Source organism: Dama dama, chromosome 2, assembly GCF_033118175.1.
Source record: "Dama dama isolate Ldn47 chromosome 2, ASM3311817v1, whole genome shotgun sequence".
Taxonomy (NCBI): domain Eukaryota; kingdom Metazoa; phylum Chordata; class Mammalia; order Artiodactyla; family Cervidae; genus Dama; species Dama dama.
In genome coordinates, this window is record NC_083682.1 from 12,188,798 (window position 1) to 12,332,976 (window position 144,179).

General features: G+C 42.2%; 2 protein-coding genes across 2 annotated transcripts; both read left to right on the forward strand.

Annotated features, from left to right (window-relative positions):
* Nucleotides 1-11,571: 11,571 nt before the first annotated feature.
* Nucleotides 11,572-99,024, forward strand: LOC133067899 (pregnancy-associated glycoprotein 1-like). Its single transcript, XM_061158920.1, has 10 exons — nucleotides 11,572-11,624; nucleotides 12,701-12,851; nucleotides 14,117-14,234; nucleotides 14,333-14,451; nucleotides 54,734-54,927; nucleotides 55,865-55,985; nucleotides 83,051-83,055; nucleotides 96,708-96,849; nucleotides 96,939-97,037; nucleotides 98,743-99,024. The coding sequence occupies exons 1-10, from the start codon at nucleotides 11,572-11,574 to the stop codon at nucleotides 99,022-99,024; spliced, it is 1,284 nt and encodes a 427-aa protein (XP_061014903.1).
* Nucleotides 99,025-128,442: 29,418 nt separating this feature from the next.
* On the forward strand, nucleotides 128,443-136,984 carry LOC133066285 (pregnancy-associated glycoprotein 1-like). The gene is made up of 8 exons (XM_061157204.1): nucleotides 128,443-128,495; nucleotides 129,570-129,720; nucleotides 130,698-130,815; nucleotides 130,915-131,030; nucleotides 132,212-132,408; nucleotides 134,817-134,946; nucleotides 135,034-135,132; nucleotides 136,835-136,984. The coding sequence occupies exons 1-8, from the start codon at nucleotides 128,443-128,445 to the stop codon at nucleotides 136,982-136,984; spliced, it is 1,014 nt and encodes a 337-aa protein (XP_061013187.1).
* Nucleotides 136,985-144,179: the final 7,195 nt, after the last annotated feature.

The following is a 144,179-nucleotide window of genomic DNA, read 5'->3' on the forward strand; positions in this document are numbered from 1 at the left end:
CACTTGGGTTCTGCGGGATGAGATCAGGTCGTTATAATTCAGAAGTTACCAATGGGGAAGCTTGTAGATTCCTCAGCAGAAACCTAAATTAAGCTGATGAATCATCTCTCCTAAAAAAACCCTGGGAACAAGATATGCCAGGACTCTTAGACAAATTTTGTGGTATTTTAAATACTATTTCAAATAGGTCATCTTTTGGATGACCTGCCATTTGCTCTCTGGCTTGGGATGATGCCCATAGTTATAGTGGACTCAAAGGGCCCCTGGGGGAGGCTGCCCCTTTTCCCATGACTCATTAGCAGTGAGTACAGCTCTATCCCCTCCACACCTGGAGTAGGAATTCCAGCAGGAAGGACATGACCTCCAAGTTTAACCAGAAGACTCATGTAGACTCACTATTCTTTTCCCAGTGCTTCTTCCTTCCTTCCTGGGTCCTGTGCAAGCTGCCCACCTCCTGGTTATTGGGTTCTGAATTCCTCCTCCCTTCAGTTGCAGACATCTATGCAGTCCCACTTGTGGCTCACTCCCTACCCAGGCCCAATCCCTCACCTGAAGATGGCACTAAAGAAGGGAAAACCAAGGAGGGGTCTGCCCAGTCCATTCTTTCTAAAAATGTCCACATTCCTTCTGCTTCCAGACCCTGTCCTGCATCATCAAGACCTACATCTAGATGACTCAGTAGCTTAGCAAGGGAGTGGAGATGCAGATAAGTTTGGAGGTAAGGTTGTCAGGTGTGGGGCCATGTTTTTCAGATGACAAGACAAGAGTTGGATTAAACAGCAGTGGTTCTCCAAGCACTCACTCATCTGAGACCTGCCTGATTCTGCTATCTTGGGCCCCTCAGGGAAAAACTTCATTCTATAAACTTCTTACTATAAAATGATTTCAAACATAACAAATATAAGAAAGAAGAGTGTCATGAACCCTATATTTCATCGTCCAGCAGCAATAACTACAAAATTAATTTCTCTTTCCCACAGGCTTTCATAGGGTAGAGACTATGCAACATCCAGGTGGTGGAAAATTGAGTTCCTGGTGAAGACATTCTTGAGTTGTATCAGGTCTTTCTCTTCTTGCTATGTTCTCACTTGTGGTGGGAGAATGGAAGGAAGAAGAGGGAGAATAATAAACAAAAAGAGGGAGAGGCTAATCTCATCATGAGGGACCACCTTCAAAACACCATGTCAACTTGTGTACCTCCCAAAGGCCCTGCTTCCTAATACCATCACATTGGCAATCAAGTGTGGACACAGTTCAATCCATAGCAGCTATGCAGATCTGTTTTTAAATCAAAACAAACCCTCATTTCATTCTTGTTTTAACTCTTTATTCATTTTTCCTGAAGTATTTTAAGGACGAGATGAATATTTCACAAAATGTACATAATGAGTATTTGGGATAAAATGATAGGATGTGAAAAAAAATGGTCTTTTGTCCCCAATAAAATTAACATCTAATATCCAGTCAATGTACAAATTTCCTTGATTCACAAAAAGCAGTTTTCACAGTTTATTGAAAGAATGCAATCATATGTTGCACTTGGTTGTTCTCCTTTAAGACAAAATAACTGTTCATCTCCCAATTTTAATGCCATTTATTTGTTTAGAAACTGGGAGGAAGCAGGGTGGTTTGTCTTACAGAATGTCCCACTATTGGGTTTAGAGCAGGAGTCCACAATACCAGCACAGTGGGCCAGGACCAGTACCAGTCCTTGGTCTATAAGGAACCAGACGTCCACAGCAGGAGGAGAGCTGCAGGCCAGTGAATGAGGCTTCATCTGTATTATAGCTGCTCCCTGTCACTCTCTCATCACCCCCAAAAGGGACAGTCTACCTTGTTTTCCTGGAATTGTTTGTAGTTACATAACATATGCTTAATAGAAACAAAAATAGCATAAATATTGATGATTATTTCCCTTTCTCAGTGCTCAGAATGGTGAGTTGGTGCCCTAGCAGTTTATCACAGTGACAAATTAGATGTTGCCTATTAACATTTGGATACTTTCGACCAACTTAAAATTAAATATTAAAAAAAAAAAAAAAACAACTCTGATCATGGGATCGAGCCCCATCCTTCATGGCAAATAGAATGAGAGAATGTCAAAGCAGGACAGGATTCTTCATCTTAGCCTCTAAAACCACTGTGGATGACGACTATAGCCATGGAATCAGAAGGTGTTTGCTTCTTGGCAGGAAAGCTATGACAAACATAAACAGTTGTTTGATAAGCAGAAACACCATTATGCCCAACAAACTAGTAGATGTTTGGCCTTTTTTGGGATTCCTAAACTTTCTCTCCAGTCCCCACTGGTCTTTGAAGTCCCTCAGCTTCCTGGTCCTTCACAATTCCCAAGAATATTTTGTGCATTTCTTGACCCAGTCCTGAAATCAGCCATCTCTTTATGAATCCATGGATTGTCGAATGGAAAATATATTTAGAAGCTACATGTTAGACCTCAGAATAGTCACTGTTATCAAGTTGTCATTGCTTAAAGCCTTTACATTTGTTAGAGTAGGAAGTACACATTTTCCTTAAAAAATAAAATAAAAAGGAATATAATTAGTTGGTACAAATGTATGCTTTCAGTTCAAGATTTAAGACAGCAGGGTTTTAATTAAACTTCTTTATGTTATGTGTGAACCTCTTTTTCTAGCCACTGAAAGGCTTACTTCAGAACATTAGTTTTATTTATTGTTTTGCTTTTACCTGTTAACTTATATATTATTCTATCATAATAAAAGAAGCAATATGAGGAACATTAAGTTGTTGAATATAGTTTCAGATTTCTTTCCTGTTTTTCTTTTGGTTTTCTTTGGCTTTGTTTTGGATGGACAGTATTTTTGTTTTTCCTTAGAAGATATTCCACTCTGAATGTAGTCATAATTCTGAATTTTATTTTTTATTTTTTTCCATTTATTTTTATTAGTTTGAGGCTAATTACTTTACAATATTGCAGTGATTTTTGTCATACATTGACATGAATCAGCCATGAATTTGCATGTATTCCCCATCCCGATCCCCCCTCCCACATCCCTCTCTACCCGATCCCTCTGGGTCTTAGGCCCGAGTACTTGTCTCATGGATCCAATCTGGGGTGGTGATCTGTTTCACCCTAGATAATATACATGTTTTGATGCTGTTCTCTCAAAACATCCCACCCTCATCTTCTCCCACAGGGTCCAAAAGTCTGTTCTGTACATCTGTGTCTCTTTTTCTGTTTTGCATATAGGTTTATCGTTACCATCTTTCTAAATTCCATATATATATGTGTTAATATACAGTATTGGTCTTTATCTTTCTGGCTTACTTCACTCTGTATAATGGGCTCCAGTTTCATCCATCTCATTAGAACTGCTTCAAATGAATTCTTTTTAATGGCTGAGTAATATTCCATGGTGTATATGTACCACACCTTCCTTATCCATTTGTGTCCTCTTTGATTTCTTTCATCAGTGTTTTATAGTTTTCTATATATAGGTCTTTTGTTTTTTTTATGTAGATATACTCCTAAGTATTTTATTCTTTTCATTGCAATGGTGAATGATATTGTTTCCTTAATTTTTCTTTCTGTTTTCTCAATGTTAGTGTATAGGAATGCAAGGGATTTCTCTGTGTTAATTTTATATTGTGCAACTTTACTATATTCATTGATTAGCTCTAGTAATTTTCTGGCAGAGTCTTTAGGGTTTTCTATGTAGAGTATCATGCCATCTGCAAACAGTGAGAGTTTCACTTCTTCTTTTCCTATCTGAATTCCTTTTACTTCTTTTTCTGCTCTGATTGTTGTGGCCAACACTTCCAAAACTATGTTGAATAGTAGTGGTGAGAGTTGGGCACCCTTGTCTTGTTCCTGATTTTAGAGGAAATGCTTTCAATTTTTCACCATTGAGGGTAATGCTTGCTGTGGGTTTGTAATATATAGATTTTATTATGTTGAGGTATGTTCCTTATATTCCTGCTTTCTGGAGAGTTTTAATCATAAATGGATGTTGAATTTTGTCAAAGGCTTTTTCTGCATCTACTGAAATAATCTTACGGTTTTTATCTTTCAATTTGTTAATGTGGTGTTTTACTTTCATTGATTTGTGGATATTAAAGAATCCTTGCCTTCCTGGGATAAAGCCCACTTGGTCATGATGTATGATTTTTTTTAATATGTCATTGGATTCTGTTTGCTAGAATTTTGTTAAGAATTTTTGCATCTATGTTCATTAGTGATATTGGCCTGTAGTTTTCTTTTTTTGTGGCATCTTTGACTGGTTTTGGAATTAGGGTGCTTGTGGCCTCATAGAATGAGTTTGGAAGTTTACCTTCTTCTGCAATTATTTGGAAGAGTTTGAGTAAGATAGGTGTTAGCTCTTCTCTAAATTTTTGGTAGAATTCAGCTGTGAAGCCATTTGGTCCTGGGCTTTAGTTTGCTGGAAGATTTCTGATTACAGTTTCACTTTCTGTGCTTGTGATGGGTCTGTTAAGATCTTCTATTTTTTTCTGGTTCAGTTTTGGAAAGTTATACTTTTCTAAGAATTTGTCCATTTCTTCCAAGTTGTCCATTTTATTGGCATAGAGCTGCTGGTAGTAGTCTCTTATGATCCTTTGTATTTCAGTGTTGTCTGTTGTGATCTCTCCATTTTCATTTCTAATTTTGTTAATTTGGTTCTTCTCCCTTTGTTTCTTAATGAGTCTTGCTAACAGTTTGTCAATTTTGTTTATTTTTTCAAAAAACAGCTTTTAGATTTCTTGATTTTTGCTATGGTCTCTTTAGTTTCTTTTGCATTTATTTCTGCCTTAATTTTTAAGATTTCTTCCCTTCTACTAACCCTGGGGTTCTTCATTTCTTCCTTCTCTAATTGCTTTAGATGTAGAGTTAGGTTATTTATTTGGCTTTTTTCTTGTTTCTTGAGGTAAGCCTGTAATGCTATGAACCTTCCCCTTAACACTGCTTTTACAGTGTCGCATAGATTTTGGGTTGTTGTGTTTTCATTTTCATTCATTTCTATACATATTTTGGTTTCTTTTTTTATTTCTTCTATGATTTGTTGGTTATTAAGATTCATGTTATTTAGCCTCCATATGTTTGAATTTTTAATAATGTTTTTTCCTGTAGTTGAAATCTAATCTTACTGTACTGTTGTCAGAAAAGATGACTGGAATGATTTTAATTTTTTTGAATTTACCAAGGCTAGATTTTTGGCCCAGGATGTGATCTATTCTAGACATGGTTCGTGTGCACTTGAGAAAATGGTGAAGTTGATTGTTTTGGGGTGAAATATCCTATAGATATCAATTAGGTCTAGCTGGTCCATTGTGTCATTTAAAGTTTGTATTTACTTGTTAATTTTCTGTTTAGTTCATCTACCCATAGTTCTGAGTGGGGTATTAAAGTCTCCCACTATTGTATTACTATTAATTTCCTCTTTCATACTCATTAGCAGTTGCCTTACATATTGCAGTGCTCCTATGTTGGGTGCATATATATATTTATAATTTTATATCTTCTTCTTGGATTGATCCCTTGATCAGTATGTACTGTCCTTCTTTGTCTCTTTTCACAGCCTTTATTTTAAAGTCTATTTTATCTAATATAAGTATTGCCACTCCTGCTTTCTTTTGGTCTCCATATGCATGAAATATTTTTTTTCCAGCCCTTCACTTGTTGTCTGTATGTGTCCCTTGTTTTGAGGTGGGTCTCTTGTAGACAGCACATATAGGGGTCTTGTTTTTGTATCCATTCAGCCAGTCTTTGTCTTTTGGTTGGGGCATTCAATCCATTTACATTTAAGGTAATTATTGATAGGTGTGGCCCTGTTGCCATTTACTTTGTTGTTTTGGGTTCACGTTTATACAACCGTTCTGTGTTTCCTATCTAGAGAAGATCCTTTAGCATTTGTTGAAGAGATAGTTTGGTGGTGCTGAATTCTCTCAGCTTTTGCTTGTCTGTAAAGCTTTTAAATTCTCCTTCATATTTGAATGAGATCCTTGCTGGGTACAGTAATCTAGGTTGTAGGTTATTCTCTTTCATTACTTTAAGTATGTCCTGCCATTCCATTCTGGCCTGATGTGTTTCTATTGATAGATCAGCTGTTTTCCTTGTGGGAATCCCTTTGTGCGTTATTTGTTGTTTCTCCCTTGCTGCTTTTCATATTTGTTCTTTGTGTTTGATCTTTGTTAATTTGATTAATATGTGTCTTGGGGTGTTTCGCCTTGGGTTTATCCTGCTTGGGACTCTCTGGGTTTCTTGGACTGTGTCCCTATTTCCTTCCCCATTTTAGGGAAGTTTTCAGCTATTATGTCCTCGAGTATTTTCTCATGGCCTTTCTTTTTGTCTTCTTCTTCTGGGACTCATATGATTCTAATGTTGGGGTGTTTCACATTGTCCCCGAGGTCCCTGACATTGTCCTCATTTCTTTTGATTCTTTTTTCTTTTTTCCTCTATGCTTTATTTAGTTCCACCATTTTATCTTCTACCTCACTTATCCTATCTTCTGTCTCTGTTATTCTACTGTTGGTTCCCTCCAGAGTGTTTTTGATCTCATTTATTGCATTATTCATTTTTAATTGACTCTTTTTATTTATTTTACGTCCTTATTAAACATTTATTGCATCTTCTCAATCTTTGTCTTCAGGCTATTTATCTGTCACTCTATTTTGTTTTCAAGATTTTGGATCATTTTTATTATCACTATTCTAAATGATTTTTCAGGTAGATTCCCCTTCTCCTCCTCTTTTGTTTGACTTGGTGGGCTTTTTTCATGTTCCTTTACCTGTTGGGCATTTCTCTGCCTTTTCATCTTGTTTTGATTTCAGTGTCTGGAGTGGGCTTTCTGTATTCTGGTGGTCTGTGCTTCCTTTTTATTGTGGAGGTTTCACCCAGTGGGTGGGGTTGGACGATTGGCTTGTCAAGGTTTCCTGGTTAGGGAAGCTTGTGTTGGTGTTCTGGTGTGTGGAACTAGATTTCTTCTCTCTGGAGTGCAATGGAGTGCCCAGTACTGAGTTTTGAGATGTGTTTATGTGTTTGGTGTGACTTTGGGCAGCCTGTGTGTTGACACTCAGGGCTATGTTCCTGCATTGCTGGAGAATTTGCATGGTATGTCTTGCTCTGGAACTTATTGGCTCTTGGGTGGTGGTTGGTTTCAGTGTAGGTATGGAGGCTTTTGGATGGTCTCTTATTACTTAATGTTCCATGTAATCAGGAGTTTTCTGGTGTTGTCAGGTTTTGGGCTTAAGTCTCCTGCCTCTGGATTTCAGTTTTATTCTTCCAGTAGTCTCAAGACTTCTCCAACTATACAGCACTGATAATAAAACTTCTAGGTTAATGGTGAAAGGATTCTCCACTGTGAGGGACACCCAGAGAGGTTCACAGAGTTACATGAAAAAGAGGAGAGGGAGGAGGGAGATAGAGATGAGCAGGAGGAGAGAAAGGGGGACTCAAGAGGAGAGAGGCAGTTCTATGCAGTTCTCTGTTCTGTAAGTGTTCTCTGTAGCCCAGACACCTACAGAGATTCACAGAATTGGATTGGGAAGAAAAGGGGAAGGGAGGAAATAGAGGTCTTCTGAGGTAGAAAACGGAGAGTCAAAAGTGGGAGAGTGTAATCAACACATTCCTGAGTAAAAATGGATACTGAATATTGGATTCTTAAATGTCCAAAATTGATATCAAAAACTGCAAAACAAAGATTGGAAATCTAGAGTAGAGGTTAGACACTTAAAAATATAATATTAAAAACAAAAACTCAAACAATTTTAGAAATATATATGAATTTCAATTTAAAAATAGGGCTTCTCCTTTTTTTTGCAGAGTTATAGTGAAATGAAAATGAAAATTAAGGAGTTATAGAGGAGTAATAGAGGACTTTAAAGGAAAATAAGAGAAAAAAATAAAACAAGAAAAAAATTTTGTTTCTAATTAAAAAGAAATAGTAAAAATATATGAAAATGAAAATGAAAGTTAAAGAGTAATGAGGGAGTAATAGGGAACTTTAAAAGAAAATAAAAGTTTAAAAACAAAAAAAAGAAAAGAAAAAAAATTTTAAATTAAAACATTTTTTTTTTATTTAAAAAAATGTAAAAATATATCTAGGAATTTATCTAGAGCTGTTGTGGTCAGTGTGCATTCGGTTGAGTTTCAGATAGCTCCTCATTCCAGCTTACACTTTTCTGTATCTATAGGCCCCTTCTGGTGTAGTCAGTGTTACCTACAGGGATTAATCTGTTGCACTGGTCACTTCTGAAGCGGTTCCCTTTGTTTATTTGGCTTCTGTTTGCCGGTCTCTTCAGTGTCTAATTTCCACCCTGACACAGGAGGGCGGAGGTGGTCTCTTGTTTAGGTACGCTGGTTCAGTCGTGCTGCGGGGAGGGAGGGGTGCTGCAGACGAATATCACTGTAGTGTGTGGGTATCACTCACAGTGTTCCAGCCACACTGGGTTTGCCCCCACTCACGGGTGTGTGCTTTCCCCATCTACACTGTTCAGGTCCTGGCTGCTCTATATGGAGCGGGCCCTGTGTTGCATGAGGTTCCAGTTTTCGGGTATTCCACAGAAGCGCAGATTCATTTGGGCCTGGGTTTTGTACCTTCCCCGGCCCGAGCAGCTCAGGCAGACAGGAGCTTGAGGGGTGTACTCTCCCCGGGTGCGGTGCGCCTTCTCCCCTCCACGGTCCCAGCCTCAGTTTCTGGGCGCACCAGTCCCATGCGTGCACCTTGTGTCTATTCTCAGGAGCTGGCCTCTAGCTGTGACCCTCCCGGCAGATGTCGACCATCCAGAATCTCAGGAAGTCTTTGGTTAGAAACTGGAGGCCTGTTTGCAGTTTTGTAGGGGTGCTGTCTCTGGGGCCAAGTTTGCCCCTTTCCCCTCCCCCCTGCCTCCTGCCTCCTGCCTCCAGCAGAGGATGGGCCAGTCCACCACTGGCTAGCTCTTCTCTGGAATTGCTCAGTCCCTTTGTTCTGCAAACGGCCGGCAGTATGTTCGGGCTGGTTAATTTTCTCTCTCTCTCTTGCTATCCCACAATTTAAGTTGCTATCTCACATTAGCTCCCTCCGATTGCCCTCAAGGCATTTAGGCCTGGTCCTTACCCTACCCAATGCCGCCCACACCTTTCCATTCTGCCCCCACTTGCTGCTGGCAGATGCAGACATCTGGGGTATGTTTCTGCTGGGAGTTGCTTTTAGGCATGTAATCTGTGGGTTTTATTTATTTTTCCTCCCAGTTAGGTTGCCCTCCAAGATTTGAAAAGTTCCCCCAGACCTGCCAGTGAGAGGGTTTCCTGGTGTTTGAAAACTTCCTCTATTATGACTCCCTTCCTGTGATGGGTCTCCGTCCCTAGCTCTTTTGTCTCTCTTTTTAGCTTTTATATTTTGTCCTACCTCCTTTCGAAGAGGATGTACTACTTTTCTGGGCACCTGAAATCTTCTGCTAGCAGTCAGAAGTTGTTTTGTGAAGTTTGCTCAGTGTTCAAATGCTCTTTTGATGAATTTGTAGGGGAGAAAGTGGTCTCCCCGTCCTATTCCTCCACCATCTTGGCTCCTCCCAATTCTGAATTTTAAAGCCACTTAAGTAATGTGTTGTTCTGGGCAGCTCATCACCAACTTGATGCAATTATATTTATCAGTCTTTGTTCTATATTTAAACAGTTCAACTCAGTCGCTCAGTCGTGTCCTTCTGTTTGCAACGACTTGGACTGCAGCATGCCAGGCTTCCCTATCCATCACCAACTCCCAGACCTTGCTCAAGTTCATGTCCATCAAGCTGGTGAGGCCATCCAACGATCTCATCTTCTGTCTTCCCCTTCTCCTGACTTCAAACTTTCCTAACATCAGGTACTATTCCATTGAGCTTGTTCTTCCCACCAAGTGGGCAAATAATTGGAGCTTCAGCTTCAGCATCAGTCCTTCCAGTGAATATTAAGGACTGATTTCCTTTAGGATGGACGGGTTTGATCTCTTTCCAGACCAAGTGACTCTCAAGAGTCTTCTCCAACACCATAGTTCAAAGGGCATATATGTGTGTCATTTCTCACTGGTTTCATATTCCCCTTTTGGGATTTAACCACCAATACTGAGTTTAAAAAATATGCAAAAATGAGGATTAAGTCACAGTGCTCCACCTAAACACATCTGGCAACAGAAGAGGCTTCTGTTGTATTCAAGGGATTGGCCTGGATAGATCTCATGCAGGAATAGGCCCTGGGAGTCCTGGATGAGTCATTATACACGATTGTCTTTACTTTGGCTGCCACAGCTGTTTTGTCTTCTTTGATCGTGAAGCATTTCAAAATTATTTTTTTCTATGTTTGCTCTGGCAGACAAAATTATTCATGGCATACACCCTATGGGGAAATTATATCAGAAATATACCCATTTATCTTCAGCAGTGAAATTCATTGGTTTGTATGTCCTTGATGATCTTTCTTTATAAATAGAAAGGAAACAAACATGTTTAGTATGCATTCAGTCTCTTTGTAAATCAACCAACTTGAATTAAATTCCTCTCTGTTCCCACTGCACTCACATGTCTAGGCCAGAAATAAAAACCTGCAGAGACTGAAGGCTGATCCCAGCACATCATTGTGGAGATTGCGTTCCCACTGTTTTTTTCTGGGAAAAAAATTAGTTGCTAACATTAAAATCAGTAGATTGTACATACATATTCAACCTTCTGATTCTCTTGAAAACATGGACAACTGGCCCGCCTTCCAGCATGGTTGAAGTGGAGGAAAGGCTGCTCCCAGTGGTCAGGTCTGTGCTGCCCAGGGTCCAGCATGGCCACCTAGTCCTACTGTCATTTCTCTTGCCTCCTCAGGCCATGAGTTTATGAGAACTAGACTGCTGGCTCTCTTAATATAAAGACTACTTTTGTCTTGATCAACTTTGACTTTGAAGCCTTTAAACCAGAAACCAACACACAGTACTTCCTTGTACATTTGTTGGATGATATGAAATATCTTGTGGATGCATATGACATTTCTTCCAATACTGAAACCATGTAATTGAAGTACTGCTCTGCCCTAAATCTTTGATGCAGACTGGCATCATAGGTGCCCCTGATCTCTGCCATTAGACCCACTACCTAAGGCCAGTTGTATGTCCCTGGGCTGTCCCTGAAATCTTCACTTTGCCATTTGACAACATATCCTCCTAGCAATCTCCTCTCCAATGAAGACAGGAATGCATATCTCATGAAGTGGCTAGGAAGATGACATGAAAACATGAATGTTGACTATGGCCCCTAGATACCATTTTCATGATGTTCTTTGCAGTTTTTTTTTTTTTTTTCTCCAAGTAGGCAAGATTCTCCATCTTCTTAGATGTCCATGCAAATTAGTTTGGTTTTCCAGCCAAGCTTCAAGGAAGAGATGACAGTTCATTTCTCTGTATTCTGAGAAGCTTCAAAGTCCACCTGCCAAGGACACTGATGAAGGTACAGGTTTTATCGAGACCTTTGTGTTTTTTTCAGATCTACTATTGGCCTAAAGGGCTAAACTAGGGCATGTCAGAGCATATATACCTAGGGGCTCCTGGTCACCACTACATGCTAAGAACCTGAACTTCCCTGAGTACTTGGAGCCAGGAAATAAGTATGAATTGGATTGTGCTCTTCGATCTCATGGCCTTCTCAGATTTCAGAGTCATGTAAGTATGGTGACCGTAAGCCACGTCATATTTCTTTCTGTGATTTTTCTTTTCATCTGATTATTCTTCCACCCATCAGGTATAGAAGGGAATGGAATATTTCCCTGACAGTGTTAAAGTTCAACACTTGCTTATTAATAAGTACCTTGCTATAGGAACTGTGGGTCCCAAGGTTTGGTGTAGATTTGCAGAGTTGCACAACTCTTGGGGTCCAGTCATGTCATGACCTATGGAAATTGGAACTCCTTGCAATTGTTCAGTGCAGAGTCAAGGCAGATGTAAGTGTGGTCCTGTGGAATAGCACTTTTCTACCTTTTATTTAACATTTCCTCTTTGTTCCCTCTCTACTTCAGTGTGTATATGTCTATGTCTGATTTTCTGTATCACTATCATTTATCTCCCCATCTCTGTGGAAGTCTCTGTGAGTGCATTTGTTTCTGTATTGTTTCCTTTTAATTTTTCATTTGACTCATCCTTCCTTCTCAAGCCTCTACATTTCCCTAAATTGTTCCCTATCTCCTGGATTCTTCTTTCAACTCTCTCCTCTCTTTCTTGGAGAAAGATTGGAAGAGCTACTTATACACTGTTTTATATCTGACAAGCAGTGTGACCAGAGCCAATTCACAAACCTCTTGCAATTCAAATACCTCCCTTGTAAAAGAGGATAGGAATCCCCTTTCTACCTCCTTCCCTGAGCTTCTATGAGAAGGATACAGTGGGATGGCAACAGCAATGCCAATGGCTGTCATTGTTGAGACTTCATATTTATCAAATACCATAAATACATCACTTCACTTATTCCCAAAATAATCTATTTGGAGGGTTTTAATCATTACATTCCACCATTTTACTGAGGGGAGACTGAGACCCCACTCATATGGCTTACCTAACATTACATAACAGAACCTGTAATCAAACCTATTCTTTGCCATGGTATATGCATAACATTCTGATAATAAGATGACTCATAAAAATTATTGGAAAATACACAGTGCCATTACAATGACAGTTATACCTTAACACTGACAGCTAATTGTAGCTTCTTCTTTGCTTTCTTTGTCAAATGATTGGTAAAGAATACCTTTAATGAAAATGAGGACCATGAGAAATACCCTCAGTGAAAAAAACATGCTGAACAACTTCGTGAAGGAACATGCTTATAGACGGTGTCAGATTTCTTCTCGTGGCTCAAATATAACTATTCACCCCCTGAGGAACATCATGGAAGTGAGTGTTTTGGGAGAATGGTGCTACCCAGCACCCCTCATGCTCCAGCCTAGCACTGGGGCTCATTTGGAGATGACACGTGGGATGTTGGGGCCAGGGCTCCTGCAGGACATGGAAACCCTGGGCATAGGGGCCCCACCCAGAGGAAAAGGCACTTTCATCCTCAACTCCTGATCTTGGTTACTGGGCCCAGAAATTAGCAGGTGGCAGGTAAACATCCATTTCTGTGTCAAAGACGTGTCATTAGTTTGAGGGAGGTTGTTCCTTCTGAGGAGAAAGCAATGGCGACCCACTGCAGTACTCTTGCCTGGGAAACTCCAAGGATGGAGGAGCATGGAAGGCTGCAGTCCATGGGTTCGCTAAGAGTCAGACACAACAGAGTGACTTGACTTTCACTTTTCACTTTCCTGAATTGGTGAAGGAAATGGCAACCAAGTCCAGTGTTCTTGCCTGGAGAATCCCAGGAAAGGGCGAGCCTGGTGGGCTGCAGTCTATTCGGTTGCAAAGACTCGGACATGACTGAAGTGACTTAGCGGCAGCGGCAGCAGCAACATTAGCAGCAGCAACGGTTCCTTCTGAACTAAGTGAGTCACTCAGTTACAGATGAAGAGTGAACCATCTCTGATCAGAAGGTAGAACAAACAGGCAGAGGAATTCAGTTTCCACAGATGCAAGAGCCACAGCCATAAAAAGTTACTGAATCTATATTCTGTGTAAGGCCATAAGAATCTAACACATTGGTTACTGTTTTTAGATTAGAAAAACAAAGGCTTATTTTGTCTTGAAGAATGCCCATGCCGGTCTGAGAGATAGGCAAAGAGTAAACACATGTCAAATGAAAGGGTCACCTGTGTGGTGTTGATTGGATGTGGTCTGAGTTTAGAGGGAGTGGCTGGAGTTGATCAAGAAGGACCTCCTGGAGAAGGGGGTGCTGAGGCTGGGTTTGAAGAGACTACAGAGTATCTCAAATGAAGGCACCAGAACTTCCCTGGGTATCCAGTGGTCCTGGAGGTCCAGTGGTCATGCCTCTGCACTTCCAATGCAGGAGGTACCACTTCAATGCCCTGTTATAGAGTCAGTATCCTGCATACCATGTAGCACACACAAAAAATATCAAATGCAAGCAGCTCTGTGATCAAAGGCTGTGAGCTGCACAGTGGTTGGAAAGTGATCTCAAGAGATATGTGACATCCAGAGGCAGGCATGAATGTGGGAATACAGGGTAGCCAGTTCTGCACTAAACCACTCCCTCCTTTGCCCTGTAGATGCTCTACGTGGGTAACATCACCATTGGAACACCCCCTCAGGAATTCCAGGTTATCTTTGACACAGGCTTATCTGACTTGTGGGTACCCTCCCTCTTTTGCACCAGCCCAACCTGTTGTGAGTACAGACACCCTGTACCTGGAGAATCTTTCACTTGCCTTGCCACCCTGTTTTGCACCCTTGGCCCTGATGACACTCATTTCTTTTGTCTGCAGCTACACATATTAGGTTCAGACATCTTGAGTGTTCCACCTTCCGGCCTAAGCAAAAGACCTTCAGCATCGCCTATGGATCTAGGAGCATGAAGGCATTTCTTGTTTATGACACCATTCAGGTAACAGCGTAAACAGAAGCTGAGTCAGGACTGCCTATGGAGTGACCACTGCTTGCAAAACAGATGCAGGACCTTCTGGCTGGACCCTTCCTAGCCTAACTCCCATAGATATTGGCCATCTTACCTACAGGATCCTGTTCCTGGGGAGGCAGTGCCCATGGTGACACACGAGTAAACAGATTAGCTAACCCAGAGAGTGACTTGAGATGGGGACTTGCAGCTTCTCTGCCCATGAGCAGTTCAAACTTCATTTTGCTGGGAGCAAGAAGAGGGGAAAAAAGAACACCCATTTTTTATTCTCAGACTGCTCCAGGCACTTTCATGTAATAATTGTTTTAATCCTGCAACAACCTCACATAGCAGGTGGTCTGATTAGCTCATGAGACATATGAGGAAACTGAGGTGCAGACAGCAAGGGCCTTGCTGAGGTCACACATATGGTAAATGATGAAGCTAGTCTGGCTTTTCAGGACTGCAGTTGCTGTGGGGTGTTTGGGGACAGGATAAAACTGGTCTAGGGATCCTTGGGACAGTCAAGGGCTTCAGGTATCCAGACTGGTAAACTGGAGGCCAGATAAGTCAGGGGCCCTGATAGATGAGTTCTCACTCTAGAGGACCCTTGAGAGTCTAATAAAGCCTATGGCCTGCCTCCCCAAAGCACTTGAGTAGTTCCTCTCTCGCTTTCTCTCTCACACCCACACAAAGACACACATATCCCCAAAAGTGAATTTCCCAGGAGTAATTTCATAGATCCCTGCAAGCAAGATTGTATTTTTGGCTTCTGTCTTCCTGGACAGATGCAGAATCCACAGTCCCTCACAGAGAAAGCAGTCCATTCCTGTCATTAGGCCACAGTGATGCCAAAGAGAAGGCTACCTTGTTCTCGGCTCATTTTGTCCAGAGGGAGCACCAATGGGACCTGGCCTGACTCTTGGTTGCCCCACCTGTACAGAAGCCACGAGGCCAATTTGACTCACTCAGGTGGTGTTTTTCAGAGGGCCAGATGTTTTAAAATTCAGAGCCTCTCACAAATGGAACTCAAATTCCCCTCCCAGGTTGGTCTAACAATCTGAGTTCCACCAAAGACACAGCCCAGCCTCAATTCTTCTCTGAGGATCTAATGGCAATACACCCCATTCCAGTCCTAGCCCCACTTCTCATATCTGTAAGTGGGAACACTCTTCTCTCCCACAGATTGGGGACCCTGTAAGTACTGACCATCCGTTCGGTCTAAGCGTGGTAAAATTCGAGTGTGAGGGTGTACCTTTGATGGCATCTTGTGCTTGAACTACCCTGACCTATCCATCTTTGGAGCTATCCCCATCTTTGACAACCTGAAGAATCAAGGTGCCATTTCTTAGCCTGATTTTGCCTTCTACTTCAGCAAGTAAGTCTGAGATGGACAATCCTTCTTCTAAATTATCTGTAAGATGCTTTCAGTTGCATGAAAATTATAGAACAAATGATAAAGAAATATTCTGAGAGATAATTTAACCCAGGATAACTATAGCCCTAGGGCCATACCTAGCTTCACCACTGGTTTTATAAATAATGTTTTATTGGAACATAACCATGCTCCTGGGCTCAAGACCAGTAACTTGGTCTAGGGGACTGAGTGAGGAGGAAGACTAATGGAAGGCAACAGGGAACAAGTTGAAGGAAAAGGCAATAGGATTTGCTTATGAATTTGATAAGGAAGGAAGGAGAAGGATGGTGGGTAGCTTTCCTTCCTCATTAGCATTTCATGGTGAGCTCAGGACTAGCTACCCAATTTGCAGGAGCCAGTGAAAAACAAAAGTGTGGGACACAAAACAAAAGTGTGGGACCCTTTGTTCAAGAAATATTAGGCATTTCAAAACAGGGAGAGCAGAGGTGGGTTCTCTTCTGAGTGTGGGGTCCTTTGGACTGTAGAGGTCACAGGCCAGTGGAACCAATTCTGGGTGACCTGAATCCACACCCTTAGCACTCCCAGGCCTTGATTTTCCTGAATAAATGACATCTGGACAAAGAGAGAGCCAAAATACTTCAGCAGCCTGTCCTCTGAGGGTGTCTGAGGACTCAGGTCACAGGAGGCCCAGGGCCTCTTCAGAAGACATAGTGGGCGGAGCCCAACCATGTGACTCAGCCTCTAACCTCATCTGTGCCACTCATTAGCCAGTAACCAACCTCAGTCTGGTTCTCAATCACTCCTACACTCAATTTCTGAATCTGTAGATGGGGACCTTATTAGGGCCTTGATGGGTGGGGAAGCAAAGCTCTCAGTGCTGTTGCTATTGTCCTCCAAAGATCCCCTCCTCTCTTTTCTCTATAGATGCAGGGTGAAAGGCAGTCTGGTGATGTTTCTAGGGGTGGACCACCGCTAGTACAAGGGAGAGCTCAACTGGGTACCATTGACCCAAGCGGGTGACTGGCGTGTAAATATGGACTGGTAAGCCTCTCCCTCTGAGGGTCAGCCCAAGTGATGCTCCCACTACTATACATGGACACAGGCAGACACACACAAATGGATTCTCAGACACATAGTAACACGGACATATACACCACCCACAACGACACAGAGAGACACACAGCCACATGGAAACATATAAGCAGACACATATAAACATACACAGAGACACATATAAAAATGCATACTAGTCAGAGACACACAGAAAAACACATAGACACATACAAACACACATACAAACAAACACACAAGCACATAGATACACAAACAACCCATGGGTTCATAACCACCGCAGTCCTCCTGACCAGTGCTCTGCCCAGGGTCCTCAAAGGGTCCAGAGAGGTCTGTGCAGCTGGGAAAGCACTGCACCCGCTGCCCTGTGAGGCGGGGGGCATGGTCAGAGGACTCTATAGCATGGTGAACAGGATCAGGGAGGATTTCACCAGCCTGGACAGCGTTATAAGATGACAAACTGTCCAGGGTTACCTGGGACCAAAGAAGTTCTCAGTACACATAAATATCAGTTTAAAAAAAGGGAAAGTCCTGAGGAAATGGGGAAAACTGTTCTCCTTATGGAGAAGCTACCCAGCAGTGGAGAGAGTCTTGGCTGAAGTCTTAAGACGTGAAAGCAACTAATAAAAAAGACACCCCACATACCTGGGCATACACTGGGGAAGGGCTATAACAGAAAATCAGAAAGGTGATAACCAGGAGTGACCTGAGGAAAAGAGGCAATAACTGATAGGATGCTGTGTTGTACCCTCAGACAAAAGCTGACCTGTCCTTTGGAGTTTCCATGGGCTAGTCATGTATTTCCTGGTCAGAGTCTCAGGATCCAAGCTGGTTGTAGCAGCAATGCTGGGAGACACCCTCTCCCAGAGGACCCCCTCTTTCCTACCACTATGAGAATCTGCTACCCTGTGAATCTCCATCTTCACCCTGTGGTTGACTGGTTATTTGCTCCCCACAAGATACTGATCTCTGGATGTTTCTCATTCATTATTTTCAAAGTCTTCATTCACTTGCTAAACAGACAAGCGTTGTGCATCCACTGTGTGCCAGGCACTTTAGGGAGGCAATAAGAACAAAACTCGCCCTCACATCTAAGAAGGCAGATGCACAGAAGTGACACACACACATAGTGAATTGTGACTTTGGTACATGCTAGACATGAGGAAGGCTCTACAGAGAGTGTCAAGAAGGGAAACTGATAAACACCGGGTGAAAGACTTCCTTGAAACCATATCGATTAAGCTGGAATCTGGAAGATGAGAAGAAATTTGCTAGTCAAAGAGGAGGGGAATCTTCTAGGAAGTAAAACCAGCTTGTGTCTAGGTACAAAAGAACATGGTGTATTCAAGTACTGCATTCAGGGATGTCAAGGAAGTGCCATGTCGAGAGCAAGTGAAAAGATTCAGGGCAAGAGACGAAGAAGGGCTGTTTAGGAGACAGTCGGGAAGCGGAAAGATCTGGGGAGACTCAGAGTGACCTTGATGCATGCTTTGTTCCACTGTCTCTCAGCCTCTCCATGAAAAGACAGGTTGCTGCTTGTTCTGGAAACTGTGAAGCTCTTGTGGGCACCGGGACATCACTGATCCTTGGCCCAAGAAGATTGATCAATAACATCCAGAAGCTCATTGGTGCCACGCCACGGTGTTCCGAGGTGAAGGGTCATGCCCCAGGGTCACTCCCAGTCTACACACACAACAAGGATCTCTAGGGCCAAACTCTCTCCCTCTCTCTCTAATAGCACTATGTTTCATGTTTTGTGGTCAATACCTTGCCCTCTATTATCTTCACCATCAATGGTATCAACTACCCAGTGCCAGCTCGAGCCTACATCCTCAAGGTGAGGGGAGGACCCTGAGTGGTGGTTCTCGAATAGAAACTCGAAATAACCCTAAGGCTGCTGCTGGGAGGAGGCCACCCTCTGCAGGCCATCTCTCACTATTGCAGATGCTGCTGAGCCCTTGGGCTGGGCCAGAGCCTCACACACCACCAAAGACTTGAGAGTAAAGGCCTGTCTGGGACAATGATCATCCTGAAATAAATGTGGAGATGCCACACCATGCTGGCATGGTGGGAGTCTCAACGAGAGAGGAACACTAAGGTCCTCAGTGTTCAAGGAACTTCAGTTCAAAAGGAAACCTCAGATGCATGAACCCGGGAAGTCAGCACTAGCAGTCCCTGAAATAAGCCATGTGACAAGGAGAATGGCTGGGAAAAGTCCCAGTGTGCTGTCCATACACAGGGATTAAAACTCTCCCTCCCCTTCTCGCAGTTTTCCTGGTTTAGATGATAAATAACATGGTCAGCCTAGTTCTATGCTGCCATCTTCGCTTTGTTCTGGCCAGGTGCCCCCTTTGTGAGTTGGGGTACCTGACCCCCTCTGTGGGGAGGTTGGATGCTAAGGTGAACAAACGGTGCACAGTGACTGCTCAGACCGGGCACAGGGTGGATGCTTCACGTCAGCTCCCTATGGGAGTTCAGAGCTGGCTGATGAGCTCAAAGAAGGCTTTAAGGAACAGAGGGAATTTCAGGAATTCTAAAACCACAAACTCATGGAGCCATATGGAGGGTTGCTTGGTTCTAGGCAACACTGCACTGGATTCCAGGCAAATGGCATCCCAAAGTACTCTGCATTGGGGCCCTGGGGACTTACTAAGGGTGATGAGGGCTACAGACTGACTGGTGGGAATGCGGAGCCAGAGTATGTTACCCCAAGCCTGGAGTGGCCAAAAAGGGTGACTGTGGGCCAAAGTAGGCTTCCCAGAGTTACTGAATTAAGTCTTCAAGAACGTGTTGTGGGCACTGCCATATTTAAGATGGATAACCAAGAAAGAGTTACTGTGTAGCACAGGGAACTCTGCTCAGTTATATGACAGCCTGGATGGGAGGGGTATCTCTGGGACCAGAATACACGGATTCATATGGTTGAGTCCCTTTACTGTCCACCTGAAACCCAGATTATTGTTAATCAGCTATACTGCAATACAAAATGTAGTTTTTAAATAAAGTATGGATTGCAGGGATGCATGAGGAGAACCAGCATTCTCTGCAGAGAAAACGGTCAGGAGGAAAGAAACAGGGAGTGAGGAGAACCAAGGGCCACGCTTGTTCTTTTATAAAAATTGTATTGAAGTGTGGCTGAACTTCAGTGTCACCTTAAGTTCTGCTGCACAGCAATGTGACTCAGTTATACACATAAAAAATATATATTCTTTTTCTTATTCTCTTTCATGTGGTTTATCACTGGAAATTGAATAGAGTTCCTTATGCTGTACAGTAGGACTTTGTTTTTTATCATTCCTCTGTTTCCCCACACCCTTCCTCATGGCAACTGCATGTACAGGCCCTTTTTCGTTTGGATGAACTCTCATATATCCCCTACTAAAGGGAAAATCCCTGGATACTTACCAAAAGAGGGAAATAAAACCAAGTGTGCTGGGTCTAGATATTTGTGGGAGTCGCTCATAAGGGCTCAGGCTGACTGGTGTGTGTCTTTGACTCCTCCAGGATTCTAGAGGCCACTGCCATACCACCTTTAAACAGCACACAGTGAGTACATCTACAGAGACCTGGATCCTGGGTGACGTCTTCCTGAGACTGCATTTCTCAGTCTTTGATCGAGGAAATGACAGGATTGGCCCGGCACAGGCAGTGTACATGCTTGGAGTGGCACAGGAATCAGTACGGCCGCCCCTAAGAAACACTCACTCACACTTAGGGCACTCCTGCCCAAGATGCTGGTGAACTGTATTTGGTGGTCTGCACACCCTATTCTCAGTAAAGAATAAAGTGTTTCACTCATAATGGTGTTTAAACAAATGGGTGCCTATGTTCGCGCCTTGGAGGTGTACAATGATCGGGACGGATTTAGAACAAAGTCTGAATCACAGTTGAGGGGAGACAATGGCAACCAGCTTGCAAGAATGTGGAGATTCACTGAAATGATTCTGGGAATCCAGGACACAAGACTCAGAGCAAATATAAAGACCTTAGTGACTGGACCCAAGAAATCAGAAGTCATCTCTTCTCTCTTTCTCACCCTCGCTTTTTCCCTTCACTCTTCTTTGGGGGTCTTAACCTGACAACTTTCTTTCTTAATGCTTCTACACCTAGTGAGGGAGTCCAAGCTACCTGCCATAGGGTTTTATATCCTGAAGCAATCTCCAATAAGGAAAAAGATTGCAGACATCAGAGTTCAAGTGTGTTCTCTGAATGACCCACCTCAGATCACATGTACAGCACCAGATCAGCCAACCTGGCAAGGACATGGGGTCATATGATTGGCATTACATGGTCATTGGCCCTGACCCAGAGGACACACATGATTCTCAGTTTCCTCCAGAACTTCATGACTGAAGCTGGGGAGAGGCAGCCCCAAGGATAGCAACTGGGGGATGGTCTAGGCCATGGAAGAGTTCGTAATAACCCACCAACTCCACCACCTCCTCATTCAGAGGAATTCTAAGGGGTAATGATATAGACTGATTTCATCCCATCTCAGATGAACTTATCACTGGGCTTCTCCTCCAGGGGAGTTTGGGTGAGGTACTTCATGGAGAGCTGGTTCCCTTTTGTGACCACACTCCAGTCACCAGCTCTCTGCCACATATGCCTGCTCTGTCCTTTCCAGTCCTACTTGTTAAGTGGTGGCCCCAGTGGATCCCTGAGCCATCCCCCTCCTTCAGGGCCCAAAATGCCCCTTCCTTGTCCTCCAATGCTGCTGGGGATAATGCAAAGCTTATATCAGGGGTCCCAGGGTACACAGAGCCTTCAGCCTTTCTGAGCTTCCTCCAGGGGTGGAGCTACAAACTCTGCTTGGAGCTGCCATGGTTAGGCACTTTTGCAGTGGAAGTATCCATTCTTTCCACCTGGAGGCCCTCAGTAGATGCCTCAGCTGAGATAGCATGGGTCAGAGGTTGATTTCCTTTCAGATTGACTGGTTTGATACCCTTGTTGTATAAGGGCCTCTCAAGAATCTTCTCAAGCACCACAGTTCAGAAGCTCAATTCTTTGGCATTCACACTGTCTTATGGTCCAGATCTCACATCTGTATATGATTACTGGAAATGCCATTCTTTGACACTACAGACCTCTGTAGCAAAGTGAGTCTCTGCTTTTTAATACACTGTCCAGGTTTTTCATAGCCTTTCTTCCAAGGAGCAAGTGTGTTTTAATTTTGTGGCTGCAAACAAGGTCCATAGTGGTTTTGGAGCCCAAGAAAATAAAATCTGCCATCATTTCCACTTTTCCTTCATCTATATGCCATGAAGTGGTGGGACTGGGTGCGATGAATGGTGAGTATCTTTTTGTGAATAGTTTTTTGAATGTTGAGTTTTAAGCCAGTATTTTCATCCCCTCTCCTCATCAAGAGGGTCTTTAATTCTTTGCCCTCTGCTATTAGGGTGGTGTCTTCTTTATATCTGTGGATGTTGATACTTCTCCCAGCAATCTTGATTCCAGATTGGGAATTATCCAGACTAGCATATTGAATGATGCATCCTACATAAAAATTAAATAACCAGAGTGGCAATGTATACCTTGTCATGCTCCTTTCCCAATTTTAAATCTTTCAGTTGTTCCATGTCTGATGCTAACTGCTGCTTTTTGATCCACATACAGACTTTTTAGGAGAAAGGTAAGATGATTTTGTACTCCCATTTTTTGAAGAATTTTCCACAGTGTGTTGTGGTCCACACAGTGAAAGGCTTTAGCATAGTCAGTGAAGCAGATGAAAATGTTTTTCTGGGATTCCCTTGCTTTATCTATGATCCAATGGATGTTGGCAATTTGACCTCTGAATCCTCAAACCAGTTTGTACATCTGGAATTTCTCAGTTCATCTACTGTTGAAGCATAGCTTGAAGGATTTTGAGCATTACCTTGCTAGCAAGTGAGATGAGCACAATTGCATGATAGGTTGAACATTCTTTGAAATTTCCTTTCTTTTGGATTGGAATGAAAACTGACCTTTTCCAGCACTGTGGCCATAGCTGAGTTTTCCAAATTTGCTGACATATTGAATGCAGCACTTTTACAGCCTCATTCTATAGGATTTTTAAACACCTCAGCTGGAATTCCATCACCTTCCCTAGCTTTGCTTGTAGTGATGCTTCCTAAGGCCCACTTGACTTCATGCTCTAGTATATCTGGCTTTATATGAGTGACCCCAGAATATTCCCTATCCCAGTCATTATGACCATTTTTGTATAGTTCTTCTGTGCATTCTTGCCACCTCTTCTTAATCTATCTGCTTCTGTTACGTCATTGAGTTTTCTGTCCTTTATTGTGCCCAAGTTTGCATGACATGTTCCTCTGGTTTCTCCAATTTTCTTGAAGAGATCTATACTCTTTACAATTCTTTTGTTTTCCAGTAAACTTGCACTGTTTACTTGTGAAGACTTTTCTTATCTTTCCTTGCTATTCACTGGAAGTCTGCATTTCATTGGGTATATCTTTCCCTTTCTCCTTTGCTGTTCACTTCTCTTATTTTCTCAGCTATTTTTAAGGCCTCCTCAGGCAACGACTTTGCCTTCTTGCATTTGTTTTTCTTGGGGATGGTTTCGGTGACCACCTCCCATACAGTGTTACAAACCTCCATCCATAGTTCTTCAGGCTACCAGACCTAATCCCTTGAATCTATTTTTCATCTTCACTATATAATCATAAGGGATATGATACAGGTCATACCTGAATGTTCTAGTAGTTTTCCTTACTTTCTTCAATTTAATCCAGAATAGTGCTTGCTTCTGCCTAAGCATTGGTGCCAGATCACCACCCACCACTCCCAGTGGGTGTGGAGCAAAAACACACAATTTGAGGACTATTACCCTGGGTTTGTGCTTGGCTTTTCACATGCTTAGCTGTGTGGCCTTGATCAAGTCTCTTAACCTCAGTTGTCCCATCTGGAGAATGGGCACCATGATGATAATTCCACTATTTAGATTGCATGTGTGCTGCTGAGAACAAGTGGCCCTATGAGAGCTCTCTGGGTTTCTGAGTCTGGAAGAAATATGAATTATTCTGCCTCCTGGGGAGAAAGAAATCTTCTGTTCAGAGGTTATGGCTGCCATCCCCAAGCTAAATATATATTCAAGTCAAATGACCTCTATTTCTGAACCATGACACAGAACTCTGACTGAGCCGATGCTTCTGTTTTCTGGGTTCCCAGAAGAGCTAATCATTACTGGCTCAGATTAATCCATTCCTCAGCCTTACCAGTCAGCCTTTCCTTGTCAACTACTTCTTCCCTGAAATCACACTGAAAGGAAAGCCAAAAAGGCTCTTGGTCTCTTGTCAGTTTCCCACATCTCCAGCATGGCAACAATTATCTGTTATGGATACTTGTCATAGCATCAACTATGGCAACCTGTACAGTCCAATCTCAGCCTGTTAAATGAAACTGCCCCCATTTGGCCCCTCATGTTTAAATTACCTACAGTTGTCTTAGAAGCCTTCCTGTGCTTGCTGTTTAATGACAAATCATGTGTGGACATCATCTAGCTTTCTTTCCCAAGCATGATTCCAACCATGTAGTGAAGTAACCAGACACTGAGTCAACTAACTACCCACAGGAATTGACAAAAGCAAACCACCCATTGTGCATTTCTTGCTTGCCCCAAAACACCACTGAACTGATCTGTTGAAACAATCTGATACATTGGTATGTACACTCCAGAAGGGACACTTTTTCTGGATTCGTTTTCCACCTAGTGCAGAAGGTTTACTACATGCCTCACCCTCCAGCAGCTGGTCACCTGGTTTTTGCAGACTCAGCCCAATCCATATCCCTTCACATCCCTCAGTAAAATCTATAGAACAAACTCAGTCAAAGTTCTCACTCCTGCAGAAAATATTTTTTTTAATTTTTTTCAGAAAACAATGTTTGGCAACACATTCAAAATCTTGTGCTCCTTGTCTTGGATTCAAGGACCTGCAGGAGAGGATGGGAAGCCTCCCCTTCCACCTAAATCTTTCACCACTCCCACCAGGGCCACAGGCTTGACTGGACCCTCTGTTCTCATTGGTATTGTTCAGTTGCTAAATCATGTCAGGTTCCTTGTGATTACATGTACGGAAACAAAACAGGCTTCCCTGGCTTTTGCTGTTTTGTAGAGTTTCCTCAAACTCACATCCATTGAGTCAGTGATGCCGAATCACCATTTCATCCTTTTGACCCCTCTCCTTCTGCCCAGAATCTTCCCCAGCATCAGGGTCTCTTCCAATGAGCTGGCTCTTCAAATCAGGTGGTCTAAGTGTTGGAGCTTCATCTTCAACATCAGTCTTTCCATTGATTATTGCTCTACCACTTCCAAAACAAAACTAATGATTCCAATCACTGAACAATATTGAGCATTGATAAAGTTTAATTGAACAGGGATCTTGTCCTCTGGGAAATCCCAGAACTGCCGCCCTGCCTTTCTCTTACCATTCTCTTCACCTGGCATAGAATTCCTTCCCTACAGCTTCTCCAGCTTTAAAAGACCTGTTGACCCATCATTGTCAGCTATCCAAGAATTGATCCTTCCACCTTCCCCAAAGACTTCTGCCTGATCCCTGATGTCCTCTGTACATCAGTTCAGTTCATTCTCTCAGTCATGTCCAACTCATTGCTATTTCATGCAGTGCAGCATACCAGGTTTCCCTGTCCATCACCAACTCCCATAGCTTGCTCAAACACATGTTATCAAGTCAGTGATGCCACCCAACAATTTCGTCTTCTGTCTTCCCCTTTGCCTCCTTCCTTTAATCTTTCCCTGCATCAGGGCCTTTTCTCATGAGTCAGTTCTTCTCATCAACTGGCCAAAGTATTGGAAGTTCAGCTTTAGCAATAGTCCTTCCAAAGAATATTCAGGACAGATTTCATTTAGGATTGACTGGTTGGATCTCCTTGCAGTTCAAGGGACTCTTAAGAGTCTGGTCCAACACCACAGTTTAAAAGCATCAATTCTTTGGTGCTCAGCTTTCTTTATGGTCCAACTCTCACATCTAGTCACAACTTCTGTCAATACCATAGCTTTGACTATACAGACCTTTGCTGGTAAAGTAATGTCTCTGCTTTTTAGTATGGTGTCAGGTTTTTCATATCTTTTCTCCAAGGAGCAAGCGTCTCTTTTTTCACAGCTGCAGTCACTATCTACAGTGATTTTGGAGCCCAGGAAAATAAAGGCTGTCACTGTTTTCATTGTTTATCCAGGGATTTGTCATGAAGTGATGGAACTGGATGCCATGATCTTTGTTTTTTGATCTGTACATGCTACATCAAGACCATCCCCAGGAAAAAGAAATGCAAAAAGGTAAAATGGGTGTCTGAGGTGGCCTTATAAATAACTTAAAAAGAAGAGAAGGAAAAGACAAAGGAGAAAAGAAAAATATACCCATCTGAATGCAGAGTTCCAAAGAATAGCAAGAAGAGATTTAAAAAAAGCCTTCCTAAGTAAGCAATGCAAAGAAATAGATGAAAACATTAGAATGGTAAATACCAGAGATCTCTTCAAGAAAATTAGAGATAGGGAGGGAACATTTCAGGCAAAGATGGGCACAGTAAAAGAGAGAAATGATATGGACCTAACAGAAGCAGAATATATTAAGAAGAGGTTGAAAGAATACATAAAAGAACTGTACAAAAAAGATATTAATGACCCAGATAAGCACGATCGTGTAATCACTCAGCTAGAGCTAGACATCCTGAAATGCGAAGTCAGATGGGCCTTCAGAAGCATCATTACGAGCAAAGCTAGTGGAGGTGATGGAATTGCAGTAGAGCTATATCAGATCCTAAAAGATGATGCTGTGAAAGTGCTGCACTCAATATGCCAGCAACTTTGGAAAACTCAGCAGTGGCCACAGGACTGGAAAGGTCGTTTTCATTGCAATCCCAAAGAAAGGTGATTTCAAAGAATGTTCAGCTACCACACAGTTGCACTTATCTCACATGCTACCAAAGTAATTTCTCCAAGCAAGTCTTTAACAGTATATAAACTGTGAAATTCCATATGATCTAGCTGGATTTAGAAAAGGCAGAGGGACCAGAGATCAAAAGGCCAACATCCATTGGATCATGGAAAAAGCAAGAGAATTCTAGAAAAACACCTACTTCTGCTTTATTGACCATGCAAAAGCCTTTGACTGTGTGGATCACAACATACTGTGGAGAATTCACAGAGATGGGAATACCAGGCCATCTTACTTGCCTTCTGAGAAATCTGTATGCAGGTCAAAAAACAACAATTAGAACTGAACATGGAACAATGGAGTGGTTCCAAAAGGGAAACGAGTAGGTAAAGGCACTATATTGTCACCTTGCTTATTTAACTTATATGCAGAGTACATCATGCCAACTGGATGAAGTAGAAGCTGAAATCAAGATTGCTGGGAGAAATATCAATAACCTCAGATATGCAGAAAACACCACCCTCACGGCAGAAATTGAAGTGGAACTAAAGAACCTCTTGATGAAAGTGAAAGAGGAGGGTGAAACATCTGGTTTAAACTCTACATTCAGAAAATGAAGATCTTGACATTTGACCCCATCACTTCATGGCAAATAGATGGCAAAACAATGGAAACAGTGAGAGATTTATTTTTTGGGGCTCCAAAACACTGCAGATGATGACTTCAGCCATGAAATTAAAAGAGGCTTGCTCATTTGAAGAAAATATACAACAAACCTATAGAAATTTTTTAAAAGCAGAGACATTTCTTTGCTGAAAAAGTTCAGTTTAATCAAAGCTATGATTTTTCCAGTTGTAATGTATGGATGTGACAGGTGGACCATAAAAAATGGTGAGTGATGGAGAATTGATGGTTTTGAACTGTGGTGTTGGACAAGACTCTTGAGAGTCCCTTGAACTGCAAGGAGATTCAACCAGTCAATCCTCAAGGAAATCAATTCTGAATATTCATTCGAAGGACTGATGCTGAAATTGAACCTCCAATCCTTTGGCCAAAGGATGTGAAGAACTGACTCATTAGAAAAGACCCTGTTACTGGGAAAGATTGAAGGCAGGAGGAGAAGAGGAGACAGAGGATGAGATGGTTGGGTGGCATCATTGACTTGATGGACATGAGTTTGCCCAAGCTCCAGCAGTTGGTGAAGAACAGCAAGCCTTCAATAAATGCAATTGTTTCCAAGAAATTAACAGTGTTTGCAAACAGTGAAAGGAATAATTTATAAAAAGTAAAGAATATCCAGGATCCAAAGGGTAAAAGTGATCACATCTGCAATCCAATTGACAATTTCCATATAAATTGTAAAAATATTGGTCCTAGTTTCATCTCAATACTGTAAAGTAATTACAATTAATTGAAGCTCAATTAATTCAAGGACAAGAAATATGACAACTAAAAAAAGGCATATCATAATTCATCGTTTAAAACAATCTACCAAAGTAATGTAACCAGAAGGAAAACAGAAATAGTAAAACAAAAAAATGGGAATGACAGCAGATTAGGCATATGAAACATTGTTAGCCAGAGGACACTGGTACCACATCTTAAAATATTGAGAGAAATATAATTGACTCAGAATTCTATACCCAAGAAAAATACATATCAAAAACAAGATAAAATACTTTCTTACACATACAACGACTACAAGACTGCATCACCACCAACAGACCAATGTAATAAATGTTTTATAAAAGGTCTCCAGTCAGAATGAATTTAAAAGGAAGTGGAAATATGGATCTCTAGGGGAATGAACAGTACCCAAAATGATAAACATGCAGTATGTATTAAAATGTAAATATAGGGACTTCCTTGGTGGTCCAATGGTTAAGGAACTGCTTTGCATTGAATGGGATGCTGGTTTGTTCCTTTGCCAAAGAACTAAGATCCCACATGCCACTGAGTACAAAGCCTGCATATCTCAAATAGAGTTTACATGCTGCAAGTACTGAGCTTGCCCTCCTCAAATAGAGAGTCCCTACCACAAGGAAGACCTGCATTCCACACTAAGAATGAACACATTCAAAGAAATGACAAATAAGTAAATAATTTAATAATTATTAATAATTATCATGATTAATAATGATAGATGGGCAAGTTAAAGATGCATACCATGGATCTTAAAACTACTTCAAACATGGTTACAATTAATAAAGTGACAAACGATATAAAAGGGAATAATAAAAACTATTCAGTCAGGGGTAGAAAGAGACGTTGAAAGAAAGAGCATGGGACAAATTGAAAATGACGAGCAAGATGATAGAATTAAACCCAACTATAGTTAAAACCTCAGATATGAACCCATACTGAAGATATAACCCAGGCCCCAGATGACAGCAGATCCCCATACACTGCACTCTGCTGCCTAAACAGAGCCTGCCAGTCTCCAGGGCTCCAATGTGCCTGTGCACAGAACAGCCCCAAAAGTTTATATGGGACAGTAAATTAGAAGTCTTCCATCATACAAAGTATATGCTGTGTTTATAAAGAAATTGCGTTGGAAATCAATGTTCATTGGACAGAAGAAGAACTAGGTGATACCATAGTGTGGACCTTCCCTCTTTTACTACTCTAATTCTTCTCAGGAGGGAGCATATAAATTGACAGGACTTACATCTCTTCAATACTACACATACTTGACCTGGGATACATGTTTGATTTTCAAGGTTCAGTCTCCACTCTCTTCTCCCCTCTTGCACACCATGGGCAACAGGGACTGCTCGTCTATACCACCGTTCAATCACTACAAACAAGTCCAGATGATATTTGCCGAGTCTTTCACATAAACCAGTGAAAACTTGTTTCCTCCTATTTCAGCCTCTTTTCAAGGCTCTTTTCAACCTACCATGGCTCTTGTCCTACCTCCTGGGATCCTGGTCCTCTGGCACTTGCAGCCATGTTCCCATACACTGGGCCTCAATTAGACCCAGTGAAATTTCTATTCAGAATGGCCATAATACATGCAAAAAGGGAAAGAATTGGCAGGTCCTTACACTCCTCTCGTGTTCCTTAACTACATGTATTCACTGAAAGCCTGTGTAGCAAGTCTGTTACATACAAACCTTCAATTTGAAAACTTTCAAACATGTAAAGTGCATTTGCATGTGCAATCCCATCAGTTAGTTCACAGATCTGACACACATTTTCGTGGGCACATCCCAGACAGGTGGGTGTGCTTTGTGTACTTTATTGTACAGAAGTGTATGGAGGACAATAGTGCAGTGTTTTTATTTCAAGCCTACACCGTCTGGACGGAAGCATAAATGCAGTGGTGATGTAGATGGTACTACTACTCTACTTTTAAAGGTGTGCTTAGTTGCTCAGCTGTGTCCAACTTTGGCAACATACGAACTCTAGTCCTCCAGGCATCTCTTGCCATGGGGATTCTCCAGACAAGAATACTGGAGTGGGTTGTCATGCTCTATCCAGGTACTGCAAGATTAAAAATGTTTGTTTTATTGTTTGTGTTTCTTATTTTATGCATTACTTGTGTGAAAAGTATCATAAAGCTATTAAACTACTATTTTAAACTAAAATATAAGCAATTGTCTAAGTTGGCGACCTAAGTAAATTTGCTGGACTTATGAAGAAATTGGGATTTTGGAATACCCTTTTGAAATGTAACTTGTTCATACACAGGGGACTTACTGTTCTGCTAAGACCGGTGGATGCAAAAGTGAACGCATCCCCTCCAGGTCCAAGGAAGTCACATTCTTGGTTGAGATTTTAGAGAAAACATGAGATCTCCATAATTCTAGCCATCTCAGTCCTTCAAAAGACCTTGATCAGGATAAACAAATACTATAGTAGAAATAATCATTGTGTTTCTACCCACTTCTAGAAAGTGTTGCTAATGCCTCAGTACTGGATCTTATAATGCTGGTGGACTAGATGGAGAAGTGATGTGAACAGAAATAAGGAAGGTGAGACAGGTAAGTCAGAATGTGAGGTAACAAACACAAGGTATTTAGAAGCTGAAGAATTGAGAGAGATTTGGGCCCTGAGTTGGAAATGCAGTTTTCAAAACAAATTGGGTCACGTGGTATGTATAATCCTCACTTCAGTCCTTAGAACATCTCTACGGGCCAGTCTGTCTCCTTTTTCTGGAGGACAGTTCAGATTCATCCAGCTGTTTCTCATTGCTGCTCCTTCCTCCTGGCTCCCACACTGTGCCCAGCCGTTCAGCCTCATCCATTAAAAATGGTTTGTTCTTTAAGGCAGGCGCTTGTGGCTACCTACAAGATGACCTATCCTCTGCTTCTCTTTCAAAACTGAAAATCGTTTGTTATATAGCTATGATCCCAGTAGCTACAGGACTGCGTTTCCTGCCCACCCGTGCTCTTAGTCATGACAGGTGACTTTGAGACGCAATCAGACGTAGAAGAGGGATTTCTTGGAAGACTGCTGTCAAGGAGCTGATTTAGCTGAGAGATGAGACTCTTCCCTTCCCCACCTATTTCCTAACTGTTGTCTGGATTTTAGTTGTGATGGCTGGAACTCCTGTAGTTGTACTGGACGATCATGTAACCTTGTAGATGGATACCACCCAAGCTCTGGCTGGCCCACCTCCAGCTTTGTTTCACTGGGAGAGAAAAATCAAGTTTATCTTGCTGAAGTTATGGTTATTTTAGTTTCTCACAATGTGCATCCAAACTTAATCCTGATACTACTATGTGTTTAATATGGTATAGCCTTATTATTTTGTTGGGTTTCGTGAAAATATTTATATTTTACATTCCTCTTACTTTTTATTTTATAAATTGATTCATAAAGCCCCAGTATACCTAAATTGTATAAATGCAAAATTATGATTACAAGCATGCTTTCCTATAGATTTTGCATTTTATACATTCTTATATTCTTTCCTTTCTTGTTTTCTCCATATTTGAACAGTCTGGGCCATTTCCTCTCTTATAACCTCATCCATATCCATGTCTGCAGGCCAAAACTGACTGAGAGGTGTGTGGGGAGAACCAAAGAAGAATGAACTATAGGGGCATGAGTGAAGGATGGTGGCCCTTGTTACTCATCATAAATGCTCTGTAGTAGGATCACATTCCCTTGCCCTTCTGTGGACCCACCTCCTCCAGGTTTGCCATGACCATGGAAGATACTTCGGCCAGTGGAATTTGAGTAGAGTTGATAAGTCACTTCCAAATGGAATTATGGTTTTCTGTCCCATGTGCTGGGATGCAGATGTAATGACAGGAGCTGGAGTAGCCATTTTAGACCAGAGGTAAGTAGCACAGGTGAAGGTGTGACAAGAAAGTGGGTCCCCATCTCTCTGGAGAGACCTGCACTACCATTATATGAAAGAGAATTGAAATTGTATTCTATGTAAGACAATGTTATTTAAGGTTTGATTAGAGTAGTTGAAACTGTAACCTAACACTCATAATAGAATAACTGAACTTTGTGTTAGCCTTGTCTTGACATTAGAGTCTGGGTGAGACAAGATCTACTGACGTATACTTACAAGTGAGTCAAGTGATGGCCCTGCCCTCTGGAAGCTGTGGTCTAGTGTGGGTTTCAGAAACTCAAGCAAGAACAAAGCCACATGGCAGGACAGTCAAGATGCTGTAGGGACACTTGGGAGGGGAACCTAAATCAGTCCTGGTCTCAGGATGTTGCCTGAAACAGGGCACAGTCCTCTATCAGTCTCCTCATAAATAGGCCATGGTGCCAAGTTTCATGTAAAAGTGATGCATTTTAAATTCTTTCCAGAGTGTTTTCCCTTTTGATCCAGTGCTTAAAATATACATTTGAGACCTGGTTTGGGAAGATTGCAAATGCCCCAGGGCAACTAAGTTGGTGGGCCACAACTACTGAGCCTGAGTGCCCTAGAGCCTGTGATCTGCTCAAGAGAAGCACAGGATTGAAAACCAGTGTGCTGCAATTACAGAGTAGCCCCTGATTGCTGCAAATAGAGAAGTCATGAGCAGTAGACCTAATGAAGAAAAAAAAAATTGAGCCAGAAAACCAGTGTGGTCTCAGGGGAAACAGGACATGACAAAGGATGACACCAGTCTGGTTCTGATTTCATGCAAATCATGGAGACGGAAGCTACAGCCTGTTTTCACAGGGAACTTGGGACACAAGTTGTGCCTCAAATGTGCCCCAAACCAAGGCTAGGGAGCTGGGATTTCACTCTCCTACTAGCAACTCCCTCTCCTCCTGCAACTACACCCAGCTGGTGTCTCTCAGCCCTTGATTTAGATCCTCCAAAGACAAATCAGAGGTGACACTAGAAGCAGAAGACACCAAGCCTCAGGAAAATGAAACCTCAGATCATTTCTAGATGTCTGCAACTACTCTGCCATCTCCAGCATCATATCTGGAATACTGCATGTCTAAAGAACCCCATGGGTCTCTCTTTTATTTTCTAAATTGAGGTTTTAATTTAGATATGAGTATAGTGTATTTACAATATTGTATTAATATTAGTTGTATGGAAAATTAATTCCCTTATACATACACATGTATCCATTCTTTCCTTTTTCTAAATTGAGGTTTTAATTTATATATGAGTATAGTGTGTTATACAGTATTGTATTAATATTATTTGCATGGGAAATTAATTCCCTTATACATACACATGTATCCATTCTTTCTTAGATTATTTTCCCATACAGGACATTACAGACTACTGAGCAGAATTCCTGTGCTATAAAGTAGGTCTTTGTTGATTATCTGTTAAATGTAGTAGTATACATATATTAATCTAAAACTCTCAATTTATCCCTCTTCCACATTGCCACTGTGGTAACTATAATTATTGTTTTGACCGAGGGAAGTGTCTAGGTACTTTTTGGAACAGAGTCTGTGCTTGTGAGAGTGCAGTGGCCAGGGAAAACAAACCTGAGAGACACTGATTTGAGATGATGCTAAATGTTGAGAAGATCCGGCCATGCAAAAAGCTGGGAGAAAGGCATTCTAGATGTGGGAAATAGCCACTGCTAAGAACCAAGGTAAACAACCTTAATAAATGGCTACCCTTCCACTGCCAACCAACCTTCCATGCTTGGAACTTGGCCTACGGGCCAACATTCATGGCCTTATCCCATAAATCAATTGTGAGTTAGCAGCAATGAGCCATATCAACCTTCCCAAGAAGGAAGAACCTGGGGCTATCACAAGGGTGAGTCGGCTCTGGACTCAGGAATGTGTACACAAACTGGTTATCACCAGGAACATCAGGTGCCAGGGGCACCACCAATGCTTCCGACTACCTCCATGTACTTGTTTTTAGGAGTAGAAACTCCAAGGAACTGATAGAGCAAAGAAACAAGTAATCACTCTTGTTTCATCTTGCCCTGTGTGATTCCCATGGCCCTTTGACCACACTGCTCTCTGCCCAAAAACTCTTTCCTCTATTCCTTCTTCAAAGGTGGCTTGTGAATAACATCAGCCCCTGACTCTGAAGCCTGGTGGCTGAAACTCAACTCAAAATATGCTGGGGCCCAGAGATGTCCAGCCTTGTCCTGTGTTTCTGTCCTTTGTCTCCAATGAGATTCATAAAGCAATGTCTCTGAAAATCATAAATGTGATTGTAACCTACTCAAGGCCTTTGATGCTCCAAGGTCTCTTGGAACATCAGAGAGGGAACACATCCCCTTCATCCAGGCTAGTCTGAAACCCCAACTTCGCTCAGCCAGGGTTTCCCTGAGGAAACATAAGACACTTAACGTATTTGCTAGAAGGCTGAGAAGAGAATGCTTCTCGCTGTGAATGCAGGTTCATGTCACCCAGGCAGCCAAAGGTCTGTCATGGGTGAATGAGGAGCGGGAGCTCTTTGGATTCTGAGTTTGGAGTGAGTCAGTCACCACATGCATGACTGCCTCCTGGGGTCACTACAGCTGGGGTTTCCACACTGTGCCTTGAACAGAGAAGAAACAGCCCTGACTATTGCTTTCCTGCTGCTACATGGAGGCAGGTCTGCTGTTAAAATCGGAGCCAGACTTGGGGGGCGATGTGAAATGAACTTCTACTCTGGTGCTTGCAGACATCTGAGAGCTCCCCAGCAGTGGATACAATTGAGCTTCCCTAAAGTTGCCCTTCCTGGAAGTCTCCTAGCCTGGGAACCAGAGTTCCTGGGTCCCAAGTCTTCACTAACTTGCCTGCAGCTTACGCTGAGTCATACACCCCAGGGTTCAGTTTCCCGTCTCTTGGATGAGGGAGACTGGACTTGCTCCAGAAGACTTGTTCCAGACTGAAGCTCAGTGCCAATCAGTGGACAAATGGCTCAGAGGTGCGTGTTGCTGAGGATGCTGAGGCTGCCTCTGGTGGGCCGGGGCTGTAACTGTCTGGTGATGTTCCTGGGTCCTGGGCTCAGGACTGAGAGTGGTAGACCACTTGGCACACAGGTGCTGTGACACCGAGGACCTTAGAGGCCTTACCTACTGGAAATTACCATCATTTGGTTTCTGTGGGATGAGATCAGGTCATTATAAGTCAGAAGATACTAATGCTGAAGTGTGTAGATTCTTCAGTGTAAACACAAATTAGGGTGAAGAATCCTCTCTCCTAAAAAACTCTGGGAACAAAATATGCCAGGACTCTTAAACAAATTTTGTATTATTTTGAATACTATGTCAAGTAGGTCATCTTTTGGATGACCTGCCATTTGCTCTCTGGCTTGGGAGGACACCCACTGTTAGAGTGGAATCAAAGGGCCCCTGGGGGAGGCTGTCCGTCTCCCCATGACTGCTTGGCAGTGAGTACAGTTCTTTCCCCTCCACATTTGGAGTAAGATTTCCAGCAGGAAGGACGTGACCTTCAAGTTTATCCAGAAGGTCTGGCTCTCTGTTAGGCACTATTCTTTTCCCAGTGCTTCTTCCTTCAATCCTGGGTCCTGTGCAAGCTGCCCACCTCCTGGTTACTGGGTTCCTTCTCCTTCACTTGCAGATATTTACACAGTCCCACTTGTGGCTCACTCCCTACCCGGACTGAATCCCTCACCTGAAGATGGCACTAAAGAAGGGAAAACCAAGGAGGTATCTGCCCAGTTCATTGTTTCTAAAAATGTCTGCAGTCCTTCTGCTTCCAGACCCTGTCCTGAATTGACATCTCCAGCTAGATGACTCAGCTTAGCAAGGAAATGAATACACAGATGGTGGGGGTGGGTGGGTGCTGTAAGGTTTTCAGGTGTGGGGGACAGTTTTCAGATGACAAGAGATGAGATGGAGTAACGAACATGTGGTCCTCCAACCACTCATTCATTGGGTACCTGACTGAATCTGCTATCATGGGCTCTTCATTGTATCACTAAGATAGAAACTTCAAAATGGACCTTCTATAAACTTCTTACTACTAAACAATTTCAAACATAACAAATATAAGAACGAAGTGTGTCATGAACCCTATATTTCATCATTTGGCATCAATAACTACAAAATTAGCCTCTTTGTCCCACAGGTTGTCATAGACTGGAGATTATGCAACATCAAGGTGGTAGACTGTTGAGTTCCCAGTAAAGGCATTCTTGAGTTGCATCAGGTCTTTCTATTCTTGCTATGTTCTCAATTGTGGTGGGGGAAGGGAAGGAGGAAGAGGGAGAATAAGAAAGAAAAAGAGGAGAGGCTAATCCCATCATGAGGGACCACCATCAAAACCCCATGTCAACCTGTGTACCCCACAAAGACACTATTTCCTGATTCCATCACACTAGGAGTCAAGGGTGGACACAATTCAATCCATAGCAGCTATGCAGATCTGTTTTTAAATCAAGAGAGACCCTCAACTGACTCTTTCTTTTACTCTGTATTCATTTTTTTTTTTTTTTTTTGTGAAGTATTTTAGGGACGAGATGTACATTTCACAAAATGTACATAATGAGTATTTGGGGTAAAATCATAATGTGAAAAAATTGCTCTTTTGTTCCCAATAAAATGAACATCTTATATCCAGTCCATGTGCAAATTTCCCTGATTCTCAAAAAGCAGTTGTCTTTTCACAGTTCATTGAAATAATGTACTCATTTGTTTCACTTGGTTGTTCTCCTTTAAGACAAAATAACTCTTCCTCTCCCAATTTTAATGCCATTTATTTGTTCAGAAACTGGGAGGAAGCAGGGTAGTTTGTCTTACAGAATGTCCCACTGTTGGGTTTAGAGCAGGAGTCCACAATACCAGCACAGTGGGCCAGGACCAGTGCCAGTCCTCAGTCTACTAGGAACCAGACCTCCCCAGCAGGAAGAGAGCTGCAGGCCAGTGAGTGAGGCTTCACCTGTATTGTAGCTGCTTCCTGTCACTCTCTCATCACCTCCAGAAGAGAGAGTCTAGCTTGTTTACCTGGAACCATTTGTAGTTGCATAACATATGCTTAATAGAAACAAAAATAGCAAAAATATTGATGATTATCTGCTTTCTCAGTGAACAGAATAATGTATTGGTGCCTTAGCAATCTATCACAGTGAGAAATTAAATGTTTCCTATTAACATTTGGACACGTTTGGTCAGCTTAAAATTAAATATTAAAAAATTCTTATCATGGGATCCAGCCCCATCCTTCATGGCAAATAGAAGGAGAAAAGATGGAAGCAGTGACTGATTTCTTCATCTTAGTCTCTAAAACCACTGTGGATAATGACTGCAGCCATGAAATCAGAAGAAGTTTGCTTCTTGGCAGGAAAGCTATGGCAAAAATAAACAGTGCGTCGAGAAGAAGAAACATCATTCTCCCAATAAACAGGTAGATGTTTGGCCTTTCCATTTGGATTCCTAAAATTTCTGTCCAGTCCCCACAGGTCTTTGTAGTCCCTCACGTTCCTGTCATTCAAGATTCAAAAGATTGTTTTGTGCATTTCTTGAGCCAGTCCTGAAATCAACCATCTCTTTAAGATCGTCTGATGGGAAATGTCTTTAGAAGCTTGAAGTTAGACCTCAGGACAGTCACTGTTATCAAGTTGTCTTGCTTCTAGGCTTTACAGTGGTCACAGGAAGAAGTATACATTTTCCTTAGAAAGTAAAATAAAACAGAATATAATTCATTCATACAAACTTAAGCTTTCAGTTCAAGATTTAAGACAGCAAGGTTTTAATTAAACTTCTTTATGTTATGTATGAACCTCTTTTCTAGCCACTGAAAGGCTTACATCAGAATATGAGTTTTAATTATTGTCTTGATTTTACCTATTAACATACATACGATTCTGTCACAATAACAGAAACAATATCAGGAAGAATAAGTTGTTGAATTATTGCTAGCCACAGCTGCGTTGGCGGTGCAAAAGTGTGGCGGCTGCAAGGGCAGTGCAGAATCGCATTGGAGAGGAGCTTCCCCATGTCTAAGATCGGGGGTGGCAGCCTAGAGGAGCTACTCTACTTCCAAGGTAAGGAGCAGCAGCTGCGCTTTGCTGGAGCAGCCGTGAAGAGTGGCCCCACATCCAAGGTAAGATAAACCCAAGTAAGACAGTAGGCACTGAGAGAGGGCAGACAGACTGAAACCACAATCACAGACAACTAGCCGATCTGTCATACGGACCACAGCATTGTCAAACTCAATGAAACTAAGCCATGCCATGTGAGGACACCCAAGACAGAGGGGTCATGGTGGAGAGGTCTGACAGAATGTGGTCCACTGGAGAAGGGAATGGCAATCATCTTCAGTATTCTTCCTTTGAGAACTCCAGTGAAAGAAAAAGTCCCCAGGTTGGTAGGTGCCCAATATGCTACTGGGAGATCAGTGGAGACATAACTCCAGAAAGAATGAAGGGATGGAGCCAAACCAAAGACAACACCCAGTTGTGGATGGTACTGGTGATGGAAACAAGATTCAGTGCTGTAGAGAGCAATATTGCATAGGGACCTGGATTGTTAGGTCCATGAATCAAGGCAAATTGGAAGTGGTCAAAGAGGAGATGCCAAGAGTGAACATTGACATTCTAGGAAACAGTGAACTAAGATGGACTGGAATGGGTGACTTTCACTCAGATGACCACTATATCTACTACTGCAGGCAGGAGTCCCTTAGAAGAAATGGAGTAGCCATCACAGTCAACAAAAGAGTCCAAAATGCAGTACTTGGATGCAACCTGAAAAATGACAGAATGATCTCTGTTTGTTTCCAAGGCAAACCATTCAATATCATAGTAATTCAAGTCTATGCCCCGACCAGTAACGCTGAAGAAACTGAAGTTGAACAGTTCTATGAAGACCTACAAGATGTTCTAGTCAAAAAAAAAAAAAAAAAAATGACATCCAAAAAAGATGTCCTTTTCATTACAGGGGGCTGGAATGCAAAAGTAGGACGCCAAGAAATTCCTGGAGTAACACGCAAATTTGGCCTTGGAGTACAGAATGAAACAGGGTAAAGGCTAATAGAGTTCTACCAAGAGAATGCACTAGTCATAACAAACATCCTCATAACAAACATGTGTAGAAGTCTCTACACATGGACATCACCAGATGGTCGACACCGAAATCAGATGGATTATATTATTTCCAGCCAAAGATGGAGAAACTCTATACAGTCAGCAAAAACAAGACCAGGAGATGACTGTGGCTCAGATTATGAACTTCTTATTGCCAAATTCAGACTGAAATTGAAGAAAGTGGAAAAAACCACTAGACCATTTAGGTATGACCTAAATCAAATTCCTTATCACTATACAGTAGAAGTGAGAAATAGACTTAAGGGACTATATCTAATAGACAGAGTCCCTGATGAACTATGGACAGAGGTTCATGCCATTGTACAGGAGGCAGGAAAGAAAATCATCACCAAGAAAAAGTAATGCAAAAAAGCAAAATGGCTGTCTGAGGAGGCCTTACAGTTAGCTGTGAAAAGAAGGGAGGCAATAAGCAAAGGAGAAAAAGAAAGATATACCCATTTGAATGCAGAGTTCCAAAGAATAGCAAGGAGAGACAAGAAAGCCTTCCTTAGCAGTCAATGTAAAGCAATAGAGGAAAACAATAGAATGGAAAAGACTAGAGATCTCTTCAAGAAAATTAGACATGCCAAGGGAATATTTCACGCAAAGATGAGCTCAATAAAGGACAGAAATGATATGGCCCTAACAGAAACAGAAGATATTAAGAAGAGGTGGCAAGAATACACAGAAGAACTGTACAAAAATATCTTCACAACCCAGATAATCACGATGGTGTGATCACTCACCTAGAGTCAGACATCCTGGAATGTGAAGTCAAATGGGCCTTAGGAAACATCACTACGAAAAAAGCTAGTGGAGGTGATGGAATTCCAGTTGAGCTATTTCAAATCCTGAAAGATGATGCTGTCATAGTGCTACACTCAATATGCCAGAAAACTTGGAAAACTCAGCAGTGGCCACAGGACTGGAAAATGTCAGTTTTCACTCCAATCCCAAATAAAGGCAATCCCAAAGAATGTTCAAACTACTGCACAATTGCACTCACCTCACACACTAGTAAAGTGTTGCTTAAGATTCTCCAAGTCAGGCTTCAGCAATATGTGAATGTGAACGTCCAGATGTTTAAGCTGGTTTTATAAACTGGCAGAGGAACCAGAGATCATATTGACAATATCCAATGGATAATCAAAAAAGCAAGAGAATTCCAGAAAAAAAACATGCTTCTGCTTTACTGACTATGCCAAAGCCTTTGACCGTGTGGATCACCATAAAATGTGGGAAATTCTTCAAGAAATGGGAATACCAGACCACCTGACCTGCCTTTTGAGAAACCTGTATGCAGGTCAGGAAGCAACAGTTAGAACTGGACATGGTTCCACAGACTGGTTCCAAATAAGAAAGGAGTATGTCAAGGCTGTATGTTGTCACCCTGCTTATTTTACTTGGATACAGAGTACATTATGAAAACGCTTCACTGGAGGAAGCACAGGCTGGAATAATGATTGCCAAGATAAATATCAATAACCTCAGATATGCAGATGACACAACACTTATGGCAGAAAGTGAGCAAGAGCTAACGAACCTCTTGATGAAGGTGAAAGCGGAGAGTGAAAAAGTTGGTTTAAAGCTCAATATTTATAGAACTAAGATCATGGTATCTGGTCCCAATACTTCATGGCAAATAGATAGGGAAACAATGGAGGCAGTTGTTGACTTTATTTTTATGGGCTCCAATATGACTGCAGATGGTGATTGCAGCCATGAAATTAAAAGATGCTTACACCTTGGAAGGAAAGTTGTGACCAACCTAGACAGCATATTGAAAAGCAGGGAAATTACTATGTCAAGAAAGGTCCGTCTAGTCAAGGCTATAGTTTTTCCAGTGGTCATGTATCGATGTGGGATTTGGACCATAAAGAAAGCTGAGAGCCAAAGAATTGATGCTTTTGAACCGTGGTGTTGGAGAAGACTCTTGAGTGTCCCTTGGACTGCAAGGAAATCCAACCAGTTTATCCTAAAGGAAATCAGTTGTGAATGTTCACTGGAAGAACTGATGCTGAGACTGAAACCCCAATACTTTGGCCCCCTGATGCGAAGAGCTGACTCATTTGAAAAGACCCTGATGCTGGGAAAGATTGAGGGCAGGAGGAGAAGGGGATGACAGAGGATGAGATGGTTGGATGGCATCACTGACTCAATGAATATGAGCTCGTGAGGACTCCACGAATTGGTGATGGACAGGGAGTCCTGGCAAGCTGCAGTTCGTGGGCTAACAAAGAGCTGGACATGACTGAGTGACTGAACAGAATTGAAGCTGTTGAATATAGTTTCATATTTCTTTCCTTTTTTTCTTTTAGTTTTCTTTGGTTTAGTTTTTGATGGGCAGTGTTTTTGTTTTTCCTTAGAAGATATTCCACTCTGAATGTAGTCATAAGCCTGAATTTTAAAGCCACTTAAATAATGTGTTGTTATATGCAGCTAGTCACCAACTTGATTTAATTAGATTTATTAGTGTTTGTTCTCAATTTGTTCAGCTCAGTTCAGTCCTTCAGTCTTGTCAGTCTGTTTGCACCGCCATGGATGGCAGCATGCCAGGCTTCCTTATCCATCACTAACTTCCTTATCCATAACTAACATGAGCTTGCTCAAGCTCATGTCCATCGAGTTGGTGATGTCATCCAACCATCTCATCCTCTGCCTTCCCCTCTCCTCCTGCCTTCATTATTTCCTTACATCAGGGTCTTTTCCAATTAGTCAGTTCTTCCCAACAGGTGGGCAAATAATTGGAGCTTCAACTTCAGCATCAGTTCTTCCAGTGAATATTCTGGACTGATTTCCTTTAGGGTGGACTGGTTTGATCTCGTTGCAGTCCAAGGGACTCTCAAGCGTCTTCTCCAGAGGGAGAAGATAAGATGGCACAGGAATAGGATGGGGAGACCACTTTCTCCCCCACAAATTCATCAAAAGATCATTTGAATGCTGAGCAAACTCCCCAAAACAACTTCTGATCTCTAGCAGAGGACATCAGACACCCAGAAAAGCAGCCCATTAACTTTGAAAGGAGGTAGGGCAAAATATAAAAGATAAAAAGAGAGACAATAGAGTAGGGACAGAGATACATCCCTGGAAGGAAGTCTTAATAGAGGAAGTTTCCAAACACTAGGAAACCCTCTCACCGGCGGGTCTGGGGGAAGCTTTTGAATCTCGGAGGGCAACCTAACTGGGAGGAAAAATAAATAAAGCCCACAGATTACATGTGTACAAACAACTCCCAGCAGAAAAGTACCCCAGATGCTCGCATCCACCACCAGCAAGTGGGGGCTGAATGGAGCAGAGCGGGTGGTGGCATTGCTTAGGGGAAGCACCGGGCCTGAAAGCCCTGAGGGCAACCTGAAGGAGCTAACAAGAGATGGCAACTTAAACTGTGGAATAGCAAGAGAGAGAGAAATAACCTGGAAAAAGTCCTAGCTTAGGCACTACTCACCCGTTCCAAGAGAAAAGGACTGAGCCAATACCAGAGATGACCTAGCCGGCTTCAGACGGGCCAATCCCCCACCAGAGGCAGGAGGCAGGAGAGAGGGTAAAGGGGAAAACTCGGCCCCAGTGACGGCATCCCCTACCAGACTGCAAACAGGCTTCCAAAGCTTCCTGAGATTCTGGATGGTTGACATCCACTGGGAGGGTCGCAGCCAGAAATCAGCTCCCCAGAAGAGACACAAGGCGCACCTGACCGGCGTGCCTGGGAAGTGAGGCTGAGACCACAGAGGGAATAAGATGCGCTACACCCGGGCAGAGTGGGGTCATCAAGCTCTTGGTTGTCTGAGCTGCCGGAATGGGGAAGGCACAAAACGCAGGTCCAACCGAGTCTGGGCCTTTGTGGAGTAGCTAAGAACCTGAACCTGAGTGGCTTAGGCCAAGGAAGTGCACGCAACTCAGGGCCCACTCCCTGTAGAGCAGACTGGAGCCAGAGCAGTGTAGATGGGGAAAGCACACACACGGTGAGCGGGGGCAAACCCAGTGTGGCTGGAACATTGCAAGTACTCCCCACACACGCCAGTGATATTTGTCTGCAGTGCCCCTCCCTCCCCACAGCATGACTGAACAGCGAACCTAAACAAGATACCACCTCCAGCCACTTGTGTCAGGGTGGAAATTAGATACTGAAGCCAAATAAACAAAGGGAACCGCCTCAGAAGTGACAGGTGAAATGGATTAAAATCCCTGTAGGTAACACTGACTTTACTGGAAGGGGCCTATAGATATTGAGAAGTGTAAGCTGGAACAAGGAGCTATCTGAAACTGAACTGAACCCACACTGTCTGCAAAACTCCAGAGAAATTTCAAGATACATTTTTACTACATTTATTTTTTTAATTAAAAAAAAAATCTTTCTTTTTTTTTTACAGTCCTCTATTACTCATCTATTGCTCCTTAATTTTCATTTTTATAAGGCACTATAACCTGGCCAAAAAAAAGGACCCTATGTTTATTTTTATTTATTTTTTTTCACAATAATTTTTATTAGTTGGAGGCTAAATACTTTACAATATTGTAGTGGTTTTTCCCACACATTGACATGAATCAGCCATGGATTTACATGTGCTCCTCATCTTGGACCCCCCTCCCACCTTCCTCCCAATCCCATCCCACTGGGTCATCCCAGTGTACCAGCCCCAAGCACTTGTCTCATGTATCCAACTTGGACTGGCAATCTGTTTCACAGGACCCTATTTTTAAAGGGAACTTCATATATGTTTATTAAAATTTTGTGTTTTGTTTTTTAATATTGTATTTTTTAGAGTCTAAACTCTACTCTAGATTTTTAATCTTTGCTTTTCAGTATTTGATATCAATTTTGGACATTTAAGAATCCAACCTTTAATACCCATTTTTACTCAGGAGTGTGATTACTGGTTTGATCACTCTCTCCCCCTTTTAACCCTCCTTTTTCTCCCCCAGATCACCTCTATTTCCTCCCTCCCCCTTTTCTTCTCAATCCAAATAAGTGACTCTCTGTGGGTGTCCTGGGCTGCAGAGAACACTTAGGGAACAGAGTACAACCTAGATATGTCTCTCCTCTCGTCAATCCTCCCTTTTCTCCTCCTGCTCACCTTTATCTCCTTCCTCCCTCTCCTCTTCTTCATGTAACTCTGTGAATCTCTCTGGGTGTCCCTCACTGTGGAGAACCCTTTCACCATTAACCTAGATGTTTTATTATCAGTGCTGTATGGATGGAGATGTCTTGAGGTTACAGGAAGAATAAGACTGAAATCCAGAGGCAGGAGACTTAAGCCCAAAACATAGAACACCAGAGAACTCCTGACTACAGGGAACATTAAATAATAAGAGATCATCCAAAAGCCTCCATACCTACACTGAAACCAACCACCACCCAAGAGCCAATAAGTTCCAGAGCAAGACATACCACAGAAATTCTCCAGCAACACAGGAACATAGCCCTGAGTATCAATATACAGCTTGCCCAAAGTCACACCAAACACATAGACGCATCTCAAAATTCATTACTGGGCACTCCAATGCACTCCAAAGAGAAGAAATCCAGCTCCACCCACCAGAACACCAAAGCAAGCTTCCCTAACCAGCAAACCTCGACAAGCCAAACGTCCAGGCCCACCCACTGGGTGAAACCTTCACAATAAAAAGGAACCACAGACTACCAGAATACAGAAAGGCCACACCAAACACAGCAGTCTATATAAGATGAAAAGGTAGAGAAATACCCAACAGGTAAAGGAACATGAAAAATGGCCACAAAGCAAATCAAAAGAGGGGGAGAAGGGGAATCTAACTGAAAAAGAATTTAGAATAATGAAAATAAAAATGATCCAAAATCTTGAAAACAAAATAGAGTGACAGATAAATAGCCTGGAGACAAGGATTGAGAAGACGCAAGAAATGTTTAATAAGGACCTAGAAGAAATAAAAAAGAGTCAATTAAAAATGAATAATGCAATAAATGAGATCAAAAACACTCTGGAGGGGACCAAGAGTAGAATAATGGAGGCAGAAGATAGGATAAGTGAGGTAGAAGATAAAATGGTGGAAATAAATGAAGCAGAGAGGGAAAAAAAAAAAAAAAGAATAAAACAACAACAGCAAAAAATGAGGACAAACTCAGGGACTGCTGGGCAATGTGAAATGCCCCAACATTCAATCATAGGAGTCCCAGAAGAAGAGGACAAAAAGAAAGGCTGTGAGAAGATACTTGAGGAGATAATAGCTGAAAACGTCCCCCAAATGAGGAAGGAAATAGTGACACAAGTCCAAGAAACTCAGAGAGTCCCAAACAGGATAAATCCAAGGTGAAACACCCCAAGACACATATTAATCAAATTAACAAATATCAAACACAAAGAACAAATATGAAAAGCAGCAAGGGAGAAAAAACAAATAACACACAAAGGGGATTCCCATAAGGATAACAGCTGATCTTTCAATAGAAACTCTTCAGGCCAGAAAGGAAAGGCAGGACATACTTAAAGTAATGAAAGAGAATAACCTACAACCCATATTACTGTACCCAGCAAGGATCTCATTCAGATATGAAGGATAATTCAAAAGCTTTACAGGCAAGCAAAAGTTGAGAGAATTCAGCACCACCAAACCATCTCTTCAACAAATGCTAAAGGATCTTCTCTAGACAGGAAACACAGAAAGGTTGTATGAACGCAAACCCAAAACAACAAAGCAAATGGCAACGGGACCATTCTTATCAGTAATTAACCTTAAATGTAAACGGGTTGAATGCCCCAACCAAAAGACAAAAACTGACTGAATGGATCCAAAAGCAAGACCCCTATATATGCTGTCTACAAGAGACCCACCTCAAAACAAGGGACACATACAGATTGAAAGTGAAGGGCTGGAAAAAAAATATTTCACACAAATGGAGACTAAAAGAAAGCAGGAGTCACAATACTCATATCAGATAAGATTGACTTTAAAATAAAGGCTGTGAAAAGAGACAAAAAAGGACACTACATAATGATCAAAGGATAAATCCAAGAAGTTATAACAATTATAAAAATATACGCACCCAACATAGGAACACCATAATATGTAAGGTAAATGCTAACAAGAATGAAAGGGGAAACTAAAAATAATACAATAATAGTGGGAGACTTTAATACCACACTCACACCTGTGAATAGATCAACTAAACAGAAAATTAACAAGGAAACACAAACTTTAAATGACACAATGGTCCAGCTAGATCTCATTGATATCTATAGGACATGTCACCCCAAAACAATCAATTTAACCTTTTTCTCAAGACACACGGAACTTTCTCCAGGATAGATCACATCCTGGGCCATAAATCTAGCCTTGGTAAATTCAAAAAAAACTGAAATCATTCCAGTCATCTTTTCTGACCACAATGCAGTAACATTAGATCTCAATTACAGGGAAAAAAAAAAAAAAAAAACAACTATTAAAAATTCCAACATATCAAGGCTAAATAACACGCTTCTGAATAGCCAACAAGTCATAGAAGAAATCAAAAAAGAAATTAAATATGCATAGAAACGAATGAAAATGGAAACACAACCACCCAAAACCTATAGGACACTGTAAAAGCAGTGCTAAGGGGAAGGTTCATAGCAATACAGGCTAACCTCAAGAAACAAGAAAAAATTAAATAAAAACCTAATTCTACTCCTAAAGCAACTAGAGAAGGAGGAAATGAAGAACCCCAGGGTTAGTAGAAGGAAATAAATCTTAAAATTAGGGCAGAAATAAATGCAAAATAAACAAAAGAGACCATAGCAAAAAAAAAAAAAAAAAAAGTTAAAAGTTGGTTTTTTGAAAAGATAAATAAAATTGACAAACCGTTAGCCAGACTCTTCAAGAGACAAAAGGAAAAGAACCAAATCAACAAAATTAGAAATGAAAATGGAGAGATCACAAAGGTCAACACTGAAATACTAAGGATCATAAGAGACTACTACCAGCAGCTATATGCCAATAAAATAAACAACTTGGAAGAAATGAACAAATTCTTAGAGAAGTATAACTTTCCAAAACGGAACCAGGAAGACATAGACAATCTTAACAGACCCATCACAAGCACAGAAATCCTAACTGTAATTAGAAATCTTCCAGTAAACAAAAGCCCAGAACCAGATGACTTCACAGTTAAATTCCACCAAAAATTTAGAGAAGAGCTAACACCTATCTTACTCAAAATCTTCCAGAAACGTGCAGAAGAAGGCAAACTTCCAAACTCATTCTATGAGGCCACCATCACCCTAATACCAAAACCAGACAAAGATGTCATAAAAAAAAAAAAAAAAAGAAAAGTACAGGCCAATATCACTGATGAACATAGACACAACAATCCTTAGCAAAATTTTAGCAAAGAGAATCCAAAAACATGTTGAAAAGATCATACATCATGACCAAGTGGGCTTTATCCCAGGAATGCAAGGATACTTTAATATCTGCAAATCAAACAATACACCACATTAACAAGTGGGCTTTATCCCAGGAATGCAAGGATACTTTAATATCTGCAAATCAAACAATACACCACATTAACAAACTGAACGATAAAAAACCATGTGATTATCTCAATAGATACAGAAAAAGCCTTTGACAAAATTCAACATTCATTTATGATTAAAACTCTCCAGAAAGCAGGAAGAGAAGGAACATACCTCAACATAATAAAAGCTATATATGACAAACACACAGCAAACATTTTCCTCAATGGGGGAAAATTGAAAGCATTTCCCTTAAAGTCAGGAAAAAGAGAAGGGGGCCCACTCTCACCACTACTATTCAACATAGTTTTGGAAGTGTTGACCACAGCAGTCAGAGCAGAAAAAGAAATAAAAGGAATCCAGATAGGAAAAGAAGAAGTGAAACTCTCACTGTTTGCAGATGACATGATCCTCTACATAGAAAACCCTAAAGACTCTACCAGAAAATTAGAGCTAATCAATGAATATAGTAAGTTGCAAGATATAAAATTAACACACAGAAATCCCTTACATTGCTATATACTAGCAATGAGAAAACAGAAAGAGAAATTAAGGAAACAATACCATTTATCATTGCAACAAAAAGAATAAAATACTTAGGAGTATATCTACCTAAAGAAACTAAACCTATACATAGAAAACTATAAAACATTGATGAAAAAAAACAAAGAGGACACAAACAGATGGAGAAATATACCGTGTTCATGGATTGGAAGGATCAATTTTGTCAAAATGACTATACTACCCAAAGCAATCTATAGATTAAATGCAATCCCTATCAAGTCTTCACAGAACTAGAACAAATAATTATACAATTTGTATGAAAATACAAAAAACCTCGAATAGTCAAAGTAATTTGAAAGAAGAATGGAACTGAAGGAATCAAACTCCCTGACTTCAGACTCTACTACAAAGCCACGGTCATCAAGACAGTATGGTACTGGCACAAAGACAGAAATATAGAACAATGGAACAAAATAGAAAGCCCAGAGATAAATCCACGTACCTATGGACAACTTATCTTTGACAAATGAGGCAAGGATATACAATGGAAAAAAGACAAACTCTTTAACAAATGGTGCTTGGAAAACTGGTCAACCACATGTAAAAGAATGAAACTAGAACACTTTCTAACACCATACACAAAAATAAACCCAAAATGGATTAAAGATCTAAATGTAAGGTCAGAAACTATAAAACTCCTAGAGGAGAACATAGGCAAAACACTCTCCGACATAAATCACAGCAGGATCCTCTATGAGCCACCTCCGAGAATATTGGAAATAAAAGCAAAAATAAACAAACGGGACCTAATTAAACTTAAAAGCTTTTGCACAACAAAGGAAACTATAAGCAAGGTGAAAAGACAGCCTTCAGAATGGGAGAAAATAATAGCAAACGAAGCAATAGACAAAGGATTAATCTCAAAAATATACAAGCAACTCCTGCAGCTCAATTCCAGAAAAATAAATGACCCATTCAAAAAATGGGCCAAAGAACTAAACAGACATTTCTCCAAAGAAGACATACAGATGGCTAACAAACACATGAAAAGATGTTCAACATCACTTATTATCAGAGAAAGGTAAATCAAAACCACAATGAGGTACCATTACATGCCAGTCAGGATGGCTGCTATCCAAAAGTCTACAAGCAATAAATGCTGGAGAATGTGTAGATAAAAGGGAACCCTCTTACACTGTTGGTGGGAATGCAAACTAGTACAGCCTCTATGGAGAACATTGTGGAGATTCCTTAAAAAACTGGAAATAGAACTGCCATATGACCCAGCAATCCCACTCCTGGTCATACACACCAAGGAAACCAGATATGAAAGAGACACATGCACCCCAATGTTCATCGCAGCACTGTAGATAATTGCCAGGACATGGAAGTAACCTAGATGCCCATCAGCAGATGAATGGATAAGGAACCTATGGTACATATGCATTATGGAATATTACTCAGCCATTAAAAATAATTCATTTGAATCAGTTCAAATGAGATGGATGAAACTGGAGCCCATTATACAGAGTGAAGTAAGCCAGAAATGTAAACACCAATACAGTATACTAACACATATATATGGAATATAAAAAGATGGTAACGATAATCCTATATGCAAACAGCAAAAGAGACACAGATGTATACTACAGACATTTGGACTCTGTGAGAGAAGGCAAGGGTGGGATATTCTGAGAGAATAGCATTGAAACAGGGTGAAACAGATCACCAGCCCAGGTTGGATGCATGAGACAAGTGCTCAGGGCTGGTGCACTGGGAAGACCAAGAGGGATGGGATGGAAAGGGAGGAGGGAGGGGGGATCGGGATGGGGAACACATGTAAATCCATGGCTGACTCATGTCAATGTATGGCAAACACCACCACAATTTGTAAAGTAATTAGCCTCCAACTAATAAAAATAAATGAAAAAAAAAGTCTTCTCCAAGGCCATAGTTCAAAGGGCATATATGTGTGTCATTTTTCAGTGACATCGTATTCCCCCTGTTGGGATTTTAACCACCAAAACTGAATTAAACAATATGCAAAAATGAGGATTAAGACACAGTGCCCCACCTACATACACCTGGCAACAGGGGAGGCTTCTGTTGTATTCAAGTGAGAGGCCTGGATAGATCTCATGTAGGAACAGGCCCTGGCAGTCCGGGATGAATCATTAAACACGACTGTCTTTACTTTGGCTGCCATAGCTCTTTTGCCTTCTTTGATTGGGAAGACCTTTCAAAATTATTATTATTATCATTATTTTGTATGTTTGCTTTCACAGACAAAAATTTTCATGGTATAGACCCTATGGGAGAAATTATATTAGAAATATATCCATTTATCTTTAGCAGTTAAATTTGTTGGTTTGTATGATCTTTCTTTATAAATAGAAAGGAAACAAACATGTTCAGTATGCATTCAATCTCTTTTTAAATCGACCAACTTAAATACTGTCCCCACTGCACTCCCAAGACTAGGCTGGAAATAAAAACCTGCAGAGACTGAAGGCTGATTCCAGCACATCATTGTGGATATTTCGTTCCCACTGTTTTTTCAAAAACAAACAAACAAACAAACAAAAAAACAAATTAGTTGCTAACATTATAAGCAGTAGATTGTACATAAATATCCAACCTTCTGATTCTCATGAAAACATGGCCAACTGGCCTGCTTATCAGCATCATTGAAGTGGAGGAAAGGCTGCTCCCAGGGGTCAGGATCCAGCATCACCACCTAGTCCTATTATCATTTCTCTTGGCTCCTGGGGCCATGAGTTTGTGAGGACTAGACTGCTGGCTCTCTTAAGATAAAGACTACTTTTATTTTGATCAACTTTGATTTTGAATCCTTTAACCTAGAAGCCAGCACACAGTTCTTCCTTGTACGTTTGATGGATGATATAAAATATCTTGTGGATGAATATGACAATTTTTCCAATACTGAAACCCATGCAATAGAACTAATGCTCTACCTTAAATCTTTGATTCAGACTGACATCACAGGTGCCCCTGATCTCTGCCATTAGACCCACTACCTAAGGCTAGTTGCATGTCCCTGGGCTGTCCCTGAAGTCTTCACTTTGCCATTTGACAACTTATCCTCCTAGCAATCTCCTCTCCAATGAAGACAGCAATGCACATCTCATGAAGTGTCTAGGAAGATGACATGAAACCACGAATGTCGAGTATGGCCCCTCGTTACCATTTTCATGAAGTTCTTAGCAGATTTTTCTCTAAGTAGGCAAGGTTCTCTGTCTCCTTAGATGTCCATGCAGATCAGTTTGATTTTCCAGCCAAGCTTCAAGGAAGATATTACAGTTCAATTGTTTGTGTTCTGAGAAGCTTCAAAGTCCACTTACCGAGGACACTGAAGAAGGTCTGGATTTTATCAAAAGCTTTGTGTTTTTATCAGATCTATTAGTAGTGTAAAGGGGAAAATTGGGTAAGTCAGAGCATATATAACTAGGGGCTCCTGGTCACCACTACATGCTAAGAACCCGAACTTCCCCGAGTACGTGGAGCCAGGAAAGAAGCATGAAGTGGCTTGTACTCCTCAGGCTGGTGGTTTTCTCAGAGTGCATAGTCAAGTAAGTATGGGGACTGTAAGCTGCATCATCTTCCTGTGTCGGATTTTTCTTTTCATCTGATTATTCTTCCACCCATCAGGTTTAGATGGGAATGGAATATTTCCCTGACAGTCTTAAAGTTCAACCCTTATTGATAAGTACCTTGCTTTAGGAAGTGTGGATCCCAAGGGTTTTGGTGTAGATTTGCATGGTTGCACATCTCTTGGTGTCCAGTCATGACCTATTGAAAATTCAACTCCTTACAACTGTTCAGTGTACAGTCTATGCAGATGTAGGAGTGGTCCTGTGGAATAGCACTTTTCTACATTTTATTCAACAAGTCCTCTTTGTTCCCTGTCTACTTCAGTGTGTATATGTCTATGTCTGCATCTCTGTATCACTATCATTTACCTCTCCATCTCTTTGGAATTCTCTGTGAGTGTATTTCTCTCTGTGTTGTTGTTGTTTTTTTTTTTCTTTTTTAATTTTTCATTTAACTCATCCTTCCTTCTTGAGCCCCTGAATTTCCCTTACTTGTTCCCTGTCTCCTGGATTCTTCTTTCAGCTCCCTCTTCTCTTTCAGCTTGGAGAAAGATACACTGATTTATATTCAGTTTTATACCTGAAAAGCAGTGTGACCACAGCCAACTCAGTAACCCCTTGCATTTCAAATAGTTCCATTGTAAAATAGCACGAGTTGCCCTTCTACCTCCTTCCTTGAGGTTCTATGAGAAGGATACAGTGCGATGGCACCAGCGATGCTAATGGCTATCATTGTTGAGACTTCCTATTTATCAGGTACCTTATATCCATCACTTCACTTATCCCCAAGATATTCTATTTGGAGGGTTTGTATTGTTACATTCCACCATTTTACCGAGGGGGAGACTGAGAAACCACATGGTCATATGGCTTATCCCAGATTGCAGAACAGAACCTGTAATCAAACCTATGTCTTTGCCATGGTATATGAATAAAATTCTGATAATAGTGTGCCTCATAAAAATGATTAGAAAATACACAGGGCCATTACAACCACAGTTTTACCTGAACACTGACAGGTAATTGTAGCTTCTTCTTTGTTTTCTTTGTCAAATGCTCGGTAAAGAATACCTATAACGAGAATGAAGATCATGAGAAAAACCCACAGTGAAAAAAAACATGCTGAACATTTTCCTGAAGGAACATGCTTACAGACTGTACCTGACTTCTTCTCTTGGCTCAAATATAGCTACTCACCCCCTGAGAAACATCGAGGATGTGAGTATTTTCAGAGGATGGTGCTCCACAGTACTCCCTCGTGCTCTAGCCTAGCACCGGGGCTCATCTGGAGATGCCAGGTGGGATGTGGGGCTGGGGTTCCTGCCGGAGGCAGAAACACTGGAAAACAGGGACCACACCCAGAGGAGAACACACTCTCATCCTCAACTGTTGGTCTTTGTGACTGGGCCCGACAATTCCCAGGTGGTAGGTAAATATCCATTTCTGTGTCAAAGATGTGTCATTAGTTTGAGGGAGATTGTTCCTTCTGAAATAAGTGAGTCAATCAGTTACAGATGAAGAGTGAACCCCCACTGATCAAATGGTACAACCAATGGCAAATCAATTGTGAATCCCCAGGCCGAGGAATTCAGTTTCCAGAGATGCAAGAACCACAGCTGTAAAAAGTTACTGAACCCGTATTCCATGTAAGGCCATAAGTATCTAACACTGTTTTTACTGTTTTTAGCTTAGAAAAGGGGCTTATTTTGTCTTCAAGAATGCTCATGCCATCCTGAGAGATAAGCATATTAGAAAATACTGGTCAAATGAAATGGTCACCTCTAGCAAAACAGATGCAGGACCCTCTGACAGGACCCTCCTAGCCTAACTCCCATAGATATTGGCCATTTTACACACAAGATCCTGTCCCTGGGGAGGCAGTGCCCATGGTGACACATGAGCACTCAGATTAGCTAACCAAGAGAGTGGCTTGAGATGGGGACTTGCAGCATCTCTACCCATGAGCAGTTCAAGGTTCATTTTGCTGGGAGTGAGAAGAGGGGGACAAGCACACACTTTTATATTCTCCGGCTGTTCCAGGCACTTTCAGGTGATAAGTGGTTTAGTCCTGAAACAACCCCACACAGCAGTTACTCTGATTAGCTCATGAGACATATGAGGAACCTTAGGTGCAGACAGCAAGGGCCTTGGTGAGGACACACATGTGGTAAACAGTGGAGCTCGGCTGGCTTTTCAGGACTGAATTTGCTGTGGGGTGTTTGGGGACAGGATAAAACTGATCTGGGGACCCTCTGTGCAGTCAAGGGCTTCAGGTATCCAAACTGGGAAACTGGAGGCCTGATAATTTAGGGGACCTGATAATTTACTTCTCACTCTGGTGGGCCTTTGAGTGTCCAACAAAACTTATGGCCTTCCCCCCCACCCCCAACTACTTCAGTAGTTCCCCCCTCTCTCTTTCTCTCTCATACACACTCACACAAAGACACACATATCCCCAAAAGTGAATCCCCAGGCAGTAATTTCATAGATCCCTGCAAGCAAGAACGTGTTTTCGGCTTCTGTCTTCCTGGACAGATGCAGAATCCACAGTACCTTACAGAGAATGCAGTCCATGCCTTTCACTAGGTCACAGTGATGCCAAAGAGAAGGCTAACTTGCTCTCGGCGCATTTTGTCCACAAGGGGGCACCGATGGGTCCTGGCTTGACTCTTGGTTGCCCCACCTGTACAGAAGCCATGAGGCCAATTTGATTCACTCAGGTGGTTTTTTTCAGAGGGGCAGATGTTTTAAAATTCACAGCCTCTCTCCAATGGAACCCAAATTCCCCTCCCAGTTTGGTCTAAACGCATGAGGTCCACTGAAGACACATACCAGCCTCAATTATTCTCTGAGGATTTAATGCCAATGCACCCCAGCCCAGTCCTAGCCCCACTTCACATATCTGTAAGTGGGATCACTCTTCTCTCCCACAGATTGGGGAACTTGTAAGTACTGACCAGCCTTTTATTCTAAACGTGAATCATTCTGGGTTTAAGGGAAAGCCTTTTGATGGCGTCTTGGGCTTGAGCTACCCCAACATATCTCTCACTGGATGCATCCCCATCTTTGACAACCTGAAGAATCAAGGTGCTGTTTCTGAGTCTGTTTTTGCCTTCTACCTGAACAAGTAAGTATGAGATGGACAATTCGTTTATCCAAATTAGCTGTAATTTCCTTTCAGTTGTAGGAAATTTATAGAAAACTTGATAAAGAAGTATCCTGAGAGATAATCTAATCCAGGATAACCGTGGTCCCAGGGCTCTACCTGGCTTCACCACTGGCTTTTATAAATAATGTTTGATTGGAACATAACCCTGCTCCTGGGCTGAAGATCAGTACCTTGGTCTAGGGGGATGAGTGAGGAGGAAAACTAATGGAAGTCAACAGGAAACAAGTTGATGGGAAATGCATTAGGATTTGCTTATGGATTTGATATGGAAGGAGAAGGATGGTGGATATCTTTCCTTTCTCATAAGCATTTCACTGTGAGCCCAGGACCAGCTACCCAATTTGCAGGAGCCAGTGAGAAACGAAAGTGTGGGACACAAAACAAAATATGAGACCCGTTGTTCAAGAAATGTTAGGCATTTCAAGACACAAGAGCAGAGGTGGGGTCCCTTCTGAGTTTGGGGCCCTTTAGACAGTGGAGGTCACAGGCCATTGGAGCCAACTCTGGGTGACCTGATCCCACACCCTTAGCACTCCCAGGCCTTGATTTTCATGAAAAATGACAAAATGGACAAGGGGAAAGCCAAAATGCTTCAGCACCCTGTCCTCTGAGAGTGTCTGAGCACTCATGTTAGAGGAGGTCCAGGGCATCTTCAGAAGATATAGTGGGTGGAGCCCAGCCAGGTGACTCAGCTTCTAACCTCATCTGTGCCACTCATTAGCCAGTAACCGATCTCAGTCTGGTTCTCAATTGCTCCTAGCCTCGGTTTCTGCATCTGTCAAGGAGAACCTTATTAGGGCCTAATGGGTGGAGAAGCAAAGCTCTCAGACAGTGCTGTTGTTACAGTCTTCCAAGGATACCACCCCTCCCCCCCCCCCCAGTCTTCTCTCTACAGAAGCAAGCCAGAGGGGAGTGTGGTGATGTTTGGTGGAGTGGATGAATCCTACTACCAGGGAGCGCTCAACTGGGTACCATTGATCAAAGCAGGTGACTGGCATGTACACATGGACTGGAAAGTCTCTCCCTCTGAGGGTCAGCCCAAGGGATGCTCCACATTAGTACATGGACACAGGCAGACATACTCAAATGGATTCTCAGACATATAGTCACACAAATATATATACCATCCACAATGATGCAGACAGACACACAGACATATGGAAACACACAAGCAGACACATACACACATACGCAGAGACACACATAAACATGCATAGCTAGTCAGAGACACAGAGACACATACAAACACACATACAAACAAACATGCAAGCATACAGATACACAAGCAGTGCATAGATTCATAATCCCCAGGCCTCCTGACCAGGGCTCTGACCACGGTCCTCACAGGGTCCAGAGAGGTCTGTGCAGCTGGGAGAGCGTTGCACCCGCTGCCCTTTGAGGCAGGGAACATGGTCAGAGGACTCTGCATTGTGGTGAACAGGATAAGGGAGGATTTCACCAGCCTGGACAGCGCTATAAGATGACCAACTGTCCAGGGCTGCCTGGGGCCAAGCATGTTCTCAGTACAGATAAATATCAGTTTAAAAACAGGGAAAGTCCTGAGAAAATGGGGAAAACTGTTCTCCTTATGGAGAAGCTACCCAGCAGTGGAGAGAAGTTGGCTGCAGTCTTAAGATGTGAAAGCAACTAATAAAAAAGGCACCCCACGTCCCTGGGCACAGAGTGGGGCAGGGGCTATAACTGAGAGAATCAGGAAAATGGAATCCAGGAGTGACCTGAGGACAAGATTCAGTAACTGATAGGATTCTGTATGATACCTTCAGACAAATGCTGACCTGTCATTTGGCATTTCCATGGGCTAGTCATGTATTTCCTGGCCAGGGTCTCAGGGTCTGAGCTGGTTGTAGGAGCAGTGCTGGGAGACACCCTCTCCCAGAGGAACCCCTCTCTCCTCTTACTATGAGAATCTGCTGCCCCTGAAAATCTCCATCTTCACTCTGTGTTTGATCCATTATTTGTTCCCCACCAGATACAGCTCTCTAGATGTTTCTCATTATTTTCACAGTCTTCATTCACTTATTGAACAGACAAACATTGGGCATCCACTGTGTGCCAGGCACTTTAGGGAGGCAATGAAAATAAAACTCGCCCTCACATCTAAGAAGGCAGATGCACAGAAATGACACACACACTTAGTGAATTGACTTTGGTACATGCTAGATGTGAGGAAGGGTCTAGAGAGAGTGACCAAGAGAGGAGACTGATAAACTCCGGGGGAAAGTCTTCCTTGAAAACAATACAATTAAGCTGGAATCTGCAAGATGAGAAGAACTTTGCTAGTCAAAGGGGAGGGGAGACTTCTAGGAAGGAAGACCAGCTTGTATCAATGTACAAAACATCCTGGTGTATTCAAGAACTGCCTTCAAGCATGTCAAGGGAGGTGCCGTGTCGAGAGCAGATGAAGAGAGTCAGGGCAAGAGACAAAGGGCTGTTTAGGAGACAGTCAGGAAGAGGGCAGCTCTGGGGAGACTCAGAGTGACCGTGGTGCCCGCTTTGTTCCACTGTCTCTCAGGATCTCCATGGGAAGATATATTTTTGCTGTAATGGTGGCTTTGAGGCCCTTGTGGACACTGGGACATCACTGATCACTGGCCCAAGAAGACTGGTCAATAACATCCTGAGGATCCTCAGTGCCAAGCCACAGGGCTCCGAGATGAAAGGTCATGCACCAGGGTCAGTCCCAGTCTCCACACACAACAAACATCTCCAAGGGCAACATCTCTCCCTCTTTCTCTAACAGCACTACGTTTCATGTTTTGTGATCAATACCCTGCCCTCTATTATCTTCTCCATCAACGGCATCAACTACACACTGCCAGCTCAAGGTTACACCATCAAGGTGAGGGGACAATACTGAGGGTTGGTTCTCAAACTGGAGCTTGCAGGAACCCCTGGGCTGCTGCCGGGGGAGGTTGCCCTCTGCAGGCCATGTCACACCATTGCAGATGCTCTGAGCCTTGTGGCTCGGCCAGTGTCTCCCACAGAACCAATCACTTGAGAGTAAAGGGCCGTCTGGGACAGTGATCATCCTGAAATAAATGTGGAGATACCACGCCATGCTGGCAATTCTATTATTTTCCTCTAATTCTTGCACTGTTCACTTACGAAGTCTTTCTTATCTCTCCTTGCTTTTCTCTGGAAGTCTGCATTCCATTGGGTATATCTTGCCCTTTCTCCTTTGCCTTTCACCTCTCTTATTTTCTCAGCTGTTTTTAAGACCTCCTCAGGCAACCACTTTTCCTGCTCATATTTGTTTTTTGTGGGAATAGTTTTGGTGACCACCTCCCTACAATGTTACAAACCTCCAACCATAGTTCTTCAGGCAACCAGACCTAATCCCATGAATCTATTTTTCATCTCCACTATATAATCATTAAGGATTTGATTCAGGTCATAGCTGAATGTTCTAATGGTTTTCCTTACTTTCTTCAATTTAAGCCTGAATATTGCTTGCTTCTGCCTAAGCATTGGTGCCAGATCACCACCCACCACTCCCAGTGGTTGTGGAACAAAAACACTCAAATTGAGGACTGTTGCACTGGGGTTTTGCTTGGCGATTCACATGTATAGGTGTGTGAACTTGAACAAGTCCCTTAACCTCAGTTGTCTCATCTGGAAAATGGGCACCATTATGATAATTCCACCATTTAGATTGCATGTGTGCCTGCTAAGGACAAGTGGTGCTGATAGGGTTTTCTGGGTTCCTGAGTCTGGAACAAATATGAATTATCCTCTCACCTGGGGAGAAGGAAATCTTTTGTTTAGAGGCTATGGCTCCCATCCCCAAGGCTAAATATTGATTCAAGCCAAATGACCTCTATTTCTGAACCATGGCACAGAATTCTGACTGAGTCGATGCTTCTGTTTTCTGGGCTCCAACAAGAGCTAATGACTACTGGCTCAGACTACTCCCTTCCCAGCCTTACCTGTCAGCCTTTCCTTGCCAACTACTTCTAGTCTGAAAACACAGTGCACGGAGAGTTGTAAGGCTTTTGATCTCTTGTCAGTTTCCCACATCTCCAGCATAGCAACAAGTAGCTCTTTTGGCTACTTGTCATAGCAACAACTATGGCAACCTGTAGAGTCCAACCTCAGCCTGTTAAATGAAACTACCCCCATTTGGCCCCTTATGTAAAGTACCTACAGTTGCCTTAGAAACCTTCCTATGCTTGCTGTTTAATGACAAAATATGTGTGGACCTCATCTAGCTTTCTTTCCAAAGCATGAGTGCAACCATGTAGTGAAGTAACCAGACACTTAGTCAACTAACTACCCACAGGAATTGGCAAAAGCAAACCACCCATCGTGCATTTCTCACTTGCCCCAAAATACCATTGAAGTGATCTGCTGCAACAAAGGGATACGTTGGCATGTACACTGCAGAAGCGACGTTTTTCTGGATTCGTTTTCAACCTAGTGAAGAATGTTTACCAAATGCCTCACCCTTCAGTAGCTGGTCACCTGATTTTTGCAGACTCAGCCCACTCCAGTTTCCTTCCACATTCCCTCAGTAAAATCTAGAGCACAATCCCATTCAAAGCTCTCACTCCTGCAGGAGACGTTTGTTTGTTTGTTTGTTTGTTTTAGAAAACAATGTTTGGTAACACATTCAATATCTTGTGCTCCTTGCCTTGGATTCAAGGACCTGCACCAGAGAATGGGGATCTTCCCCTTCCACCTAAATCTTTCTCCACTTCCACCAGGGCCAGAGGCTTCACTGGATCCTCTCTTTTCATTGGTATTATTCAGTTGCTAAGTCATGTCTGACTCTTTGTGATTACATGTATGGCAAAAGAACAGGCTTCCCTGTCTTCACTATTTTGTGTAGTTTTTCCTCAAACTCATGTCCATTGAGTCGGTGATGCCATCTCACCATATCATCCCTTTGATCCCTCTCCTTCTGCCTACAATCTTTCATAGTATCAGGGTCTCTTCCAATGAACTGGCTATTCACAGCAGATGGTGTGAGTGTTGGAGCTTCATCTTCAGCATCAGTCCTTTCACTGAATATTGCTCACCACTTCCTAAACAAAACTCATGTTTTGAATCATCTAACAAAATTGAGCATTGATAAAATTTAAGAGAACAAGGATCTTGTCCTCTGGGTAATCCCAGCACTGCCGCCCTGCCTTTCTCTTACCATTCTCTCCACCTGGCATAGAGTTGCTTTCCTTCTGCTTCTCCAGCTTGAAACGACCTGCCGACCCATCATTGTCAGCTATCCAGGAATCGTTCCCTCCTCCTTCCCCAAAGACTTTTACCTGCTCCCAGATTGTCCTCTGTACATCAGTTCAGTTCAGTCTCTCAGTCATGTCCAACTCTTTTCTATATCATGGGGTGCAGCACAGTAGAGTTTCCTGTCCATTGTCAGCTCCCACAGCTTTCTCAAACTCATGTTGATCAAGTTGGTGATGCCACCCAACAATTTCATCTTCTGTCTTCCCCTTTGCCTCTTGCCTTTAATCTTTACCAGCATCAGGGTATTTTCTAATGATTCAGTTCTTCCCATCAGGTGGTCAAAGTATTGGAGGTTCAGCTTCAGCATTGGTCCTTCCAAAGAATATTCAGGACTGATTTCCTTTAGGATGGACTGGTTGAATCTCCTTGCAGTTCAAGTGACTCTCAAGAGTCTTGTCCAACACGACAGTTCAAAAGCATCAGTTCTTTGGTACTCAGCTTTCTTTATGGTCCAACTCTCACATCCACCCACGACTTATGGAAAAAAACATAGCTTTGACTATACAGAGGGTTACTGGTAAAGGAATGTCTCTACATTTTAGTATGCTGTCAAGGTTTTTCATAGATCCTCCCCCCCCCCCCCCCCCGCCCCAAGGAGCAAGTGTCTTTTTTTTTTTTTTTTCCCACAGCAGCAGTCACTATCTGCAATGAATTTGGATACCAGGAAATTAACGTCTTTCACTGTTTCAATTTTTTGTCCCTGTATGTGCCATGAAGTAATGGAACTGGATGCAATTATCCTTGTTGTTTGAACTGTACATACCACAACAAAGACATGCTCAAGAAAATGAGATGCAAAAAGGCAAAATGATTGTGTGAGGGCCTTACAAATAACTTAAGAAAGAATATAAGCAAAAGTCAAAAGAGAAAAGAAAGACATACCCTGTGAATGCAGAGCCCAAAGAATAGCAAGAAGAGATTTAAAAAAAAAAAAAAAAAAAGCCTTCCTAGGTGATCAGTGCAAAGAAATAGAGGAACAATAGAATGGGAAAGATCACAGATCTGCTCAAGAAAATTAGAGCTAGGGAAGGAACATTACATGCAAGATGGGCACAATGAAAGCCAGAAATGGCATGGATCTAGCAAAGGAGAATATGTTAAGAGGTTGAAAGAATATATAGAAGAACTATACAAAAAAGATATTAATAACCCAGATAACCACGATGGTGTGATAACTCACCTAGGGCTAGACATCCTGTAATGCGAAGTCAAGGGGACCTTCAGAAGCGTAACTACGAGCAAAGCTAGTGGGGGTGATTGCAGTTGAGCTATTTGAAGTCCTAAGAAATGATGCAGTTAAAGTGCTGCAGTCAATATGCCAGCAAATTTGGAAAACTCAGCAGTGGCCACAGGACTGGAAAGGTCATTTTGATTGCAATCCCAAAGAAAGGCGATTTCAGAGAATGTTAAACTACCACACATTTGCACTCATCTGACATGCTAACAAAGTAATTTCTCCAAGCAAGTCTTCAACAGTACATGAACTGTGAAATTCTATATGTTCAAGCTGGATTTAGAAAAGGCAGAGGAACCAGTGATCAAATTGCCAACATCCACTGGATCAGAAAAAAAGTAAGAGAATTCCAGAAATACACCTACTTCTGCTTTATTGACCATGCAAAAGCCTTTGACTGTGGATCACAACAAACTTTGGAAAACTTACAGAGATTGGAATACCAGACCATCTTACCTTCCATCTGAGAAATCTGAATGCAGGTCAAGAAGCAACAGATAGAACTGAACATGGAAAAACAGACTGGTTCCAAATCAGGAAAGGAGTATGTAAAGGCTGTATATTGTTGAGAGAGTCAATTCCTAAGCAGATTGATAGGAAGTCCAGAGGTCCCCAAGGAGAGAGGGGTATGGAATTCTCAAGGAGGAAGAAAGGACAAACTTCTTTTGTCTCTCTACATTCCTTAGGATTATATAACAATAATGTATCCTACTTGAGGACAGTTTCTGGGGGGGAAAAAAAAAACCTTCTGGCTAATCCTGTTATCTTAAGGTGTACATTATGGGAGTAGGTCAACTGAAGTCTTTACAACCTCCAGACATTCTTTTGATTCACTGTAATAACTAATTAGAGAGTATATAACTCCATGGCTAACACTAGCAAGGGGGTACTCTTTCTGCCCCCTTCTGATGCTTATGTCAGTAGTTTTCTCTATCTCCTTTATACTTTTTTTTATACTTTATACTTTTATACTTTATACTTTATTACACAAAAGTTTTGAGTGTTCAAGCCTCATTTTGGGCCCCGGATTGAATTCTTCTCCTCTGGAGTCCAAGAATCCTGATGTCTTTGCGTGATTCAGCAACAAATTTTCATCCTGGGGGGATTCTTCAGGATAAGGTAAGGATGCTTGGAGCTCTAGTTCCTTGTTCTCCTAGCGAACATGTTTCCTGCTGTACTTTACTCATTCTATGGTGTGCTTGTGTGAATGAATGACACGCCCTGCACAAAGCACATATGAAGCCCTGCTCTGCGGGTCCATCGTGACCTCACACAGCTTATGGCAGATACCTGTTGGGGGTTTATGCCGACCTGTCAATGCCAAGAGGCACCCATAGCTCCTTTGGGGGACCCACTAGAAACGGGCAAAGCGTGTGGACTGAACTCTCCTTTCTGGTCAAACTCTTTGGTCTCTTTGACCATTTCAGAACTCCTTGGAATTAGAAGTACTAACCTAATCTTTCGGATCATAGACTGTCAAGGGACTTGTGATCTATGCTGTTACTGTGTATGATGACTTTGGACCCAAACTTGGATTGGTAGTCAGGAAGCGCCTAGCCTTGCTAGGCATGCAAAGTTTGGAAGCTAGATGGAACTCTAGCTTCAAGAACATCTCTGAGGTTAAAGGTTACTCAGATTGGAACTGCAATGTTTTTTTTTTTTTTTTTTTCCCTGCTTTGGTAATACTGGCTTTTAGTGGGCCAGAGGAGACTCTTATACTGGTTTGGTGACACTTAGGAGGCTCTTATATTGGTGTGGTGAGGCTTGGAAGGAACCTCTCAGTTTTATGTTCATATCGGTTGTATTGTGGTCAGGAATATACTCAGGGTCGTACACAGGCACTCAGGTGATGGGAATTTCCCCCCCAGCAGTTAAGCCTGGGAGGCATTCTGGATGGTTACTCTGATTGCACCCCGGGTGGCATCAGAGGCAATCAAGGTTTTAATGCTTAGGAGCTGGACGTCAGTAAGGGATGCCATCAGGTCTGCCCCTGGTGCATCTCTACCCCATCTCAGTGGTAGAACCGGGAGGGATGAGTAGGTCGCCTGAGTCAGTAAGGGACAGACTAAGTTCGACCAGGAAAGAAACGCTTTGGTGTGAAATCTTTCTATACCCCCATCTAGAGCAGGGAGGAATGCCTCTGGTAGAAAGAGGGTGCTGGTCGCTTTTTTTCTCTCTTACAGATGGGATCTAACAATTCCAGCCTCACTACTTTGAACTGTATCCTGAAAAACTGGGATAGATTTGATCCCCAGGGCTTAAAGAAGACACACCTTGTCTTCCTATGTGATACTTCATGGCCACAGTATCCATTGGAGGACAGCAAATGGTGGCCAATTGGAGGGTCTCTTAAGTATAATACCGTTTTACAATTAGACCAATTCTGTAGAAAACAAGGAAAATGGGTAGACGTAGCATATGTGTTGCCCTTTTTCTCTCTGAGAAATATGCAAGACTTAGGTCCTAAGGGTACAAATTTGGGTGTGACCCCTTCAGCTCCTTCCTGTCCTCCTACTTTGCTAGATGAGATGGAGGACAGGAGACAAAGAGATAAAGAAAGGCAGGTTTCTCCAATCTATCCCTAGGATCATATGCACAGAGCATCCAGAGAGACTGAGGAACAGCCACACAAACTGTTTCCTCTTCATGAAGCACCCAGCAGGAGAAATAATCAGTCTATGAGAGTTAATAAGCCTTTTTCTTATCAAGAAATACAAAAAATCAAGGAGAATCTGGGAGACTATCTAGAGGACACAGAAAAATATATTAGAGCTTTTACAGGTGTTACTCTGCTTTATGACCTTACTTGGAAGGATGTGATGTATGTCTCGGGGCAAACACTGACTCCCGAATCAAAGACTTAAGTTTTGGGGAAAGCGGATGCTTATGGGGATGAATGGTTTGTTAATGAATCAGTAGGGAAGAGAGAGGGCGAGATAACTGCCCCCCACCACCACCACTGGAAATCAGGCAGTCTCAACTACAGAACCAGACTGGGACTACAACACAACTAAAGGAAGATGGGATCAGAGTCATTTTGTCAGATGTGTTCTTGAAGGACTCAGGCAGGCACGTGATAAGCCTTTCAGTTCAGTTCAGTCGCTCAGTTGTGTCCGACTCTGCAACCCCATGAATTGCAGCATGCCAGGCTTTCCTGTCCATCACCAACACCTGGAGTTTACTCAAACCCATGTCCATCGAGTCAGTGATGCCATCCAGCCATCTCATCCTCTGCCGTCCCCTTCTCCTCCTGCCCCCAATCCTTCCCAGCATCAGGGTTTCTTCCAATGAGTCAACTCGTCGCATGAGGTGACCAAAGTACTTGAGTTTCAGCCTCAGCATCAGTCCTTCCAATGAACACCCAGGAGTGATCTTTAGGATGGACTGGTTGGATCTCCTTGCAGTCCAACGGACTTTCAAGAGTATTCTCCAACACCATAGTTCAAAAGCAGCAATTTTGGGGCACTCAGCTTTCTTCACAGTCCAACTCTGACATACATACTGGAGTCTTGGAAAAATAGACTTGACCATACGGACCTTTATTGGCAAAATAATTTCTCTGCTTTTTAATATGATATCTAGGTTGGTCATAACTTTCCTTCCAAGGAGTAAGCGTCTTTTAATTTCATGACTGCAATCACCATCTGCAGTGATTTTGGAGCCCCAGAAAATAAAGTCTGACAGTGTTTCCACTGCCTCCCCATCTATTTCCCATGAGGCAATGGGACCAGATGCCATGATCTTAGTTTTCTGAATGTTAAGCTTTAAGCCAACTTTTTCACTCTCCTCTTTCACTTTCATCAAGAGGCTTTTTAGTTCCTCTTCAATTTGTGCCATAAGGGTGTTGTCATCTGCATATCTGAGGTTATTGATGTTTCTCCAGGCAATCTTGGTTTCAGCTTGTGCTTCTTCCAGCCCAGCATTTCTCATGATGTACTCTGCATATATGTTAAATAAGCAAGGTGTCAATATACAGCCTTGATGTACTCCTTTTCCTGTTGGGAACCAGTCTGTTGTTCCATGTCCAGTTATAACTGTTGCTTCCTGACCTGCATACAGATTTCTCAAGGGGCAGGTCAGGTGGCCTGGTATTCCCATCTCTTGAATAATTTTCCACAGTTTATTGTGATCCACACAGTTGAAGGCTTTGGTGTCGTCAATAAAGCAGAAATAAATGTTTTTCTGGAACTTTCTTGCTTTTTCTATGATCTAGCAGATGTTGGCAATTTGATCTCTGGTTCCTCTGCCTTTTCTAAAACCAGCTTGAACATCTGGAAGTTCACAGTTCACGAATTGCTGAAGCCTGGCTTGGCCTTTAAATTGTGGCAAATTAGCAGACATAGAACCGGAGGAGAAGGAAGCTCCAGGTAAATTCCTATATAGACTGAGAGAACCCCTTTGCAGATTCACCGAGATTGATCCCAAAAGTGAAGAGGGACAAGTCATCTTAAAGGATAGATTTGTCACTCAGTCGCCTCTAGATATCCGCTGTAAGCTACTAAAACGTACATATGGACCAAATCAGTCTTTTCATGCTCTGTTACAACTGGCTTAGACACTCTATTATGATAGGGAAAATGAGGAAACGAAATAAAGGCAGAAAAGTACAAAGGGACCGGCAGAAGCCCTCACAATGGCTATGAAAACCGTTCTTAAACAGCCTGAGAAAAATGCACAGAGGGATCTATGAAAAGGGATGGGCTTGCTATTACTGGGGAAAGGAGGGACACCTCAAGCAGGATTGCCCTCAAGCATCCAAGCTGCCCCCGGCTCCATGATGGGTCCGCAAGGGACCACACTGGAAGAGATGGCCCCCAGAGGCATAGTTTTCAGGGGTCAGACTCTCAAGACAATCAGGACTGAACGTGCCCGCAGGTCCCCACACAAGCTCACTTCGTAATTACACCTGAGGAACCCCGGGCATTAATAACTGTGTGGGGCCAAACCATTGATTTCCTTTTAAATACTGGGGCAACTTACTCCTTGCTTATTGAAGCCCCTGGCCCACTTTCTTCCCTATCTGCTTCCGTAATGGGACTGTCTGGATGAGCCAAAAGGTATTCCTTCAGTTTTTTGTAAGTTGTTAGTTACTCTGTGCTATTTTCACATGTGTTTCTGATTGTGCCAGAGTTTCCCTCACCCCTTTGGGGGGGCGGGGGGGGGCAGTGTATACCGAGCAAGGTCCATGCCTGTTTTCATGAATATGGAGCCTTCCCTTTCTCTCCCTTTGATTGAATAAAATGAGAATCCTAGAGTATGGGTTGATGGAAAATCTGTGGGTCGAGCAAAAAATGCTATTCCTGTAGTTGTCAAGCTCAAAGACTCACACTTATTTCCACATAAGAAGCAGTATCCACTGAAACCTGAGGTTAAGGAAGGGTTAAAATCCATCGTTGAGAATTTAAAGTAGCAGGGACGATTAATTCAGTGTAAGAGTTGATGCAATACTCCTATTTTGGGTATAAAGAAATCAAACGGCAAATGGAGACTCGTTTAAGATTTAAAATAATAAATGAGGCTGTAGTTCCTTTACACCCCATGGTGGCTAATCCTTATATGCTATTGTCTGAAATTCCTGAATATGTCAAATATTTCTTGGTAATTGATTTGAAAGATGCCTTCTATTCAGTGCCTTTGGTGAGGTAAGTCGATTTCTATTTGCCTTTGAGGACCCTACACAGCCAGCTTCTCAGTTAACCTGGACAGTTTTTTCCCAGGGATTTCGTGACAGCCCTCACTTATTTGGACAAAGTTTCTCACGGGCTCTACACAAATTTAAAAGCTGCGAAGCGGTGGTGTTACAATTTGTAGATGATATTTTGCTCTGTACTGAGATACAGGAAGCTTGTTCACCAGCCTCAGAAGGCTTCTTAAACTTTCTGGCAGGTTGCAGTTACAAAGCATCAAGAAAGAAGGCTCAGCTTTGTCAACAATCTGTTAGATATCTGGGCCTAATCATATCAGAAGGGACTAGGGCCATAGGCCCCGAGAGAACTAAACCTATAATAAATCATCCCCTACCTATGACTTTAAGAGAATTGAGAGGATTTTGGGGAATCACTGGCTACTGGCACATGTGGATTCCGGCTTATGGGTAACCTGCCCATTCTTTATATAGACTTATAGCTGAAAGTCAGCAGGCCCAAACTGACAAACTGGTTTGGTCTCCAGATAACTCAGAAGGCTTTTAAGGTTCTTCATATTGCCCTCCTGCAAGCTCCTGCTCTGAGCTTGCCCACAGGGTCAGAATTTAATTTGTTTGTCACTAAAAGAAAAGGTATGGCTTTGGGAGTTTTGACACAACCCTGAGGGCCTCACCAGCAACCTATTGCTTATCTATGCAGAGAATTAGATATAATTTCATGTGGGTGGCCTCACAGTCTAAGAGTAATTGGGGCAAAGTCTTTATTAGCACCTGAAGCTTTAAAAATAATTAATGGACAAAACATTGCTGTATTGACTTCTCATGATGTGAGTGGAATCTTAAATTCTAAGGTTAATATTTGGATGACAGACAGTAGGCTTCTTAAATATTAGTCATTGTTCTTAGAAGGACCAGTAACTAAGCTTAAAGTTTGTAGAAATTTAAATCCTGCCACTTTCCTTCCTGAGAAGGAAAATGAAACACCTGATCACGATTGTTTCCAATTCCTAACTTTAAACTATGCAGCTTGGGAGGATCTAATGGATACCCCATTAGACCATCCTGACATGGAAAGATTTACTGATGGCAGCTCTCTTGTTCCAGATGGAGAGCATAAAGCAGGTTACACCGTGGTGACTGATGAACAGGTTTTAGAAGCAAAATCTTTCCCCCAGGGAACCAGTGCTCAGTTAGCAGAGCTTGTGGCTCTGACCCGAGCTCTAGAGTTTTTGATTCTAGAGTTTTTTTTTTTTTTTTTCACATGCTCATGGTCCAATATGGAAAAAAGACAGTTTAAAACAGCAACAAGAGAAGTTATTAAACATTTCAGAGACATTGAGAGACTTTTAACTGCTATATATTGCCCTAAAGAAGTAGCTGTTGTGCATTGCAAAGGACACAACAGGGATGGGAGAAAAGTAGCTGAAAGGAATCAGTTGGGTGACTGTCAAGCCAGAAAAGCGGCACTTTACGAAACCCCTCTCTACAGATGCCTTTGATCTGGACAGGTCCTGTAGAACAGGAAAAACCACAATATACTGAGGAAGAATTAGAAAGATTTGAGAAACCAGGAGCAAAGGTTACTGATAAAGGATGGTTCCAGTCTGAGGATGGACGATTAATAATTCCTGAAAGTACTCAATGGAAAATTCTTAAGGGTTTATACCAGAGTTTTCATTTGAGTGCCGAGAGTACTTACCAAATGGTTTCTCGTTTGTTTGAAGGTAAAAATGTAATGAAAACTTTAAAGACCATTATCAAAAGGTGTGAGGTATGTCAGAAAAATAACCCAAAGACTGAAAAGCTGGCAAAATCTGAATTACAACGAAGTGGAAAGTATCCTGGAGAGGACTGGGAAATTGATTTTACTCGTATGCCAAAAGCTACCGGATATTTTTGCTTAAAAGTTTGGGTGGATACTTTTACTGGATGGATTGAGGCTTTTCCATGTCGTAGTGAACAAGCTAAGGAGGTTATAAAGATTTTAATCCATGAAATTATCCTCAGGTTTGGACTGCCACCAAGCCTTCAGTGTGACAATGGCTCCTCCTTTAAAGCTGCTGTAACTCAGGGGGTGTCTAAAGCTCTGGGAATAGAGTACCACTTACACTGTTCCTGGAGACCCCAATCCTCAGGAAAAGTTGAAAAAGCTAATGACATGATCAAAAGACATGGGTGCAAATTAACTCAAGAGACCCAGGACAATTGTTTTAAAGCCCTACCCATAGCTTTAATGAGGGCTCGAACTGCCTCCACAAAGGAAGGACTGTCCCCCTTTGAAACTATTTATGGAAGGCCTTTCTTATGCACAGACATTGTTATAGACCCTGAAGCCTTGGAATTAATATGTTATGTAACTCAGCTCTCAGTTTTTCAACAGGCATTAACAGAACTCCCAGAGACGACTCCTGACCCAGCCTCTGAGTCAAGCAAGCCTCTATTTGAGCCAGGAACCGAGGTCCCCAATCGGGCCTCGGGGCCGATCCCTCGAGCCCTGCTGGAAGGCCCTTACCAGGTTATTCTTTCTTCTCCCATAGCTGTCAAAGTGTCAGGAATGGATTCATGGGTACATCACACTAGAGTTAGACGTGGCGCCGTGACCAGAACAAAGTGACTTCATTTTATGTCTTTACTTTCTCTGCTCTGATTTTGTACTTTTCAGATGGGCCTGATAATCTATGTGAGTCTACTTATGCTGATTCCAAAAACCCTGAGTCTGTTGTTTGATCCTCAAGACAAAGCCTTCGTGTCCTGGGCTCACTCCTATGCAGCATTTCACAATCAGTCTAACTGCTGGGTCTGTGGAGCACTCCCGTCCTCATCAGTGGAAGGCTTCCCATGGGGAACATCTCTACTTCAAGGAAATACTTTCTCAAAGTCTGTCAATACCTTTGAAAGCAATCATATGTGGTGCCTCTTCTTCATCTGAAGACATTTAAGAACCCTAAAATGGACGGGTGCAACACGTTGTGCTTTAACTATGGATATAATGTGACTTTTAATTTTGATTATTCATTGTCTCAGTTCAATGACGAGTTTGCCACATATAAGGCAAATAGGTCTAGATCTAGTGTTTTTTTTTACCTGACATCTATCAAATATGGGATGAGGTTTGCCGGGCCTGCCGGCTAGATGAACAGGTCGAGGACGCAATCACCACAGCACCTGAGAAATAAAAGACTAAGAAAGATGGGGTTGAGAGGGATGGAGTCAGCTTGTGACTGATTCCGACGACTTTATTGAGGGGTAACATACATATATATACTAACAGGATTCACCAAATTTTAGATCAAAGACTTGCATACGTGCAGAACTGCAGACACTAGTTTTAGCTCAGGAGTTTTATCTTAACTCCAGCAGAGCATGGCACCAGCGTCTTACAATCAGGTAAAGACTACCTAGACATAAGCCATTCACAGGAGCCCAATAATCTTATCAGAGTCAGGAAAATGGGCATATGGTGGCTGCAGCTATTTCCTTGAGGGAGGTGAGAAAGGCCAATTTGCACTTTAACAAATCAGGCATGGTGGGACAGAGAGGGACCTTTTGATCTCTCTCAGGGCCGAGAAGGGGCCTGAGCAGTCAGGCCGGCTCCCCGCAGAGGTTATATGGTTAACTCTTGAAAAGAGGACGTCTAATATCTACTGCCCCTATTTGAACAAAGAGAGCCATCCCCAGAAGTTAGTTAGCAACTTAATTACAGTGATACGAAACACTTGGGATTTTTGCCTCAGGAAATATGCAGTATAATCATCTCCGTGTGTTTCAACCCCAATTCACGTCCTCCCTTTGTCTGGCCAGGCACTGATTGGGACTGGATATATCAGTCACACTGGCTTGCTCCAATTGGGACTTATTGGATATGTGGCTCTCACCTATGGGCATGGCTACCCCTGGTTGGATAGGGAGATGCACCCTAGGTCTAGCCTTTACTCACAGCTTTATATTTTCAGAGCGTCTGGAAAAACCTGCTAATTTACCCCACCTTAAAAGCCGGTGGGCAAGGTCTGTATTTCACTGGTATGATTATTTGGCTGCAGTGTTTGTTCCCTCTTTGGGAACTATAGATGTTATGCTACGAGTGGATGCTTTGACAACTTTTACTCAACAGTCATTACAAGATTCTCAAAAAGCTATTTTAGCTCTTAATGCTGAACAAGCATGAATTAAAAAGGTATTTTACAAAACAGATTAGCTTTAGATATTCTGCCAGTTGTGCAAGGAGGAACTTGCACCATTATTCATACCCAATGCTATACTTATATACCTGATATGAGCACTGATGTTACTCATTTTACTAAACACATGACCAAGATGATTGGGGCTATGGAGACTCCTGAAGCCTCAATTGCCTCACTTTGGGGGATGTTAACTAGTTCCCCATGGTGGAAAACTATCTTAATGACAATAATTCTGATTGTTCTATTTTTGTTCCCTGCCTCTGTAACTACATTATTGGATTTGTTTCTAGTTGAATGAAGGCTTTTAAGTTACAAAACCTGAGCTCTTATGAGTGCCACAGCCTCCTCCAACTATTATTTGCGGTCCCTGGATCAGAGACCCTCAATATGAGGGTTAGGAGAATATGTTGCCTTAACAATTTAGGGGCCACACCCCTAAACAGCAGGAAGTAGTTATGGAATGAAAACAAAGGCCCTGTCCCTTGGCAACATAATTCTCCTAACAGGAAAGTGGGGAATGAGAGAGTCTATTCCTAGGCAGATTGATAAGAAGTCCAGGGGTCCCCAAAGAGAGAGAGGTCTGGAATTCTCAAGGAGGAAGAAAGGACAAACTTTTCTTGTCCCTCTACATTCCTTAGGATTATATAACAATAATGTACCCGGCTTTAGGATAGTCTCTGAAAGAAAACCCTCTAGAAGCGTGTAGGCTGCAACAGACCGTGCAGAAGTGCACTGGCTGTGATGGAGCACACAGAAGCGTGGACGTGAGGAGCTACCCCTCGCCCAAGGGCAGGGGTAGTGAGCGAGAGTGCCAGGCTGTGACAGCGTAGGAGGAGCAGCCAAGAGGAGCTTCCCCACACCTGAGGTCAGGGGCGGCGGCTGAGAGGAACTACACCACTCTGGAGGTCAGGACCCCTGCACAAGAAGAACTAACCCACACCCGAGGTCAGGGGCCGCAGCTTAGAGGAGCAACCCCACCTCCAAGGAAAAGCTGCTGCGCAGGCACAAAAGGGCCAAGAGGAGCTATCCCACGTTCAAAGTCAGGAGGGGCGGCCATGAGAAGATACCCCTCGTCCAAGGTAAGGCGCAGCGGCTACGCTTTGCTGAAGGAGCCATGAAGAGATACCCCACGTCCAAGGTAAGAGAAACCCACGTAAGATGGTAGGTATTGTGAAAGGGCATCAGAGGGCAGACACACACAAACCATAATCATAGAAAACTAACCATTCTGATCACATGAACCACAGTCTTGTCTAACTCAATGAAACTAAGACATGCTGTGTGGGGCCACCCAAGATGGTCGGGTCATGATGGAGAGGTGTGACAGAATGAGGTCCACTGGAGAAGGGAATGGCAAAACACTTCAGTATTCTTGCCTTGAGAACCACATGAACAGTATGAGAAGGCAAAATGATAGGATGCCAAAAGAGGAACTCCCCAGGTCAGTAGGTGCCCAATATGCTACTGGAGATCAGTGGAGAAATAACCCCAGAAAGAATGAAGGGATGGAGCCAAAGCAAAAACAATACCCACTTGTGGATGTGACTGGTGATAGAAGCAAGGTCCAATGCTGTAAAGAGCAATATTGCATAGGAACCTGGAATGTTAGGTCCATGAATCAAGGCAAATTGAAAGTGGTCAAACAGAAGATGGCAAGAGTAAATGTTGACATTCTAGGAATCAGCAAACTAAAATGGACTGGAATGGGTGAATTTAACTCAGATGACCATTATATCTACTACTGTGGGCAAGAATCCCTTAGAAAAAATGGAATAGCCATCATAGTCAACGAAAGAGTCCGAAATGCAGTACTTGGATGTCATTTTTTTCTGGAGCACAGTTCAGATCCATCTAGCTGTTTCTCATTGCTGCTCCTCCCTCCTGGCTCCCACACTGTGCCCAGCCATTCAGCCTCATCCATTCAGAAAAGGTTTGTTCTTTAAGGTAGGCACTTGTGGCTACCTACAAAATGACCTATTCTCTGCTTCTCTTTCAAAACTGAAAATAATTTGCTACATAGTCATGAGCCCAGTAGCTACTGAACTGCATTTCCTGCACACCTGTGCTCTTAGTCATGACTGGTGACTTTGAGATGCAAACAGACCTGTAAGAGGGATATCTTGGAAGACTGCTTTCAAGGACCTCGTTTAGATGAGAGATGAGTCTTTTCCCTTCCCTACCTGCTTCCTAACTGCTGCCTGGATTTTAGTTGTGATTGCTGAAACTCTTGCAGTTGAATTGGACAATCATGTAACGTTGGAGATGGACTATACCCAAGCTCTGGCTGGACCACCTCCAGCTTTGTTTCAGTGGGAAAGAAAAATCAACTTTATCTTGCTAAATTATGGTTGTTTTAGTTTTTTGCAATGTGCATCCAAACTTAATCCTGTTACTACTATCTGTTTAATATGATATAGCCTTATTATTTTGTTGGGTTGAGTGAATATACTTATATTTTACATTTCTCTTATTTTTTGTTTTATAAATTAATTCATAAACCACAGGTTTACCTAAATTGTGTAAATGCAAAATTATGATTACAAACATGTTTTCCTATAGATTTTGCATTTTGATATTTTCTTATCTTCTTTCCTCTCTTTATTCTCCATATTTGTACACCTTTGGCCATGTCCTCTCTTATAACCTCATCCATTTCCGTATCTGCAGGCCAAAATTGGTTGAGAGCTGTGTGGGGAGAACCAAAGAAGAATGAATTACAGGGACATGAATGAAGGGTGGTGGCCCTTGTGACTCATCATGAATGTTATGTAGTTGGATCACATTCCCCTGCCCTTCTGTGTACCCACCACCCCCAGGTTTGCCATGACCATGGAAATTTTGGCTAGTGGAATTTGAGTAAAGGTGATATGTCACTTCCAAATGGAAGTATTATTTTCTTTCCCATTAGTTGGAATGCAGATGTAATGACAGGACCTGGAACAGACATATTAGACCAGAAGTAAGTAGCACAGGTGGAAGATCTGACAAGAAAGAAGTGGGTCCCCATCTCTGTGGAGAGATCTGCACTAACATTATATGAAAGAGAATTGAAATTGTATTCTATTTAAGACAATATTATTTAGGGTTTGATTACCATAGTTTAACCTGTAATCTAACTCTCATAATAGAATAACTGATCTTTGTGTTAGCCTTGTTTTGACATTAGAGTCTTGTATAATGAGACAAGATCTACTGAGGTATATTTACAATTAAGTCAAGTGACAGCCCTGACCTCTGGAAGCTGTGGTCTAGTGTCAGTTTCAGAAAGTCAAGCAAGAACAAAGCCACATGGAAGGACAGCTTCAAGATGCTGTAGGGACACTTGGGAGGGGAACCTGAATCAGTCCTGGTATGAGGAGGTTGCTTGAAGTAGCAAAGAATTCTGTATATGTCTCCTTAAAAATAGGCCATGATGGCAAGGTTCTTGTAAAAGTTATATATTTCAAATTCCTTCCAAAGTGTTTTCCTTTTTGATTCAATCCTAAGATATGCATTTGAGACCTGGTTTGGGAAGATTGCAAATGCCCCAGGGCAACTAAAACAGCAGACCACAACTACTGAGCCTGAGTCTCCTAGAGCTTGTGATCTGCATCAAGAGGAGGACAGTGTTGAAAACCCAGTGCACTACAATTACAGAGTGGACATTGTTTGCTGCAAATAGAGAAGTCCTGAGAAGCAATGAAGACCTAGTGCAGCCAAAATTGTTTTTAAAAAATATGGGGAAATTAACCATAACACAATAACACTGTGGGAGCCCTTAACATCCCACTCACACCTATGGATATATTAACTAAACAGAGAATTCACAAGGAAACACAAACTTTAAAGGATGCAATAGACCAGTTAGACCTAATTGATATCTATAGGACATTTCACCCCAAAACGATGAATTTCACCTTTTTCAAAAGTGCACATGGAGCCTTCTCCAGGATAAATCACACCCTGGGCCATATATCTAGCCTTGGTAAATTTGAAATAATTGAAATCATTTCAAGCTACTTTTCTGACCACAATGCAGTAAGATTAGATATCAATTATAAGAGAAAAACTTTTAAAAATTCCAAAATATTGACTCTGAACAACACGCTGCTGAATAATCAACAAATCACAGAAGAAATAAATAAGGAAATGAAAATATACATAAAAATGAATAAAAATGAAAACACAACAACCACAAACTTATGGGACACTGTAAAAGCAGTGCTAAGGGGAAGGTTCATAGCAAGACAGGCTTAACACAAGATACAAGAAAAAAGCCAAATAAGTAACCTAGTTCTACATCTAAAGCAACTAGAAAAGGAATAAATGAAGAATGCCAGGGTTAATAGAAGGAAAGAAAACTTAAAAATTAGGGCATAAATAAATGCAAAAGAAACAAAGGAGAACATAGCAAAAATCAACAAAGTCAAAAGCTGGTTCTTTGAAAAGATAAATAAAATTGACAAACCATTAGCCAAACTCATCAAGAAAGAAAGGGAGAAGTATCAAATCAACAAAATCAGAAATGAAAATGGAGAAATCACAACAGACAACACAGAAATACAAAGGATCATAAGAGACTACTGTCAGCAAATATATGCCAATAAAAGTGACAACTTGGAAGAAGTGGACAAATTCCTAGAAAAATAAATTTTCCTAACCTGAACCAGGAAAAAAAGGAAAATCTTAACAGACCCATCACAAGCACGGAAGTTGAAACTGTAGTCGGAAATCTTCCAGCAAACAAAAGCTCATGATCAGACGGATTCACAGCTGAATTCTACCAAACATTTAGACAAGAGCTAACAGCATTCCTACTCAAAGTCTTCCAGAAAACTGTTGAGGAAATAAAACTGCCAAAATCATTCTATGAGGTCACCATCACCCTAATACCAAAACCAGAGAAAGATAACACACACACACACACACAAAAAAAAAAAGGGAAAAAGAAAAAAGAAAACTACAAGCCAATATCACCAATGACACAGACACAGAAATCCTTAACAAAATTTTAGCAAAAAGAATCCAACAACATATTAAAAAGATCATACATCATGACCAAGTGGGCTTTATCCCAGGGATTAAAGGATTCTTCAATATCCACAAATCAATCAATGTAATACACCAGATTACCAAATTGAAAGATAGAAAACATGTGATTACCTGAATACATGCAGAAAAAGCCTTTGACAAAATTTAACATCCATATATGATAACAAACCCCTAGAAAGCAGGAATAGAAGGAACATACCTGAATATAATAAAAGCTATATTTGACAAACCCACAGAAAACATTATCCTCAATGGTGAAAAATTGAAAACATTTCCCTTAAAGTCAGGAAGAAGTCAAGGGTGCCCACTCTAATCACTACTATCGAACATAGTTTTGGAAGTTTCAGCCACAGCAATCAGAGCAGAAAAAGAAATAAAAGGAATCCAGATTGGAAAACAAGAAATAAAACTCAGTGTTTGCAGACGACATGATCTTCTGCATAGAAAACCCTAAAGACTTCACCAGAAAATTACTAGAGCTAATTAATGAATACAGTAAAGTTTCAGGATATAAAATTAACACACAGAAATCACTTTCATTCCTATACACTAACAATGAGAAAACAGAAAGAGAAATTAAGGAAACAACCCCATTCACCATTGCAATGAAAAGAATAAAATACTTAGGAATAAATCTACCTAAAGAAACAAAAGACCTATGTATAGAAAACTATATAATACTGATGAAAAAAATCAAAGAGCACACAAATAATGGAGAAATGTACCATGTTCATGGTTGGAAGAATCAATATAGTGAAAATGAGTATACCACCAAAAGTAATGCATAGATTTTCAACGTAATTCCTATCAAGCTACCAACGGTATTATTCACAGAACTAGAAGAAATAATTTCACAATTTGTATGGAAATATCAAAAACCTCGAATATCCAAAGCAGTCTTGAGAAAGAAAATGGAACTGAGGAATCAACCTGCCTGACTTCAGGTTCTACTACAAAGCCACAGGCATCAAGACAGTATGGTACTGGCACAAAGACATAAATATAGGTCAGTGAAACAAAATAGAAAGACCAGAGATAAATCCACATAGCTATGGACACCTTATCTTCAACAAAGGAGGCAAGAATATACAATGGAAAAAAGACAACCTCTTTAATAAGTGTTGCTGGGAAAACTGGTCAACCACTTGTAAAAGAATGAAACTAGATCAGTTTCTAACACCATATACAAAAATAAACTCAAAATGGATTAAAGATCTAAACATAAGACCAGAAACTATAAAACTCCTAGAGGAGAACATAGGCAAAACACTCTCCGACATAAATCACAGCAGGATCCTCTATGACCCACCTCCCAGAGTCATGGAAATAAAAGCAAAAATAAACAAATGGGACCTAATGAAACTTAAAAGCTTTTGCACAACAAAGGAAACTATAAGCAAGGTGAAAATACATCCTTGAGATTGGGAGAAAATAATAGCAAATGAAGCAACTGACAAAGAATTAATCTCAAAAATATACAAGCAACCTCTGCAGCTTAATTCCAGAAAAATAAACAACCCAATCAAAGAATGGGTCAAAGAACTAAACAGACATTTCTCCAAAGAAGACATACAGATGGCTACCAAACACATGGAAAGATGCTCAACATTGCTTATTATCAGAGATGTCCACCATGGGAAGCCTTCCACTGATAAACAGGGGAGTGCTCCGCAGACCCAGCAGTTAGACCAATTGTGGAATGCAGCATAGGAGTGAGCCCAGGACAGGAAGGCATTGTCTTGAGGATCAAAAGGCAGACTCAGGATTTCTGGAGTCAGCAGAAGTAGGCTCACATAGATTATCAGGCCCATCTGAAAAGTACAAAGTCAGAGCATAGAAAGTAAAGACATAAAATGACATCACTTCATTCTGGTCAGGGTGTCACCTCTTGACTTGAGTGTGATGTAACCATGAATCAATTCCTGACACTTTGACAGCTGTGGGAGAAGAAAGAATAACCTGGTAAGGGCCTTCCCAGAGGGGCTCGAGGGATGAGCCCCCAGATACCAATGTTTTTATGAGGACCTCAGTTCCTGGCTCAAATAGAGGCTTTCTGGATTCAGAGCCTGGGTCAGGAGTCGTCTCCCGGTGTTCTGTTAATGCCTGTTGAAAAGCAGAGAGCTGAGTTACATAATTAGTTAACTCCAAGGCTTCAGGATCTATAACAATGTCTGTGCATAAGAAAGGCCTTTCATAAATACATTCAAAGGGGGACAGCCCCTCCGTTTTGGGGGCAGTTCAAGCCCTCATTAAAGGTAAGGGTAGGACTTTAATCCAGTTGTCCTGCATTTCTTGAGTTAATTTGAGCAGATGTCTTTTGATAATTTAATTAGCTTTTTCAACCTTTCCTGAGGATTGGGGCTACCAGGAACAGTGTAAGTAATACTCTATTCCTAGAGCTTTAGACACCCCCTGAGTTACGGCAACTTTAAAGGCAGAGCCATTGTCACTCTGAAGGCTCTGTGGCAGCCCAAACCTGGGGATAATTTCATGGATTAAAATCTTTATAACCTCCTTAGCTTGTTCACTACGACAGGGGAAAGCCTCAATCCATCCAGTAAAAGTATCCACCCAAACTTGTAGGCAAGAATATCTATTAGCTTTTGGCATATGAGTAAAATTAATTTCTCAGTCTTCTCCAGGATAATTTCCCCTTCGTTGTAATCCAGATTTGGCTAGCTTTTCAGTCTTTGGGTTATTTTTCTGACAAACCTCCTATCATTTGATAATGTTCTTTAAAGTTTTCATTGCATTTTTATCTTCAAACAAATGAGAAGCCATCTGGTAAGTACTTTCTACACCCAAATGAAAACTCTGATGTAAACCCTTAAGAATTTTCCATTGAGCACTTTCAGGAATTATTAATCGTCCATCCTCGGACTGTAGCCATCCTTTATCAGTAATATTTGCTCCTCTTTTCTCATATCTTTCAAATTCTTCCTCAGTATATTGTGGTTTTTCCTGTTCCACAGGACCTGTCCAGATCAAAGGCGTCTGTAAGGAGGGCGTTTCTTAAAGTGCCCCTTTTTTGGCTTGAGAGTCAGCTAACAGGTTTCCGGAGGCTATTTTACTTCCATCCCTGCTGTGCCCTTTGTAATGCACAACAGCTACTTCTTTAGGACAATATATAGCAGTTAAAAGTCTCTCAATCTCTCTGAAATGCTTAATAGGTTCTCCTGTTGCTGTTTTAAATTGTCTTCTTTCTATATTGCAGCATGAGCATGTAAAGGTAAATAAGCATACTTAGAATCAGTGTAGATATTTACTCACTGCCCTTTGCTTAACTCTAGAGCTCGGGTCATAGCCACAAGCTCCGCTAACTGGGCACTGGTTTCTTGGGGGGAGAAATTTTGCTTCTAAAACCTCTTCAGCAGTCACCACTTTCCATCCAGAACAAAAGAACTGCCATCTGTAAATATTTCCATGTCAGGATTGTCTAATGGGGTATCCATTAGATCCTCCCAAGCTGCATAGTTTAAAGTTAGGAATTGGGAACAATCTTGATCAGGTGTTTTATTTTCCTTCTCAGGAAGGAAAGTGGCAGGATTTAAATTTCTACAAAATTTAAGCTTAGTTACTGGTCCTTCTAACAACAGTGACTAATATTTAAGAAGTCTACTGTCTGTCATCCAAATATTAACCTTAGAATTTAAGATTCCACTCACATCATGAGAAGTCAGTACAGTAAAATACCGTCCATTAATTTTTTGTAAAGCTTCAGGTGCTAATAAAGCCGTGGCCCCAATTACTCTTAGGCAGGGGGCCACCCATGTGCAATTATGTCTAATTCTTTGCTTAGATAAGCAATAGGTTGCTGGTGGGGCCCTCGGGGTTGTGTCAAAACTCCCAAGGCCATAGTTTTTTTTTCAGAGACAAACAAGTTAAATTCTGACCCTGTGGGCAAACTCAAAGTGTGAGCTTGCAGGAGAGCTGTCTGAAGAACCTTAAAAGCCTTTTGAGTATCTGGAGACCAAACCAGTTGGTCGGTTTTGGCCTGTTGAGTTTCAGCTATAAGTTTACATAAAGGCCGGGCAAGTTCCCCATAGCCCAGAATCCAAATACAACAGTAGCCTGTGATTCCCAAAAATCCTCTCAATTGTCTTAAAGTCATAGGTAGGGGATGGTTTAGTATAGGTTTAATTCTCTCAGGGTCTATGGCCCTAGTCCCTTCTGATATGATTAGGCCCAGATATCTAACAGATTGTTGAAAAAGCTGAGCCATTTCTCTTGATGCCTTGTAACTGCAGCCTGCCAGAAAGTTTAAGAAATCTTCTGAGGCTCCCGAACAAGCTTCCCCTGTCTCAGCAAAGAGCAAAATATCATCTACGTATTGTAATACTACTGCTTCAGAGCTATTAAAGTTTTGTAGATCCCGTGACAAACTTTGTCCAAATAAGTGAGGGCTGTCACAAAATCCCTGGGGAAAAACTGTCCAGGTTAACTGAGAAGCTGGCTGAGTAGGGAGGGTCTTCAAAGGCAAATAGAAATTGACTTTCCGCCACCAAGGGCACTGAATAGAAGGCATCTTTCAAATCAATTACTGAGAAATATTTGGCTTGTTCAGGAATTTTAGACAATAGAGTATAATGATTAGGCATCACGGGGTGTAAAGGAACCACAGCCTTATTTATTATTCATAAATCTTCAAATAGTCTCCATTTACCATTTGATTTCTTTATATCCAAAATAGGAGTGTTGCATGGACTGTTACAGGGAACTAATAGTCCCTGCTCTTTTAAATTCTCAATGATGGGTTTTAACCCTTCCTTAACCTCAGGTTTCAGTGGATACTGCTTCTTATGTGGAAATAAGTGTGGGTCTTTGAACTTGACAACTACAGGAATAGCATTTTGTGCTCGACCCACAGATTTTCCATCAGCCCATACTCTAGGATTTGCATTTTGTTCAACTAGAGAGAAAGGGAGGGCTCCATATTCATGAAAACAGAGGCATGGACCCTGCTCAGTATATCCCTCACCCTTTTTGGGTGATTCTGGCACAATAAGAAACTCGTGTGAAAATAGCACAGAATCCCAGCTGCAAGATAGAGAATAACTGAAATAATACCTTTTGGCTTGTCTAGGCAGTCCCATTATGGAAGCAGATCGGGAAGAAAGTGGGCCAGGGGCTTCAGTAAGCATGGAGTAAGTTGCCCCAGTATCTAAAAGGAAATTGATGGGTTGGCCTCCCACCGTTATCAATACCCAGGTTCCTCAGGTGTAATTAGGACGGGAGCTTGTGTGGGGACCCCCGGGCACCTTCAGTCCTGATTGTCTTGAGAGTCAGACCCCTGAGACCTACGCCTCTGGGGGCAGTCTCTCCTCCAGTGTGGTCCCTTGCAGACCGGACATGGAGCCGGGGCTGGCTTAGATGCCTGAGGGCAATCCCACTTGAGATGACCCTCCTTTCCACAGCAATAGCAAGCCTATCCCTTTTCACCTGGGTCCCTCTGGGCATTTTTCTCAGGCTTTTTAAGAACGGTTTTCATAGCCATTGAGAGGGTTTCCGCCTTTTCCTTCGTCTTTCTCTGACTTTCTTTTCCTCATATTCCCTACCATAATAGACTGTCTGAGCCAGTTGTAACAGAGTATGTAAAGACTGATATAGTTCATATGCCTGTTTTTATAACTTACGGCGAATATCTGGAGCCGACTGAGTGAGAAATCTATCCTTTAAGATCACTTGTCCCTCTTCACTTTCAGGATCAATCTCAGTGAATCTGCGAAGGGCTTCTCTCAGTCTATCTAGGAATTTACCAGGAGCTTCCTTCTCCTCCTGTTCTATGTATGCCAGTTTGCCATAGTTTAAAGGCTTAGAACGCCCCTGTCTGAGTCCTGCAAGAATACAATGACAAAATGCCACTGATCCCATCTTCCTTTAGCAGTGTTATAGTCCCAGTCTGGTTCTGTAGCTGGGACCGCCTGACTCCCAGTGGGGAGGGCAGTTATCTCGTCTTCCCTCTTTCCTACTGATTCATTATCAAGACATTCATCTCCATAAGCAACCGCTTTTCCCAAAACTCGAGCTTTTAAGTTGGGAGTCAACGTTTGTCCCAAGATACACATCACATCCTTCCAAGTAAGGTCATAATGCAGAGTAACACCTTCAAAAGCTTTAATATATTTTTCTGGGTCCTCTAAATAGTCTCCCAGATCCTCCTCAATTCTTTGTATCTCTTGATAAGAAAAAGGCTTATTAACTCTCATAGACTGATAATTTCTCTCGGTGGGTACTTCATGAAAAGGCAACAACATGAGTGGCTGTCCCTCAGTCTCTCTGGCTGCTCTGCACATATCCCAGGGATAGATTGGAGAAACCTGCTTTTCTTTATCTCTTTGCCTCCTGTCCTCCATCTCATCTCTTACTTCAATGGTCTGAGTTTCTACTGAAACCAAAGAAGTCTGAAGTCGTACTGAGACAGGAGTTTTTTGGACCTCTACATGAGCAGTTCAAATCTCAATTTGGGTTCCCACTGAGACCGAGACAGTTTGAATCTCAGTTTGTGTTTTTACTGAGACCAAAGCAGTTTGAGTCTCAGTTTGTATTTCCACTGAGACCAAGGCAGTTTGAACCTCAGCTTGGAGCCCCGGATATGGGGGCAAAGTAGGACAGAGGGGAGCTGAAGGTTTCACACCCAAATCTATACCCTTAGGACATAAGTCTGGCATATTTCGTAGAGATAAAAAGGGCAACACATATGCTACGTCTACCCATTTCCCTTGTTTTTTACAGAACCGGTCTAATTGTAAAACAGTATTATACTTAAGAGACCCTCCAACTGGCCACCATTCGCCGTCCTCCAGTGGGTACCGTGGCCATGCAGTATCACATAGGAAGACCAAGTGTGTCTTCTTTAAGCCCCGGGGATCAAATCTATCCCAGTTTTTCAGGAAAGAGTTTAAAGGAGTGAGGCTTGAATTGTTAGCTCCCATCTGTAAGAGAGAAAAAAAGTGACCAGCACCATTTTTTCTACCAGAGGCGTCCCTCCCTGCTCTAGATGGGGGTGTAGACAGACTTTACACCAAAAGCTTTTCCTTCTCAGTTGGACTTAATCTGTCCCTTACCGATGCAGGCGTCACACTCGTCCCTCCCAGTTCTACCACTGAGATGGTGTGGAGGTGCACCAGGGGTAGACCTGATGACATCCCTGACTGAGGTCCATCTCTTCACCTCGCTTGCCTCTGATGCCACCCAGGGTGCAATCAGAGTAACCTCCCGGAATGCTTCCCAAGTTAAGACCTCTTGGGGAAACATTCATCACCTGAGTGCCTGTGCATGACCCCGAGTATATTCCTGACCATAATAAGATTTGCACGAACTTTAAACTGAGATGTACCTTCCAAGAGTCACCACACGAGTATAAGAGCTTCCTCTGGTCCACTAAGAGCCAGTGTTACCAAAGGGGAAAAACAAACAAAAAAAAACAACAAAAAAAAAACATTGCAGTTCCAATCCGAGTAACCTTTAACCTCAGAGATGCTCTTGGAGTTAGAGCTCCATCTAGCTTCCGAGCTTTCGAGTCCTAGCGAGGCTAGGCACGTCCTGACTACCAACCCCAGTTTGAGACCTAGACCACAGTAGAGTAGCAACGTAGATCACAAGCCCCTTGAAAGCCTATGATCCGACAGATTAGGTTAGTACTTCTAATTCCCAAGGAGTTATGAAATGGTTAAAGAGACCGAAAAGTTTGACCAAGAAAGGAAAGTTTGGTCCACACACTTTGCCTGTTTCTGGCCGGTTCCCAAAGGAGACACTGGGTTCCTCTTGGCATTGGCAGGTTGGTATAAACCCCGACAGGTTTCTGCCATAAGCCTTATGAAGTCACCATGGAACCGCAGAGCAGGGCTCCTCACTTGCTTCACGCAGGGTGTTTCATCCATTCACACAAGCACACCGTAGAGTTAGTAAAGTACAGCAGAAAACGTGTTCGCTAGGAGAACAAAGAACTAGAGCTCCAAGCATCCTTACCTTGTCCTGAAGGATCCTGGACGAGCCCCCAAGATGGAAGGTTGTTGCTGAACAATAAGACACCAGGATTCTTGGCCTCCAGAGGAGACAAATTCAATCCGGGGCCAGAGACGAGGCTGGATCACTCAGAGCTTTTGTGTAATAAAGTTTTATTAAAGTATAAAAGACATAGAGAAAGCTTCTGACATAGGCATCAGAAGGGGGCGGAAAGAGTACTTTCCTCCCCCAGTCTTTAGCTGTAAGTTATATAGTCACTCACAGTCTGTTAATGAAAAGAAAGGAATGTCTTAGAATTTAGAATGGCACCAGATAATTCATCCCTGGCCATAAAACGATTGACTTGAATCTTGTAGAAGGGCAGATTACCAACAAATAGTTTCTTTTACATAGATTAGGGAACAATATCTGAGTAAGTAGCTTAGGCCGTTTGGCGGAACCAACTTGAAGATAGAGTCTCGGGTACATTAACATAGCTTAAGACAACATTTCCATAAGAAAAATAAGTGTATTGGTTAACTCAAGGTTTGACAGTAGTTAGATTCAGGTGAAGCCAGGTGGCATGGCAACACAGCATTTTAAGAGAAACCTCCTTTTAAATTTGTATAGAGAAGAAAAAAATATCGCTGGTTTGTTTCCTCCTGCCGCTTAAGAGAGAGAAAAATGTCTGGCACTTGCAGCCTATTTCCTCTGTTTGGAGACCCCTGGTCTTCCTGCCTGTTACCCTCTCAATATGACCCAGCAATCCCACTGATGGGCATACACACTGAGGAAACCAGATCTGAAAGAGACACGTGTATCCCAAAGTTCATCGCAGCACTGTTTATAAGAGCCAGGACATGGAAGCAATGTAGATGTCCATCAGCAGATGAATGGATAAGAAAGCTGTAGTACATATACACAATGGAATGCTACTCAGCCATTAAAAAGAATACATTTGAATCAGCTCTAATGAGGTGGATGAAAGTGAAGGCTATTGTACAGAGTGAAGTAAGCTAGAAAGAAAAACACCAGTACAGTATACTGATGCATATATATGGAATTTAGAAAGATGGTAATGATAACCCTACATGTGAGACAGCAAAAGAGACACAGATGTAACGAACAGTTTTTTGGACTCTGTAGGAGAGGTCGAGGGTGGGTTGATTTCAGAGAATCACATTGAAACATGTATATTATCATATGTGAAATGGATTGCGAGTCCAGGTTTGATATTCAAGATAGGGTGTTTGGGGATGCTGTGCTAGAATCACCCAGAAGGATGGGATGGGAAGGGAGGTGGGAGGGGGGTTAAGGATGGGGGACAAATGTATACCTGACGTGGATTCATGTCCATGCATGGCAAAACCACTACAGTATTGTAAAGTAATTAGCCTCCAATTAAAATAAATGAATCTATATTTAAAAAAAAAGTATTCTCCCAGAGAAATCAGTGAGGTCTCAGGGGAAGCAGGACATGAAAAAGGATGAAACCAGTCTGGGTCTGATTTCATGAAAGTCATGGAGAGGGAAGCTACAGCCTGTTTTCACAGGAAACTTGGGACATAAGTTGTGCCCCAATCCAGGTCTCAGTCAGTCAGTCATTCAGTTCAGTCGCTCAGTCGTGTCCGACTCTTTGTGACCCCATGAATAGCAGCACACCAGGCTTTCCTGTCCATCACAAACTCCCGGAGTTTACTCAAACGCATGTCCATTAAGTCAATGATGCCATCCAACAATCTCATTCTCTGTCGTCCCCTTCTCCTCCTGCCCCCAATCCGTCCCAGCATCAGTGTCTTTTCCAACGAGTCAACTATTTGCATGAGTTTCAGCCTCAGCATCAGTCCTTCCAATGAACACCCAGGACTGATCTCCTTTAGGATGAACTGGTTGCATCTCCTTGCAGTCCAAGGGACTCTCAAGAGTCTTCTCCAACTCCATAGTTCAAAAGCATCAATTTTTCGGCGCTCAGCTTTCTTCACAGTCCAACTCTCACATCCATACATGACCACAGGAAAAACAATAGCCTTGACCAGACGGACCTTTGTTGGCAAAGTAATGTTTCAGCTTTTTAATATGCTATCTAGGTTGGTCATAGATTTCCTTCCAAGGAGTAAGCGTCTTTTAATTTCATGGCTGCCATCACCAGCTGCAGTGATTTTGGAGCCCCCAAAATTAAATTCTGACATTGTTTCCACTGTCTCCCCACCTGTTTTCCATGAAGTGATGGGACCAGATTCCATGATCTTAGTTTTCTGAATGTTAAGCTTTAAGCCAACATTTTCACTCTCCCATTTCACTTTCATCAAGAGGCTTTTTAGTTCATCTTCACTTTCTGCCATAAGAGTGGTGTCATCTGCATATCTGAGGTTTTTGATATTTCTCCTGGCCATCTTGAATCCAGATTGTGCTTCTCCAAACCCAGCGTTTCTCATGATGTACTCTGCATATAATTTAAATAAGCAGGGTGACAATATATAGCCTTGAGTTACTCCTTTTCCTACTGGGAATCAGTCAGTTGTTTCATGTCTAGTTCTAACTGTTGCTTCCTGACCTGCATACAGGTTTCAAGGCTAGGGAGCTGGGATTTCACTCTCCCACTAGCACCTCCCTCTCATCCTTCAACTAACATCCAGCTGCTGTCTCCGAGCCTTTGTATTAGATCCTCCAAAGACAAATTAAAGGTGACACTAGAAGCAAAAGGACACCAAAGCTCAGGAAAATGCAACCTGAGATAATGTGTAGATTTCTCCCTCCACTTTGCAATGTTCAGCATCATATCTGGAATCCTGCAAGTCTAAACGACTTCATGGGTCTCTAGACACAGGCGTTTTTAAGAATTCAGCTTCTAATTTATATAGGAGTATAGTTAATTTACAGTATTGCATTAGTATTAGTTATACAGGAAATTAATTCCCTTACACTTAAACATGTACTCATTTTTTCTTAGGTTCTTTTCCCATACGGGACATTACAGACTATTGCGCAGAATTCCTGTGCTGTACAGAAGATTTTTGCTGATTCTCTATTAAATCAAGTAGTATACAGATATTAATCTCAAAATCTCAATTTATCCTCTTCCACCTTTCCACTTTGGTAACTAGAATTATTGTTTTGACAAAGGGAAGTGTCTATAGGCATTTTTTTTGGATCAGGGTCTTTGCTGGTGAGAGTGCAGTGGCCAGGGAAAACAAGTCTTAGAGAGACTCATTTGAGATGATGCTAAATGTTCAGAAGGACCTGGCCATGCAAAAAACTGGGAGAAAAGCCTTCTAGATGTGGGAAGTAGCCACTACTAAGAACCAAGGTAACCAAGCCTAATAAACGGCTACCTTTCCACTGCCAACCTGCTTTCCATTCTTGGAACTTGGCCAACAGGTCAACCACCATGACCTCATTCCATACTTCAGTTGTGACTTACCAGCAGTGAGGCATTACAGCCTTCCCAAGAAGGGAGAACCTGGGGCTATCACAAGGCTGAATCGGCTCTGGACTCAGGGATGTGGTTCTGAATTCCTCCTCCCTTCACTTGCAGATATCTACGAAGTCCCACTTGTGGCTCACTACCTACTCAGGCCCAATCACTCACCTGAAGATGGCGCTAAAGAAGGGAAAACCAAGGAGGGGTCTGCCAAGTTCATCCTTTCTAAAAATGTCCACATTCCTTCTGCTTCCAGACCCTCTCCCGAATCATCAAGACCTACAGCTAGATGACTCAGTAGCTTAGCAAGAGAGTGGGGATGCAGATAGGGTTGGAGGTAAGGTTGTCAGGTGAGGGGGGATGGTTTTCAGATGACAAGAGAAGAGTTGGAGTAAAGAGCAGTGGTTATCCAAGCACTCACTCATCAGAGACCTGCCTGAATCTGCTATCTTGGGCCCCTCAGGGTATCACTAAGTGAGAAATTTCATTCTATAAACTTCTTACTACAAAATGATTTCAAACATAACACATATAAGAAAGAAGAGTGTCATGAGCCCTATATTTCATCATCCAGCAGCAATATTACAAAACTAATTTCTCAGTCCCACAGTTTGTCATAGACTGTCCAGATGGTGGACAATTGTGTTCCCAGTGAAGACATTCTTGATTGTATCAGGACTTTCTCTTCTTGCTATGTTCTCACTTTGGTGGGGGAAGGGAAGGAGGAAGAGGGAAAATAAGAAAGAAAAAAAGGGAGAGGCTAATCTCATTATGAGGGACCACCATCAAAACCACATGTCAACTTGTGTATCTCCCAAAGGCCCTACTTCCTAATACCATCATACTGACAGTCAAGGGTGGACACAGTTCAATCCATAGCAGCTATGCAGATCTGTTTTTAAATCAAGACAGACTCTCATTTCATTCTCTTTTTTACTCTTTATTCATTTTTCCTGAAGTATTTTAAGGACGAGATGAATATTTCACAAAATGTACATAATGAGTATTTGGGGTAAAATGATAGGATGTGGAAAAAAATGGTCTTTTGTCCCCAATAAAATTAACATCTAATATCCAGTCCATGTACAAATTTCCTTGATTCACAAAAAGCAGTTTTCACAGTTTATTGAAAGAATGTAGTTGTATGTTGCACTTGGTTGTTCTCCTTTAGGACGCAGTAACTGTTCTCTCCCAATTTTAATGCCATTTATTGTTCAGGGTGGTTTGTCTTACAGAATGTCCCACTGTTGGATTTAGAACAGGAGTCCACAGTACCAGCACAGTGGGCCAGGACCAGTACCAGTCCTTGGTCTACTAGGAATCCGGAGCCGGAGGTTAGCTGCAGGCCAGTGAGTGAGGCTTCATCTGTATTATAGCTGCTCCCTGTCACTCTCTCATCACCCCCAGAAGGGACAGTTCAGCTTGTTTTCCTGGAACTGTTTGTAGTTACATAACATATGTTTAATAGAAACAAAAATAGCCTACATATTGATGATTATTTTCCTTTCTCAGTACTTAGAATGGAGAGTTGGTGTCCTATCAATCTATCACAGTGGCAAATTTGATGTTACCTATTAACATTTGGACACATTTGGCCAGCTTAAAATTAAACATTAAAAAACTCTGATCATGGGATCTAGCCCCATCCTTCATGGCAAATAAAAGGAGAAAAGGTCAAAGCAGGACAGATTTCTTCATCTTACCCTCTAAAACCACTGTTGATGATGACTGCAGCCATGAAATCAGAAGGCGTTTGCTTCTTGGCAGGAAAGCTATGACAAACAAAGAGTTGGTTGAGAAGCAGAACCATCATTCTGGCCAGCAAACTGGTAGACATTTGGCCTTTTCATTTGGATTCCTGAACTTTCTCTCCAGTCCACACTGGTCTTTGAAGTCCCTCAGCTTTCTGGTCCTTCACGATTCCCAAGAATATTTTGTGCATTTCTTGACTCAGTCCTGAAATCAGCCATCTCTTTAAGAATCCTTGGATCATCTGATGGAAAATGTATTTAGAAGCTAATTGTTAGTCCTCAGAATAGTCACTGTTATCAAGTTGTCATTGTTTATAGGCTTTACATTTGTCAGAGTAGGAAGTACACATTCAGTTCAGTCGCTCAGTTGTGTCCTGTTGGCAACGACTTCGACTGCAGGATGCCAGGCTTACCTATCAATCACCAACTCCCAGACCTTGCTAAAGTTCATGTCCATCAAGTTGGTGATGCCATCCAACCAGCTCATGTTCTGTCTTACCCTTCTCCTCCTGCCTTCAATCTGTCCTAACATCTGGTTCTTCTTCATTGAGCTAGTTCTTCCCATCAGGTGGGAAAATAATTGGAGCTTCAGCTTCAGCATCCGTCCTTCCAATGAATATTCAGGACTGATTTCCTTTAGGATGGACTGGATTGATCTCCTTGCAGTCCAAGGGACTCTCAAGAGTCTTCTCCAACACCATAGTTCAAAGGGCATATATGTGTGTCATTTGTCAATGATGTCATATTCCCCTTTTGGGATTTAACCACCAATACTGAGTTTAAACAATATGCAAAAATGAGGTTTAAGTCACAGTGCCCCATCTAAACACATCTGGCAACAGAAGAGGCTTCTGTTGTATTCAAGGGATTGGCCTGGATAGATCTCATGCAGGAATAGGCCCTGGGAGTCCTGGGTCATTAAATACGATTGTCTTTACTTTGGCTGCCACAGCTGTTTGGTCTTCTTTGATTGTGAAGACATTTCAAAATTATTTTTTTTGTATGTTTGCTTTGGCAGACAAAATTTTTCATGGCATAGACCCTATGGGGAAATCATATCAGAAATATACCCATTTATCTTCAGCAGTGAAATTCATTGGTTTCTATGTCCCTGATGATCTTTCTTTATAAATAGAAAGGAAACAAAAATGTTTAGTAGACATTCAGTCTCTTTGTAAATCAACCAACTTGAATTAAATTCCTCTCTGTCCCCACTGCACTCCCAAGTCTAGACCAGAAACAAAAACCTGCAGAGACTGAAGGCTGATCTCAGCACATCGTTGTGGAGATTGAATCTCCACTGTTTTTTTGGAAAAAAAAAATTAGTTGCTATCATTAAAATCAGTAGATTGTATATAAATACCCAAACTTCTGATTCTCTTGAAAACATGGTCAACTGGCCTGCTTTCCAGCATGGTTGAAGTGGAGGAAAGGCTGCTCCCAGTGGTCAGGCCTGTGCTGCCCAGGGTCCAGCATGGCCACCTAGTCCTACTATCATTTCTCTTGCCTCCTCGGGCCATGAGTTTGTGAGAACTAGACTGCTGGCTCTCTTAAGATAAAGGCTAATTTTGTCTTGATTGACTTTGCCTTTGAAGCCTTTAACCCAGAACCCAACACACAGCACTTCCTTGTATGTTTGTTGGATGATATAAGATATCTTGTGGATGCATATGAAATTTCTTCTAATACTGAAACCATGTAATTGAAGTACTGTTCTGCCCTAAATCTTTGATGCAGACTGGCATCATAGGTGCCCCTGATCTCTGCCATTAGACCCAGTACCTAAAGCCAGTTGTATGTCCCTGGGGTGCCCCTGAAGTCTTCACTTAGCCATTTGACAACTTATTCTCCTAGCAATCTCCTCTCCATTGAAGACAACAATGCATATCTCATGAAGTGGCTACTAAGATGACATGAAACCATGAATGTTGAGTATGGCCCTTAGATACCATTTTCATGATGTTCTTAGCAGTTTTTTGTTTGTTTGTTTGTTTGTTTTTTTCTCTAAGTAGGCAAGGTTCTCCATCTTCTTAGATGTCCATGCAGATCAGTTTGATTTTCCAGACAAGCATCAAGGAATAGATTACAGTTCAATTGTCTGTATTCTGAGAAGCTTCAAACTCCACTCACCAAGGACACTGATGAAGGTACAGATTTTATCAAGACCTTTGTGATTTTTCAGATCTACTAGTGGCCTAAAGGACTAAACTAGGGCATATCAGATCATAAATACATAGGGGCTTCTGGTCACCACTACATTCTAAGAACATGAACTTCCCTGAGCCAGGAAAGAAGCATGAAGTGGCTTGTGCTCTTTGGGCTGGTGTCCTCAGATTGCAGAGTCACGTAAGTATGGGGACTGTAAGCCACATCATATTTCTTTCTGTGACTTTTCTTTTCATCTGATTATTCTTCCACCCATCAGGTTTAGAATGGAATGGCATATTTCCCTGACAGTGCTAAAGTTCAACTCTTACTTATTGATAAGTCCCTTGGTATAGCAACTGTGGGTCCCAAGGTTTAGTGTAGATTTGCAGAGTTGCGCAATTCTTGGGGTCCAGTCATGTCATGACCTGTGGAAATTGGAACTCCTTGCAATTGTTCAGTGCAGAGTCAAGGCAGATGTAAGTGTGGTCCTGTGGAATAGCACTTTTCTACCTTTTATTTAACATTTCCTCTTTGTTCCCTCTCTACTTCAGTGTGTATATGTCTATGTCTGATTCTCTGTATCACTATCATTTATCTCCCCATCTCTTTGGAAGTCTCTGTGAGTGTATTTGTCTCTGGGTTGTTTTCTTTTAATTTTTAATTTGATTCATCCTTCCTTCTTGAGCTTCTACATTTCCCTAAATTGTTCCCTATCTCCTGGATTTTTCTTTCAACTCTCTCTTCTCTTTCAACTTGGAGAAAGATTGGAAGAGCTACTTATACACTGTTTTATATCTGGCAAGCAGTGTGACCACAGCCAATTTGCAAACTCTTGCATTTCAAATACCTCCCTTGTAAAAGAGGATAGAAATTCCCCTTCTACCTCCTTCCCTGAGCTTCTATGAGAAGGATACAGTGGGATGGCAACAGCAATACCAACGTCTGTCATTGTTGAGACTTCCTATTTATTAGGTACCTTATATACATCACTTCACTTAGCCCCCAAATATTCTCTTTGGAGGGTTTGAATCATCACATTCCACCTTTTTACTGAGGGGAGACTGAGACCCCACATGGTCATATGGCTTACCTAACATTACAGAACAGAACCTGTAATCAAACCTATGTCTTTGCCATGGTATATGCATAACATTCTGATAATAAGGTGCCTCATAAAAATGATTGGGAAATACACAGTGCCGTTACAATGACGGTTATACCTTAACACTGAGAGCTAATTGTAGCTTCTTCTTTGTTTTCTTTGTCAAATGACCGGTAAAGAATACCTCTAACGAAAGTGAAGACCATGAGAAATACCCTCAGTGAGAAAACATACTGAACAATTCCCTGAAGGAATGTGCTTATAGACTGTCTCAGATTTCTTCTCGTGGCTCAAATATAACAATTTACCCCCTGAGGAACATCATGGCAGTGAGTGCTTTGGGAGGATGGTGCTCCACAGCACCCCTGGTGCTCTAGCCTAGCACTGGGGCTCATTTGGAGATGCCACTTTGGATGTTGGAGCTGGGGCTCCTGCAGGAGGTGGAAACCTTGGGCATAGGATCCCCACCCAGAGGAGAAAGCATTCTCATCCTCAACTCCTGGTCTTGGTGACTGGGCCCAGAAATTAGCAGATGGCAGGTAAATATCCATTTCTGTGTCAAAGATGTGTCTTTAGTTTGAGGGAGATTGTTCCTTCTGAGGAGAAGGCAACGGTGACCCACTATAGTACACTAGCCTGGAAAATCCCAAGGATGGAGGAGTCTGGTAGGCTGCAGTCCATGGGGTCGCTAAGAGTCAGACACGACTGAGCGACTTCATTTTCATTTTTCACTTTCCTGAATTGGTGAAGGAAATGGCAGCCCACTCCATTGTTCTTGCCTGGAGAATCCCAGGGAAGGGGGAGCCTGGTGGGCTGCTGTCTATAGGGTTGCACAGACTCGGACACAACTGAAGTGACTTAGCAGCAGCAGCAACAGCAGCAGTTCCTTCTGAACTAAGTGAGTCACTCAGTTACAGATGAAGAGTGAACCATCTCTGATCAGAAGGTAGAACACACTGCAAAGCAATTGTGAGTACCCAGGCAGAGGAATTCAGTTCCCACAGATGCAAGAACCACAGCCGTAAAAAGTTACTGAGCCCATATTCTGTGTAAGGCCATAAGAATCTAACACACTTGTTACTGTTTTTAGATTAGAATAAAGACTTATTTTGTCTTCAAGAATGTCCATGCTGGCCTGAGAGATAGGCAAAGAGTAAATACATGTTAAAATATGCAAACTAGTACAGCTGCTATGGAGAACAGTGTGGAGATTTCTCAAAAAACTTGAATTAGAACTGCAATATGACCCAGCAATCCCACTTCTGGACATACACCCCGAGGAAACCAGATCTGAAAGAGACACGTGCACACCAATGTTCATCACAGCACTGTTTATAATAGACAGGACATGGAAGCAATCTAGATGTCCATCAGCAGACGAATGGATAAGGAAGCTGTGGCACATATACAACATGGAATACTACTCAGCCATTGAAAATAATTCATTTGAATCAGTTCTAATGAGATGGATGAAACTGGAGCCCATTATACAGAGTGAAGTAAGCCATAAAAATAAAGACCAATACAGTATACTAACGCATATATATGGAATTTAGAAAGATGGTAACGATAAACCTATATGCAAAACAGAAAAAGAGACACAGATATACAGAACAGATGTTTGGACTCTGTGGGAGAAGGCGAGGGTGGGATGTTTTGAGAGAACAGCATCAAAACATGTATATTATCAAGGGTGAAACAGATCACCAGCCCAGGTTGGATGCATGAGACAAATGCTCAGAAGTGGTACACTGGGAAGATCCAGAGGGATAGGGTTGAGGGGGGAAGTGGGAGGGGGAATTGGAATGGGGAACACATGCAAATCCATGGCTGATTCATGTCAATGTATGGCAAAAACCACTAAATATTATAAAGTAATTATCCTCCAACTAATGGGCTTCTCTCCTCATGAGCAGTTCAAGGTTCATTTTGCTCAGAGCGAGAAGAAGGAAAAAACAAAAAAAACAAAAACCCACTTTTATATTCTCAGACTGTTCCAGACAACTCTGGGTAACCTGAACCCACACCCTTAGCACTCCCAGGCCTTGATTTTCCTGACAAAAGACCAGCTGGACAAGGAGAGAGCCAAAATGCTTCAGCACCCTGTCCTCTGAGGGTTTCTGAGCACTAAGGTCACAGGAGGTCCAGGGCATCTTCAGAAGATATAGTGGATGGAGCCCAGCCAGCTGACTCAGCTTCTAACCTCCTCTGTGCCACTCATTAGCCAGTAACTGACCTCAGTCTGGTTCTCAATTGCTCCTAGCCTCGATTTCTGCATCTGTAGATGGGGACCTTATTAGGGTCTTGATGGGTGGAGAAGCAAAGCTCTCAGACAGTGCTGTTGCTACTGTCCTCCAAAGATCCCCTCCTCTCTTCTCTCTACACATGCAGGGCAAAAGGCAGTGTGGTGATGTTTGGTGGGTGGACAACTGCTACTACCAGGGAGAGCTCACCTGGTTACCATTGATCCAAGTGGGCAACTGGCGTGTCCACATGGACCAGTAAGCCTCTCCCTTTGAGGGTCAGCCCAAGGGATGCTGCCATTACTGTACATGGACACAGGTAGACACACACAAATGGATTCTCAGACACATAGTCACACAAACATATACACCATCCACAATGACACAGACAGACACACAGACATATGGAAACACACAAGCAGGCATATATAAACATACACAGAGGCGCATATAAACATGCATAGCTGGTCAGAGACACAAAAGCACACACAGAGATACATAAAAACACACATAGACACAAACACACAAGCACATATATACACAAACAGCCCATGGGTTCATAATCCCCAGGCCTCCTGACCAGGGCTCTGACCAGGGTCCTCACAGGGTCCAGAGAGGTCTGTGCAGCTGGGAGAGTACTGCACTCAGTGCCCAGTGAGGCAGGGAGCACGGTCAGAGGACTCTGCAGTATGGTGAACAGGATCATGGAGGATTTCACCAGCCTGGACAGAGTTATGATAAGATGACCAACTGTCCAAGGCTACCTGGGAACAAGCAAGTTCTCAGTACAGACAAATGTCAGTTTACAAACAGGGCAAGTCCTAAGCAAATGGGGAAAACTTGTCTCCTTAGGGAGCAGCTACCCAACAAGGAGAGACGTTGGCTGCAGTCTTAAGACATGAAAGCAACTAATAAAAAAGACATCCCATGTGGCAGGGGCTATAACAGAAAATCAGAAAGGTGGGATCCAGGAGTGACCTGAGGACAAGAGGCAATAACTGATAGGATTCTGTGTGATACCCTCAGACAAAAGCTGACCTGTCCTTTGGAGTTTCTGTGGGGTAGTCATGGATTTCCTGGCCAGGGTCTCAGGGTCCGAGCTGGTTATAGGAGCACTGCTGGAAGATACCCTCTCACAGAGGAGCCCCACTCTCCCACCACTATGAGAATCTGCTGCACTTGAGAATCTCCATCTTCACCCTGTGGTTGACCAGTTATTTGCTCTCCAACAGATACAGCTCTCTGGAGGTTTCTCATTCATTATTTTCACAGTCTTCATTCACTCACTAAACAGACAAGTGTTGTCCATCCACTGTGTGCCAGGCACTTTAGGGAGGCAATGAGAGTAAAACTCGCCCTCACATTTAAGAAGGCAGAAGCACAGAAATGACACACACACTTAGTGAATTGTGACTTTGGTACATGCTAGATATGAGGAAGGGTCTACAGACAGTGACCAAGAGAGGAGACTGATAAACTCCAGGGGAAAGTCTTCCCTGAAGCCATGACAATTAACCTGGAATTTTGAAGATGAGAAGAAATTTGCTAGTCAAAGGGGAGGGGACTCTTCTAGGAAGGAATACCAGGTTTGTCAAGGCACAAAAGATCCTGGTGTATTCAAGTAGTGCATTCAAGGATGTCAAGGAAGGTGCTATGTCAAGAGCAAGGGAAAAGATTCAGGGCAAGAGACGAAGGGCTTTTTAGGAGACAGTAGTGAAGGGGGCAGCTCTGGGGAGACTCAGAGTGACCTTGATGCCTGCTTTGTTCCACTGTCTCTCAGCATCTCCATGAAAGGACAGGTTATTGCTTGTTCTGGCAGCTGTGAGGCTCTTGTTGACACCAGGACATCACTGATCCTTGGCCCAAGAAGACTCGTCAATAACATCCAGAAGCTCGTCAGTGCCACGCGATGGGGTTCCGAGGTGAAGGGTCATGCCCCAGGGTCACACACAGTCTCCACACACAACAAGGATCTCCAGGGCCAAACTCTCTCCCTCTCTCTCTCTAATAGCACTGCGTTTCGTGTTTTCCAGTCAATAACCTGCCCTCTATTATCCTCACCATCAATGGTATCAACTACCCAGTGCCAGCTCGAGCCTACATCCTGAAGGTGAGGGGAGGACCCTGAGGGTGGTTCTCAAATAGGAACTCGAAATAACCCTTAGGCTGCTGCTGGGAGGAGGCCGTCTTCTGCAGGCCATCTCGCACTATAGCAGATGCTGCTGAGCCCTGTGGCTGGGCCAGAACCTCCCACAACACCAAACACCTGAGAGTTAAGGCCGGTCTGGGACACTGATCATCCTGAAATAAATGTGGAGATGCCACACCATGCTGGCATGGTGGGAGTCACAACGAGAGAGGAACACTGAGGTCCTCAGTGTTCAAGGAGCTTCAGTTAAAAATGAAACCTCAGATGAATGAACCCGGGAAGTCAGCACTAGCAGTCCCTGACTGCTATGTGACAAGGAGAATGGCTGGGGACAGTCCCAGTGTGCTGTGCCACCACAGGGATTAACACCCTCCCCTTCTCACAGTCTTCCTGGTTTGGATGATAAATTACATAGTCAGCCTAGTTCTTGGCTGCCATATTCCCCTTGCTCTGGCCAGGTGTCCCCTTTGTGAGTTGGGGTTAGGGTACTTGACCCCTATGTGGGGAGCGTGCATGCTAAAGTGAATAAAGGGTGCACAGTGACTTCTCAGCCTCAGCACAGGGAGGATGCTTCATGTCAGCTCCCTATGGGAGTTCCGAACTGGCTGATGGGCTCAAAGCAGGCTTTAAAGAAGGGAGGGAATTTCAGGAATTCTAAAACCACAAACTCATGAAGCCATATGGAGGGTTGCTTGGTTCTAGCAGATCTGCGCTGGATTCCATGCAAATGGCATCCCAAGGTGCTCTGCATTGGGGCACTGGGAACTTAATAGGGGTGATGAGGGTTAGTGACTGACTGGTGGGAATGGGGTACCAGAGCACGTCACCCAACCAGGCCTGGAGTGGCCAAAGAGGGTTTGTGTGGGCCGAAGGAGGCTTCCCAGAGTTCCTGAGTTAAGTCTTAGAGAACGTGTTGTGGGCGCTGCTATATTTAAGATGGATAACCAACAACGAGTTACTGTGTAGCACAGGGAACTCCGCTCAGTTATATGACAGCCTGGATGGGAGGGGTAACTTTGGGACCAGGATACATAGATACATAAAATTGAGTCTGTTTATTGTCCACCTGAAACCCAGAATATTGTTAATGAGCTATACTCCAATACAAAATAAAGTTTTTTTAATGAAGTACTGATTGTGGGGATGCAGGAGGAGAACCGGCATTCTCTGGAGAGCTAACAAGGAGCAGGAGTCAGAAGGAAAGAAACAGGGAGTGAGGAGAACCAGGGGACACTCTTGTTCTTTTCTAAAAATTGTATTGAAGTGTGGCTGATCTTCAGTGTCGCCTTAAGTTCTGCTGCCCAGCAATATGACTCAGTTATACACATAAAAAATATATATTCTTTTTTGTATTCTCTTTCATGTGGTTTGTCACTGGATATTGAATATAGTTCCTTACTCTCTACAGTAGGACTTTGTTGTTTATCATTACACTGTTTCCCCAACTCCCAGTTCTTCCCCCACCCAACACCCTTCCTCATGGCAACTGCATGTATGGGCCCTTTTTGGTTTTTTATAAACTCTCATATATAACCTGCTAATGAGAAAATCCCTTGATACTTACCAAAGGAGGGAAATAAAACCAAGAATTGTGCTGTGTCTGGATATTTGTGGGAGTCGCACATAAGGGCTCAGGATGACTGGTGTGTGTCTCTGACTCCCCCAGGATTTTAGAGGCCACTGCTATACTACATTTAAAGAGAACACAGTGAGTACCTTTACAGAGACCTGGATCCTGGGTGACGTCTTCCTGAGACTGCATTTCTCAGTCTTTGATCGAGGAAATGATAGGATTGGCCCTGGAACAGACAGTGTAAATGCTTGGAGGTGTTCAAGAATCAGTACGGATGCTCCTAACAAACACTCACTTACACTTAGGGCACTCCTGCCCAAGATGCTGGTGAACTGTATTTGGTGGTCTGCACACCCTATTCTCAGTAAAGAATAAAGGTTTCACTCATAATGGTGCTGAAACAAATGGGTGTCTATGTTAGTGGCTGGGAGGTGTACAATGATTAGGAAGGATCTATAACAAGGTCTGAATTACAGTTGAGAGGAGACAACTGCAACCAGCTTTGAAGAATGGGGAGACTCATTGAAATGATTCCGGGAATCCAGGACACAAGACTCAGAGCAAATATAAAGATCTCAGTGACTGGACCCAAGAAATCAGAAGTCATCCATTCTCTCTTTCTCACCCTCGCTCTTTCCCTTTGCTCTTCTTTGGGGATCTTATCCTGACAACTTTCTTCCTTAAGGCTTCTACACCTAGTGAGGGAGTCCAAGCTACCTGCCCTAGGGTTTTATATCCTGAAGCAATCTCCAATAAGGAAAAAGATTGCAGACATCAGAGTTCAAGTGTGTTCTCTGAACGACCCACCTCAGATCACATGTACAGCCCCAGATCAGGCGTCCTGGCAGGGTCATGGGGTCCTATGATTGGCTTTACATGATCATTGGCCCTGACCCAGCAGCACACATGATTCTCAATTTCCTCCAGAACTTCATGACTGAAGCTGGGGAGAGGCAGCCCCAAGGATAGTGACTGTGGGATGGTCTAGGCCATGGAAGAGTTCATGATGACCCACCAACCCCACCACCTCTTCATTCAGAGGAATTCTAAGGGGTAAAGACATAGACTGTTTTCATGCCATCTCAGATGAACTTATCACTGGGCTTCTCCTCCAGGGGAGTTTGGGTGAGGTACTTCATGCAGAGCTGGTTCCCTTTTGTGACCACACACCAGTCACCAGCTCTCTGCCACATATGCCTGCTCTGTCCTTTCCAGTCCTTCTTGTTAAGTGGTGGGCCCAGTGGATCCCAGACCCATCTCTCCTCCAGGACCCAAAATGTACCTTCCTTAGCCTCCAGTGCTGCTGGGGAGAATGCAACACATGTATCAAGGGACCCAGGGTACATAGAGCCTTCAGACTTTCTGAGCTTCCTCCAGGGGTGGAGCTACAAACACTTTGCTTGGACTTGCCATGGTTAGGCACTTTTGCGGTGGAAGCATCCTTTTTTTTCCACTTGGAGGCCCTCAATAGATGCTTCAGCTGATACCGCAGGGGTCAGAAGTTTTCAGATTGACTGGTTTGATCCCCTTGTTGTATAAGGGCCTCTCAAGAATCTTCTCAAGCAACACAATTCACAAGCTCAATTCTTTGGCATTCACCCATTCTTATGGTCCAGATCTCACATCTGTACATGATTACTGGAAAAATCATGTACACTACATGACCTCTGTAGCAAAGTGAGTCTCTGTTTTTTTAATACACTGTCCAGGTTTTTCATAGCCTTTCTTCCTTCTAAGGAGCAAGTGTGTTTTAATTTTGTGGGTGCAGTTAATGTCCATAGTGATTTTGGAGCCCAAGAAAATAAAATCTGCCACTGTTTCCACTTTTCCTTCATCTATATGCCATGAAGTTGTGGGACTGGATGCCATGAACGGTGAGTATCTTTTTGTGAATAGTTTTTTGAATGTTGAATTTTAAGCCAGTTTTTTCATCTCCTCTCCTCATCAAGAGGCTCTTTAGTTCTTTGCTTTCTGCTATCAGATTGGTGTCATATTCATATCTGTGGACATTGATACTTCTCCCAGCAATCTTGATTCCAGATTGTGAATTATCCAGGCTAGCATATCGATGCATCCTACATATAACTTAAATAACCAGAGTGACAATCTATACCTTGTCATGTTCCTTTCCCAATTTTAAATCTTTCAGTTGTTCCGTGTCTGATTCTAACTGCTGCTTTTTGATCTACATACAGACATTTTAGGAGAAAGTTAATGTGATTTAGTACTCCCATTTCTTCAAGAATTTTCCACAGTTTGTTGTGGTCCATACAGTGAAAGTCTTTACATAGTCAGTGAAGCAGATGCAAATGTTTATCTGAGATTCCCTTGCTTTCTCTGTGATCCAATGGATGTTGGCAATTTGATCTCTGGTTCCTCAAACAAGTTTGTACATCTGGAAGTTCTCAGTCCATCTACTGTTGAAGTTTAGCTTGAAGGATTTTGAGCATTACCTTGCTAGCAAGTGAGATGAGTGCAATTGCATGATAGGTTGAACATTCTTTGAAATTTCCTTTCTTTTGGATTGGAATGAAAACTGACCTTTTCCAGCACTGTGGCCATAGTTGCTGACATATTAAATGCAGCACTCTTACAGCCTCATTCTATAGGATTTCTAAACACCTCAGCTGGAATTACATGACCTTCCCTAGCTTTGGTTGTAGTGATGCTTCCTAAGGCCCACTTGACTTCATGCTCTAGTATATCTGGCTTTATGTGAGTGACCCCAGAATATTCCCTATCCCGGTCATTATGACCATTTTTGTATAGTTCTTCTGTGCATTCTTGCCACCTCTTCTTAATCTATCTGCTTCTGTTAGGTCATTGAGTTTTCTGTCCTTTATTGTGCCCAAGTTTGCATGACATGTTCCTCTGGTTTCTCCAATTTTCTTGAAGAGATCTATACTCTTTACAATTCTGTTGTTTTCCAGTAAACTTGCACTGTTTACTTGTGAAGACTTTTCTTATCTTTCCTTGCTATTCACTGGAAGTCTGCATTTCATTGGGTATATCTTTCCATTTCTCCTTTGCTGCTCACTTCTCTTATTTTCTCAGCTATTTTTAAGGCCTTTTCAGGAAACCACTTTGCCTCTTGCATTTTTTTTTTTTTCTTGAGGATGGTTTTGGTGACCATCTCCCTTACAGTGTTATGAACCTCCATCCATAGTTTTTCAGGCTACTAGACCGAATCCATTGAATTTATTTTTCTTCTCCACTATATAATCATAAGGGATTTGATTCTGGTCATAGCTGAATGTTCTAGTGGTTTTCCTTACTTTCTTCAATTTAAGCCTGAATATTGCTCAATTCTGCCTAAGCATTGGTGCCAGATCACTACCCACCACTCCCAGTGGGTGTGGAGAAAAAATACACCATTTGAGAACTGTTCCCCTGGGTTTGCACTTGGCTTTTCACATACTTAGCTGTGTGACCTTGATCAAGTCCCTTAACCTCAGTTGTCTCATCTGGAAAACGGGCACCTTGATGATAATTCCACCATTTAGATTGCATGTGTGCCTGCAAAAAACAAGTGGTACTGAGAGAGCTTTCTGGGTGTCTGAGTCTGGAGGAAATGTGAATTATTCTGCCATCTGGGGAGAAAGAAATTTTCTGTTTAGAGGTTATGACTGCCATTTCCAAGGCTAAATATAGATTTAAGTCAAATGATCTCTATTTCTCAACCATGACACAGAACTCTGACTGAGTTGATGCTTCTGTTTTCTGGGTTCCTACAAGAGCTAATGATTACTGGCTCAGATTACTCCCTTCCTAAGCCTTACCAGTCAGCCTTTCCTTGTCAACTACTTCTCCCCTGAAATCACACTGAAAGTAAAGCCAAAAAGGCTCTTGGTCTCTTGTCAGTTTCCCACACCTCCAGCATAGCAACAATTATCTGTTATGGCTACTTGTCATAGCATCAACTATGGCAACCTGTACAGTCCAAACTCAGCCTGTTAAATGAAACTACCCCCATTTGGCCCCTCATGGTTAAATTACCTACAGTTGCCTCAGAAACCTTCCTGTGTTTGCTGTTTAGTCACAAAATATGTGTGGACCTCATCTAGTTTTCTTTCCCAAGCATGTTTCCAACCATGCAATGAAGTAACCAGACACTGAGTCATCTAACTACCCACAGGAATTGACAAAAGAAAACCACCCATCGTGCATTTCTTGCTTGCCCCCAAACAAAACTGGTGATCTGCTGAAACAATCTGATACATTGGTATGTACACTCCAGAATGGACACTTTTTTTCTGGATTTCTTTTCCAGCTAGTACAGAATGTTTACAACATGCCTCCCCCTCCAGCAGCTGGTCACCTGGTTTTTGCAGACTCAGCCCAATCCATATCCCTTCCACATCCCTCAATAAAGTCTATAGAACAAACTCAGTCAAAGTTCTCACTCCTGCACAAAACATTTTTTTTTTTTTTTCCAGAAAACCATATTTGGTAACACATTCAAAATCTTGTGCTCCTTGTCTTGGATTCAAAGACCTGCACCAGAGGATGGGAATTCTCCCCTTCCACCTAAATCTTTCACCACTCCCAGGAGGGCCACAGTATTATTCAGTTGCTAAGTCCCGTCTGACTCTTTGTGTTTACGTGTACGGAAACAGAACAGGCCTCACTGGCTTTTGCTGTCTTGCAGAGTTTCCTCAAACTCATGTCCATTGTGTCAGTGATGCCAAGTCACCATTTCATCATTTTGACCCCTCTCCTGCTGCCCACAATCTTTCCCAGCATCAAGGTCTCTTCCAATGAGCTCGCTCTTCACATCAGGTGACCTAAGTGTTGGAGCTTCATCTTCAACATCAGTCCTTCCATTGATTATTGCTCTACCACTTCCAAAACAAAACTCATGTTTCCAATCACTGAACAATATTGAGCATTGATAAAGTTTAATCGAACAGGGATCTTGTCCTCTGGGAAATCCCAGCACTGCCGCCCTGCCTTTCTCTTACCATTCTCTTCACCTGGCATAGAATTCCTTCCCTACAGCTTCTCCAGCTTTAAAAGACCTGTTGACCCATCATTGTCAGCTATCCAGGAATTGATCCTTCCACCTTCCCCAAAGACTTCTGCCTGCTCCCTGATGTCCGCTGTACATCAGTTCAGTTCAGTCTCTCAGTCATGCCCAACTCATTGCTATATCATGTGGTGCAGCATGCCAGGTTTCCCTGTCCATCACCAACTCCCGTAGCTTGCTCAAACTCATGTTCATCAAGTCGGTGATGCCACCCAACAATTTCCTCTTCTGTCTTCCCCTTTGCCTCCTGCCTTTAATGTTTCCCAGGAACAGTGTCTTTTCTAATGAGTCAGTTCTTCTCATCAGTTCGCCAACGTACTGGAAGTTCAGCTTCAGCAATTGTCCTTCCAAAGAATATTCAGGACAGATTTCATTTAGGATTGACTGGTTAGATCTCCTTGCAGTCCAAGGAACTCTCAAGAGTCTGGTCCAACATCACAGTTTAAAAGCATCAATTCTTTGGTGCTCAGCTTTCTTTATGGTCCAATTCTCACATCCAATCACGACTTCTGGCAAAACCATAGCTTTGACTATACAGACCTTTGCTGGTAAAGTAATGTCTATGGTTTTTAGTATGCTGTCAGGTTTTTCATAGCTTTTCTCCAAGGAGCAAGCGTCTCTTTTGTCAAAGCTGCAGTCACTATCTACAGTGATTTTGGAGCCCAGGAAAATAAAGGCTGTCACTGTTTTCATTGTTTTTCCATGTTTTTGTCATGAAGTGATAGAACTGGATGTCGTGATCTTTTTTTTTTTTGATTTGTACATGCCACATCAAGACCATCCCCAGAAAAAGAAATGCAAAAAGGCAAAATGGGTGTCTGAGGAAGCCTTACAAATAACTTAGAAAAGAAAAGAAGGAAAAGGCAATGGAGAAAAGAAAGACATATCCATATGAATGGAGAGTTCCAAAGAATAGCAAGAAGAGATTAAAGAAAAAAATCCTTCCTAAGTGATCAATGCAAGGAAATAGAGGAAAACATTAGAATGGTAAATACCAGAGATCTCTTCAAGAAAATTAGAGATAGGGAGGGAACTTTTCAGGCAAAGATGGCCACAATAAAAGAGAGAAATGATATGGATCTAACAGCAGCAGAATATATTAAGAAGAGGCTGAAAGAATACACAGAAGAACTGTACAAAAAAGATATTAATGATGCCAATTACTACGATGGTGTAATCACTCACCTAGAGCTAGACATCCTGAAATGCTAAGTCAAATGTGCCTTCAGAAGCATCATTATGAGCAAAGGTAGTGGAGGGGATGGAACTGCAGTAGCAGTGTATCAGAGCCTAAAAGATGATGCTGTGAAAGTGCTGCACTCAATATGTCAGCAAATTTGGGAAACTCACCAGTGTCCATAGGACTGGAAAGGTCATTTTCATTGCAATCCCAAAGAAAGGCGATTTCAAAGAATATTCAGCTACCACACAGTTGCCCTCATCTCACATGCTACCAAAGGAATATCTCCAAGAAAGTCTTTAGCAGTACATAAACTGTGAAATTCCATATGTTCAAGATGCATTTAGAAAAGGCAGAGGAACCAGAGATCAAATTGCCAACATCCGTTGGATCATGGAAAAAGCAAGAGAATTCTAGAAAAACACCTACTTCTGCTTTATTGACCATGCAAAAGCCTTTGACTGTGTGGATCACAACACACTGTGGAAAACTTATAGAGATGGGAATACCAGACCATCTTACCTGCCTTCTGAGAAATCTGTATACAGGTCAAGAAGCAATAGTTAGAACTGAACATGAAACAATGGACTGGTTCTAAATCAGGAAACAAGTAGGTAAAGGCTGTATATTGTCACCTTGCTTATTTAACTTACATGCAGAGTACATCATGCCAACTGGATGAAGCACAGCCTGGAATCAAGATTGCTGGGAGAAATATCAATAACCTCATATATGCAGAAGACACTACTCTCACGGCAGAAATTGAAGAGGAACTAAAGAACCTCTTGATGAAAGTGAAAGAGCAAGGTGAAATATCTGGTTTAAACGCCACATTCAGAAAATGAAGATCATGATATTTGGTCCCATCACTTCATGGGAAATAGATGGCAAAACAATGGAAACAGTTAGAGATTTATTTTGGGGGGCTCCAAAATCACTGCAGATGATGACCTCAGCCATGAAATTAAAAGAGGCTTGCTCATTTGAAAAAATCTATGACAAATCTATACAAATTTTCTAAAGGCAGAGACATTACTTTGCTGAAAAAAGTTTAGTATAATCAAAGCTATGATTTTTTCCAGTTATCATGTATAGATTTGACCGTTGGACCATAAAAATGGTGAATGATGAAGAATTGATGGTTTTGAACTGTGGTGTTGGACAAGACTCGTGAGAGTCCCTTGGACTGCAAGGAGACCCAACCAGTCAATCCTAAAGGAAATCCATCCTGAATATTCATTGGAAGGACTGATGCTGAAATTGAACCTCCAATACTTTGGCCAATAGATGTGAAGAACTGACTCATTAGAAAAGACCCTGTTACTGGGAAAGAGTGAAGGCAGAAGGAGAAGAGGACAACAGAGGATGAAATGGTTGGATAGCATCACTGACTTGATGGACATGAGTTGGCCAATCTTCAGGAGATGATGAAGAACAGCAAACCTTCAAAAAATCCATTTTTCCCCAAGAAATTAACAGTGTTTGCAAACAGTGAAAGGAATGATTTATAAAAATTAAAGAATATCCAGCATCCAAAGGATAAAAGTGATCACATCTACAATCCAATTAAAAATTTCCATATAAATTGTGAAAGTATTTGTCCTAGATTCATCTCAATATTTTAAAGTAATTGTCGTCTGATTAAGATAAATAAGTAAACTTAAAAAGAAAAAAAATCCAAATGTGTAAAGAAGCAAGAAAATATCTATTATGAGTGAAAAATCAATTAGTAAAAACACAGGTAAAATACACATTACATAATTAGCAAGGAAGGACATTGAAATGCTTGCTACATCAATAATCCTTATATTCATGAAGCCAATGAATATTGAGTATGTTAAATAGAGACATGTAAAATAGAAATGGAAAGACTGTGGGAGGAAATTAATTGTGCATCAGAGAGCTTAGAAAGAGCTCTAACAGTGCTAAAATGTATGTAAATGGAATCCTACAGGAAGTGAAAGACAGGAGAATAGAGGAAAGAACTTTATAATTATTGGCTGAAAAATTTCCAGATATGATGAAAGCTTTAAACCCGTTAACACAGAAGCTCAATTAATTCAAGGACAAGAAATATGACAACTAAAAAAGGCATATCATAATTCATTGTTTAAAACAATCAACCAAAGAAATGTAACCAGAAAGAAAAACAGAAATAGTAGAACAAAAATAGGAATGACAGCACATTAGGAATATGAAACTATGTTAGCCAGAATACACTGGCACCACATCTTAAAATGCTGGGAGAAATATAATTGACTCAGAATTCTACACCCAAGAAAAATACATATCAAAAACAAGATAAAATACTTTCTCAGACATACAACAACTACAAGACTGCATCACCACCAACACAACAATGTAATAAATGTTTTTTAAAAGGTCTCAAGTCAGAATGAATTTAAAACGAAGAGGAAATCTGGATTTCCAGGGGAATGAACAGTAACCAAAATGATTAACATGTAATATGTATTAAAAGGTAAATATAGGGACTCCCTTGGTGGTCCAATGGTTAAGGAACTGCTTTGCAATGCAGGGGATGCTGGTTTGTTCCTTTGCCAGAGAACTAAGATCCCACATGCCACTGAGTAACTAAGTCTGCATGTCTCAAATAGAGTTTACATGCTGCAAGTACTGAGCTTGCCCTCCTGAAATAGAGAATCCCTACCACAGGAAGACCTGCATTCCACACTAAGAACCAACTCAGTCAAAGAAAAGATAAATAAGTAAATAATTTAATAATTATTAATAACTATCATAATTAATAATGGTAGACTGGCAAGTTAAAGATGCATACCATGGATCTTAAAACTACTTCAAAAATGGTTAAAGTTAATAAAGTGACAAAGGATATAAAAGGGAATCACAAAAACTACTCAGTCACAAAGAAGTCAGGGATAGAAAGAGAAATGGAAAGAACATGGGACAAATTGAAGATAAAGAGCAAGATGATAGAATTAAACCCAGCTAGAGTTAACCCCTTAGATGTGAACCCATACTGAAAATATAACCCAGGCCCCAGAAGATAGCAGATCCCCATACACAGCACTCTGAAGCCAAAACAGATCCTGCCAGTCACCAGGGCACCATGTGCCTGTGCACAGAACAGCCTCAAAGGTTTATATGGGACAGTAAGTTAGAAGTCTTCCATCATACAAAGTATATGCTGTGTTTATAAAGAAATTGCATTGGAAATCAATGTTCACTGGACAGAAGAAGAACTAGGTGATAGCATAGTGTGGACCTTCCCTCTTTTACTACTCTAATTCTTCTCAGGAGGGAGCAGATAAACTGACAGGACTTATGTCTCTTCAATACTAGACATACTTGACCTGGGATACATGTTTGATTTTCATGGTTCAGTCTTCTCTCTCTTCTCCGCTCTTGCACATTCTGGGTGACAGGGACTGATCCTCTAAACCACCGCTCAATTACTACAAACAAATCTGGATTATATTTGCCGAGTCTTTCACATAAACCAGTGAAAACTTGTTTCCTCCTATTTCACACTCTTGGCTCTTTTCAACCTACCATGGCTCTTGTCCTACCTCCTGGGATCCTAGTCCTCTGTCACTTACAGCCATGTTCCCATACACTGGGCCTCAATTATACCCAATGAAATTCCTATTTAGAGTGGTTGTAATACGTGTAAAAAGGGAAAGAACAGGCAGCTCCTTACTTTCCTCTTTTGTTCCTTAACTACATATATTCACTGAAAGCCTGTGTGGCAAGTCTGTTACATACAAACCTTCAAGTTGAAAACTTTCAAACATGTAAAAGTCTATTTGCAAGGGCAATCACATCAGTTAGTTCACAGATCTGACACACATTGTCGTGGGCACATCCCAGACAAGTGGGTGTGCTTTGTGTACTTTATTGTACAGAAGTGTATGGAGGACAATAGTGCAGTATTTTATTTCAAGCCTACACTGTCTGGACGGAAGCATAAATACAGTGGTGATGTAGATGGTACTACTACTCTACTCTTAAAGTTGTGCTTAGTTGCTCAGCTGTGTCCAACTTTGGCAACATACGGACTGGAGTCCGCCAGGCTCCTCTTGCCATGGGTATTCTCCAGACAAAAATAGTGGGGTGGGTTGCCATGCCCTATCCAGGTACTGCAAGATTAAAAATGTTTGTTTTATTGTTTGTGTTTGTTTGTTATGTATTATTTGTGTCAAAATATCATAAAGCTATTAAACTACTATTTTAAACTAATACATAGGCAAATTTCTTAGTTGGCTACCTAAGTAACTTTGCAGAACTTATGAAGAAATTGGGATATTTGAACACCCTTTTGAAGTGTAACTTGTTCATATACAGGGGACTTACTGTTCTACTAAGACCTGTGAATGCAAAAGTGAACTCAACCCCTCCAGGTCCAAGGAAGTCAAATTCTTGGTTGAAATTTTAGAGAAAACATGAGATCTCCATAATTCTAGCCATCTCAGTCCTTCAAAAGACCTTGATCAGGACAAACATATACTAACGTAGAAAATGCCATTGTGTTTCTACCCACTTCTAGAAAGTGTTGCTAACTCCTCAGTACTGGATCTTGCAATGCTGGTGGACTAGATGGAGAAGTGATGTGAACAGAAATAAAGAAGGTGAGACAGGTAGGTCAGAATGTGAGGTAACAAAGACAAGGTATTTAGAAGCTGAAGAATTGAGAGAGATTTGGGCCCTGAGTTGGAAAAGCAGTTTTCAAAACAAATTGGGTCGCGTGGTATGTATAATCCTCACTTCAGTCCTTAGAAGATCTCTACTGACCAGTCTGCCTCTTTATTCTGGAGCACAATTCACATCCATCTAGCTGTTTCTCATTGCTTCTCTTTTCTCCTGGCTCCCACACTGTGCCCAGTAGTTCAGCCTCATTTATTTAAAAAAGGATTTTTCTTTAAGGCAGATGATGCTGGCTGACTACAAAATGATCTATTCTCTGCTTTTCTTTCAAAACTGAAAATAATTTGTTACATAGTCATAAGCCCAGTAGCTACTGAACTGCATTTCCTGCCCACCCATGCTGTTAGTCTTGACTGGTGACTTTGAGATGCAAACAGATTTGTAAGAGGGATTTCTTGAAAGACTGCTTTCAAGAAGCTGATTTAGCAGAGAGATGAGTCTCTTCCCTTCCTTACCTGCTTCCTAACTGCTGCCTGGATTTTAGTTGTGATGGCTGGAACTCTTGCAGTTGTTTTGGACAATCATGTAACATAGGAGATGGATTATACCCAAGCTCTGGCTGGCCCACCCCTAGCTTTGTTTCAGTGGGAAAGAAAAATCAACTTTATCTTGCTAAAGTTATGGTTGTTCTAGTTTTTTGCAATGTACATCCAAACTTAATCTTGTTACTACTATGTGTTTAATATGATATAGCCTTATTATTTTGTTGGGTCTAGTGAATATATTTCTATTTTACATTCCTCTCATTTCTATTTTATAAATTGGTTTATAAACCCAAGGTATACCTAAATTGTATAAATGCAAAATTATGATTACAAGCATGCTTTCCTATAGATTTTGCATTTTTATACTTTCTTATCTTCTTTCCTTTCTTGTTTCCTCCATATTTGTACACCCTTGGCCATGTTCTCTCATATAACCTCATCCATATCCATATCTGCAGGCCAAAACAGACTGAGAGCTGTGTGGGGAGAACCAAAGAAGAATGAATTACAGGGACATGAATGAAGGATGGTGGCCCTTGTGACTCATCATGAATGTTATGTAGTTGGATCACATTCCCCTGCCCTTCTGTGTACCCACCACCCCCAGGTTTGCCATGACCATGGAAGATACTTTGGCCAGTGGAATTTGAATAGAGTTGATAAGTCACTTCCAAATGGAAGTAGTATTTTCTGTCCCAGGAGCTGGGATGCAGATGTAATGACAGGAGCTGGAGTAGCCATTTTAGACCAGAGGTAAGTAGCACAGGTGGAAGATGTGACAAGAAAAAAGTGGGTCCCTATCTCTCTGGAGAGACCTGCATTAGCATTATATGAAGTAGAATTGAAATTGTATTCTATTTAAGACAATGTTATTTAGGGTTTGATTACAGTAGTTGAACCTGTAACCTAACACTTAGAATAACTGATCTTTGTGTTAGCCTTGTCTTGACATTAGAATCTGAATGTGACAAAATCTACTGACGTATACTTACAAGTGAGTCAAGTGACAACCCTGCCCTCTGGAAGTTGCAGTCTAGTGTGGGTTTCAGAAACTCAAGCGAGAACAAAGCCACATGGCAGGACAGTCAAGATGCTGTAGGAACACTTGAGAGGGCAACCTAATCCAGTCCTGGTCTCAGGAGGTTGCTTGAAGCAGGGGACAATCCTCTATCAGTCTCCTCATCAACAGGCCATGGTGATAAGTTTCATGTAAAAGTGATGCATTTCTAATTCCTTCCAGAGTGTTTTCCCTTTTGATACAGTGTTTAAGATATGCGTTTGAGACCTGGTTTGGGAAGATTGCAAATGCCCCAGAGCAACTAAGCCAGTGGGCCACAGCTACTGAGCCTGAGTACACTAGACCTTTTATCTGCTCAAGAGAAGCACAGGACTGAAAATCCGTGTGCTGCATTTACAAAGTAGCTGCTGCTTGCTGCACGTAGAGAATTCCTGAGCAGCAATGAAGACCTTGCACAGCCAAAATTAAAGGAAAAAAAAAAAATTGTCGCAGAGAAACCAGTGTGGTCTCAGGGGAAGCAGGACATGACAAAGGATGAAACCAGTCTGGGTCTGATTTCATGCAAGTCGTGGAGAGGTAAGCTACAGTCTGGTCTCACAGGGAACTTGGGACATAAGTTGTGCCACAAATGTGCCCCAAACCAAGGCTAGAGAACTGGGATTTCACTCTCCTACTATCACCTCCCACTCATGCTGCAACTACACCCAGCTGGTGTTCCCGAGCCCCTTTATTAGATCCTCCAAAGACAAATAAAAGGTGACACTAGAAGCAAAAGACACCAAAGCTCCAGAAAATGAAACATCAGATCATGTCTAGATGTCTGCACCCACTCTGCCATCTCCAGCATCATATCTGGAATCCTGTGTGTCTAAAGAACCCCATGGGTTTCTACAGGTAACCTTTCTTATCTAAACTCAACTTTTAATTTATATAGGAGTATAGTGTATTTACCATATTGTATTAATAATAGTTGTATGGGAAATTAATTCCCTTATACATACACATGTATCCATTCTTTCTTAGATTCATTTCCAATACAGGATATTACAGACTACTGAGCAGAATTTCTGTGATGTACAGTAGGTCTTGCTGATTATCTAGTAAATATAGTAGTATACATATATTATCTCAAACTCCCAGTTTGTCCCTCTAACACCTTGCCAATGTAGTAATTATAATTATTGTTTTGACCGAGGGAACTGTCTAGGCAATTTTTGGATCAGAGCCTATGCTTGTGAGAGTGCAGTGGCCAGGGAAAGCAAACCTGAGAGGCACTCATTTGAGATGATGCTAAATGTTGAGAAGGACCCAGCCTTGCAAAAAGCTGGGAGAAAAGCATTCTAGATATGGGAAGTAGCCACTGCTAAGAATCAAGGTAATCAAGCTTAATAAATGGCTACCCTTCCACTGTCAACCAACCTTCCATGCTTGGAACTTGGCCTACAGGCCAACATTCATGGCCTCTTCCTATAAATCCAGTTGTGAGTTAGCAACAATGAGACATATCAACTTTCACTAGAAGGAAGAACCTGGCGCTATCACAAGGCTGAGTTGGCTCTGGACTCAGGGACGTGTACACAAACTGATTATCACCAGGAGTATCAGGTGCCAGGGACACCACCAATGCCTTGACTATCTCCATGTACTTGTTCTCAGGTGTAGAAACTCCAAGGAACTGATAGAGCAAAGAAACAAGTAATCACTCTTGTTTCATCTTGCCCTCTGTGATTCCCATGGCCCTTTGACCACACTGCTCTCTGCCCAAAAACTCTTTCGTCTATTGCTTCTTCAAAGGTGGCTTGAAAATAACATCAGCCCCTGATTCTGAAGCCTGGTGGCTGAAACTCAACTCACAATCAGCTGGGACCTAGAGATGTCCAGCCTTGTCCTGTGTTTCTGTCCTTTGTCTCCATCCAGATTCATAAAGCAACATCCCTGAAAAACATAAAGGTGATTGTAACCTCCTTAAGGCCTTTGATGCTCCAAGGACTCTTGGAGCATCAAAGAGGGAACACATCTCCTTCATCCAGGCTAGTCTCAAACCCCAAATTCGCTCAGCCAGTGGTTCCCTGAGGAAACATAAGACACTTATCTAAATTGCCAGAAGGCTGAGAAGAGAATGCTTCTTGCTGTGAATGCAGGTTCATGTTACCCAGGCAGCCAAGGGTCTATGTTTTGTGAATGAGGAACAGGTGCTCTTTGGATTCTGAGTTGGGAGTGAGTCAGTCACCACATGCATGACTGCCTCCTGGGGTCACTACAGCTGGGGTTTCTGCACTGTGCCTTGAACACAGAAGAAATAGCCCTGACTATTGCTTTCCTGCTGCTACATGGAGGCAGGTCTGCTGATATAATTGGAACCAGACTTGAGGGGCAACAGGAAACGAACTTCCACTCTGGTGCTTGCAGACATCTGAGAGCTCCCCAGCAGTGGATACAATTAAGCCTCCCTAATGTTGCCCTTCCTGGAAGTCTCCTAGCCTGGGAACCAGAGTTCCTGGGTCCAAAGTCTTCACTAACTTACCTGAAGCCTTAAGGTGAGTCATACACCCCAGGGTTCAGTTTCCCATCTCTTGAATGAAAGAGACTGGACTTGCTCCAGAACACTTGTTCCAGACCGAAGCTCAGTGCCAATCAGTGCACAAGTGGCTCAGACGTGCGTGTTGCTGAGGATTCTGAGGCTGCCTCTGGTGGGCTGGGGCTGTAACTGGTGATGATCCTGGGTCCTTTGCTCAGGTCTGGGAGTGGTAGACCACTTGGCACACAGCTGCTGTGACACCGAGGACCGTAGAGGCCTTGCCCTCTGGAACATACCATCACTTGGGTTCTGTGGGATGAGATCAGGTCATTATAAGTCAGAAGTTACCAATGCGGACACTTGTAGAATCTTCAGCGGAAGCCCAAATTAGGGTTAAGAATTCTCTGTCCTAAAAAAACTCTGGGAACAAGATATGCCAGGACTCTTAGTCAAATTTTGTAGTATTTTAAACACTATTTCAAGTAGGTCATCTTTTGGATGACCTGCCATTTGCTTTCTGGCTTGGGAGGATACCCACAGTTAGAGTGGAATCAAAGGGCCCCTGGGGGAGGCTGTCCATCTCCCCATGACTGCTTGGCAGTGAGTACAGTTCTTTCCCCTCCACATCTGGAGTAAGTTTTCCAGCAGGAAGGACGTGACCTCCAAGTGTAACCAGAAGACTCAGGTAGGTCTGGCCCTCTGTTAGGCACTATTCTTTTCCCACTGCTTCTTTCTTCCCTCGTTGGTCTTGTGCAATCTGCCCACCTGCTGGTTCCTGTGTTCTGAATTCCTCCTCCCTTCACTTGCAGATGTCTATGCAGTCCCACTTGTGGCTCACTCCCTACCCAGGCCCAATCTCTTACCTGATGATGGCACTAAAGATGGGAAAACCAAGGAGGGGTCTGCCCAGTTCATTCTTTCTAAAAATGTCCACATTCCTTCTGCTTCCAGACCCTGTCCTGAATCAACATCTCCAGCTAGATGACTCAGCTTAGCAGGAAAATGGAGATGCAGATAGTTGGGAGGGGCTGGGGGGAGGGCGGTAAGTTTGTCAGGTGTGGGGGACAGTTTTCAGATGACAAGAGATGAGTTGGAGAAAGGAGCATCTGGTCCTCCAATCACTCATTCATTGGGAAGCTGCCTGGATCTGTTATCTTTGTCTCCTCAGGGTACACTAAGACAGAATATTCAGTGTGGACTTTCTATAAACTTCTTATTACTAAACAATTTCAAACATAACAAATATAAGTAGGAAGATTGTCATGAACCTTATATTTCATCATTTTCATCATTCTACAACAACAAAACAAACTCTTAGTCCCACAGGTTGTCATAGACTGGAGACTATGCAACATCAAGGTGGTGGACAGTTGAGTTCCCAGTAAAGATATTCTTGACTTGCATCAGGTCTTTCTCTTCTTGTTATGTTCACACATGTAGTGGGGGAAGGTTAGGAGGAAGAGGGAAAATAAGAAAGAAAAAGAGGGAGAAGCTAATCCCATCATGAGTGACCACCATCAAAACCCCATGTCAACTTTCATACCTCCCAAAGACCCTACTTCCTAATTCCATCACATTGGGAGTCAAGGGTGGACAAAATTCAATCCAAGCAGCTATGCAGATCTGTTTCTAAGTCAAGACAGGCCCTCATTTCTTTCTCTCCTTTAGTCCGTATTCATTTTTTCTGAAGTATTTTAGGGACGAGATGAACATTTCACAAAATGTACATAAAGAGTATTTGGGATAGAATGATAGGATGTGAAAAAAAAATTGCTCTTATGTTCCCAATAATTTGAACATCTTATTTCCAGTCCATATGCAAATTTCCCTGATTCTCAGAAAACAGCTGTCTTTTCACAGTTTATTGACAGAATGTACTCATTTGTTGCACTTGGTTGTTCTCCTTTAAGACAAAATAACTGCTCCTCTCACAATTTTAAGGCCATTTACTTGTTCAGAAACTGGAAGGAAGCAGGGCGGTTTGTCTTACAGAATGTCCCACTATTGGGTTTAGAGCAGGAGTCCACAATACCAGCACAGTGGGCCAGGACCAGTACCAGTTCTTGGTCTACTAGGAACCAGACCTCCACAGCAGGAGGTGAGCTACAGACCAGTGAGTGAGGCTTCATCTATATTATAGCTGCTCCCTGTCACTCTCCCATTACCCCCAGAAGGGACAGTCTAGATTGTTTTCCTGGAACTGTTTGTAGTTACATAACATATGCTTAATAGAAACAAAAATGGCATACATATTGATTATTTCGTTTCTCAGTGCTCAGAGTGGTGAGTTGGTGCCCTAGCAGTCTATCGCAGAGACAAATAAGATGTTGCCTATTACCATTTGGACACATTCGACCAGCTTAAAATTAAATATTAGAAAACTCTGATCATGGGGTCCAGCCCCATCCTTCAAGGCAAATAGAAGGAGAAAAGATGGAAGCAGTGACAGATTTTTTCATCGTATCTTCTAAAACCACTGTGGATGGTGACTACAGCCATGAAATCAGAAGTTTGCTTCTTGGGAGGAAAGCTTTGACAAACATAAACATTGAGAGAAGAAGAAATTGAGAAGAAGAAATATCATTCTGCCCTATAAACTGGTAGATGTTTGGCCTTTTCATTTGGATTCCTAAACTTTCTCTCCAGTCCCCACTGGTTTTTGAAGTCCCTCAGGTTCCTGTCATTCAAGATTCCCAAGATTGTTTTGTGCATTTCTTGAGCCAGTGCTGAAATCAACCATCTCTTTAAGATCGTCTGATGGGAAATGTATTTAGAAGCTACATGTTAGACCTCAGAACAGTCACTGTTATCAGGTTGTCTTGCTTCTAGGCTTTACAGTGGTCACAGGAGGAAGTATACATTTTCCTTAGAAAATAAAATAAAACAATATAATTAGTTGGAACAAACTTATGCTTTCAGCTCAAGATTTAAGACAGCAGGGTTTTAATTAAAATTATTTGCTATGTGAGAACCTCTTTTTTTAGCCACTGAAAGGCTTACATCAGAACATTAGTTTTAATTATTGTCTTGCTTTTAGCTATTAACATACATATTATTCTGTCACAATAACAGACACAATATCAGGAAGAAAAAGTTCTTGAACTATTGCTAGCCACAGCTGCTATGGCAGTGCAGAAGCTTGGTGGAGAGGAGCTTCGCCATGTCCAAGATCAGGAGTGGCAGCCGAGAGGAGCTACCCTACTTCTAAGACAAGGGGCAGCGGCTGCACTTTCCTGGAGCAGCTGTGAATAGAGACCCCATGTCCAAGGTAAGAGAAACCCAAGTAAGACGGTAGGCACCGAGAGAGGGCATCAGAAGGCAGGACAGACTGAAACCACAATCACAGACAACTAGCCAGTCTGTCACACCTACCACAGCCTAGTCTAACTCAATGATAATAAGCCATGCCTTTTGGGGCCATGCAAGACAGATGGGTCATGGTGGAGAGGTCTGACAGAATGTGGTCCACTGGAGAAGGGAATGGCAAACCTCTTCAGTATTCTTGCCTTGAGAACCCCATGAACAGTATGATAAGGGCAAAAGAAAGGATAGTGAAAGATGAACTCCCCAGGTTGGTAGGTGCCCAATATGCATCTGGAGATCAGTGGAGACATAACTCCAGAAAGAATGAAGGAATGGAGCCAAAGCAAAGACAACACCCAGTTGTAGATGGAACTGATGATAGAAGAAAGATTCAATGCTGTAGAGAGCAATATTGCATAGGAACCTGGATATGTTAGGTCCATGAATAAAGGCAAATTGGAAGCGGTGAAATAGGAGATGACAAGAGTGAACATTGACATTTTAGAAATCAGCAAACTAAGATGGACTGGAACGGGTGAATTTAACTCAGATGACCACTATATCTACTACTGCGGGCAGGAATCCCTTAGAAGAAATGGAATAGGCATCATAATCAACAAAAGAGTCCAAAATGTGGTACTTGGATGCATTCTCAAAAGTGACAGAATGATCTCTGTTTGTTTCCAAGGAAAATCATTCAATATTACAGCAATCCAAGTCTACGCCCCGACCAGTAACGTTGAAGAAGCTGAACAGTTCTATGAAGCCCTAGAAGACCTTGTAGCACTAAAACCAAAAAAGATGTTCTTTTCATTATAGGGGGCTGGAATGCAAAAGTAGGACGTGAAGAAACACCTGGAGTAACACACAAATTTGGCCTTGGAGTACAGAATGAAGCAGGGCAAAAACTAATAGAGTTCTGCCAAGAGAACACACTGGTCATAGCAAATACCCTCTTCCAGCAACACAACAGAAGACTCTACACATGGACATCACCAGATGGTTGACACCGAAATCAGATGGATTATATTCTTTGCAGCCAAAGATGGAGATGCTCTATACAGTCAGCAAAAACAAGACCTGGAGCTGACTGTGGCTCAGATCATGAACTCCTTATTGCCAAATTCAGACTAAAATTCAAGAAAGTGGAAAATCCAGTAGACCATTCAGGTATGACCTAAATCAAATCCCTTATGACTTTACAGTGAAAGTGAGAAATAGATTTAAGGGACTATATCTAACAGATAGAGTGCCTGATAAACTACAGACAGAGGTTCATGACATTGTACAGGAGACAGGAATCAAGATTACCCCCAAGAAAAAGAAATGCAAAAAAGCAAAATGGCTGTCTGAGGAGGTCTCACAGATAGCTGTGAAAGGAAGGGAAGCAATTAGCAAAGGAGAAAAGGAAAGAGATATCCATTTGAATGCAGAGTTCCAAAGAACAACAAGGAAAGATAAGAAAGCCTTCCTTAGTGATCAATGCAAAGCAATAGAGGAAAGCAATAGAATGGGAATGACTAGAGATCTTTTCAAGGAAATTAGAGATACCAAAGGAATACTTCATGAAAGATGAACTCAATAAAGGACAGAAATGATATGACCCTAACAGAAGCAGAAGATATTAAGAAGAGGTGTCAAGTATACACAGAAGAACTGTACAAAAAAGATCTTCATGGCCAAGATAATCACGATGGTGTGATCACTCACCTAGAGTCAGACATCCTGGAATATGAAGTCAAATGGGCCTTAGGAAGCATCACTAGGAACAAAACTAGGGGAGGTGATGGAATTCCAGTGGAGCTATTTGAAATCCTGAAAAATGATGCTGTTATAGTGCTGCACTCAATATGCCAGCAAATTTGGAAAACTCAGCACTGGCCACAGGACTAGAAAAAGTCCAGTTTCATTCCAATCCCAAAGAAAGACAACCCCAAAGAATGCTCAAACTACTGCAGAATTGCACTCATCTCACACACCAGTAAAATATTCCTTAGAATTCTCTAAGCCAAGCTTCAGCAATATGTGAACCGTGAACTTCCAGACGTTCAAGCTGGTTTTAGAAAAGGCAGAGGAACCAGAGAATCATATTGCCAACATCCAATGGATCATCGAAAAAGCAAGATAATTAAACAAACAAACAACAACAACAACAAAAACAAACCCACATACTTCTGCTTTACTGACTATGCCAAAGCCTTTGACCATGTGGATCACAATAAAATGTGGGAAATTCTTCTAGAGATGGGAATAGCAGACCACCTGACCTGCCTCTTGAGAATCCTGTATGCATGTCAGGAAGCAACAGTTAGAACTGGACATGGTACAACAGCCTGGTTCCAAATAAGAAAGGAGTATGTCAAGGCTGTATACTGTCACCCTGCTTATTTAATTTATATGCAAAGTACATCATGAAAACGCCAGGCTGGAAGAAGCACAGGCTGGAATCAAGATTGCCAAGAGAAATATCAATAACCTCACACATGCAGATGACACAAACCTTTTGGCAGAAAGTGAGGAAGAACTATAGAACCTCTTGATGAAGGTGAAAGAGGAGAGTGAAAAAGTTGGCTTAAAGCTCAATATTTAGAAAACTTATATCATGGCATTTGGTCACATCACTTCATGGCAAATAGATGGGAAAACAGTGGAGACAGTGGTTGACTTTATTTTCATGGGCTCCAATCTGAGTGCAGATAGTGATTGTAGTCATGAAATTAAAAGATTGTTACACTTTGGAAGGAAAGTTGTGGCCAACCTAGACAGCACATTGAAAAGCAGAGAAATTTCTATGTCAACAAAGGTCCATCTAGTCAAGGCTATGGTTTTTCCAGTGGTCATGCATGGATGTGAGAGCTGGACTATAAAGAAAGCTGAGACCCGAAGAATTGATGCTTTTGAACCGTGGTGCTGGAGAAGACACTTGAGTGTTCCTTGGACTGCAAGGAGATCCAACCAGATCCTAAAAGAAGTCAGTCCTGAATGTTCACTGGAAGGACTGATGCTGAGGCTGAAACTCCAATACTTTGGCCACCTGATGCAAAGAGCTAACTCATTTGAAAAGACCTTGAGGCTGGGAAAGTTTGAGGGCAGGAAGAAAAGGGGATGATAAGGGATGAGATGGTTGGATGGCATCACCGACTCAATGGACATGAGTTTGTGTGGACTCCACAAGTTAGTGATGGACAGGGAGTTCTGGTGAGCTGCCGTTAATGGGCTCACAAAGAGTTGGATGCGACTGAGCGACTGAACAGAATTGAAGCTGTTGAATATAGTTTCATATTTCTTTCCTTTGTTTCTTTTTGTTTTCTTTGGTTTTGTTTTTGATGGGAAGTATTTTGTTTTTCCTTAGAAGATATTCCACTCTGAATGTAGTCGTAAGCCTGAATTTTAAAGCCACTTAAGTAATGTGTTGTTATATGTAGCTAGTCACCAACTTGATGCAATTAGATTTATTAAACTTTGTTCTCAATTTGTTCAGTTCACTTCAGTCCTTTGTCCGTCTGTTTGCAACGCCATGGACTGCAGCATGCCAGACTTCCCTATCCATCACCAACCTCTGGAGTATTCTCAAGCTCATGTCCATCAAGTTGGTGATGCCATCCAAGCATCTCATCCTCTGTCTTCCCCTTCTCCTCCTGCTTTCAGTCTTTCCTTACATCAGGGTCTTTTCCAATGAGTCAGTTCTTCCCAACAGGTGGGCAAATAATTGGAGCTTCAACTTCAGCATTAGTCCTTCCAGTGAATATTCTGGACTGATTTCCTTTAGGATGAACTTATTTGATTTCCTTGCAGTCTAAGGGACTCTCAAGAGTCTTCTCCAGAGGGAGGAGCTAAGATGGCACAGGAATAGGACGGGGAGACCATTTTCTCCCCCACAAATTCATCAAAAGATCATTTGAATACTGAGCAAACTCCTCAAAACAAATTCTGATCTCTAGCAGATGACATCAGACACCCAGAAAAGCAGTCGATTGTCTTCGAAAGGAGGTAGGACAAAATAGAAAAGGTAGAAAGAGAGACAATAGAGTAGGGACGGAGATCCGTCCTGGGTCAGGAGTCTTAATAGAGGAAGTTTCCAAACACCAGGAAACCCTCTCACTGGCGGGTCTGGGGTAAGTTTTCGAATCTTGGAGGGCAACCTAACTAGGAGGAAAAATAAATAAAACCCACAGATTACATGACTAAAAACAATTCCCAGCAGAAAAGCAGCCCAGATGCTCACATCCACCACCAGCAAGTGTGGGTTGAGTGGAGAGGAGCGGGCGGTGGCCTTGCCTAGGGTAAGGACCAGGCCTGAAAGCCCTAAGGGCAATCTGAGGGAGCTAACAAGAGATAGCAACTTTAACTGTGGGATAGCAAGAGAGAGAGAATTAACCCGGGAAAAGCCCTAAACTTAGGCACTACCCGCCCGTTCCTAGAACAAAGGACTGTGTGAATACCAGAGAAGAGCTAGCCAGCTGCGGGCCAGCCCATCCCCCACTGGAGGCAGGAGGCAAGAGGGAGGGGAAGGGGCAAACTCGGCCCCATTTGGCCCTACCAAACTGCAAAGAGGCATCCGGTCTCTAACCAAAAACTTCCTGAGATTCTGCATGATTGACATCCGCTGGGAGGGTCGCAGCCAGAATCAGCTCCCCAGAAGAGACACAAGGCGCAACTGACAAGCTGGCCCAGAAAATGAGACTGGGACCGTGGAGGGAATAAGGGGCACTGCACCCGGGGAGAGTGCGCTCATCATGCTCTCCACAATAAAAAGGAACCACAGACTACCAGAATACAGAAAGGCCATCCTAAACACAGCAATCTAAATAAGATGAAAAGCCAGAGAAATACCCAGCAGATAAAGGAACATGAAAAATGCCCACCAAGCCAAACAAAAGAGGAGGAGAAGGGGAATCTACCTGAAAAATCATTTCGGATAATGATAATAAAAATGATTCAAAATCTTGAAAACAAAATAGAGTTATAGATAAATAGCCTGGAGGCAAGGATTGAGATGTAAGAAATGTTTAACAAGGAGTTAGTAGAAATAAAAAAGAATCAATTAAAAATGAATAATCTGATAAAAGAGATCAAAAACACTCTGGAGGGAACCAAAAGTAGAATAACAAAGGCAGAAGATAGGATAAGTGAGGTAGAAGTTAAAATGGTGGAAATAAATGAGGCATAGAGGAAAAAAGTAAAAAGAATTTAAAAAAAAAAAAATGAGGACAACCTCAGGGACCTCTGGGATAATGTGAAACACCCCCAACATTCCAATCATAGGAGTCACAGAAGAAGAAGACAGAAAGAAAGGCCATGAGAAAATACTCGAGATAATAGCTGAAAACTTCCCCAAAATGGGGAAGGAAATAGTGACGTAAGTCCAAGAATCTCAGAGAGTCCCAAACAGGATAAACCCAAGGTGAAACACCCCAAGACACATATTAATCAAATTAACAAAGATCAAACACAAAGAACAAATATTAAAAGCAGCAAGGGAGAAACAACAAATAATACACAAGGGGATTCCCATAAGGATAACAGCTGAATCTTCAGTAGAAACTCTTCAGGCCAGAAGGAAAAGGCAGGGCATAATTAAAATAATGAAACAGAATAACCTACAACCCAGATCACTGTACCCAGCAAGATCTCATTCAGATATGAAGGAGAATTCAAAAGCTTTACAGGTAAGCAAAAGTTGAGAGAATTCAGCACCAACAAGCCAGCTCTTCAACAAATGCTAAAGGATCTTCTCTAGACAGGAAACACAGAACGGCTGTATGAAGATGAACCCAAAACAACAAAACAAATGGCAATGGGACCATTCTTATCAACAATTACCTTAAATGTAGATGGGTTGAATGCCCCAACCAAAAGACAAAGACTGGCTGAAAGGATACAAAAGCAGGACCCCTATATATGTTGTCTACAAGAGACCTACCTCAAAACAAGGGACACATACAAACTGAAATTGAAGGGCTGGAAAAAATATTTCATGCAAATGGAGACCAAAAGAAAGCAGGAGTGAAAATACTCATATCAGATAAAATTGACTTTAATTAAAATAAAGGCTGTGAAAAGAGACAAAGAAGGACACTACATAATGATCAAAGGATCAATCCAAGAAGAAGTTATAACAGTTATAAATATATATGCATCCAACATAGGAACACCACAATATGTAAGTCAAATGCTAACAAGAATGAAAGGGGAAATTAACAATAGTACAATATTAGGTGGAGACTTTAATACTCCACTCTCAACTATGGATAGATCAACTAAACAGAAAATTAACAAGGAACACAAACTTTAAATGACACAATGGTCCAGCTAGACCTAATTGATATCTATAGGATAATTCACCCCAAAATGATCAGTTTCACCTTTTTCTCAAGTGCACACGGAAGCTTCTCCAGAATACGTCACATCCTGGGCCATAAATCTAACCTTGGTAAATAGAAAAAAATTGAAATATCCCAGTCATCTTTTCTGACAACAATGCAGTAACATTAGACCTCAATTACAGGGAAAAAATTATTAAAAATTGCAACATATGGAGGCCAAATAACACGCTTCTGAATAACAAACAAATCAAAGGAGAAATCAAAAAAGAAATAAAAATATGCATAGAAACAAATGAAAATGAAAACACAACAACCCAAAACCTACGGGACAATGTAAAAGCAGTGCTAAGAGGAAGGGTGATAGCAATATAGGCTTACCTCAAGAAACACGAAAAAGTCAAATAAATAACCTAACTCTACACCTAAAGAAATTAGAGAAGGAAGAAATGAAGACCCCCAGGGTTAGTAGAAGGAAACAAAACTTAAAAATTATGGCAGAAATAAATGCAAAAGAAATAAAAGGGACCATAGCAAAAATCAACAAAGCTAAAAGCTGGTTTTTTGAAAAGGTAAATAAAATGGACAAACCGTTAGCCATCAAGAAACAAAGGGGGAAGAACCAAATCAACAAAATTAGAAATGAAAATGGAGAGATCACAACAGACAACATTGAAATACAAAGGATCATAAGAGAATACTACCAGCAGCTATATGCCAATAAAATCAGCAACTTGGAAGAAATGGACAAATTCTTAAAAAGTATAATTTTCAAAACCCGAACAAGGAAGAAATAGAAGATCTTAACAGACCCATCACAAGCACAGAAACTGAAACTGTAATCAGAAATCGACCAGCAAACAAAAGCCCAGAACCAGATGGCTTTACAGCTAAATTCTACCAAAAATTTAGAACCGAGCTAACACCTATCTTACTCAAACTCTCCCAGAAAGTTGCAGAAGAAGGCAAACTTCCAAACTCATTCTATGAGGCCACCATCACACTAATACCAAAGCCATACAAAGATGCCACAAAAAAGAAAACTACAGGCCAATATCACTGATGAGCATAGAAGAAAAATCCTTAACAAAATTCTAGCAAACAGATTCCAACAACATATTAAAAAGATCATACATCATGACAAAGTGGGCTTTATCGAAGGAATGCAAGGATTCTTTAACATCAGCAAATCAATCAGTGTAATACATCACATTAACAAACTGAAAGGTAAAACCCATGTGATTATCTCAATAGATGCAGAAAAAACCTTTGACAAAATTCAACATCCATTTATGAAAAAAACTCTCCAGATAGAAGGAATAGAAGGAACATACCTCAACATAATAAAAGCTCTATATGAAAAACACACAGCAAACATTATCCTCAATGTTGAAAAACTGAAATCACTTCCCTTAAAGTCAGGAACAAGACACGGGTGCCCACTCTCACCACTACTATTCAACATAGTTTTGGAAGTATTGACCACAGCAATCAGAGCAGAAAAAGAAGTAAAAGTAATGCAGATAGGAAAAGAAGAAATAAAACTCTCACTGTTTGCAGATGACATGATCCTCTACATAGAAAACCCTAAAGACTCTACCAGAAAACTAGAGCTAATCAATGAATATAGTAAAGTTGCAGGATATAAAATTAACACACAGAAATCCTTTGCATTCCTATACACAAACAATGAGAAAACAGAAAGAGAAATTAAGGATACAGTACCATTCACCATTGCAACAAAAAGAATAAAATACTTAGGAGTATATCTACCTAAAGAAACAAACGACCTATACAGAGAAAACTATAAAACACTGATGAAAGAAATCAAAGCGGACACAAACAGATGGAGAAATATACCGTGTTCATGGATTGGAAGAATCAAGATTGTGAAAATGACTATACTACCCAAAGCAACCTATAGATTCAATGCAATCCCTATCAAGCTACCAATGGTATTCTTCACAGAACTAGACCAAATAATTATACAATTTGTATGGAAATACAAAAAACCTCGAAGAGCCAAAGCAATCTTGAGAAAGAAGAATGGAACTGGAGGAATCAACCTGCCTGACGTCAGGCACTGCTACAAAGCCACAGCCATCAAGACAGTATGGTACTGGCACAAAGACAGAAATATAGATCAATGGAACAGAATAGAAAGCCCAGAGATAAATCCACATACCTATGGACACCTTATTTTCGACAAAGGAGGCAAGGATATACAATGGAAAAAAGACAAAAAAAAAAAAAAAAGACAAACTCTTTAACAAGTGGTGCTGGGAGAACTGGTCAACCACTAGTAAAAGAATGAAACTAGAACACTTTCTAACACCATACACAAAAATAAACTCAAAATGGATTAAAGATCTAAATGTAAGACCAGAAACTATAAAACTCCTAGAAGAGAACATAGGCAAAACACTCTCCGACATAAATCACAGCAGGATCCTCTATGACCCACCTCCCAGAATATTGGAAATAAAAGCAAAAATAAACAAATGGGACCTAGTGAAACTTAGAAGCTTTTGCACAACAAAGGAAACTATAAGCAAGGTGAAAAAACAGCCTTCAGCATGGGAGAAAATAATAGCAAACGAAGCAACAAAGGATTAATCTCAAAAATATACAAGCAACTCCTGTAGCTCAATTCCAGAAAAATAAATGACCTAATCTAAAAATGGGCCAAAGGACTAAACAGACTTGTCTCCAAAGATGGCATACCGATTGCTAACAAACACATGAAAAGATGCACAACATCACTCGTTATCAGAGAAATGCAAATCAAAACCACAATGAGGTGCCATTACATGCCAGTCAGGATGGCTGCCATCCAAAAGTCTACAAGCAATAAATGCTGGAGAGGGTGTGGAGAAAAGGGAACCCTCTTACACTGTTGGTGGGAATGAAAACTAGTACATCCCTTATAGAGAACAGTGTGGCGATTCCTTAAAAACTGGAAATAGAAATGCCATATGATGCAGCAATCCCACTCTTGGACATACACACCGAGGAAACCAGATCTGAAAAAGACTTGTGCACCCCAATGTTCATTGCAGCACTGTGTATAATAGCCAGGACATGGAAGCAACCTAGATGCCCATCAGCAGATGAATGGATAAGGAAACCATGGTACATATACACTATGGAATATTACAGAGCCATTAAAACTAATTCATTTGAATCGGTTCTAATGAGATGGATGCAACTGGAGCCCATTATACAGAGTGAAGTAAGCCAGAAAGATAAACACCAATACAGTGTACTAACACATGTATATGGAATTGAAAAAGATGGTAATGATAACCCTATATGCAAAACAGAAAAAGAGACACAGTTGTATAGAACAGACATTTGGACTCTGTGAGAGAAGGCAAGGGTGGGATGTTCTGAGAGAATAGCCTTGAAACAAGTATATTATCAAGGGTGAAACAGATCACCAGCCCACGTTGGATACATGAGACAAGTGCTCAGGGCTGGTGCCCTGGGAAGACCCAGAAAGATGGGATGGAGAGGGAGGCAGGAGGGGGGATCGGTAAGGGGAGCACAGGTAAATACCTGGCTGATTCATGTCAATGTATGGCAAAACCACTACAATCTTGTAAAGTAATTAACCTCCAACTAATAAAAATAAATGGAAAAAAAAAAGTCTTCTCCAAGGCCATAGTTCAAAGTGCATATATGTGTGTCATTTGTCAGTGATGTCATATTCCCCCTGTTAGGATTTAACCACCAAAACTGAATTTAAACAATATGTAAAAATGAGGATTAAGACACAGTGCCCCACCTACATACACCTGGCGACAGGAGAGGCTCCTGTTGTATTCAAGGGACAGGCCTGGATAGATCTCATGCTGAAGAGGCCCTGGGAGTCCTGGATGAGTCATTAAACACCACTGTCTGTACTTTGGCTGCCATGGGTGTTTTGTCTTCTTTGATTGGGAAGACCTTTCAAAATAATTTTTTTGTGTGTTTGCTTTGGCAGGCAAAATTTTTCATGGTATAGGCCTTTTAGGGGAAATTATATCAGAAATATATACATTTATCTTCAGCAGTTAAATTTCTGGTTCCCATGTCCCCGATGATCTTTCTTTACAAATAGAAAGGAAACAAACTTGTGCAGTATGCATTCAGTCTCTTTTTAAATCAACCAACTTGAATTATATTCCTCTCTGTCCACACTGTAATCCCAGGTCTAGGCCAGAAACAAAAACCTGCAGAGACTGAAGGCTGATTCCAGCACATCGTTGTGGAGATTTCATTCCCACTGTTTTTGTTTGTTTGTTTGTTTTGTTTTTGGGGAAAAAAAATTAGTTGCTAATTTTTTGTGTACCAGTAGATGGTACACAAATATCCAAACTTCTGATTCACTTGAAACATGGCCAACTGGCCTGCTTTCCAGCATGGTTGAAATGGATGAAAGACTTCTCCCAGGGGTCAGGGTCTAGCATGGCCACCTAGTCCTATTATCATTTCTCTTGCCTCCTGGGTCCATGAGTTTGTGAGAACTAGACTGTGGCTCTCTTAAGATAAAGACTACTTTTGTCTTGATCAACTTTCACTTTGAAGCCTGTAACCCAGAACCCAGCACACATTTCTTCCTTGTATGTTTGTTGGATGATATAAAATATCTTGTGGATGAATATGACATTTTTTCCAATACTGAAACCCATGCAATAGAACTACTGCTGAACCCTAAATCTTTGATGCAGACTGACATCACAGGTCCCCCTGATCTCTGCCATTTGACCCACTACCTAAGGCTAGTTGTATGTCCCTGGGCTGTCCTTGAAGTCTTCACTTTGCCATTTGACAACTTATCCTCCTAGCAATCTCCTCTTCAAAGAAGACAGCAATGCACATCTCATGAAGTGTCTAGGAAGATGACATGAAACCATGAATGTTCATTATGGCCCCTAATTACCATTTTCCTGATGTTCTTATCAGTTTTCTCTAGAAGTAGGCAAGGTTCTCCATCTCCTTAGCTATTCATGCAGATCAGTTAGATTTTCCAGCCAAGTTTCAAGTAAGAGATTACAGTTCAATTGTTTGTGTTCTGAGAAGCTTCAAAGTCCACTTGCCAAGGACACTGATGAAGGTAAAGATTTTATCAAAAGCTTTGTGTTTTTATCAGATCTATTAGTGGCATAAACGGGAAAACGAGGGTAGGTCAGAGCATATATAACTAGGGGCTCCTGGTCACCACTACATGCTAAGAACCCGAACTTCCCTGAGTACTTGGAGCCAGGAAAGAAGCATGAAGTTGCTTGTGCTCCTTGGGCTGGTGGCCTTCTCAGAGTGCATAGTCAAGTAAGTATGGGGACTATAAGCTGCATCATCTTCCTGTGTCGGATTTTTCTTTTCATCTGATTATTCTTCCACCCATCAGGTTTAGATGGGAATGGACTATTTCCCTGACAGTCTTAAAGTTCAACCCTTACTTATTGATAAGTACCTTGCTTTAGGAACTGTGGAGCCCAAGGTTTTTGGTGTAGATTTGCATGGTTGCACAACTCTTGGGGTCCAGTCATGACCAACTGAAAATGCAACTCCTTACAACTGTTCAGTGCACAGTCTATGCAGATGTATGTGTGGTCCTGTGGAATAGCACTTTTCTACATTTTATTTAACATGTCCTCTTTGTTCCCTGTCTACTTCAGTGTGTATATGACTATGTCTGCATCTCTCTATCATTATTATTTTCCTCGCCATCTCTTTGGAATTCTCTGTGAGTGTATATCTCTCTGTGTTGTTTTCTGTCAATTTTTAATGTGACTCATCCTTCCTTCTTGAGCCTCCTAATTTCCCTTACTTATTCCCTATCTCTTGGATTCTTCTTTCAACTCCCTCTTCTCTTTCAACTTGGAGAAAGATACACTGTGATATACAATTTTATATCTGATAAGCATTGTGACCACAGCAACTCAGTAACCTCTTGCATTTCAAATTGCTCCCTTGTAAAAGAGCATAAGAGTCCCCCTTCTAACTCCCTCTTTGAGGTTCTGTGAGAAGGATACAGTGGGATGGCAACAGTAATAGTAATGGCTGTCATTGTTGAGACTTCCTATTTATCAGGTACCTTATATCCAACACTTCACTTATCCCCAAGATATTCTATTTGGAGGGTTTGTATTGCTACATTCCACCATTTTACCGAGGGGGAAACTGAGACACCACATGGTCATGTGGCTTATCCTGGATTGTAGGACAGAAACTTTAATCAAACCTATGTCCTTGCTATGGTATATGCATAAAATTCGATAATAATGTGCCTCATAAAAATGATTAGAAAATACACAGGGCCATTACAATGACAGTTTTACCTGAACACTGACAGCTAATTGTAGCTTCTTCTTTGTTTTCTTTGTCAAATACTCCGTAAAGAATACCTCTAACAAGAGTGCAGATCATGAGAAAATCCCGCAGTCAAAAAAACATGCTGAACAATTTCCTGAAGAAACATGCTTACAGACTGCACCTAACTTCTTCTCCTGGCTCAAATATAACTACTCACCCCCTGAGAAACTTCAAGGATGTGAGTATTTTCAGAGGATGGTGCTCCACAGCGCCCCCTGGTGCTTAGGCCTAGCACCAGGGCTCATCTGGAGGTGCCAGGTGGGAGGTTGGGGTTGGGGTTCCTGCAGGAGGCAGAAACACTGGAAAACAGGGACCCTACCTAGAGGAAAATGCACTCTCATCCTCAACTGTTGGTTTTGTGATGGGCCCGGCCATTACCAAGTGGCAGGTAAATATCCATTTCTGTGTCAAAGATGTGTCATTAGTTTGAGGGAGATTGTTCCTTCTGAAATAAGTGAGTCAGTCAGTTACAGATGAAGAGGGAACCGTCACTGATTAAATGGTAGAATCAATGGCAAAGTAATTGTGAATCCCCAGGCAGAGGAAATCAATTTCCACAGATACAAGAACCACAGTTGTAAAAAGATACTGAACCCGTATTCTGTGTAAGGCCATAAGTATATAACACTGTGGTTACTGTTTTTAGATTAGAGAAAGGGCTTATTTAGTCTTCAAGAATGCTCATGCCAGCCTGAGAGATAGGGATATTAGTAAATAGATGTAAAATGAAAAGGTCACCTGTGTGGTGTTGATTGGATGTGTTCTGAGTTCAGAGGGAGTGGCTGAGGTTGATCAAGAAGGGCGTCCTGGGGAAGGGGGTGTTAAGGCTGGGTTTGAAGAGACTACAGAGCTTCTCAAATGAAGGCACCAGGTCTTCCCTGGGTGTCTAGTGGTCCTGGAGGTCCAGTGGTTATGCCTCTGCGCTTGCAAAGCAGGAGGTACCACTTCAACACCTGGTCATAGAGTCAATATCCTGCATACCATGCAGCACAGGAAAAATATATCAAATGCAGGCACCTCTGTGACCAATGCCAGTGAGCTGCACGGTGGTTAGAAAGTGATCTCAAGAGATATGTGACCTCCAGAGGGAGGCATGAGTGTGAGAATAGATGGTACCCAGTTCTGCACTTACCTACTACCTCCTTTTCCCTGCAGATGTTGTATGTGGGTAACATCACCATTGGAACACCCCCTCAGGAATTCCGGGTTGTCTTTGACACAGGTTCATCTGACTTGTGGGTGCCTTCCATGTTTTGCTCCAGCCAATTCTGTTGTGAGTACAGACACCCCATACCCAGACCATAATTCCGTTGCCCTGCCACCCTGTTTTGCACACTTGGCACCTGATGGCACTTAGCTCTTTTGTCTGCAGCTTCACAGGTATTGTTCAGACATCGTGAGTCTTCCACCTTCTGCCCTACCTACAGGAAATTCAGCCTCGAATACAGTGTTGGGAGAATGAGGGGAGTTGTTTATGACACCGTTCGGGTAAGACTGTAACAAATGCTGAGTCAGGACTGGCTATGGAGTGACCACTGCTTCCAAAACAGATGCAGGCCCTTATGGCAGGACCCTTCCTAGCCTAACTCCTGTAGATATTGGCCATCTTACCCACAGGATCCTGTCCCTGGGAGGCAGTGTCTGTGGTGACACACGAGCGCACAGATTAGCTAACCCAGAAAAAGGCTTGAGATGGGGACTTGCAGCTTCCCTGCCCATGAGCAGTTCGAGGTTCATTTTGCTGGGACAAGCACCCACTTTTATATTCTCAGACTGTTCCAGGCACTTTCAGGTGATAAGTGGTTTAGTCCTGAAACAACCCCACACAGCAGTTACTCTGATTAGCTCATGAGACATATGAGGAAACTAAGGTGCAGACAGCAAGGGCCTTGCTGAGCACAAGCATGTGGTAAACAGTGGAGCTCGGCTGGCTTTTCAGGACTGAAGTTGCTGTGGGGTGTTTGGGGACAGGATAAAACTGATCTGGGGACCCTCGGGGTATTCAAGGGCTTCAGGTATCCAGACTGGGAAACTGGAGGCCTGAGAAGCTAGGGGGTCTGATAAATGAGTTCTCACTCTAGGGGGCCTTTGAGAGTCCAACAAAACTTATGGCCTGCTTCCCCCAAAGTACTTGAGTAGTTTCCCCCTCTCTCTTTCTCTCTCATACACACTCACACAAAGACACACATATCCCCAAAAGTCAATCCCCAGGCAGGAATTTCATAGATCCCTGCAAGTAAGAATGTGTTTTTGGCTTCTGTCTTCCTGGACAGATGCAGAATCCACAGTACCTTACAAGAATGCAGTCCATTCCTGTCATTAGGTCACAGTGATGCCAAAGAAAAGGGTGCCTTGCTCTCGACTCCTTTTGTCCACAAGGGGGCACCGATGGGCCCTGACCTGGCTTTTGGTTGCCCCACCTGTATAGAAGCCAGGAGGCCAATTTGACTCACTCAGGTGGTGTTCTTCAGAGAGGCAGATGTTTTAAAATTCACAGCCTCTCACAAATGAAACCCAAATCCCCTCCCAGCTTGGTATAACTGCCTGAGGTCCACTGAACACACAGCCCAGCCTCAATTCTTCTCTGAGGATCTAATGGCAATGCACCCCAGCCTAGTCCTATCCCCAGTTCATGTATCTGTAAGTGGGATCACTCTTCTCTCACACAGATTGGGGACCTTGTAAGTACTGACCAGGCATTTGGTCTAAGCATGGAACATTCCGGGTTTGAGGGAAGGTCTATTGATGGCATCTTGGGCTTGAACTACCCCGACTTATCTTTCAGCGGAGACACCCCCCCCATCTTTGACAACCTGATGAATCAAGGTGCCATTTCTGAGCCGGTTTTTGCCTTCTACCTGAGCAAGAAAGTCTGAGATGGACAATCCATTTCTCCAAATTAGCTGTAATTTGCTTTCAGTTGTAGAAAATTTATAGAACACTTGATAAAGAAGTATCCTGAGAGATAATCTAATCCAAGATAACTATGGCCCCAGGGCTCTACCTGGCATCAACACTGGCTTTTATAAATAACGTTTTATTGGAACATAACCCTGCTCCTGTGCTCAAGATCTGTAACTTGGTCTAGGGGGATGAGTGAGGAGGGAGACTAATGGAAGGCAACAGGAAACAAGTTGAAGGAAAAGGCATTAGGATTTGCTTATGAATTTGATAAGGAAGGAGAAGGATGGTGGGTATCTTTCCTTCCTCATTAGCATTTCACTGCGAGCCCAGGACCAGCTAGCAATTTGCAAGAGCCAGTGAAAAAGGAAAGTGTGGGACATAAAACAAAAGTGTGGGACCCCTTGTTCAAGAAATATTAGGCATTTCAAGACAGGGAGAGCAGAGGTGGTGTCCCTTCTGAGTGTGGGGCCCTTTGGACAGTAGAGGTCAGAGGCCAGTGGAGCCAAATCTGGGTGACCTGATCCCACACCCTTAGCACTCCCAGGCCTTGATTTTCCTGAAAAATGACAAAGTGGACAAGGGGAAAGACAGAATGCTTTAGCACCCTGTCCTCTGAGGGTGTCTGAGCACTCAGGTCACAGGAGGTCCAGGGCATCTTCAGAGGATATAGTGGGTGGAACCCATCCAGGTTACTCAGGTTCTACCCTCCTCTGTGCCACTCATTAGCCAGTAACTGACCTCAGTCTGGTTCTCAATTGCTCCGAGACTCGATTTCTGCATCTGTCGATGAGGACCTTATTAGGGCCTTGATGGGTGGAGAAGCAAATCTCTCAGACAGTGCTGTCTTCTCTCTACAGAAGCAAGCCGGAGGGCAGTGTGGTGATGTTTGGTGGGGTAGATAAATCCTACTACCAGGGATCGCTCAACTGGGTACCATTGACTCAAGCAAACGACTGGCATGTACACATGGACCGGTAAGCCTCTCCTTCTGACAGTCAGCCCAAGGGATGCTCCCAATTCTGTACATGGACACAGGAAGACACACACAAATGCATTCTCAGACAAATAGTCACAGAGACATAAACACCACCCACAATGACACAGACAGACACACAGACACATGGAAAAAACAAGCAGACACATATAAACATACACATAGACACCTATAAACATGCATAGCTAGTCAGAGATACAGAAGCACACACAGAGATACATACAAGCACATATACAAATAAACACACAAGCACATAGGTACACAAACAGCCCATGGGTTCATAATCCCCAGGCCTCCTGACCAGGGCTCTGCCCAGGGTCCTCACAGGGTCCAGAGAGGTCTGTGCAGCTGGGAGAGCACTAAACCCACTGCCCTGTGAGGTGGGGAGCACAGTCAGAGGACTCTATAATGTGGTGACAGGTATAGGGAAGGTTTTACCAGCCTGAACAGAGTTATGATATGATGACCAAATGTCCAGGGCTACCTGGTACCAAGGAAATTCTCAGTACAGATAAATGTCAGTTTAAAATCAGGGAAAGTCCTGAGCAAATGGGGAAAACTGGTATCCTTATAGAGAAGCTACCCAGCAGTGGAGAGAGGTTGGCTGAAGTCTTAAGATGTTAAAGCAACAAATAAAAAAGACTCCTCACATCCCTGGGCACAGAGTGGGGCAGGGGCTATAACTGAGAGAATCAGAAAGGTGGGATCCAGGAGTGACCTGAGGATAAGAGGCAATAACTGATAGGATTCTGTGTGATATGCTCAGACAAAAGCTGACCTGTCCTTTGGAGTTTCTGTGGGCTAGTCATATATTTCCTGGCCAGGGTCTCAGGGTCTGAGCTGGTTGTAGGAGCAGTGCTGGGAGACACCCTCTCCCAGAGGAGCCCCTCTTTCCCCTACTATGAGAATCTGCTGCCCCTGTGAATCTCAGGCAATGAGAATAAAACTTGCCCTCACATTTAAGAAGGCAGATGCACAGAAATGACACACACACTTAGTGAATTATGACTTTGGTACATGCTAGATGTGCGGAAGGGTCTACAGAGAGTGACCAAGAAAGGAGACTGATAAACACCTGGGGAAACTCTTCCTTGTAAACAGTACAATTAAGCTGGAATCTGCAAGATGAGAAGAAATTTTCTAGTCAAAGGGGAGGGGAGACTTTTAGGAAGGAAGACCAGCTTGTGTCAAGGAACAAAACATCCTGGTGTATTCAAGAACTGCATTCAAGGATGTCAAGGGAGGTGCCGTGTCGAGAGCAGATGAAGAGAGTCAGGACAAGAGACAAAGGGCTGTTTAGGAGACAGTCAGGAAGGGGGCAGCTCTGGGGAGACTCAGAGTGACCTCGATGCCCACTTTGTTCCACTGTCTCTCAGCATCTCCATTAACAGCCGGGTTATTGCTTGTAATGGCGGCTGTGAGGCCTTTGTGGACACTGGGACATCACTGATCCTTGGTCCAAGAAGACTGGTCGATAACATCCTGAGACTCTTCGGCGCCACCAAGGTGAAAGGTCATGCCCCAGGGTCACTCCCAGTCTCCACACACATCAAGGATCTCCAGGGCCAACCTTTCTCCCTCTCTCTCTAATAGCACTATGTTTCATGTTCTGCGGTCAACACCCTGCCCTTTATTAACTTCACCATCAACGGCATCAAATACCCACTGCCAGCTCAAGCCTACACCATCAAGGTGAGGGGACAATACTGAGGGTTGGTTCTCAAACTGGAGCTTGCAGGATCCCCTGGGCTGCTGCTGGGAGGAGGGCGCCCTCTGCAGGCCATGTCACACCATTGCAGATGCTACTGAGCCTTGTGGCTGGGCCAGTGCCTCCCACAGAACCAACTACTTGGGAGTAAAGGGCCGTCTGGGACACTGATCATCCTGAAATAAATGTGGAGATGCCACACCATGCTGGCATGGTGGGAGTCACAAGGAGAGGGGAACACTGAGGTCCTCAGTCCTCAGAGAGTTTCATTTCAATCTGAACCCTTAGGTGCATGAACATGAAAGTCAGCACTAGCAGTCCCTGAAATAGGCCATGTTACAAGGTGAATGGCTGGGGACAATCCCAGTGTGATGTCCCATCATAAATTAACAGTCTCCCATCCCTTTTCAAAGCTTTCCTGCTTTGGATGATAAATTACATGGTCACCCTAGATCTCGGTTGCTTCTTCCCCTTGCTCTGGCCAGGTGTCCCCTTTGTGAACTGGGGCACCTGACCCCTCTGTGGGGATGTTGGATACGAAGGTGAATAAAGGGCGCACAGTGACTGCTCACCCTGGCACAGGGTGGAGGCTTCATATCAGCCCCCTGTGGGAGTACATAGCAGGCTGATGGGCTCAAAGAAGGCTTTGAGGAACAGAGGGAATCTCAGGAGTTCTAAAATCAGAAACTCATGGAGCCGTATGGAGGGTTGCTTGGTTCTAGGTAACACTGCACTGGACTCCATGCAAATGGCATCCCAAGGTGCTCTGCACTGGGGCACTGGGGACTTACTAAGGGTGATGAGGGCTACGGACTGACCGGTGGGAATGGGGAACCAGAGTGAGTTACCCAACCAATCCTGTAGTGGCCAAAGAGGGTGAGTGTGGGCCGAAGGAGGTTTTCCACAGTTCCTGAGTGAAGTCTTCAAGAACGTGCTCTGTCCACTGCTATATTTAAGATGGATAACCAACAATGAGTGACTGTGTAGCACAGGGAACTCCACTCAGTTATATGACAGCCTGGATGGGAGGGGTAACTTTGGGAACAGGATACGTAGATACATACAATTGAGTCGGTTTTTTGTCCACCTGAAACCCAGAATATTGTTAATCAGCTATACTGCAATAAAAAAATAGATTTTTAATACAGAGGAATTGTGGGGATTGTGGTGATGCCAGAGGGGGACCTGCATTCTTGGTAGAGAAAACAAGGAGCAGGAGTCAGGAGGAAAGAAACAGGGAGTGAGGAGAACCAGGGGACACTCTTGTTCTTTTCTAAAAATTGTATTGAAGTGTGGCTGATCTTCAGTGTCGCCTTAAGTTCTGCTGCACAGCAATGTGACTCAGTTATACACATAAAAATATATATTCTTTTTCTTATTCTTTTTCATGGGGTTTATCACTGGATATTGAATATAGTTCCTTACTCTCTACAATAGGACTTTGCTTTTTATCATTACAGTGTTTCCCCAACCCCAGTCCTCCACTCACCACACCCTTCCTCATGGCAGCCACATGTATGGGCCATTTTTGGCTTTGGATGAACTCTCACATGCCCTGAAGCTCATAAAACTACTTGATACATACCAGAAGAGGGAAATAAAACCAAGAAGTGTGCTGGGTCTGGATATTAGTGGGAGTTGCATGTAAGGGCTCAGGCTGACTGGTGTGTGTCTCTGACTCCCCAGGATTCTAGTGGCAGCTGCTATATTAGCTTTAGAGAGAACCAAGAGAGTACATCTACAGAGACCTGGGTCCTGGGTGACGTCTTCCTGAGGCTGTATTTCTCGGTCTTTGATCGAGGAAATGACAGGATTGGCCCGGCACAGGCAGTGTAAATGCTGGGAGTGATTCAGGAATCAGTAAGGCCACTCCTAACACACCCTCACTCACACTTAGGGCACTCCTGCCCAGGATGGTGATGAACTGCATTTTGTGGTCTGCACACCCTATTCTCAGTAAAGAATAAAGGGTTTCACACATAATGGTGCTGAAATCAATGGGTGCCTCTGTTTGTGTCTGGGAGTGAAGGATCTAGAACCAAGTCTGAATCGAAACTGAAAGGAGCCCAACTCCAATTGGCTTCAAAGAAATGGGAGACTCATTGAATTGATTCTGGGAATCCAGGAAACAAAAATCAGAGCAAATACAAAGATCTCAGTGACTGGACACAAGAAATCAGAAGTCATCAGTTTTCTCTTTCTCACCCTCGCTCTTTCCATTTGCTCTACTTTGGGGGTCTTAGCCTGACAACTTTCTTCCTTAAGGCTTCTACACCTAGTGAGGGAGTCCAAGCTACCTTCCCTAGTGTTTTTTATCCCCAGGGCATCACCTAGTAAGGAAAGAAGCTCGAGATGTCAGAGTTCAATGATGTTTTCTGAATGACCCACCTCAGATCTCCTGTACAGCCCCAGATCAGCCATCCTGGCAGGGCCATGGGGTCCTATGACTGGGTTTACATGGCCATTGGCCCTGACCCAGCAGCACACATAATTCTCAGTTTCCTCCAGAACTACATGATTGAAGGTGGGGAAAGACAGCCCCAAGGAGAGCGACTGGGGATGGTCTAGGCCATGGAAGAGTTCGTGATGACCCACCAACTCCACCACCTCCTCACTCAGAGGAATTCTAAGGGGTAAAGAAATAGACTCTCTTTGTCCCATCTCAGATGATCTTATCACTGGGCTTCTCCTCCCGGGGAATTTGGGTGAGGTAGTTCCTGCAGAGCTGGTTCCCTCTTGTTCCCACACCCCAGTCACCAGCTCTCTGCCACATATGCCTGCTCTGTCCTTGCCAGTCCTACTTGGTAAGTGATGGCCCCAGTGGATCCCTGAGGCATCCCCCTCCCCCAGGGACCAGAATGCCCCTTCCTTGGCCTCCAATGCTGCTGGGGACAATGCAATGCATGTATCGGGGGACCCAGTGTACACAGAGTGTTCAGCCTTTCTGAGCTTCCTCCAGGGGTGGAGCTACAAACTCTTTGATTGGAGCTGCCATGGTAAGGCACTTTTGCAGTGGAAGCATCCATTCTCTCCACCTGGAGGCCCTCAGTAGATGCCTCAGCTGAGACAGCAGGGGTAAGATGTTGATGTCCTTTTAGATTTACTGGTTTGATCTCCTTGTTGTATAAGGGACTCCCAAGAATCTTCTGAAGCACCACAGTTCAAAAGCTCAGTTTTTTGCCATTCACCCTTACTTATGGTCCAGATAGCACATCTACACATGATTACTGGAAAAATCATACTTTTGACACTACAGACCTCTGTAGCAAAGTGACTCTCTGCTTTTTAACACACTGTCCAGTTTCATAGCCTTTCTTCCTTCCAAGGAGCAAATGTTTTTTAATTTTGTGGTTGCAGTCAAGTTCCATAGTGATTTTGGGGCCCAAGAAAAATTTCTGCCACTGTTTCCACTTTCCCTCATCTATATGCCTTGAAGTGGTGGGACTGGATGCCTTGAATGTTGAGTATTTTTTTGTGAATAGTTTTTTGAATGTTGAGTTTTAAGTCAATTTTTGCATCTCCTCTCCTATCAAGAGGCTCTTTAGTTCTTTTCTTTCTGCCATTAGGGAGGTGTCATCTTCATATCTTTGGATGTTAATACTTCTCCCAGCAATTTGACTCCAGCTTGGGGTTTATGTAGTCCAGCATATCGAATGATGTATCCTACATAGAAGTTAAATAACAAGAGTGACAATGTACACCTTGTCACGCTCTATTCCCAATTTTAAATCTTTCAGATGTTCCATGTCTGATTCTAACTGCCACTTTTTGACCTACATACAGACTTTTCAGGAGACAGGTAAGGTGATCTGGTACTCATATTTCCTTAGGAATTTTCCACAGTGTATTGTGGTCCACCCAATGAAAGACTTTAGCATAGTCAGTGAAACACAGGGAAATGATTTTCTGGGATTCCCTTGCTTTCTCTGTGATGCAATGCATGTTGGCAATATGATCCCTGCTTCTTCAAACCAGTTTGTACATCTGGAAGTTCTCAGTTCAAGTACTGTTGAAGCTTACCTTGAAGGATTTCAAGCATTACCTTGCTAGCAAGTGAGATGAGCACAATTGCATGATAGGTTGAACATTGTTTGAAATTGCCTTTCTTTTGGATTGGTTGAAAACTGATCTTTTCCTGCACTGTGGCCACTGCTGAGTTTTCCAAATTGCTGACATATTGATTGCAGCAGTTTTATAGCCTCATTCCTTAGGATGTTTTAAACAGCTCAGCTGGAATTCCATCACCTCTACTAGCATTGTTTGTAGTGATGCTTCCAAAGACTTACTTGACTTCATACTCCAGTATATCTGGCTTTACAAGAGTCACCAAGGCATCATCCCTATCCTGAATTTATGACCATCTTTGTACAGTTCATCTGGGCATTCTTGCCACCTCCTCTTAATCTCGTCTTCTTCTGGTAGGTCTTGACTTTGCTCTCCTTTATTGTGCCCATCTTTGCATGAAGTGTTCCTCTGGTAACTCCAATTTTCCTAAAGAGTCCTACTCTCTTTACAGTTCTATTATTTTCCTCTAATTCTTGCACTGTTCACTTATGAAAACTTTCTTATGCCTCCTTGCTTTTCTCTGGAAGTCTGCATTCCATTGGGTATATCTTGCCCTTTCTCCTTTGCTTTCACTTCTCTTATTTTCTCAGCTGTTTTTAAGACCTCCTCAGGCAACCACTTTTCCTGCTCATATTTGGTTTTCTTGGGGATGGTTTTGGTGACCGCCTCCCGTACAATGTTACAAACTTCCTTCCAAAGTTATGCAGGCTACCAGACCTAATCCCTTGAATCTATTTTTCATCTCCACTATATAATCATAAGGGATTTGATTCAGGTCATACCTGAATGTTCTAGTGGTTTTCCTTACTTTCTTCAGTTTAAGCCTGAATATTGCTTGCTTCTGCCTAAGCATTGGTGTCAGATCACCATCCACCACTCCCAGGGGGTGTGGAGCAAAAACACACAAATTGAGGACTATTGCCCTGGGCTTTTGCTTGGCCATTCACGTGTATAGGTGTGTGAACTTGATCAACTCCCTCAACCTCAGTTGCTCATCTGGAAAATGGGCACCATGATGATAATTCCACCTTCTAGATTGCATGCGTGCCTGCTAAGTACAAGTGGCACTGAGAGGGCTTTCTGGGTTCCTGAGTCTGGAACAAACATGAATTATCCTCCCACCCGGGGAGAAGGGAATCTTCTGTTTAGAGGTTATGGCTGCCATCCCCAAGGCTAAATATTGATGCATGCCAAATGACCTCTATTTCTGAACCATGACACAGAAGTCTGACTGAGTCGATGCTTCTGTTTTGTTGGCTTCAACAAGAGCTAATGATTACTGGCTCAGATTACTCCTTTCCCTGCCTTACCTGTCAGCCTTTCCTTGCCAACTACTTCTAACCTGAAATAGCACTGCACAGAGAGTTGTAAGGCTTTTGGTCTCTTGTCAGTTTCCCACATCTCCAGCACAGCAACAAGTAGCTGTTTTGGCTACTTGTCATAGCAACAGCTATTGCAACCTGTACAGTCCAATCTCAGCCTGTTAAATGAAACTACCCCCATTTGGCCCCTCATGTTGAAATTACCTACAGTTGCCTTAGAAACCTTCCTATGCTTCCTGTTTGAGGATGAAATATGTGTGGACCTCATCTAGTGTTCTTTCCCAAGCATGATTCCAACCATGTAGTGAAGTAACTAGACATTGAGTCATCTAACTATCCACAGGAATTGACAAAAGCAAACCACCCATCATGCATTTCTCGCTTGGCCCAAAACACCACTGAAGTGATCTTTTGCAACAAAAGGATATGTTGGCATGTACACTCCAGAAGGGACACTTTTTCGGGATTCGTTTTCCACCTAGTGCAGAATGTTTACCACATGCCTTGCCCTCCCACAGCTGGTCACCTGGTCTTTGCAGACTCAGCCCACTCCAGTTTCCTTCCACATCCCTCAGTAAAATCTATAGAACAAACTCAGTCAAAGTTCTTACTCCTGCAGAAAACATTTTTGTTTGTTTGTTTTTCCAGAAAACAATGTTTGGTAACACATTCAAAATCTTGTGCTCCTTGCCTTGGATTCAAGAACCTGCATGAGAGAATGGGAAGCCTCTCCTGCCACCTAAATATTTCTCTACTCCCACCAGGGCCAGAGGTTTCATGAGACCCTCTGTTCTCATCGGTATTATTCATTTGCTAAGTCATGTCTGACTCCTTGGGATTACATGTATGGCAACAGAACAGACTTTCCTGTCTTTCACTATTTTGTGTAGTTTCCTCAAACTCATGTCCACTGATTCGGTGATGCCATCACACCGTCTCATCCCTTTGTTCCCTATCCTTCTGTCTACAATCTTTCCCAGCATCAGGGTCTCTTCCAATGAACTGGCTATTCACATCAGATGGTGCAAGTGTTGGGGCTTCATCTTCAACATCAGTCCTCCCACTGAATGTTGCTCTACCACTTCCAAAACAAAACTCATGTTTCCAATCACCCAACAAAATTGAGCATTGAGAAAGTTTAATAGAACAGGAATCTTGTCATCTGGGAAATTCCAGCACTTCCGCCCTGCCTTTCTCTTACCATTCTCTTCACCTGGCATAGAGTTGCTTCACTACAGCTCCTCCAGCTTGAAACGGCCTGCCAACACATCATTGTCAGCTATCCAGGAATTGTTCCTTCCTCCTTACCCAAAGACTTCTGCCTGCTCACTGATGTCCTCTGTACCTCAGTTCAGTTCAGTTTCTTAGTCATGTCCAACTGTTTGCTTTATCATGGGGTGCAGCATGCTTGAGTTCCCTGTCCAGCACCAACTCCCACAGCTTGCTCAAACTCATTTTCATCAAGTTGGTGATGCCACCCAATAATTTCGTTTTCTGTCTTCAACTTTGCCTCCTGCCTTTAATCTTTCCCAGCTTCAGGGTCTTATCTAATGAGTCAGTTCTTCCCATCAGGTGGCCAAAGTATTGGAGGTTCAGCTTCAGCATTTGTCCTTCCAAAAAACATTCAGGAATGATTTTCTTTAGGATGGACTGGTTGGATCTCCTTACAGTTCATGGGACTCTCAAGAGTCTTGTCCAATACCACAGTTCAAAAGCATCAGTTCTTTGGTACTCAGCTTTCTTTATGGCCCAGCTCTCACATCCACCCACTACTTATGGAAAAAGCCATAGCTTTGACTATACACAGGTTTACTGGTAAAGGAATGTCTCTGCTTTTTCATATGCTGTCAAGGTTTTTCATAGTTTTTTTTTTTTTCCCCAAGGAGTAAGTGTCTTTTTTGTCACAGCTGCAGTCACTATCTGCAGTGATTTTGGATCCCAGGAAAATAAAGTCTGTCACTGTTTTCATTGTTTCTCCATGTATGTGCCATGAAGTAATGGAACTGGATGCAACTATCCTTGTTTTTTGATCTCTATATACCACATCAAAGACATCTGCAAGAAAATGAAATGCAAAAAGGCAAAATGGTTGTCTGAGGAGACCTTACAAATAACTTAAGAAAGAAGAGAAGCAAAAGTCAAAAGAGAAAAGAAAGACATATCCTGTGAATGTAGAATTCCAAAGTATAGCAAGAAGAGATTAAAAAAAAAAAAAAAAAAAGCCTTTCTAAGTGATCAGTGCAAAGAAATAGAGGAAAACAATAGAATTAGAAAGATCAGAGATCTGCTTAAGAGGTAGGGAAAGAACATTTCATGCCAGAGGGCACAATGAAAGCCAGAAATGGCATGAATCTAGCAGAAGCAGAATATATTACAAAGAGGTTGAAAGAATATATAGAATTATACAAAAAGGGTATTAATGACCCAGATAACCACGATGGTGTGATCACTCACCTAGGGCAAGAAATCCTGAAATGCGAAGTCAAGGGGGCCTTTAGAAGCAAAACTAGGAGCAAAGCTAGTGGAGGTGATGGAATTGCAGTTGCGCTATTTGAAATCCTAAAAAAGCAAACAAACAAACAAAAAAAAAAACGATGCGGTTAAAGTGCTGCACTCAAAATGTGAGCAAATTTCGAAAACTCAGCAGTGGACACAGGACTGGAAATGTCGCTTTGATTGCAATCCCAAAGAAAGGCGATTTCAAAGAATGTTCAACTACCACACAGTTGCACTCATCTCACATGCTACCAAAGTAATTTCTCCAAGCAAGTCTTCAACAGTACATGAACTGTGAAATTCTATATATTCAAGCTGGATTTAGAAAAGGCAGAGGAACCAGGGATCAAATTGTCAACATCCACTGGATCATAAAAAAAGCAAGATAATTCCAGAAATACACCTACTTCTGCTTTATTGAGCAGGCAAAAGTCCTTGATTGTGGGTTACAACAAACTCTGGAAAACTTACAGAGATTGGAATACCAGACCACCTTATCTTCCTTCTGAGAAATCTGTATGTAGGTCACGAAGCAACAGATAGAACTGAACATGGAACAACAGACTGGTTTCAAATCAGGAAAGGAGTACGTAAAGCCTGTATATTGTTGAGAGAGTTAATTCCTAGGCAGACTGATAAGAAGCCCAGGGGTCCCCAACGAGAGACGGGTCTGGAATTCTCAAGGAGGAAGAAAGGACAAACTTTCTTTGTCTCTCTACATTCCTTAGGATTATATAATGATAATGTATACTGTTTAAAAATAATTAATGGATGAAACCTTACTGTATTGACTTCTCATGATGTGAATGGAATCTTAAATTCTAAGGTTAATATTTGGATGACAGACTGTAGGCTTGTTAAATATCAGTCATTGTTGTCAGAAGGACCAGGAACTAAGCTTAAAGTTTGTAGAAATTTAAATCCTGCCATTTTTCTTCCTGAGAAGGAAAATGAAACACCTGACCACGATTGTTCCCAATTCCTAACGTTAAACTATGCAGCTTGGGAGGATCTAATGGATACCCCATTAGACAATCCTGACATAGAAATATTTACTGATTGCAGTTCTCTTGTTTGGGATGGAGAGCATAAAGCAGGTTACACCGTGGTGAATGCTGAACAGGTTTTAGAAGCAAAGTCTATCCCCC

Coding starts and splice junctions, on each gene's coding strand:
- LOC133066285 (XM_061157204.1), top strand. CDS start 128,443: ATGAAGTTGCTTGTGCTCCTTGGGCTGGTGGCCTTCTCAGAGTGCATA. Junction 131,031..132,211: donor TTGTTTATGACACCGTTCGG/GTAAGACTGTAA, acceptor TCTCTCACACAG/ATTGGGGACCTTGTAAGTAC. Junction 132,409..134,816: donor TTTGCCTTCTACCTGAGCAA/GAAAGTCTGAGA, acceptor ACTGTCTCTCAG/CATCTCCATTAACAGCCGGG.
- LOC133067899 (XM_061158920.1), top strand. CDS start 11,572: ATGAATTGGATTGTGCTCTTCGATCTCATGGCCTTCTCAGATTTCAGA. Junction 12,852..14,116: donor CCCTGAGGAACATCATGGAA/GTGAGTGTTTTG, acceptor TTTGCCCTGTAG/ATGCTCTACGTGGGTAACAT. Junction 54,928..55,864: donor TTTGCCTTCTACCTGAACAA/GTAAGTATGAGA, acceptor TTCTCTCTACAG/AAGCAAGCCAGAGGGGAGTG.